The following is a 144,179-nucleotide window of genomic DNA, read 5'->3' on the forward strand; positions in this document are numbered from 1 at the left end:
ATATTTTACATGAAGTGATACAATGCTAACTCTGGATAGGCTCTGATAAATTTAGGATGCATAATTTAATCCCTAGAGTAAATAACAGAGAGAAACATAAAAAGGACTAGCTAAAATTCTAATAGAAGTTTTTTCTCATTTTCTTCCTTTCTCCCTTCCATATCTTTTTCTTTCCCTTCCTAAATAATTCAGAACTAAAGCCAGCAGGTAGCACCAACCATGGTAAGTGTCTATGCCAAAACTGGGAGAAATATAGTGGCCCAGTGTTATATCAGAGCCCAGCTAGGTTGAGGAGGATGTCCATATGGGAATGACATAAGGAGGGTGTGGTCAGCAGAATTCTAATATGCCTTGGTGTTATTTTCCTAGTACAACTGTAGCAAAGTATGACAAGCAGTGTGGGTTAAAATGACAGAAGCTAGTTTTCTTATAGTTCTGGAGTACAGAATTCCAAAATCAAGATTGACTGGTTTGGTTCCCTCTGCCAGCTCTGAGAGAACAACCCTTCCCTACTTCTCTCTGAAGCTTCTGGTGGTTTCCAGCAGTCCTTGACTTTTCTTGGCTTGTGGAAGCATAACTCCAGTCTTTGACTCTGTTTTCATGTGGCCATCTTCTCTGTTTCTGTCTCCTCTGCACCCAAATCTCTCTCTTTTTCCTTTTATAAAGACACAAATTATTGAAGTTAAGGCCCACCCTAAATCCAGGATGATACCATCTTGAAATCCTTAGTGAATTATAGTTACAAAGACTCTATTTCCAAATAAGGTCACCTCCTGAGGTTCTGGGTATATATGATTTGGGGAGGTAATACTACTCAACCTGTGCCATCCCTCAAGGATTCTACCACCTGGTAATTTTACAGTCTTGTGAGACCCCGAGCAGAGAATCCATCTACACCATACCTGGATTTCTGACTTACAGAAATAATGAGATAATAAATGGGTGTTGTTTTAAGACTAAAAATGTGGTAATTTGTTACTCAGTGGTAGAAAACTAAAACAGAGGGTATCTGCAAAGGAAGGCTGTCTGTTGCAAGTTATAGTGGGGTGTGGCGGGCATCCTCATAAAGGGAATCCAAAATTGGGGTGCTGGAATTCAAGTGGAAGTAGGAGGTATCTATCCAGAAGGGTGGCTCAGCACAGAGTATCATAACCAGGCTGGGTGAAAGGAGCTTCAGTGTAGGAGGGTGGCACTCGTGACGTGTAAGAGCCTAACCAGAATGGAAAAGCATCCTTGTTGGAGGGAGGTGGCCCAGGGCAGAGTGACTAGTGCAGGTTGTAAGAACCTGAGCTGGTGGAGATTGAGATATATATATATATATATATATATATATATATATATATATATATACTGAAGTTTATTGGGCAACATTTAAGTGCTACTTTTTATTTTTATATTCAGTTAGCCAGCATATAGTACATCATTAGTTTTTGATGTAGTGTTCAACAATTCATTAGTTGCATATAACACCCAGTGCTCATCACAACATGTGACCTCCTTAACACCTATCACCTGGTTACCCCAATCCTCCAGCCGCCTCTGCTCTGTAACTTTCAGTTTGTTTCCCAGAGTCCAGAGTCTTTCATGGTTTGTCTCCCTCTCTGATTTCTTCTTATTCAGTTTTCTCTCCCTTCCTCGATAGTCCTCCACACTTTTCCTTATAGTCCACATATGAGTGAAAACATATGATAATTGTCTTTCTCTGCTTGACTTATTTCACTGAGCATAACCCCTTCTAGTTCCAACCATGTCAATGCAAATTAGGGGTACTCATCCTTTCTCATAGCTGAGTAATATATGTACCTCATCGTCTTTATCCATTCATCTGTTGAAGGGCATTTCAGCTCCTTCCACAGTTTGGCTATTGTGGAATTGCTGATATGAACATTGGGGTGCATATGCCCCTTCTCTTCACCACATCTGTATCTTTGGGGTAACCTAGTAGTAAAACTGCTGGCTAATAGGACAGCCCTATTTGTAACATTTTGAGAAACCTCCATACTATTTTCCAGAGTGCCTGTAGCAACTGACATTCCCATCAACAGTATAAGAGAGTTTCCCTTTTTCCAAATCCTCACCAACACTTGTTCTTTCCTGTCTTGTTAATTTTGGCCATTCTAACTGGTTTAAGGTGGTATCTCATTGTGGTTTTGATTTGTATTTCCCTGATTGCTGGTGATGTTGAACATCTTTCATGTGTCTGTTAGCCATTTGTATGTCTTCTTTGGAGAAGTGCTTGTTTATCTGTGAAGAAGACTTCTGTGTAAGAAGTGGCTCAGTGCTGTGTGAGAGAGCCTAAGTTGGGTGAAGACATCCATGGAAAAGGAAAGCCCAGTTGGATTGTCAGAAAACAAGTGGAGTGAGGAAATTGCTCTAATGGCAATGCTGCCTGGGGCTGGGAATCAGAGCCAAGTGGATAGAAGACAATATTCACAAGGACAGGCACCCTTACCTGGGGGGACAGATCTAAGCACAGTAAGGAAAATGATCATGTTGGGGGGAAAGTAACCTGATACAACGTGTTAGAGCCCAAGTGGCTAAGGAGGGCTTTCATGTGGTGAGATAGACCAGAAAAGAAAATTGGAACAAGAATAGGATGAAAGGGGCATCCATATGAGGCTTGAGGGGCATGGCAGCCCAGTGCTGAGTGTTGGAGACCAAGTGAGATAAAGAGAAAATTTGTTTGGGAGAGGGGGACATTGGTCACAGCTTAATTATATCAAAGGAATTGACTAAATAAACAAATAGTGAGAGACACACTTTTATTGTCAGAGAAGTGAGTTTAAAATATGAAAAGAAAAAAATTGGAATGAACTTTATAGAATTGGAATTGAATTAAAGGTGTTGATGTAAATTCCTGTTTTTTACTCTGCCTCGATAGTAAAAGAACTAGCTATAAATGTACATATCTCTATATATGCATATACACACATGCATATATTTACAAAGTTTGTCCACTGAGAGGGTGTGGGAATAACTACACCCAATAACAATGACAAACCAAATGCCCAGATTTTGGTTTCTAAATAATATTACTATTAAAAGGAAATAAAATTCCTTGGGGGAAATGGCTGGCTCCTAAACTGGGAGATAAAAAGTAGGAGATGAGCCTGGAGCTAGTTTTTTGTGTCAGAAGTTAAAGAAATTTTCAAATAATGAGAAGACATAAAAGACAGAAAGGCGAAGACATCATTTTGAAGGGGCTACAACTCACCAAATCTAAGATAATTGAAGCATCAAAATTAATGATAGTAATAGACTATATCCCATTGAATAAACAAGGAAGTCATGAGTCCATAGTGATGTAAATACATAAATGAGTAAATTAGCAGTTTAAGGAGGAAGAGTTTACTTAGTCTCAAAGTACTTCCTAATAAAATACTTATTAAACAGAACTTTAAAAAGGTAACTTTTCGGGGCGCCTGGGTGGCTCAGTGGTTTGGGCTGCTGCCTTCGGCTCGGGTCGTGATCTCAGGGTCCCTGCTCCGCGGGAAGCCTGCTTCCCTCTCTCTCTGCCTGCCTCTCTGCCTACTTGTGATCTCTGTCTGTCAAATAAATAAATAACATCTTAAAAAAAAAAAAGGTAACTTTTTTTTTAGAAGCCCTTGACACCACCTTAAATCAAATGTTTAAAATGAACATCATCATTAATGGATCAGACTGTATTTCAAACTTACTGAGTCATATTACAGCATCACTTCCTTCCTGCCAAACATGCATAACTTGGATCTAATCATGACAAAATATCAAACTGAATGATATCCTAAAAAGTGGCCTGTAATCTTCAAAAGAATCAAAGTCAATAAATTTAGGAAAGACCAAAGAACAATTTCAACTTAAAGAAGGCTGAAAGACAATTAAAGGCAACACAAGATTCTGATATGGATCCTTTTTCTATAAAGGGCATTTTGAAACAATTGGCAAAATTTGACTGGGGTCTAAGAATTAGTTGGTAGTATATGTCAATATTAATTTGTTGATCCTGGCTCTAGTATTGTGGTTATGAAGGGAAATACCCTTTATAATTGAAATTACAAACTAATCTACTCATGAGTGATAGAGTATCATGTTGAGAACTTACTCTGATATTGTTCAAGAAAAGTATTTTGTCCTACAATTACAACTTTTATTTAAGAGAAGATTTTGGTTTTTTTTTAAATTATAAACTCTGTCCTTGGCCACAGCAACTTCTTCTTAGACACATATGAGGCAAGGGAAACAAAGCAAAAGTGAACTATCAGGACTTCATTAAGATAAAAAGTTTCTGCAGAGCAAAGGAAACAGTCAGCAGAACTAAAAGGCAACCTACAGAATGGGAGAAGATATCTGCAAATGTCTTATCAGATAAAGAGCTAGTATCCACATTCCATAAAGAACTTATCAAACTCAACACCCAAATGACAAATAATCCAGTCAAGAAATGGGCAGAAGACATGAAAAGACATTTCTTCAAAGAAGACATACAAATGGCCAACAGACACATGAAAAATGCTCACCAACACCAAATCAAAACCACAATGAGATACCACCTCATACCTGTCAGAATGGCTGAAATTAATACCTCAGGAAACAACAGATGTTGGCGAGGATGCAGAAGAAGGGGAACCCTCTTGCACTGTTGAGGGGAATGCAAACTGGTGCAGTCACTCTGGAAAACTGTGCAGGTTCCTCAAAAAGTTGAAAATAGATCAACCATAGGACTCAGCAGTTGCACTAGTAGGTATTTATCCAAAGAGTACAAACATGGTGATTTGAAGTAGCACATGCACCTCAATGTCTATAGCAGCAATGTCTACGATAGCCAAACTATGGAAGGAGCCCAGATATCCATCGACAGATGAAAGGATAAAGAAGATGTGGTATATATATGATGGAATACTACTCAGTCATCAGAAGAAATGAAATTTTCCCATTTGCAATGATGTGGATGGAACTAGAGGGTATTATGCTAAGCAAAATAAGTCAGTCAGAGAAAGACAAATCCCATGTGATCTCACTCATATGTGGAGCTTAAGAAACAAAACAAATGAACATAGGGGAAGGGAAGGAAAAATAAAATAAGATGGAAAGAGAGAGGGAGGCAAACCATAAGAGACTCTTATCTCTAGGTAACTGAGGGTTGCTGGAGGGGAGGCCAATTGAAGGGTGGTGTAATTGGGTGGAGGGCATTAAGGAGGGCACTTGATGTAATGAGCACTGGGCGTTACATGCAACTGTTGAATCACTAAATTCTAGCCCTGAAATGAATACAGTATATGTTAACTAAATTGAATTTAAATAAAATATTTTTAAAAGAAATTAAGATTATACAATTTTGGGTTTTTAACCACAATTTTAAAAAATGTTATTAAAAATACAGATAAGTATTGGAGGGGATGTGGACAACCTGGAACTCTTTTACGTTGCTGGTGGGAGTGTAAAATGGTACAGCCACTTTCAAGAAGTAATTTGGCAGTTTCTTAACAAAAACATAAACTTGGGCCACCTGGGTACCCCAGTCTTTAAGCTGCTGCCTTCATCTCGGTCATGATCCCAGTGTCCTAGGATCGAGCCCTGCATTGGAGGGGGGTGGGGTGTCCATGCTCAGGGGGAGGCCTGCTTCTCCCTCTTCCACTCCCCCCTGCTTGTATTCCCCCTTTCTCTGTCAAATAATTTAAAAAAAAGTTCTGTGGGACAGGATGGCAGAGAAGTAGGAGACCCTATTTCACCTGGTCCCCTAAAGTGAGCTAAATATCTACCAGAATACTCTGAACACCCAGGAAATCAGCCTGAGATGCAAGATTGTATACTTCTGGATTTCTATGGGAACAGAAGACATCAGTGAAGAGGTAAAGTGGAGTATGAATACTCGGACGGTTATTGGAGGATAAACAGAAGGGGGAGGGAGACACCAGAAGCAACCCTTGGAAAGTAATACACCAATACGAAAGTTCCCTGTCATTGGGGACCAGCATTAACTTGAAGTCTGGTTAAAAGCACTCAAAAAAAGATCAAAAGATCTTAAGGGGCATTTGGTGGAATTGGGTGGTCACGGGCATGGGCCTAAGCATAAGAACCCGGGATGGCCACCACCAGAGATCACCTATGCCAGAGACAGTGTAGTGGAGGCTCCAGTCCATGGTCCCAGAGCCCCTGGCTCTCCGTTGCTTGCACCACTGCTTGGCTGGGAGCACTCCCACCTGCGTGTAAGAGAGTCAGGTGTAGGCATCAACCAGAGCTCTCTAGGTCCACAGCGTTCTTCAGTCTGCAAGCCCTGGGTGGACCTTAGGTCTGAATGCACTCTTGCCTCTGCCTGAGAGAACTTGGTGTGGGCATCAGCCAGCGTTCTCTAGGACTGAGGCCTTCTGCCACCAGCTGAGGGTCAGCCCACACCTGAGAGAACCCCACTCAATCTCTGGTGGGATCCCTCAGGGGGCAACCTTCCATGACCCACACAACCACGGGGTCTCAGCATACCCTGAGCACACCCTGTGTGGACCTGCACCCCAGACAGCAGTCCTGGCAAAGACAGCCACTGGAAGCAGATTCCCTGGAACAATATTGCTTGGGGTTTTAGTGGCATAGGGGTGCAGAGACAAGTCAGCGCCAAGCAAGACTGACTGAAAAACTATACAGCAAGCCCTGCCCACAAAAGGCAAGCCAAAAGAACAAGCAGACAACCACCACAGAGTCCCCATAAAACTGTAAAACCCCAACATCAGGGCAAAACAATATATTAAGCTTCCAGTATTGCCCTAAAACCTGTATATTTCATAGATACAAACTTTTTTTTTAATTTGTTGTCACGATTCTGTTCTTTTAATTTATTTAACCTACTTACCTACAACCTACTTACCTACTTACCATTACAACTAGAGGTTTTATACAACATATTCCATAGTACTCTTTTAACTTGAACTTTTGTCCTACATATACCTGTATTTTTCTTTTTCTTTTCTTTTTTCTTTTTTTTGATATGCATAAGATATAAGCTTCAAGGTGATAATTTTTCCCTATTCAATACTATCCCTATATATAAACCAGTTTTTTTTAAAGATTTTATTTATTTATTTGTCAGAGAGAGAGAGAGGGAGAGAGAGCAAGCGAGCACAGGCAGATGGAGCAGCAGGCAGAGACAGAGGGAGAAGCAGGCTCCCTGCCAAACAAGGAGCCCAATGTGGGACTCGATCCCAGGCTGCTGGGATCATGACCAGAGCCAAAGGCAGCTGCTTAACCAACTGAGCCACCCAGGCATCCCTATAAACCAGTTTTAATCTCCCTTTGTCTCTGGAAAGTTGAGTACTTTTAAAAAGATATCAAGATACACCCAGGAAGAACCAATCCCACATCAATGATTTATAACCACCCTCCCATCTTTCTCTTCTGTCAATGTTTCTATATATATGTTTTTCTTCTGATATTATATAAATCTTATTCTTGGAGTTCATTTTGGCTGTGTTCTTTTTTTACTATCACTTACTTTTGTCAGTCTTTTTGACCATTTGCATTTATATACCTCATGAATCTTACTTTTGGGGCTTGTTTTGGCAGGTTTTCTCTTTTTATTCTCTCTTTTTCTCTCTCACTTTTTTTCTTTTTTCTTTCTCTTTGGTGGTGACTTCTGATTGCTCCAGTAGTTCCAGGGTGCACCTTACCTGGATTGTGGTTGATATATTCAGCTAAACATCCCCTCAACCACCTCCCACCAAAATGACTAGGAAGAGGAACATGCAACAGAGGAAAAATTCAGAGACTGTGCCCTCTCCATCAGAACTATTGGATATGGACATAAACAGTATGTCAGAAATGGAATTTAGGGAAACAATTATCCAGGCAATAGCTAGGTTGGAGAAGACCATTATTGTCAACCAGAATCTTTAAGGGCAGAAGTGAGAGTGGACCTGGCAGAAGTTAAAAATGCTATCAATGAGATACAATCTAATCTAAATACTCTAACAGCCAGTAACCAAGGCAGAAGATACAATTAGTGATCTAGAGTACATATTGATTAAAAAAAAAAAAAAGATCAGGAAGAGTCCTGGGATGAACAACTTAAAAGCCATGAAAACAGAATTAGGGAAATAAATGACACCATGAAATGTTCCAGTGTCAGAATTATTAGAATTCATGAGGGCGTGGAGAAAGAGAGAAGACTAGAAGATATAATTGAACAAATTCTGGATGAAAATTTTCCCAATCTGGGGAATGGAACAAGTGTTCATGTCCTAGAGGCAGAAAGAACACCTACCAAGATGAATGAATTTAGAAAGACCTCAAGACATTTGATTGTGAAATTCATGAATCATAATTTTAGGCAAGAGCTTCTGAGGTCTGCTAGAAGGAAGAGATTCCTTATATACAGAGGAAGGTCAATCAGAATCACATCAGACCTGTCCACAGAAACCTGGTAAGTCTTTCTGGGCTGGCAAGACATATTCAGGGCACTAAATGAGAAGAACATGAAGCCAAGAATATTTTATCCAGCAAGACTTACATTGAAAATGGATGGCGAGATAAAGAGCTTCCAAGACTGGCAAGGTTTAAAAGGTATGTGACCACCAAGCTGGCACTACAAGAAATATTAAGGGGGGGTTCTATAAAAGAAGAAAAAATCCAAGAGTGACATACAACAGAAATTTACAGAGACAATCTATAGAAACAAAGACTTCCCAGGCAACATGATGTCAATGAAAACTTATCTTTCAATAATCACTCTCAATGTGAATGGCCTAAATACTGCCATAAAATGGCACAGTGTTGCAGACTGGATAAAATGACAGGACCCATCCATATGTTGTCTACAAAGACACAATTGGAATGTAAAAATACATCCAGACTGAAAGTGAAGGGAATGAAGAACCATGTTTCATGCTGACGGACCTCAAAAGAAATCTGGGGTACTGATTCTCAAATCAGATAAATTAGATTTTAAGCTAAAGCCTGTAGTCAAAGATATAGAAGGACACTACATCATTCTTAAAGGGTCTATCCACCAAGAAGATCTAACAATTGTAAATATTTATGCCCCAAATATGGGAGCAGCCAAATACATCCATCAACTGTTAATCAAAATAAAGAGTAATATTGATATGAATATATTAATTATGGGGGATCTTGAAGAACTTAATGAAAAAGAAATAAAATAAAACTTCCCAAATTAAAAAAAGGAGGGCATGTATTACATGGAGCACTGGGCATGGTGCATAAACAATGAAACTTGGAACACTGAAAAAATAAAATTAAATTCAAAAAAATCTAAACTTTACCATATAAGTACTTAGGATTTTACCCAGGAGTAATAAAATGTATGTTCACAAAAAGACATATGCATGCATGTTCATAACAGCATTATTCCTAATAACTAAAAATTAGACACAATCCAAATGTCTATCAACTGGTGAATAGATAAACTGAATGGTATATCCATATAATGGAATATTATTAAACAATATAAAGGAACAAACTACTGATACATCCTAAACATGTTTGAACATCAAAAACACTTTGCCAAATGAGGAAACCCAGATGCAAAAGACCTACATATTATATGATTCCATTACATGAAATGTCCAACAAAGGTAAATGTCCACAGAAGTACAAAGATTGAAATAAAGCAGATCAAATAAAGCAATTGCCCTGGTGTGGGAATACACAAGCAGATGAACTATAAACAAGTACAAAGAAATTTGGAGGGTGATGAAAAAGTTTTAAAACTGGATGGTAGTAAGAGTTGTACTTGATAAATTCACCAAAAATCATTGAAAGGTACATTTTAAATTGGTGAATTTTTTTCTTCCAAATTTTTGTTTAGATTCTAATTAGTTAATGTTTAGTGAAATATTGGTTTTAGGAGTTAGTGATTCTTCACTTACATAACCCAGTGCTCATCATAGTAAGTGCCCTCCTTTTTTAAAAAAGATTTTATTTGACAGAGAGAAAGAAAGAGAGAGAGCACAAGAAGGGGGAGTGGCAGGCAGAGGGAGAAGGAGAAGCAGATTTCTTGCTGAGCAAGGAGTCCTCTGTGGGGTTCAATCCAGGACTCTGGGATCATGACCTGAGCTGACGCCAGATGCTTAACAAATTGAGCCACCCAGGTATCACCATAACAAGTGCCCTCCTTAATATCCATCACCCATTTAGCCCATCTCCCAGCCGCTTCCCTCCCTCAATCTCCAGTTTGTTTTCACTCACTGAGTCTCTTATGATTTGTTCCTTCCCCCCTTTTACAGTCCTTCCTTCTTAGTCATATGTTTTATTTCTTAAATTCCACACATGAATGAAAATCATGTGGTATTTGTCTTTCTCTGACTGACTTAGGATCACTTACCATAATACATTCTACTTCCATCCACGTCATTGCAATTGGCAAGATCTCATTCTTTTTGATGGCTGAGTAATATTCGTGTGTGTGTGTGTGTGTGTGTGTGTACACCACATCTTCTTTATTCATTCATGAATTGGTGGACACACTTGGGTTTGTTCCATCGTTAGGCTCTTGTTGATAATGCTACTGTAAACATTAGGGTGCATGTACCCCTTGGAATCTATATTTTTGTATTCTTCGGATAAATACCTAGTAGTACAATTGCTGTGTCCTAAGGTTGCTCTATTTGAAACTTTTTTTAAAAAAGATTATTTATTTATTTATTTATGTAAGACAGAGAGATCATGAGAGGGGAGAAGGTCAGAGGGAGAAGCAGACTCCCCATGGAGCTGGAAGCCTGATGCAGGACCTGATCCTGGGACTCTGGGGTCATGACATGAACCAAAGGCAGTCACTTAACCAACTGAGCCACCCAGGCGCCCTATTTTTAACTTTTTGAGGAACCACCATACTGTTTTCCAGAGTGCCTGCACCAGCTTGTATCCCCACTAAATTAGTGAATTTTATAGTATATAAATTATACTTCAATAAGTTCAATAATAAAGATAAAATTAAAAATAACACACCCCACATATGGTGAACCATCTTAGAAATAGATTCTCCAGACTGTTCACACTGCCAGGACAAGTGCTTCTTGGAACAGATGTGAGCTATCTCAGTTGAGCTCTGCCCAATATGAAGAATTGTGAGCAAAATAAATCCAAATACATATAAGTAAAATCTTATATTTCCACAGATTCTAACTTGCTTCCCCTACCATGGAAGAAATCCTGCCAGTAAAAGTGCACTTTACACACATAATCACTCTTCTACCTTCTAACAACCTTGGGAGGTAGGCAGTACATAGAATATATAATAGCACTGATTGTCAGATACCCCAATTTCACAAACACTAAAATTCAAAAATTCTGCTTTTCAGTTAAAGATAAACTTGTTAGCTTCATTTTACCTATTTTACATTTACATTTACATTTTACATATATAGAAACTGAAATTTATTTAATTTACTTATTTATTTTATTTATTTACTTTATTTATTTTACTTTATTTTATTGTATTATGTTTTTATTTTGTTATTATTTTATTGTGTTATGTTAGTCACTATATAGTACATGGTTAGTTTTTGATGTAGTGTTCCTCGATCCATTGTTTGTGTTCAACACCCAGTGCTCCACAATCTGTGCCCTCCTTAATACCCATCACCGGGCTCACCCATCCCCCCAACAACCTTCCCCTCTAAAACCCTCAATTTGTTTCCTGGAGTCCATACCCTCTTATGGTTCGTCTCTCCCTTCATTTTCTCCCCCTTCATTTTTTCCTTCCTTCTCCTAATGTCCTCCATGCTATTCCTAATGTTCCACAAATAAGTGAAACCATATGATAATTAACTGTCTCTATTTTAGAAACTGAAATTTAAAGAGAAAAAAATTTTTCATGAGGTCACATAGCCTGTAAGTGACTAAGCTAATAGCTATGCTGTTAGCCATGGTACTTTACAGCCCTACTCTACACTACAACATATTTTGTCTAAATACATATGCTCCCTCTCCAATAATCCCTCTTTCTTAAGAACTGTGGATTCTCAGAGGGTGGGATTTGGCATGACTGCTGAACATGGTTGGCCCTGGCAGTTAGGCCAAAACTGTTACTTGTCTTTCTGTTATAGAGAGGACAGGCAGGGTGACTCTCAATTCTGTGAGCCAGTCCCTTTTGCACACCTGTCTCTCTGGCTTTTATCTGTCAAAGAACTCCATCCATTGCTGTTCTGGGGGAAAGGGCCACACCCTCTCTTTAGATGACCAGGAAATGAGAAGAGATTAAAAATGAGGGGAGGTCAATCTACTTTGTAAACCTTGGAAGTAGAGAGAGTACAGCTATCTGGGAAACAGTGAAGAGAAAGCGTATTTGACGAGGAGAAAAAGGGTGAGACTTTAGGCAGTGGCCCTTTGTTTGCTAGGGGATAACTATGTTGTTTTGCTGCTTGCTTGTTGGAAAACAAGGAGAAGGCAATTAAATAGAAATGGAAAAGAGAGCCACAGATACTAAATTTTGACAAAAACATCCCACAAAGGGTGCACTTACATAAGAGACTGTTATGTTGTTAATTTCTTATGTATCTCCAGCCCATCACCTTTGTGGGCGATGGGAAAAAAATGAGTCCCATCTTAATATTAACATCCTATCCACCTCTAAACAAGGCAAATTTCGGTGTCTGGATTGAAGTTTCTCTTACCTTTGCAGGAAAAGGAGGTAGAATTAGTGTGAATGTTAGGTGTTGTAACTACACAGCTGCTGTAGCCTTAATACCTTAAAAAAGAAAAATCACTTTATTCTATTGGTGGTGTTAAAAAACCCCAGGCAACTGACAGGTTTAAGAATATTAAGCCTCTTGGAACAATTCTCAGGTATTACCAACATAGAATCCTAAGGGTTGGTGGCAGAGAGAGAGGAAGAATGAGTGAGGGAGACAGAGAGGAGTGCAAGGCAGAAAATTCAGTATCAGAGGCAGGAAAACTGCAAAGTTGTCCCTGCATATGTCATTTAATGTTGGAGTCCACAATCCCCTGGATTACTGTGTGGTTAGCATTAGGGCAGCCATATCAAGGCCTGAGTTTAGAGCCTAAAGGAGTAAAATTTAATAACAATTAAGTTACATAGAATTATGGACACACAAATGATCCAGTTAAGTGCCAAGGGTGATGTTAACCCTGGGTACTAACTACATGAGGCTCACCATAGAAAATTTAAGCATAATATAAACTGCCAGCAATTCTAAACAATGTCAGTAATAACTCCTGTCCCAAAAATCTTTCTTTAAGTTCTAAACTATTACTTCAGTTCCTCCTGAGGTGTTTTTGTTTTTGTTTTTGTTTTGAGGGTTTTTTTTACATTTTGATTGTGATATAATTTTTTTATATTTTGATTTATGATTGTGAAGTCATAAAGTTCTCCTTTTTAGGGGTGCCTGGGTGGCTCAGTGGGTTAAAGCCTCTGCCTTCGGCTCAGGTCATGATCCCAGGGTCCTGGGATCGAGCTCCGCATTGGGATCTCTGCTCAGCAGGGAGCCTGCTTCCTCCTCTCTCTCTGCCTGCCTCTCTGGCTACTTGTGATCTCTGTCTGTCAAACAAATAAATAAAATCTTTAAAAAAAATTCCCCTTTTTAAAGTATATAATTCAATGGTTTTTAGCATATTCAGAGTTGTACAGACATCACCACATCTAAGTTTAGAATATTTTCTTCATATATTGGGTTTTAGTAATACATATGTAAGCTTCTAATTAGCACATTTTTATTACTAATACTTTAATAGATTCGGATATTGCACAGAAGTTAATTTGGAGAATTTCCAATTATACTGTTGGTCTCTGACCCAATGGACTTTAGCTACATACATTTGTTTTGAAAGTAAGTTCACAGTGATCTAGAATTGTTTCAGGTCATTGGGCAGCTACTGTCTCCGACCATTGTAATTTACATATTCACACATTTAAATAAGAGATTCCAAATAAACAATGATAGATGTAAGCATTTCTTTTAAGTTATCTTTTTTTCTGGTAAGAAGTTTTTATTTTATTTATTTAAAAAGATTTTATTTATTTACTTGAGAGAGAGACAGTGAGAGAGAGCATGAATGAGGAGAGGGTCAGAGAGAGAAGCAGACTCCCCATGGAGCTGGGAGTCCGATGTGGGACTCGATCCCGGGACTCCAGGATCATGATCTGAGCCGAAGGCAGACGTCCAACCAACTGAGCCACCCAGGCGTCCCATCTGGTAAGAAGTTTTTAGATGAGGTAAATCAGATACAAAAATATTTGCAAACAGCAAGAATCAGACTTTAATAATATCTGGTAAAACAAGCTTTAAAATTGTTCTTGGAAGATCCGTGCATAGCAATTGAGGAGAAGACTATAGAACAACAAAATGTAAGGAAATGGGATATTTACATTAAGGAAAAGGAGGGGTGCCTGGGTGGCTCTCTGCTGGTTAAGCATCCGACATTTGATTTTGGTTCAGGTCATGATCTCAGGGATGTGAGATCAAGCCTGATTCAGGCCTTGCACTGCGTGTGGATCCTGCTGAAAATTCTCACTCTCCCTCTTCCTTGGCCCCTCCCCCTCCCTTTAGAAAAAAAGAAAAAATAATAAAAAGTCAAAGAAGTGAGATGCCTAAATTATAACCATTACCGCTATTTCTGCTTCTGTACCTTTGCTTACTAACCCATGAGGAGATGATAAAATACCAGCAGACTTTCTATAGACACTCTGTAACCACACATCCCCCTCCCAGAATTGAACCTGACAGCAAGGCTGCCCCCGGACCCCTCCCCCGCCTCTGGGCCAAGAGATAACAGCCATCTGACGACAGAGAAGCCCCCACCCGGAACTGGACATAACAGAATGACTGCTCCCAGACCCCCCATCGGGCTCTGGGCCGAGAGATAACAACCACCTGGTGCCCCGTGGCTTGACAGGAAGACCCCGGTCAATCCTGAGGTGACACATACCCTAGCGGTGCCAACTCAGCAGTTTGAAGAATGACCCTTTGTTTGAAGAGCCCTTTGCCCTAACCAATAATCCGTTCCCAGCCTTTTCCTGCTCTGTAGCGCGCCAGTCATATTATAGAGTTCCTTTTTGATTTTCCTGCGGTATGTGGCGATTTGTTACAAGATACTATGATGTATGCTAAGTCCCTGCCTCCCCAAAAATAGTGTATAAAAAGTGTTGTGATCCTGAGCTCGGGACCTCTTAGCGTCACCGGCAACGAGTGCGCAGAGGTGCGGGTTCGAACTGGTAATAAATGACCCTTACTGTTTGGCTTTGACTCTGGACTCTGGTGGTCGTCTTTGGGGGGTCTCGAAATTTGGGCACAACAGAAGAATGTCAGGAGAAACCATGGAAGACGCTGTTCTTACATTGCTAGAAGAAATAAAAATTCAATGTTTGAGTTCTAAGCACTGGACACTTTCTTTAAAGCAATGGATCAAAAAATACCAATATTTACTATTATTCATTTATTTTGTCAGATTTTTTTTTTCCTTCAACAACATAAATTTATTCCTCACAGTATTCCTGGGTAAGAAGTTCAGGCATGGGTGGGCTTGGTTCTCTGCTCAGAGTTTGATTAAGATTAAATCAAGGTGATAGGTAGGTCACAATTTCATCTGAAGTTTAGGTCTTCTTTGGAGTCACTGACTATTGGCAGACTTCACTCCCTTGATATTGTAGGAACAAGATACTCAGCTCCTAGAGTCTGCCTGCCATTCCTTGTCAGGTAGCCTTCTCTATAACATGACAGGTAGTTTCTTCAGGGCCAGCAGCAGGTTTTCTCTCCCAGGTTTTTTTTAATAGATGAAAAACTTCAGGGGTGCCTGGGTGGCTCAGTGGGTTAAGCCTATGCCTTCAGCTCAGGTCATGATCTCAGGGTCCTGAGATCGAGCCCCATGTCGAGCTCTCTGCTCAGCGGGGAGCCTGCTTCTCCTTCTCTCTCTGCCTGCCTCTCTGACTACTTGTGATCTCTCTCTCTCTGTGTCAAATAAATAAATAGTCTTAAAAAAAAAAAGATGAAAAACTGGAAATTTTTACTAAATTACAGAAAAAGTAATTTCTGGTAAAGACAACATTTCAATGAAAAATTTTCATTGTGGAGACATTTGAAAGCCTCTATAATCTATCTTGAAGACAAAGACATGGAGAATATTGTAATTTCTGGAAATTTTTGTTAAATCTTATTTTTAAGACTGCCAAATTTTCCTCACATTTAAGACTTTCCCTGACTCTTGTACGTCTGTTTTCTTTGTGTGAAAGAAACTCTTCTAAGTTAAAATCATTAAAATATGTCATTTGCTCTGAAGAAAGATCAACAAATCTGGATATACAATCTATTGAATGTTAAGACACACAATCATTGACAAACTTTTCTAAATTAACTCAAAACTAGAAAATATTATTCATTTCTTTCAAAGTCCAATAGGTACATCTGCCTCTTTCAAAAAACACATTAATGTAATTAAAAAGCATTGATGTTTTGCTTTTCAAAATTTTACCAAAATATTTCAATTTTTATTTTTATTTTTACCAGCATGTTTATATATATGAAGTTAAATATATGAAAATTTTCTCCATTGGCATTTCTTTTCTGGCCATTAGTGTTATCCATTGCTTTTTATATTACTGAAACAAGTTTCATCATAAAGAATGGGTATATCTAGATGTCAGATATGCAAGACATTTGACTGCTACATTGATTGTCTTTGAAAATTATTTTTATGTTTGGTTTCTTTTTTAAAAACATATGTTATCATAATTACAGATATACTAATGACTTCCTGAAAATTACTCTGTTAGGACCTGGGGAGAAACATGACTCACATCTGGTACTCACAGCTGTCAGATGCTAGGAAAAGCAGTTCTCATGTATTCAGTCATCACAATAACTCCATGTGGTAGGTTTTATTAATTTGATTTTACAGATGAGGTTAGGAGAGGTTTAGCAAAGTAAACAAGGTTTAGCAACATGGTTTCTAATTTGCGAATTTGAATCAGCCTCCAATGAGTGGTATTGTTCTGCAGGTGTTTAGGGTACAAGTTAGAACACATAAATGAAGATAAAAAAAGATAACATACTATAAATAATATATGTTAACTACCCATAAAGACATGACCAATACTTTTATTGGATCAAGACAGGGAATCATCACTAGGGACTCTCACAGTTGAAAAGGCTTTGTAGGAAAAGAATAGAGCAGGGCCTGTAAGAGTGTGTTTCCATACGGAACTACAAAAGAAAAGTAATCTGTATTAAAAAATGTGCAAAGTTAGGTCTGCTCCTGGCTTGTCAGGACTCTTAAGTGCTGAATGTAATTGATTTAGAAGGACCTGCTTAGAAAAGAAAATTCATGTCCTTTTGGTCTACCCACTTAATTAAGATAAAATTGTACCAACCATTTCCAATCATTTTCAAATTTGGGCTTGGATTTCAGAAGCTAATTTCACTATATTCAATGTAACAAATATTTAGAACATAATAGCTATGGACAAAGATTTTGATTCTTCTTAAAATTTTATGATTTTTAATTACCATGTATATGTATTACACAGAAATATATATACACACAAATATCTTTTTTCACAAAAGGTAGTGATTAATAAAGCATATACATATTCTTCACACGTTGCTTTTTTATGTGAACATGTTATAGACATATATTATAGAGAGTATTAATGGCTTCATTTTAGCCAAATGCTATAATTTATTCAATCTGAACACTATTTTTAACCTTAAATTGTTTCTTTTGGTTTGCTGTTACAAACAGTGCATCACATAGTAATCTTAAAACTATACCTTTTAATTTATGGGTGAATAAATCTATAGGATTTCCTAGAAATGGAAAATCTGGGTTAAATGGTATATTAATTTTTAATTTTTAAAGACAGTGCCAGGGTGCCTGGGTGGCTCAGTGGGTTAAGCCTCTGTCTTTGGCTCAGGTCATGATCTCAGGGTCCTGGGATCGAGGCCCGCTTTGGGCTCTCTGCTCAGCAGTGGAGCCTGCTTCCTCCCCTCTCTCTGCCTGCCTCTCTGCCTACTTGTGATCTCTGTCTGTCAAATAAATAAATAAAATCTTTAAAAAAAAATGTTCTAAAATCTCCTTCATAGAGATTGACACTGATGGTTTTCAATGTAACTGGAACCAAATTATTTTCTTTTAGAAACAAAAGATTGACCCCTTACTGCTTTACTGTCTGCTGTTTCCAACAAAGCAGCTCACCATAAAAGTGCATTAGATTCAGTTTATCCCATATTATTGGAGCCTATATTGTGTACAAAACAAAACTTGAAATAGGAAGCAAGAAAATGGACAAAGGGAGTATAGGAGATACACTGCAAACACAAGAGAAGAGAGAAATCCTACTGCACAAAAACTCTTACTTTCACACAGGTGAAAAGTGCAGGGAAGTCTGGAAAGGAGGCCTTTTGTGTTCTTCCCTAGACCTCTCTCAAAGCCTTAAGAAGTCCGGGACAGGAAGGTCAGAGTCTTGGCTGTCCCAGTCTCCAGACAGGCAGGAGACTCCAGTAACAGAAGTCAAGCTTGGGTAAATTCTTTGGGAAAATGAACCCAACCAAGGTGATTAGCTAAGAAAAAGTTTGGGTGGCTGGAGATGGAGAGGAGAGCAAAGGCCTTGGAGAAGAACCAGGAAGTAAAGGAGCTGGGGTTCTTGGGGAATAGAGGGAAAATATCTTGGGGCAAGGGGCACGTTAGGGGCCAGGAAAAGGGAGGTAGTTGATACAGGGAAAGGTCGCATTTGGGAGGTGGGGAAATGGAGATGAAGTTTGTTGAAAAGTTTCATTATAGTTACTTTCCTGTCATTATCTCTCAAGTTTTGACTTTGAAAACCATTTTAATGGGTCCCTAACACCTAGACTCACATCATCCCTATTTTATTTTCCCATTGCAAAACAGGCCAAAGCATGTGATATTGCTCTGTTTTCGCCTCTTTCTTTTTCTGCACAAATGGTTAGTACAAACCGGGACAGATAGCTATCTCATTTGTGGACCTGTATCCCTTCCCCACCTCAAAAGACAGAATGTATTATGTAGGGAGAATCCATCGTCTGGTGCAGACTAAGGTTTGCTTTGCTAAAAACAAAATCAAAACCAAAAACACTGAGCTCTTTCTAATTCCAATCCCTTTATCATGTCCCACAACTAAAAATTCCCCTTATAGATCAAACTCAAGAAGAAAATATAGCTGGATTGCCAGATGGAGGCAAAAATGCAGTAGCTTTATAAAGTCATGGACTGGAAGTTGGGAAAAGATGTCAGGGATGCCTCTGTCTCCCACGTCAACAAATACAGGAGTCCCCAAGCCACCGACATGCATAACAAGAAACTGTGAGAATCTCTATTAGAGGTTTGAACAGGACACCATGCGGCAACAAAGGAGAGAGTAATGGAACATGCAAATGGGGGACCAAAGGGAGCACCCACATTCACAGTTAAATAAATATTTGATCTGTGATTTGAAGGATGATTATGTATTTGGCAGCTAAAGAAATGGGAAGGGAATTTTAGGAGGTTTTGGGTTCAAGGGATTTTGGGGGGACTTAGAGAAAGGCAAATTTACCTGGAGGTCTAAAATTCTTTGCTCTCTATGGTGGACAGATTTATAACTGTTCCCCCAATTCCCCATCTCCTAGTACTTATGCCTCTGTGAAATCCCTTCCCCTTGAATGTGGGCAGGCCCTGTGACTTGTTTCTAATCAACAGAATACTGTGAAGGTGACCGCATGTCACTTCTGTAATTCATATTACATGAAGTATAACACCCATCTTCCTGGCATTTATGAAGCAAAGGTCATGCTGACGACAGCCATGTGACAAGGAGCTGAGGATGTCCTTAGCCAACGACTAGCCAGGAACTGAAGAGAGCCTCTGCTGACAGCTAGAAACCCAGGCTCTCAGTCCGCGGGCCACAGGAACTGATTTCTGCTAACAATCCTCTGAGTTTGAAATAGATCCTTCCACAGTCAAATCATGAGATGGACCACAATCTGTTCAAACCTTGATTTCAGTCTCATGAGACCCTGAAGTAAAGCCCAGTCTGAATTCCCGACCCACAGAATTGTGAGACAATAAACATGTATTGTTTTAAGCTATTAAATTTCTGGTGATATTTTTATGCAGCAACAGAGAACTGATATACTCATGCCTTTTCCTGTTTATTTTTTCCCTCTCTTTTAACTTCATTATTTTGAAGTATCTCCTTTCCTTTCACTTCCCTCTGTTATAGAGAGGAACTAAGCTGTCTTTCTTCCAGCCTTTGTCCAGAATGTTCTCTCTCCTCTTAAAATACAGCGAGTAATAACTTTAGCATTCATCTTTGTCTGGGATTGAGTGAAAAATGGAATTGTGTGCAACAGCTTGGATTTTTAGAGGCAGAGAAACTTGGGTTCAAATCCTGACCTGCCTGATTATGTGAATGTGGACAAGGTATTTAGCCTCTCTGAGCTTTGCTTCCAGGGAAATGTGTACAGAAGTAAAGGACCAGAGGGGAAACTATAAATTTCAGGAATTTGCTTGTAATTAAGCTGCAACTTCTACAGACAACTCTAAATACTGTGTTCTCAACTGAATAGCAGCAGGATCAGTGGCTAATCTCTTTAGTGATGCCAGCTGGTGTTAAATAGTATGAATATTAAAAAGGGTCCTGGTTCTAAAGGAAAAAGTAAGTGTTAGCTAGACATGGGTAGTAGAAGAGGAAGGAGGAAAAAAGGATTTTATCCAGTAGAAGAGGGCGTAACAAGCTTTGTGAAAAGATGCAAAAGCTAAAGTATGGTATGGTCATTCCTTTGGACCGTAATATTGGAACAGGATCGTGGAGGTCTTTAGTTATTGGATCATAGGGAACTGGGTGGGAGAGCAAAGTTTGGGAGAAGACCCAGGAAAGCTGGGGCAGCACTTGAAGGGTCATCCATGGGCAGTGAGCATTGACCAACTTGTTCAGAGGAATTTCAATAATTTAACATCTGGAACAGCCACCCTGATGTTTCCTGGGCTGAACATGAGACTTACCATTGCCTACCCAGCAGCCCCCTCAGGTTCTTCTTACTGGGATAAGGGGAATCAATGGGTCAAATGTCTGTCTTCAGTTTCCTTTTCTTTTTGGGCTACCTGGGGAGAGATACTTAAATGTTATCACTACTTTTCCTTTCAAACAACACACACACACACACAGTTTTAAAGGAAATTGTTATGTGATGAATTTTGATCAGTCTTTCACAGTATCCCCACCTCATACCAAAATGTCACAAGGACCATCCAAAATTTGCAAACTCCAGAAGCAAAGACACACCATATATAACAGAGGAAAACAACCAATACTTCAAATTTTAGGAGCATAGACTCACTGTAGATAAAAGCATGGAAGTCATTCACCTCCAGATCATAGAATCCCAAGGGTTCCTCTGGACTCCTCTTTTTGAAACCCTCCATTAGTGTGAGTACTGTGTGTGTACCTGACTCCAGTGTTGTTGGCGGGCTTGGTGCCATGCTGCTGCTGCATTCAGTGCCCATAGGACGGTTGCTTCCACAGGGCACTTGTTATGTGCTGCTTTCACCAGACTTCTCAAAAGGAAATCCAGATCATGTTCTGGATCTCTATAGCACTTAAGTTGCACTGTGCTCTCTGCAGCCCTGTGTCCTAATGTTACACTGTGCTTGGTGCAAGAGACTGTGGAGTATTCCTCCTTATCTTTTCCAAACAGCTCAGACGTCTTAGTTTCCAGCTTAGAGGCATTCTGCATGACCAATCTCTGCATAATTGCCCCCAAACTTGGCTCACTCTATCTCTTCCCTTCTCTTAAACTCTTCAGTCCTTTTAAATCCCTCATTCTCAGGACTTAAATTGTTCTTATTGCTGGGGTTATCAGATGACCGGGGATTTTCAGATTCTGAAGGCAGGACAAGCAAAGGGAAAGAGGTCCACTCAGTACTCTGGTCTTATGGTAGAGTCCCTAAAAGAAAGTTAACATTTTGCACTGTTAAAATTAACCTCCCGTCAAGTTATATGGTGACAAATAGTAGCTACATTTGTGGTGAACATAGCATAAATAGCATTATAGGGCTGTGGAACCACTATGTTACATACCTGAAATTAGTGCAACATTCTATATCAACTATACTCCAAAAAAAAAAAAAATTAGCTTCGATCTCCTTGGCTTTAATTATATTACCAAGGCTTCTCTTTGTTTTCATAGCTGTCATACATACCAGGATTCAAAAAGGAAATGTGTGAGAGAAGTTTGCCCTACCATGCCTTGTACCACTACATCTTCTAGAATTTAAGGAGAATATACTTTCAGTTTACATTTGAAGCATTTCCCCCCTTTTCCTCACCTCCAATTTTCTCAAGTAAACTTTGGGAGTGAGCACATGGGGCAAGTGGAGACTTGGCTCAATGAATAGTATGAGAAGAAAAATCACATGTTACTTAAAATTATTCCTAATCCCAGTCTTTGGTACTAGATTAGGCTTGTCTGCTTCTCTTTCTCTCTTTAAATTATAGCATACCTTACACATATAAAAAGTGTCAAAATTATGTAAAGACCCCCAACTCCTATGTTCACCCCCCCAAATATAATGAATATTTATGTTTTGCCATATTTACTATTAAAGTTAAGCATTTCATTCCCCTACTTCTTTCTGGAGAGGTGGCTCCTATTTTGAAGTTTTGTGTGATGCTGTTGCATGTTTTTACAACTTGGTCACACATTTATGGATACACAGCTATATGTAATATTATATATATCTGTATAGATATTAAAATATTAGTTATATATAATATTGGCTTGTATATTATATTTGTGTCTTAGAATAGTACATGAATGTATCACAGTTCATCAATCTATAATTTCCTTTCTTAGCTCAAGAAAATGTTTTTGAGTTTTATTTTGATGCATATACAGTTTAAATACTTTAATTACTATATATTATGTATAAATATACCACAACTTATCCATTAGCTCCTGTCAGTGGACACTTAGATTGTTTCAATTTTTTCTATTACTAATAATGTGTCCCTAATAGCTATTGCTTTTTGGATCTTAAAATTAAGCAGTTTTTCTAGGTTAAATTCTAGAAGTGAAATTGTTGGGGCATAGAGTATACACATCTTTAACTTTACTCAATATTGCCAAATTGCTCTCTAAACTCTTACGCCAACTTGCATTCCCTCATTTTCTCCCAACATTTAGTATTGCCAGGCTTTTTTGATAATCAGATGAATGGCAAGTTATTATTATTTTAAAATCTGAATTTCTCTGATTACTCCATAGATTGAGCATCTTCTACCCGATTATTGATCATTTGAGTGTCCTTGTGTATGAATTGCTTTTCACATCTTTTGTCAATTTTTCTCTTTTTTTTTTTCTTTATGAGTTTTTAGAAGTTTTTTATATATTCTGGATACTAGATGGGTTGTTTTTAGTCAAATGGAAGTTTTAAATATCTGTGTAATCAAATATCTATGTGATCTATATAATCAGGTCTTCCCCTTCAGAGTTCATGTGTTTAGGGTCTTGTCTAAGAAATCTTCCCTATCTCAATGTCATTAAAGGGTCTGCTACATTTTTTTCCGAAACGTTTTATAATTTTCACTTTATATTTTGTTCTTCAATTTACCTGGAACAGAAGGATACAGGAACCTAATTTTATCTTTCTCCAATGGTTGAACAATTGCTCTGTTACAGTTCATATATAAGTAGATCTGGTAGGAGCTTCCTGTTCTTTTTCAAAGGTATTTTTGTCTCATACCAAACCAGATTATTTCAATTACTCTAGCTTTATAATGAGTTTTGTTTTCCTGTAGGACAAGTGCCCTTCTCTTATTTGCCTTGAAAACTAAGTTGCTTATTCATATGAATTTTAGAATCAGCTCATCAAAGTACGTGGAAGACCCTTATAGGGATTTCAGCTGCAACTGCATTAAATATAAAGATTAATTTGGGGAGAAACTGGTCTCGTTGTGATGGTGATTCTTACCATTCTTGATCATGCTATAGTCTTCATTTACTTAGGTCTTCTTAAATGTTTCTTTACTAAATTCGATACATTTTCCCATAAAGATTTTTGCATTTTTTTCTTAAATTAATTTCTTGACATTTTTGTAATTATTTGTTGCTAGTTTATAAGAATATGATTGATTTTGGTATCACAATTTTGTATTCAGTAATTCTATATGATCTTATATGTTCTAATTATTCCAAGATTTTCACACTGACAATCTTTATGGTATCAAAGTCAAAGTATACATTAAAGTGTATCCCAAAGTCAAGACTCATTACAATGTCATAGTTAAGACTCTTCAGGGGCTTTAACCTTCTGCCTTTGGCTCTGGTCATGGTCCTAGGGTCCTGGGATAGAGCCCCAAATCAAGCTCTCTGCTCCGAAGGGAGCTTGCTTCCCCCATTCTCTCTGCCTGCCTCTCGGCCTACTTGTGATCTCTGTCTGATAAATAAATAAAATCTTTAAAAACAAAAGACTTCAAATTACAAAGTAACAAATAGACCATTTAGAATTGTGTTTGTTCTTTTCAATCTCTTTGTCTCTTAAGTATCTTATTCTCCCTCTTTTCCCCATCACCTCTTAAACTGACTAGGACTTTCAGAGACTCATCTGAACATAGTTTTCATAGCCAAGTAGTACAAAAAGGCCCTGAAGAGAAAACAGCTGTCCTTTGCTATCTATCCAGTTTTTATAAAATCAAAGCTAGTGGTTTAATTATCATAACCACATAAATATTATTCACAGCACAGCCACACAGGACTTTTTTCTTTTCTTTTATCATATTTACTTGTCTTGGAGTTTATAATGCACCTATTAATTTCCAAATTCTCTGTTATTTATTTGTTTCTGTTTTTCATGTTAGAGGTTTACCTCACGGGCCTAGTGATCATTGCCTATCATTTCACTTTTAAGAGGAGGCACTTAAAAAGCTGGTTTCAGTCTATGCATGAATAAGTAGGATTTGCTGACCAAAGGGTATTATTTTTGAGCTATCTATTTAAGTTACAAATGTCAATATTTTCCCTTGGCTATTCTGTCGGGCTGGGGTGGTGCTACAGACAAAATATTTGTGTCTTCACCTAAATTCCTATGTTGAAGCTCTAATGTGATGGCCCTTGAAAGTGGGGCCTTTAAGAGGTATATCATCCATGAAGATGGAAGATGGAGACCACATGATGGGATTAATATCCTTATAAGTAGAGGAAGAGAGTTAGCCTTCTGCCATGTAAGGATAGCATGAGAAGATGTCCTTCTGCAAACAAGGATGCAGGCTCTTACAAGACACAGGATCTGTTGAGCAACTTGATCTTGGATTTTTCAGCCTCCAGAAGTGTGAAAAATAAATGTTTGCTATTTAAGCCACCCAGCTAATGGTTGTTATTCTTGTTACAGTAGCTTGAACTAAATAAGGTGGGAAGGAAATATAGAGAGAAGTTATAAGCAACCCATTAGGAGAAGGAGCTCCAGGTCTTGCTATACAAATTTTTAACTTAGCCCTCCTCTTTTAAATCCAGGCCCTTGCCAATTCTAGAGTCTTGAAGTCCAGAGCCACCCATGACAGCCTTTCTCCAGAGTAAAGATCAAATCATCTTTCACCGAGTGGGGCAAAGGGGCAGTTAACTGCCTGTGGACCTGACAGGAAATTTCACAGTGGAAGGTGTTTATAGCCCCTAGTCAGATATCTAATGTATCCTCTTGTTTTCAGGACCATACTCTTTTCCCCATGTTCATGGTTAGCCCAATTCCTGAATCTCAGTAGAATTCTATTTTTCTTCTTAGTATTTTTATTATGAGATTTTAAAAACAAGACTTTTTTATTAATACAGACTTTGACAAATAAAAGCATGTATGTCTATGATTCTTACAAGTATAACTCTATTCCACCAGTTTCTTGTTTCTTTTGATTTTTATTTATTGGGTGTTTGTCATGCAGAATTTTTGTTTTGTTTTATTTTTTTTTAATTTTTTTAAAATATTTTATTTATTTATTTGACAGACAGAGATCACAAGTAGGCAGAGAGGCAGTCAGAGAGGAGGTATATCATCCATGAAGATGGAAGATGGAGACCACATGCTCCCCACTGAGCAGAGAATCTGATGTGGGGCTCGATCCCAGGACCCTGGGATCAGGACCTGAGCCAAAGGCAGAGGCTTTAACCCACTGAGCCACCCAGGCGCCCCCTTTGTTTTATTTTTAAAAATGATTTCAAAAGTTATGCCTTCCGTGTTTTGTGTTATAAAATTTTTTTCTACTTCAAGAGTTAAAAACTTTTCTTCTTTCTTTCAGAACCTTATAGTCTCTCCAAGGCTTTACATTTGGGGGGGACAATTATCAATTATAGTAATATATCAGGTAGCAGCAAGTATGCAACATTTTTTTCTTCCAGTTGGCTATTAGTTGTTTCAACACAATCCTTTGGATTATTTATCTTCTATTAAACGATGAGAAATGTCATTTTTATTTTAAATCCCAATTTGAATTAAGGTCCTTCCTAAACTATTCTTTTTCATAGACTTTTTTTTAAAGTACAAATTCATACTCCATTATCACGCCTTTTCGATTATTATTGTAGTTTAATAATAGGTTGGATAATCTAAGGTTGCTAATTTGGGTTTTAATAGGTTTTGCTACCCACCCCACCCCCATAGCATTCTGGAGAACATCTCAGTAAAACTTAGGTCAAGTCCTCACCATGACCCTTCCTATTTCTCCCACATTCTACACACAATCCATCAGCTATTCTGATCCATTCTACTTTAAGAACATATCCTGAGTTTGACCCCTTCTTGCTCCATCCTACCCAAAGCTACCTTCATTTCTCTCATCTGGATTATTGCAGTAGCCTCCCAAATGCTTTTCTTGCTTCCGGGCCTAGAGTCCCTACAGTTCATCTCCATACAAAAGTGTGGAACACATGTAAATCAATGTCAGCATCCTGCTCAAAAACCCTCTGGTAACATTTGAGCTTACTCAAAGTAAAAGACAAACACTCACTCAGCCCCACTGACTTCTCTGACTTCCTAGACTCCCACTCCCTCCAGTTCCAGGAGCCTCCCTGCTATCCTTCAAATACATAAACAAAACCACTTAGCATAATTTACCGCAGGCCTTCGCACTCGCTCATCTACTACCTGGAACTTACTTCCTTTGTATATCTACTTCAGTTGCTGACAAAGAGGGAAGTAAGAAGTTCAGATATTCTGTTATAATTTCTTAAGAAGTAGCTTCTAGGCACTATCCTAACAAACAGAAGATAGAGTATATTTCATAATAAAGTTAACGGCAAAAAGCAAAATACAAACTTCCCAAGTTTTCAGGATACATATACCAGCATAAAACAAACACAGGACATATAGTGAGAAATTATATTTAAAAGGCTAAAAATAAGAAAGAAATAATAAACAATGATAGAACTAAAACATACCTATTATATCCATATATGTAAATATGCTAAAACATACCTACTAAAAAAAAGACTCTGGTTGAATTATAAAGCAAAGAGCATTCCATATTGTACATTCTGTACATAGAGAAAACACTAAATTAAAATTACTCAGAATATTTGAAAATAAAAAGATGAACAAAGATATTCTATGAAAATACATAAAAAGAAAGAGGGGTTGCAATATTAATATCAGATGAGATTAAATTCTGGAAAATAATTACAAACATGACACTTTATAAAGAATGCAATATACAATGAAGGTTTTATGATATGCCCAGCTTATATGTACAATTTTACTCAAATAGCTGGAAGTTGCAGGTGAGGTTGGGAGTGGGCAATGGTAGAAAATCTGGCAGTCTCATGCGTTGCTTTCTGTGGCCTTGAACCATCATTTAAGCACCAACTCTGCTTTTAAGGTCATATCCAATTATTGCCTGTCTAGTTATTTACCATAATTTTTTAATGGCACATTTCCTTTTTTTTTCACGTTTTTATTTAAGTTTCTGTTAGTTAACCTACAGTGTAATATTAGTTTCAGGTGGAGAATTTAGTGATTTAACACTTCCATACATCACCTGGTGTTCATCACAACAAATGCACTCCTCAATACCAATCACCTGCAGGTGCCTGGGTGGCTCAGTCGGTTAAGTGTCTGCCTTCAGCCCAGGTCGCGACCCCACAGTCCTGTAATTGAGCTCAGCATCTGGCTTCCTGCTCAGTGGGGAGCCTGCTTCTACCTTTCTCTTTACCCCCTTCCTCTGCCTGCCATTCTTCTGCTCTCTCTGTGTCACATAAATAAATAAAATCTTTAAAAAAAAAAATTACCAATTACCTATTTCATCCATCCTGCCACCGACTTCCCCTCCAGTAACCCTCAGTTTGTTCTCTATCATTAAGAGTCTGTTTCCTGGTTTTCCTGGTTTTCTTCTCTTTTTTCCCCTCCTATGTTCATTTGTTTTTCTTTTTTTCCCTTAAGTTCCATATATTAATGAAATCATATGGCATTTGTCTTTTTCTGACTGATTTATCTCATTCAGCATAATACCTTCTACTTTCATCCATATCATTGCAAATGGCAAGCTTTGATTTTATTGTATGTATATACATCATCTCTTCTTTATCCATTCATCAGTCAATGGACATTAGGGTTCCTTCTATAACGTAGCTATTGTTTGTTGATAATGCTGCTATAAACAGGGTGCATATCTCCCTTCAAATCTGTATTTTTGTATTCTTTAGGTAAATACTTAAATAATAGTGCAGTTGCTGTATTATAGGGTAGTTCTATTTTTAACTTTTTTGAGGAAACTCCATACTGTTTTCCAGAATAGCTGCACCAGTTTTCATTCCCACCACCAGTGTAAGAGGATTCCCCTTTCTCCACATCCTTACCAACATCTGTTGTTTCCTGTGCTGTTAATTTTAGTCATTCTGACAGGTGTGAGGTTATATCTTGTTGTAGTTTTGATTTGTATTTCCATGATGACGAGTGATGTTAAGCATCTTTTCATGTGTCTTTCAGACACATGTCTTCTTTGGAAGAATGTCTATTCATGGCTTCTACTCATTTCTTAATTGGATTATTTGGTTTTTGGGTGTTGAGTTTGATAAGTTCTTTATAGATTTTGGATACTAAACCTTTATTAGATGATGTGTCATTTGGAAATATCTTCTCCTAAAAGCTGCCTTTTAGTTTTGTTGTTTCCTTCACTGTGCAAAAGCTGTTTAACTTGATGAAATTCTAATAGTTTATTTTTGCTTTGTTTTCCTTGTGACAAGAGACATATCTAGCAAGAAGTGTCAGGAAGGTTACCACCTATATTCTCCTCCAGGATTTTGATAATTTCCTGTCTCACATTTAGGTCTTTCATCCATTTCAAAATTATTTTTGTGTATGGTGTAAGACAGTGGTCTGGTTTCATTCCTTTGCCCATTGCTGTCCAGTTTTCCCGACACTGTTTGTTGAAGAGAATTTTTTCCATTGGATATTCTTTCCTTTTTTTTTTTGTTAGAGACTATAGTTGTGGGTATATGTCTGGGTTTATTCTGTTCTATTTACCTATGTGTCTGTTTTTGTGCCAGTAGCTATTCTGGGTCTTTTGTGGTTCTACACGAAGTTTAGGATTGTTTGTTCTAACTCTGTGAAAATGTTGTGGGTATTTTGATAGGGATTGAATTAAATGTGTAGATTTCTATGTAGTATAGACATTTTAACTATATTTATTCTTCCAGTCCATGAGCATGGACTGTCTTTTCATTTCTTTGTGTCATTTTCAATTTTTTAAAATGTATGTTTTATAGTTTTCAGAGTACAGATATTCTACCTCTTTGGTTAGGTTTATTCCTAGGTATCTTATGGCTTTTGATGCAATTATAAATGGAACTGAATTCTTGATTTCACTTTCTGCTGTTTCATTTTTGGTGTACAGAAATGCAACAGATTTCTGTACATTAATTTTATATCCTGTTACTTTGCTGAATTCCTTTATCAGTTCCAGCAATATTTTGGTGGAGTCTTTTGGGTTTTCTATACAGAGTATCATGTCATCTGCAAATAGTGAAAGTTTTACTTCTTCCTTACTGATTTGTATGCCTTTTACTTCTGTTTGTTGTCTGATTGCTGAGGTTAGGACATCCAGTAGTATAATAACAGTGGTTAGAGTAGACATATCTGTCATATTCCTAACTATAGAGGAAAAGTTCTTAGATTTTTCCCATTGAGGCTGATATTAGCTGTGGGTTTCTTGTATATGACCTTTGTTGTGTTGAGGTGTGTTCTCTTTCAATCTTCTTTGTTAGGGTTTTGTTAAAATAATTTTTTTTTAAATAATGAAGGGATATTTTATTTTGTCAAATGTTTTTCTGCATCTGTTGAGAGGATCATATACTTCTCATCTTTCTTTTATTTTTTAATTATTTTTATTAACATATAATGTACTATTTGCCCTAGGGTACAGGTCTGTGAATCATCAGGCTTACACACTTCACAACACTCACCATAACACATACCATCACCAATGTCCATAACCCAACTAATCTCTCCCTATCCCCCCACCCTCCAGAAACCCTCAGTTTGTTTTGTGAGATTAAGAGTCTCTTATGGTTTCTTTCCCTCCTGATCCCATCTTCCTTCAATTTTATTTCCCTACCTCCCAAATCCCTGCCCTGCCTCTCAAATTCCTCATATCAGGAAGATCATATGATAATTGTCTTTCTCTGACTGACTTATTTCGCTCAGCATAATACCCTCTAGTTCCGTCCACATCATTGCAAATGGCAAGATTTGATTTCTCTTAAGACTGCATAGTATTGGGGTGCCTGGGTGGCTCAGTGGGTTCAGGCCTCTGCCTTCAGCTCAGGTCATGATCCCAGGGTCCTGGGACCAGGCCCCGCATCGGGCTCTCGGCTCAGCAGGGAGCCTGCTTCCTCCTCTCTCTCTGCCTAGTTGTGATTTCTCTCTGTCAAATAAATAAAATAATAAAAAAAAAGACTGCATAGTATTGTATTGTATATGTATTTTCCACATCTTATCTATTCATCTATTGATGGACATCTAGGTTTTTTCCATAGTTTGGCTATTGTGGACATTGCTGCTATAAACATTCAGGTGCACAGGCCCTTTGGGATCCCTACATTTGTATCTTGAAGATAAATACCCAGTAGTGTGATTGCTGGATCATAGGGTAGCTCTATTTTCAACTTTTTGAGGAACCTCCATGCTGTTTTCCAGAGTGGCTATACCAGCTTGCATTCCCACCAACAGTTTAGGAAGGTTCCTCTTTCTCTGCATCCTCATCAACATCTATCATTTCATGACTGTTAATTTTAGCCATTCTGACTGGTGTGAGGTGATATCTCATTGTGGTATTGATTTGTATTTCCCTGGTGCTGAGGGATGTTGAGCACTTTTTCATATGTCTGTTGGCCATCTAGATGTTTTCTTTGCATAAGAAACAAAATCTTTATAGATTTTGGATATTAGCCCTTTATCTGATATGTCATTTGCAAATATCTTCTCTCATTCTGTCGGTTATCTTTTGGTTTGGTTGACTGTTTCCTTTGCTGTGCAAAACCTTTGATGCTCTCATCAAAGATTAGTTGACCACAGAGTTGAGGATCCATTTCTTGGTTGTCTGTTCTGTTCCATTGATCCATGTGTCTGTTTTTATGCCAGTACCATACTGTCTTGATGCTTACAGCTTTGTAATAGAGCTTGAAATCTGGAATTGTGATGCCACCAACTTTGGCTTTCTTTTTCAACATTCCTCTTGCTGTTCAGGGTCTTTTCTGGTTCCATATAAATTTTAGGATTCTTTGTTCCATTTCTTTGAAAAAAATTGATGGTGTTTTGATAGAGATTGCATTAAATGTATAGATTGCTTTAGGTAGCATAGACGTTTTCACAGTATATTTTCTTCCAATGCATGAGAATGGAACGTTTTTCCATCTCTTTTTGTCTTCCTCCATTTCTTTCATGAGTACTTTTTAAAATTTTTCTATTTTTAAACTTTTTATTTTATTTTATTTTTTATTATTATCTGAGTACAGATTCTTTGTCTCCTTGGTTAGGTTTATTCTTAGATATCTTATGGTTTTGGGTGCAGTTGTAAATGGGATCAACTCCTTAATTTCTCTTTCTTCTGTCTTGCTGTTTGTGTATAGAAATACAACTAATTTCCGTGCATTGACTTTATATCCTGACACTTAACTGAATTCCTATATGAGTTCTAGCAGTTTTGGAGTAAAGTCTTTTGGGTTTTCCACATAAAGTGATAGTTTGACTTTTTCTTTGTCAATTCAGATGCCTTTTAGTTCTTTTTGTTGTCTGATTGCTGAGGCTAGGACTTCTAGTACTATGTTGAATAGCAGTGGCGATAGTGGACATCCTTGCCTTGTTCCTGAGCTTAAGGGAAAAGCTCTCAGTTTTTCCCCATTGAGAATGATATTTGCTGTGGTTTTTCATAGATAGCTTTGATGATATCGAGGTATGTACCCTCTATGCCTACACTATGAAGAGTTTTGATCAAGAAAGGATGCTGTTCTTTGTCATATGCTTTTTCAGCATCTATTGAGAGTATCATATGGTTCTTGTTCTTTCTTTCATTAATGTATTGTATCACGTTGATTGATTTGCAAATGAACCAACCTTGTCACCCAGGAGTAAACTCCACTTGGTCATGGTGAATAATCCTTTTAAGATACTGTTGGATCCTGTCGACTAGCATTTTGGTGAGAATTTTTGCATCTGTGTTCATCAAGGGTATGGGTCTGTAATTCTCCTTTTTGATGGGGTTTTTGTTTGGTTTGGGGACCAAGGTAATGCTGGCATCATGAAATGAGTTTGGAAGTTTTCCTTCCATTTCTATTTTTTGGAGCAGTGTCAGGAGAATAGATATTAACTCTTCTTTAAATGTTTGGTAGAGTTCCCCTGGGAAGCTCTCTGGCCTTGGGCTCTTGTTTTTTGGGAGGTTTTTGATGACTGTTTCAATATCCTTACTGGTTAGGAATCTCTTCTATTTCTATTTCTTCCTGGTTCACTTTTGGTAGTTTATATGTCTCTAGGAATGCATCCATTTCTTCCAGATTGTCAATTTTGCTAGTGTATAGTTGCTCATAATATGCTCTTATACTTGTTTGTATTTCTTTGATTTTGGTTGTGATCTCTCCTCTTTTATTCATGATTTTATTTATTTGGGTCCTTTCTCTTTCTTTTTGATAAGTCTGGCCAGGGGTTTATCAATCGTATTAATTCTTTAAAAAACCAGCTCCAAGTTTTGTTGATTTGTTCTACTGATCTTTTGGTTTCTATTTCGTTGATTTCTGCTCTGATCTTCATGGCTTCTCTTCTCTTGCTAGTTTTAGGCTTACTTTGCTGTTCTTTGTCCAGCTCCTTTAAGTGTAGGGTTAGGTTGAGTACTTGAGATCTTTCTTGTTTCTTGAGAAAGGCTTGTATTGCTATATACTTTCCTCTCTTGACTGCCTTCGCTGTGTCCTAAAGATTTTGAACAGTTGCATTTTCATTTTCATTTGTTTCCATGTATTTTTAAAATTCTTCTTTAATTTCCTGGTTGGCCCATTCATCCTTTAGTAAGGTGCTCTTTAGCTTCCATGTATTTGAGTTCTTTCTAGCTTTCCTCTTGTGACTGAGTTCTAGTATTAGAGAACTGTGGTCTGAAAATATGCAGAGAAAGATCCCAGTCTTTTGGTACCAGTTGAGACCTGATTTGTGACACAGGATGTGATTTATTCTGGAGAATATTCCATGTGCTCTAGAGAAGAATGTTATTCTGTTGTTTGGGGATGGAATGTTCTGAATATATCTGTGATGTCCATCTAGTCCAGCATGTCATTTAAAGCCTTTATTTCCTTGTTGATCTTTTGTTTAGATGACCTGTCCATTTCAGTAAGGAGGGTGTTAAAGTTCCCTACTATTATGGTATTATTATCAATGTGTTTCTTTGATTTTGTTATTAATTAGTTTATATAATTGGCTGTTCCCATGTTAGGGGCATAGTTATTTAAAGTTGTTAGATCTTCTTGTTGGAAAGACCATTTAAGTATGTTATAATGCCCTTCCTCATCTCTTCTTATAGTCTTTTTCTTAAAATCTAATTTATCTGGTATAAGGATTGCCACCCCAACTTTCTTTTGATGTCCATTAGCGTGGTAATTGTTTTCCACACCCTCATTTTCAATCTGGAGGTGTCTTTGGGTCCTAAATGATAGCAGTAGATAGCATATTGATGGATCTTGTTTTTTTGTCCATTCTGATACTCTATGTCTTTTGATTGGGGCATTTAGCCCATTTACATTCAGGATAACTATTGAAAGATATTAATTTAGTGCCATTATATTGCCTGTAAGATGACTGTTACTGTATATTTTCTCTGTTCCTTTCTGGTTTACTACTTTTAGGCTCTCTCTTTGCTTCGAAGATTCCTTTCAATATTTTCTGTAGGGCTGGTTTGGTGTTTAAATTTTGTTTGTTCTGGAAGCTTTTTATCTCCTCTTCCATTTTCAATGACAGCCTCACTGGATATATTATTCTTGGCTGCATATTTTTCTCATTTAGTGCTCTGAATATATCATGCCAGTTCTTTCTGGCCTCCCAGGTCTCTGTGGATAAGTCTGCTTTAATCTAATATTTCTACCATTGTATATTACAGACTTCTCGTCCCAAGCTGCTTTCAGGATTTTCTCTTTGTTATGAATACTTATAAGTTTTACTATTAGATGACAGGATGTGGATCTATTTTTATTGAGTTTGAGGGGCATTCTCTGTGCCTCCTGGATTTTGATGCTTGTTCCCTTTGCCATATTAGGGAATTTCCTCAGTTAGGGAAATTCTCTACTATAATTTGCCCCAATATACCTTCTGACCCTCTCTCTTTCTTCTTCTTCTGAAATCCCAATTATTCTAATATTGTTTCATCTTATGGTATCACTTATCTCTTGATTTCTGCCCTTGCAGTCCAGTAGTTGTTTGGCTCTCTTTTACTCAGCTTCTTTATTCTCCGTCATTTGGTCTTCACTAATTCTCTCTTCTGTCTCATTTATCCTAGCAGTAAGAGCCTCCATTTTTGTTTGCACCTCATTAATAGCTCTTTTGATTTCAACTTGGTTAGATTTTCATTCTTTTATTTTTCCAGAAAGGGATTTTCTAACATCTTCCATGCCTTTTTTGAGCCCAACTAGCACCTTGATAATGGTCATTCTGAATTCTGGTTCTGACATATTACCAATGTTCATATTGATTAGGTCTCTAGCTGTCGGTACTGCCTCTTGTTCTTTTTGTTGTTGTTGTTGTTGTAAGTTTTCTGCCTTGTTATTTCATCCAGAGAAGAATATATGAACAAGAGAATAAAATACTAAAAGGGTGGCAAAGACCCCAGAAAATATACGCTAACCAAATCAGAAGAGACCTGAGACTGGGGGGAGAAGAAAGGAGGAAAAAATAAAACTAAAAAATTAAATAAATAAAATTAAATATATATATATATATTACTGGTGAATAGAACAGAGCCACCACTTGTTTTTTTTTTAAAGATTATTTATTTATTTATTCGACATAGAGACATCACAAGTAGGCAGAGAGAGAGAGAGGAGGAAGCAGGCTCCCCGCTGAGCAGAGAGCCCGATGTGGGACTCGATCCCAGGACCCTGAGATCACGACCCAAGCCGAAGGCAGTGGCCCAACCCACTGAGCCACCCAGGCGCCCCACCACTTGATTTTGAATGTATTCTGGTCTCTTAGAAGAAACTAACTCCCAAAATGTTAAAGAAAAAAAACCTTATATATAAACAAAAATAAAGGTAAACATGATGAAGGGATTGAATATGACTGTAAAGATGAAAATTTTATAAAGATTCTGAAAAAGGAATTGATAAGTTGGTTGGAAAAGAAAAAAAGAAGAGGAGAGAATGAACAGGCTGGAGACTAGAAGAAAGCAAATGCCATATTTAGGGTATATTTTGATCTATTAGAATAAATTATATTCCAAAATTTTAAAGAAAAAAAACTATATGTATACAAAAATAAGGTTAAATACAATGAAGGGATAAAATATGACTATAACAATGAAAATTTTAAATTTTTTTCCTTAAAAAGGTATTAAGATAAAATAGTTTAAAAACATTAAAAGAGGAAAGGAGAAAGGTTTAAAAAAATAGAATAAGAACATAAATTCTTAATTTTTTTTTATAATGTGTTAGAACTTTTCTTTTTTTTTATTTTTGCATTATTATTTTTTTTTATTTATAATTTTTTATTTTTTATAAACATATATTTTTACCCCCAGGGGTACAGGTCTGTGAATCACCAGGTTTACACACTTCACAGCACTCATAAATTCTTAAAATTTAGCTTTGTAAGACTAAGGAATCATGGGGGAAAAGCTATGAATTCTATGCATTGCTTTCCCTTAGCTCTGGAGTTCCATAATTCTTGTTGATGGGTGAACTTCATCTTGGCTGGAAGTTCTTGCTGATCTTCTGGGGGAGGGGCCTGTTGCAGTGCTTCTCAAATGTCTTTGCCCAATGGAATGGCACTGCCCTGTGGCTGTATTCTTATAACATTTTATCTTCAGAAACAGATAGTCAGTTTTGACCCATGGGCAATAGTTTGCCAATCTCTGTAGAGATAGGCAAATCACAGACTTAAACCCCTGAGAGATGGAGCCCAAGACACCTCCAGTTTATATTGGCTCTTGGAGTATGTATAAATGTCATTTTTCTTTTATTAATGTGGTATAGCATATTGATTGATTTGTGAATATTGAATCACTCTTGCAGCCCAGGAATGAATTGCACTTGGTCATAGTGAATGATTCTTTTAAGGTACTATTGAATTTGATTTGTTAGTATTTTGTTGAAAATTTTTGTATCCATGTTCTTCAAGGATATTGGGCTGTAGTCCTCCTTCTTAGTGGAGTCTTTGATTTCAGAATCAGGGCAGTGCTGGCCTCATAGAATGAGTTTGGTAGTTTTCCTTCCATTTCTATTTTTTGGAATATTTTGAGAACATACATATTAAATCTTCTTTAAATGTTTGATAGAGGAGGGCTTGGGTTGTACAGTTGGTTAAGTGGCTGACTCTTAATTTTGGCTTAGGTGGTGATCTCAGAGTTCTAAGATCAATCTCCTCATCAGGCTCCACACTCAGTGAGGATTCTGCTTAAAAGATTCTCTCTTGGGGCACCTGGGTGGCTCAGTGGGTTAAGCCTCTGCCTTTGGCTCAGGCCATGATCAGGGTCCTGGGATTGAGCCCCACATTGGGCTCTCTGCTCAGCAGGGAGCCTGCTTCCCCCTTCTCTCTCTGCCTGCTGCTCTGCCTACTTGTGATGTCTATCTCTCTGTCTAATAAATAAATAAAATCTTTAAAAAAAAATAAAAGATTCTCTCTCCCTCTCCGTCTGCCCTGCACTTGCACACATACAGGTGTACTCTCTCACTCTCTCTCTCTCAGAAAAATAAATAAATCCTTAAGGAAAAAAAAAAAGTTTGGTAGAATTCTCCTGAAAGCTGTCTGGCCCTGGACTTTTGTTTGTTGGGAGATTTTTGATTAGTGATTCAATTTCTTCATTGATTATCAGTATGTTCAAGTTTTCTATTTCTTCCTGTTTCAGTTTTAGTAGTTTTTGTGTTTCTAGGAATTTACCCATTTTTTCTAGGTTGCCCAATTTGTTGACATATAATTTTTCATAGTATTCTCTTCTTATTTTTCTGTTTCTGTGGTGGTGTTCTTATTTCTCTTCTCTCATTTGTGATTTTATGTATTTGGGTCCTCTCTCTTTTCTTTTTGATAAGTCTGGCTAGGGGTTTATCAATTTTATTAATTTTTTTGAAAAACCATCTCCTGATTTCATTGATCTGTCCTAGTGTTTTTGTTTTTGTTTTTTAGTTTCTATATAATTTATTTCTGCTCTAAACTTTATTTCACTTCTACTGGCTTTAGGCTTCATTTGTTGTTCTTTTTCTAGCTCCTACAGGTGTAAGGTTAGGTTGTGTATTTGAGGTTTTTATCACTTCTTGAGATAGGTCTATATTGCTATACAATTCCCTCTTATGACCATTTTTGCTGCATCCTAAAGGTTTTGGATAATCGTGTTTTCATTTTCATCAGCGTCCATGTATTTTTTAAATTTCTTCTTTGAGTTCCTGGTTAATTCATTATTCTTCACTAGCATGTTGTTTAAAATCCATGTTATTTGTGGTCCTTCCAGAATTCTTATGGTTGACTTCAAGTTTCATAGCATTGTGGTCTGAAATATGCATGGCATGATCTCAACTTTGTTGTATTTGAGGCATGATTTGTGACCTGGTATGTGATCTATTCTCAGAATGTCCCATGTGCACTTGAAAAGAATGTATTTTGTTGTTTTAGGATGACATGTTCTGAATATATCTGTTAAGTCCATCTGGTCCAGTGTGTCATTCAAAACCATTGTTTCCTCATTGATTTTCTGCTTAGATGATGTGTCCATTGATGTATGGGGCATGTTATAGTCCCCTACTAGTATTGTAATATTATCAGAGTTCCTTTATGTTTGTTATTGTTTTATATATTTGGGTCCTCTCATGTTGGGGGCACAAATATTTACAATTGTTAGATCTTCTTTTTGGATAGTCCCTTTTATTATAATACAGGGCTGTTCATCTCTTATTAGAGCCTTTGGTTTAAAATCTAGTTTGTCAGGTTATACATATTGCTACTCTGGCTTTCTTTCATTTATCAAGCTATCCATTTGCTTGATAAATGACTCACCATACCTCAATTTCAATCTGCAGTTGTCTTTAGGCCTAAAGTAAATCTCTTGTAGGCAGCATATAGATGGGTTTGTTTTTAATCCAATCTTACATCCCATGTTTTTTTGATTTAAGCATTTAGTCCACCTGCATTTGCAGTGATTATTGATTGGTATGTATTTAGTGTCATTTTATTGATTAAGTCATTGTTTCTGTAGATTTTTTCTGTTCCTCTCTAGTCTTTGTCATTTTGTCACCATGTACATTTGAGTGATTATTGATAGATATGTATTTCTGTTAAATATTTTTTCTGGAGATTTCCTTATTCCTTTCTAATGTTTTTCTCTTTTGGTCTTTCTTTCCCACTCAAAAAGTCCCCTTTTATTTTTCTTGCAGGGCTGGTTTCATGGGCATGAATGCTTCTAGCTTTTGTTTGTCTGGGAAACTCTTTATCTCTCCTTGTATTCTAACTGATAGCCTCGCTGGGTAGAATATTATTGGCTGCAGATTTTCCCCATTCAGCACATTGAGTATACCATGCCATTTTTTTTTTTTTCCAAATTGCCTGGTTTCTGTGTAGATATTTTCAGCTTGCCTTATGTTCTTCTCTTGTAAGTAGGGGCTTTTGTCTTGCCACTTTTAGGATATTTCACCACTATATTTTGCAAATTTAACTACAATATATCTTGGTGTTGGTCTGCTTTATTGATTTTTATGGGAGTTCTCTGTGCCTCCTGGATTTATATGCTTGTTTCATTCCCCAGATTAGAGAAGTTTTCAGCTATTATTTTTCAAATAAACCTTCTTCTCCCTTCTCTCTTTTCTTCTGAGACTCCTATGATATGAATGTTACTATGTTTGTTGGAGTCACTGAGTTCCCTAAGTTTACTCTCATGATTCATAATTCTTTCTCTCCTTTGTTCAGCTTCATTATTTTCATAATTCTATCTTCTATATCACTTATTCATTGCTCTGTTTCTTCCATACTTTTGATCATTGCATCCACTTTATTTCAAATCTCAGTTATTACATTTTCTTCATTTTGACGTAATTTTTTTAACTCTTTTATTTCCACAGTAAGGGACTCCCTGATGTCTTCCATGCTTTTCTCAAGCTCAGTGAGTATCTTAATGGTTGTTGCTTTAAATTCCCCATCAGACATATTACATTATATCTATTTTGATTTTATCTCCAGTTGTGACCTTTTCTTACTCTTTTTGAATGAATTCCCCTGGCTTGGCGTTTTGTCTAGGTTTCTGTCTTTTTCTCTGTGTTGGAGAAGCTTGTTGTATTTCCTGCTCTGTAAAGTAATGGCTTTATGAAGAAGAGGTCATATAATGTCCAGAGCCTGGAGCTTCAGGGAGTGTCTCTGATGTGTACTGCATGACACTGATGCTGTGTTTTGGCTGCTATATCCCTCAGGTCAGTTGTCAGCAGAAGGCAGTGTTTGGACCTTGTCTAGAGTATGGTGAGTTTTAACTACGTACAATGTTTTGCTTGTTAAATGAGACCTGATGCTAATTCTATTAGAACTGAAGCCTTTCAGAACTCTGTGGTTGGCAGACATGATATATATATAGGGGTTTGTGCTGTTCTCCTGGGGAATGAGCCTGCTATGCTGGTCCTAAGACACCCTTGCCTGAGAAAAGCAGTATCAGGAGAGCATAGGTTTGGGTGGGACTTGGTGTAAGCAGGTTAGGCAGCATTATGGGTGCTGTGCTGTTTATTAAAGTTGGTTTACACTGAGGGATGGGGGAGAGAAATTGTACCAGCCAGCACCTTTGTCCTCAGAGGGGGAACCTCGTGCTTGCTGCTTTCAGAGATGTGCTCCCAGAGAAACAAATAATTTCCCCCTTGTGTGTTCAAGTATTTTTTTGATCACTGTTTTCATGCTGTCTGTCTCTGGGTTGCTTGTCTGCCTGGAGCAGCACAGTACACTTTGGGCTGTATTCCAGCCAAGTCTGCTAACTCTCAAAACTCCAGACTTTAGGGATGTGGTATAGACAGGGTCCTGTGCTGGTCTTCTGGTGGATGGTCTTGCCACACTGGGACTGATGCAGGTTTGACCAAGAAGGGGAGTGGCACCAGGATGTAGGAGAGTGGGATATGGAGCAAAGCAGGCTAAACAACCAGTGTCCAGGTTAGCCACCCTTAGCAGATGTTTTTGTGCCCATGCTGAGGTGCAGGGGAGGGAAATGGCACCTTCTGGCTCTTTTGTTCCAGGAGAGGGAACTCTGTGACCAGCACATCTCACATATGTGCTCCAAGAAGAGCTAATATTCTCTTCATGCCTTAGGCTATTTTCAGATAGTGCCATCTGCCCCAGGGTTGCTCGTGTGCCTTCTCTCCAAAAGCAGGACAGTACATTCAGGGCTCTATCCCAGCCAAACCCTTGATCTCTAATCTCCAGTCTTTGAGCCCAGCTGGTTGCAAAAACTCACAAAAATCAGTCCCTCTTGATTTCCCAGCTAGTGGCTTTGGGGGAGTGTTATCTTTGTGCATATCCTTGTGCATTCTACCCACTCACCTTTTTCTGCAACCAGTGCTCCATTTCCTCTGCAGCACCCAAGATCGGTTTCTCTCCCAAACCATGTCTCTGCACTTTCTACTTTCTTTGATGTAGCATCATTTCTCCTTCTATTTGTGCAGTTTGTTTTGTCAGTCCTCACATCAATTTCTTGGGTATTCAGGATGATTTGATAGTTAATCTAGTTGTGTTCAAGGGAGAAGGCAAGCCTAGGGTCCTCCTACTATGCCACCATCTTAGCTCCCCCTCCCAATCACATGTTTCTTAACTGAAATAAGTTTAACAAAAAGAGTTAAATGAGAGTTTAAGGCCCCCCCCCAAGAAACCCAGCTGTTCCTCACATCTGAAAAATGTGTTCCATGTTACCAAATTATTCAAATGAAGCAGAAATCCATCTTATTATATAAAATCTTCTGACTTTTTACTGTTAGCTTGAAGAAACAAACAAAAACTGCCTGTTTCTCTTTTGACCACGGGTCTACCAGCACTCAGTTGTTGTGTTAGTAGGTACTGAGGACAAACAAATATATTTCCTTTATTGTCTCCTCCCTCCAGCATCAGCCAATTGTTCTTACAGTTCAGTTACCCCTACTCCTTCTCCCTTCATCCTCAGCCATTGATAATGCCTCTTATGAATTGCTTGGACTGTGAACTCTTTAAGAACATCCTTTCTTATTACATCCCCTCTCCACTTCCTCCTGTCTACCATAGTTTCTGGTACTTAATGGTGTCATGCATTTATTTGTTGATTCATATACTCACTCAACAAATGTTAGATAGCAGAGAAACAGAAGAGTTTATAGGCTAAATGAAAAGTTTTATAATAAGTATAATAAAGACTTGAACAAAAAATAAGAATAGTCCTGTGGGATGCAAAGAAGGGGCACCTAATCCTAAATGAAGGGCTAGAGATGCCTCCCCCACTCCCCAGAGGAGGCAATATCTGGAATAATTCTTTGATTCTTGAAGAAACTGGTTTTATCCAGAAAAAAGAAAAAAGGTGTGCAGAGCCATTCCAAGAAGAGAAAGCAGTCTGATATGGGAGCTCATTCCAGAGCATTGGTTGGGAATGCTGGATGATGGTGCCAGAGGGTAGTCAGGATTGGTCAAAAAGAACTACATTGAAGGCGGCACCTGGGTGGCTCAGTCAGTTAAGCATCTGCCTTCAGCTTAGGTCATGATCCCAGGGTCCTGGGATTGAGCCCCACGTCAGGCTTTCTGCTCAGTGGAGAGTCTACTTCTCCCTCTCCCTCTCCCTGCCTTTCCACCTGCTTGTGCACTCTCTCTCTCTCTCTCTGTCAAATGAATAAAATAAGATCTTAAAAAAACTACATTGAATAAGTTCATGTGAGACCAGCACACAATGCAAACTAATGCCTCTCTCTCTCTCTCTTTTTTTTCCAATTGTTTTATCCCCCCAGTCTATAATTTCTTTCAATTCTCTGACTGGGAAAATCTCACTTATCCAGTGAGATATACTAGTACAAATTCCAGTTTTTCTGGAAAGATGGTCTCAACCTCCCTCTAACCCTTATGAACAGAATTTGAGTTGATTGAACCTTTGTACTTTGCACATATTTATATTTTCATTCTAATTATTTTGTTTTATATTTATTATCAGTTTTTCAGCTAGGCTGGGATCATCTTATGTTTATAAAGTTAATTTTTTTTAAGTTCATCTTGGTATCTAAAACATCCATTAGATATTTCTTATTTGTCCCTTGAATGAATAGATTGTCATCAGCTTCTCAGAGGAAATAGCATTTTAGATGGATGTTGAGAATAAGTAACATTAGACACACACACATGCATGAGGGATGGCATATCATGCAAATGGAAAAGGAGCAAAGATTTTTTTTTTCTTAAAGTTTTTATTTTAGAGAGAGAGAGAGAGCACACAATTTTGAGGTAGAGGGAGAGGGACAAGCAGACTCTGAGCTGAGTGTTGAGCCTGACCCAGGGCTTGATACCATGACCCTGAGATCATGACCTGAGCTGAGTTGGATGCTCAACCAACTGAGCCACCCAGGTGCCCCAGGAGCAAAGATATTTCTTATTAAATCATTTTGGTTAAAATGACTGCCCAAGTGATTAGAAAAGATAAAGAAATTTTTTTAAAAGTTTATTTATTTATTTGAAAGAGAGAGAGAGAGAGAGTGAAAGAGAACATGAGAGGGGAGAAGGTCCGAGGAAGAAGCTGACTCCCCATGGAGCTGGGAGCCCAATGTGGGACTCGATCCCAGAATTCAGAGATCATGACCTCAGCTGAAGGCAATCGCTTAACTAACCGAGCCAGCCAGGTGCCCCGAGGATAAAGAAATTTTGATGGCATTTGCTAAAAGGAAGGCTGTCATGAAATTCCGTTTCACACTGAATTCTTCCACTGCTTTGACCTATGTTCAAATATTTCTGAAAAGGTGAAAGTATTTATTTATGCAAGTGCAGTTGAAAAGACAACTATGACAGGTCTTTCTTTCCTTATTGTGTGTATTTTAATACCCAGTTTATATTTGACTTTCTCTATGCAGTCTTTTCCAATTATTGAAATCCTAGGGGCTCGTTTCTCGTTTCCAAATCCCTCCAGACTTTCTGCTGGTACTTCTTCCAATAAAGATTATAACCCCTGAAGAGATGCTTACTTCTTTTGTAATTGCATATTTTATACTTTGAATTGTATTTATAAAATTACTTTTTTAGCATGTGGTTGATATTGTAAGACATCATATTTACCACACATATGCGTATAGAACAATATACATACATTATTGACTCTTCGTTTTACCTTCTCACAGAATTATAAATATATGGAATCCTTACTAAGAAGGAAAAAAAAATCTCAAACTTCAGAAAAATAATATTAGAGAAATGTTCACTCAAGAAATGTATTATTTTAAATATTTCCTTTGTTTAAAATATATTTGAAGACAATGGGAGATCAAAAATTTTATTTGATATTATACATGAAGCTTCTTAGAGCTCGTTTTTTCTCAGCCTACTGATAAGGAACAGTCTGAGATCGCTTGCTTGCTTTGATCTTCCTACTATTTGTAGTTTGATTCTGCCCTCAGGGTTTACATTCTCCTCTTTTTCTCCTAGGACACTAATACAAAATTTAGCTGATTGGAATGGCTCCTTTGAAATCAATTGGTACTGTTGACTCTAGTCAACAGTACTCCAGTTTTCCTGATCTTGATTAAACGTTAATGAGAAACTTTTATAAAAGAGACTTTTCACCACCCTGGTATCTTGGAATAGAAAGGCGTGCCCAGGACTCCCCCTGGTGGTGATGGTCACTGGGGACATACATGGGAATGTTTAGAATTTTGCATTTCTCACTAGGCTTTCCTTCTTTTTTTTTTCCCCCTTATTTATTTATTTATTTTGCTAGTTCCATGGATTCTTTCTTTCTTTCTTTTCTTTTTTAATTTTTTCAATTTATTTATTTTCAGAAAAACAGTATTCATTATTTTACCACACCCAATGCTCCATGCAATCCGTGCCCTCTATAATACCCAACCTTCCACACCCCTGCCACTTCAAACCCCTCAGATTGTTTTTCAGAGTCCATAGTCTCTCATGATTCACCTCCCCTTCCAATTTACCCCGACTCCCTTCTCCTCTCTAACACCCCTTGTCCTCCATGATATTTGTTATGCTCCACAAATAAGTGAAACTAGGCTTTCCTTCTATGGAGTGGTTACTAATAGATGAGGCCAAAGGAAGAAAGGGGAAGGATGACATTTAGGAATGTCATTTGGGTTACTTCTCTCAGTTTAACTTTCCAATCTCATCAACTCTGTGTGGTGTGTTTATTGTTTTTGTTCTTTTTTAGTTACTTGGTCTTAGACTGTATCTATCAAAGGATATATTAATTGAACCAACTTTGTACTCAAATTATAGTTTTTGATCAAGAAAAAGATTTCTTTGAATTAAAATGGTCATGGTAATGTAGTAGTAATGGCTCATACAGCATTCTGATATGCTAACAGGTGAACAAGAATTGACAGTAGTGAACAATTGAGCATACTTTCCAGGTGTTGGGCACTATGTAAAAGACTTCATATACATTTTATATGCATTCATCTTCATGACAGTGCTATGAGATAGTCCTATTATCCTTGTTTTACAGGGACTCAAATAGATTAATTGGTCAACTAAGGTCATAGAGTCGAAAAGGTGGAGTCTTTAGCTCTTGGCTTTGTTAGGAAACTTCCAACATACTTACTCACTGATGGTTAATGAATACCAAGAATGGTTTTAGTATAAATATCCACTTAATTTTCCTCTTCAACATTACATTATGGTATAGTTTAACTTAAAAATCACTATTATTACTGAGATTATGAAACCTTTCATATTCAGATCAAGTATTTTTCATTATGCAGTGAGAACATTATAGAACACCATTGATTTAACTTCTTGTCCTCTCTGGTGACATGATCAAGGTTGAATACAGGACCTTTTAAGTTCTCGCTAAAGCAAAAAGGGCTAACCTCTTCTACCTGGGTTTAATGCTAACTTTGTCTGCTTTCATCTGGTTAGTCAGGGATGACAACTGGATTTTATCTTACACATTAAAAATTAGGAAAAAAAATACTGAGAATAGAATCATTCCACAAGAAGTTGCACTGCTGACATAACAAGTTTAGGTAGAGCCAATCAGGGCCATGTTGGATGAGAGGGTAAGGTGATCTCTGGTCTTCCAGACTTGAAACTTTCTCTTCCCCTTCAAACACTTACTCATTATGCCTTAACCTGGTTCTGGATTTTTGCCCCTTGTACTCTTACAGTGTTTGTACTTATCTCTGTAAGGGCTATTCAGCTAGAGCAGCTCCACCCCATTTTGTTGTTTGTTCGGTAAAACTAAATTGACCCTGCCCCCCAGGGGAACTTAAAAGCAAGTCCGGGAAACCAGTCCCAGGCAACAAAGCCCAAATACAAGGGTGGGTCTGGTCAAGTGGAGTCAGTGGGGGCACATACTGTCTCCTAGCTACCAAGAAGTATAGGCCGCGCCCTTAGGGTGCCTTTTGGGTGCTAAGGCTAATTCAAAGAGATACTATGGGGTGACTTGTCGTTCAATTGGCCACCTGTGTTTGACCTAGCATGACTGTGCAGCTTTCTCTGTGTATTGCAATCTCATTGGCCACCTGTGTGTGGTCAGGCTCAACCACATGGCCTTTGCTCTATAAAAGTTAGTCTGAGGCAGGGAGTGGTCATGCTCTCTGTAAGAGGTGTGGCCCCGGCCAGTCGGTTTAATTCTCGATGCTTGGCATGAAATAAAGCTTTGCTTGACCTTCGCTTTCTATCAGTCTCGCTCCTTTAATCACGGACTCATTATTGGGGGACCTAACATTGAAGACCCAACAATCTCCTTCACCTCATCTCTCTAATCATACTAATAAGGGCCTGTTGTAATACCACCTTTTACCCCTCCTAAGACTTGGGGGCTGATAAACTCTGTAAAGGCAGGGATTGTTTGAGTCTTGTTACTTACAGCCTGGCAAACAGTAGGTGCAGAGTAATTAGTTGTAGAAATTACTATAGAAAGACCTTATAATTAACAACAAAACCTGCTTTTTTCCCCAGGAAAAACTGGAGACTATTTTAGAAAAATGTCCTGGGAATGTTAACAGAAGTATGCCAATATTGAATCATTTCTCGGTATTATTTGTGTAGAAAACAGCTCTGAATCTTTTTGTACTACTTTTAGCAGGAGACACGCTTTTGCGGTAAGGAAGCCAAGACAGTTTGTATTATGTGATTAGAAGGAATTGGCTCATGAGATTGTAAAGGCTGCTGACAAGTCCCAAGATTTGCAGGGTGAGTCAGCAAGCTGGGGACCTCAGAGATCCAATGGTGTAGTTTCAGTCCAAAGACTGGCAGTCTTGCAAGAGTCACTCTCGGGAAGAGCAGATGTTTCAGTTCAAAGGCAGTCAGGCAGGAAGAATTCTTCCTCTGGGGAGGGTCAGCTTTTTTGTTCTATTCGAGCCTTCAGCTGGTTGGATGTGGCCTACTCAACATTAGGGAAGACAATCTGCTTTAGTCTATCAATTTAAATGTTAATCTCATCTAAAAACACCCTCATGGAAATAATTAGAATAACATTTGGCCCAATATCTGGGCAGTCTGTGGTTTGGTCAAGTAGACATATATAACTAACCATCACAGAGGCCCACAGAAAATTATTTCTTCGAGTAGCAGAGCAGGGATTTTAAGATGTCTGATTTAAAGAGCTATATTGTTGTGTCAGGGCACACACTGCCTCCAAGGAGGTAATAAATGCAATTAGAAAGCCTTCCAGGTTGACAAACTTCAAAACTTTTAGTCTTTTTCATAGCAGTTCCCACCCTCCCCCCCCAAAAAATCCTAAAGCAATGTCCACAGATTTTAAATATTCTAAGTACCATAATTTTCCCCCAATTATAATGCATCATGCACATACTGTCCTCAAACAAGCTGATTTGGATTGTAGGATTTGTTGGTTTTTATACTAGAAGTTTAGGCATGTTTAAGTATTAATTAGACTAAATTATATCACTAATCTTGTCAGGGTAAGAGAGCTACTTAGTAAATTTTCCTAATAAGCATGTCCAAAGGTATATATACTGGATGTAAAGGAGCAAATTTGAAAAAAGGAAAGATAACCAGGACTTGGGGGTAGAACAAGACAAAAATATTGACTTTTGGGGGATTATCATTGTATCCTTTTAAAATTACATTCCAATCTCTTACTAATTAAAACAAGTCTTTATTGAGTACTTGCTATGTGCTTATATTGTTCTGGGTACGGGGTATATTGTAATTAGAATTTGAAAATTTTTCCTTCTCAGGGGTTCAAAAAAAAGTGAGTCATGTAGCATGACCAAGGACTTTGGCAAACAAGATGACAAAAGCATAAGGAGTAACAAAGCCAAAAACTGCAAACTGCTGTAAGTGACCAGCCTCTTGGGGGTACAAAGATACTAGAGGAACAGGGACTTGAGTACATACACTGGATGGCAATGTTTTGAGAAATGTAACTTATGGTTTAAAATTTTTATTATCAGAGAATCTATACTAGGTGGCGTCCGGGGTTCGAATGGAAGTGGTAACCAGCAATGGAAAACCAATGTATTTTAGCTTCTGTGCTAGAAGCAACTTCCCAGTGGATGCCGGAAGAAATAGTATTAAAGAACTAGTTGCTTAAGTGATGATCAAAATGCTCTCCATTTGAAGAGACACAGAGATGAAGAGATCGGAGAAAGGGTCATGTGATGACTCCAGGGCAACTGCAAGTTGGGAAGATGAAGGCTGAGGAATTTTAAAAGTATAAAATAATAGTATTAAAGTGAATATACAGCCTTCTTGTCTAGAATGAAGCAAGCCTGTAAGCCTGTATCAAGAAAGTCTCGGATAAAGAAAACGGATTTCTGTGCAGATGGAGTACATAAATGAAACTCTTTCATGGTTGGGAGATTTTGAAATATAACAGATTTAGCTAAGTATAATGGATGATACGGCTGTTAAGAGACATACTCTCTCTTGTCTATCTTGAATATGGAGTTAGATCAGCCACTCACTGCCTAATCCAATAATGAAAATGTTAGTAGACAGGATTACCAGCAGAAGAAATAATTTATCCCCTAGTAATGAGCATGTAGGCAGGTGGGCAATATTCACAATTATTTTAAACATAAGGCTGGAAATCTATACGACTCTATACTTACTAATGAAAACAACTTTTGAACTCAGGAAAACCAGGTCTTAACAGAAATTGACCTCTGCTTATCTGTAAAAAAAAGGCTGAAAGAACAAGAAATAGTCTATTCTCACAGGTAACAGGGGTGGCTGAAAACCATTTAGTTTACGCAATGTCTGGCTGACATTCTGAGCTTGGCATTCTACTCTTCATGTTTGAAGCTGTACTGCCTTTTTGTTATTCAGATTTTAGGGGTAATACCATATCAATACCCCTAATCTATAATCCTAACTATATTCACCAATTTATTGATTAAAATTTTATTCCGTCTTTCCTCTTTGTCATAATTCCTGGCAACTTTAGTTAACTTATACCATTCTTTTGTTTATGAAATACTTAAGTCCACAAAAACATAGATTTTTCTCAGGAAAGGCATATACCCAATTAACGATCCTTTCTAAGTTTCTGTGTTGTATATTTTAATGCTTTAAATAAAGGATTAAGATGGATAGCCATTATTCTTAGTTTGGACCCATTCCATGATCGTACATCTGAATGGAAATAATAATGATTTCTTGGGGTGCCTGGCTGACTCAGTTGAGCATCTGCCTTGGGCTCAGGTCATGATCCCAGGGTCCTGGGATCCAGCCCCAGTGTCAGACTTCGTGCTCAGCAGGGAGCCTGCTTCTGCCTGCCATTCTGCCTGCTTGTGCTCTCTGTCAAACAAATAAAATAAAATCTTAGAAAAAAATTCATTCTTAAAAAAAATGATTTCTTCTAAATTTACTTTGCATGAAACCTCAACACATTGTAATCATATGTGAAAATTTTCAAATATATAAACTATCAGAATGAATAAAACTGTTTTGTTTTAATATCCTAATAAAACAGTAAGTCCCAGAACTTTAGATAGGATCACGGGTTAGTGTTTCCCAGGTTTCCAGATTTCATGTAGTTAAAAAAAAAAAAAAAGTGGGGACCAATACAGAGCTGTCAACTTTTTATTTTGCCAAGTAAGGATACTTTAAAGCAACTAATAATACTATCAACATTTCATAAAAGGATATTTCAATACCACAAAAGTTGGAATGATCTTATAATAAGAATTAAAGTCAAGCTACCTATCAGCCTTTTACTTTTTTTCCCCCTTCTGGATGCTGAAAATTTAGGGTTGTCCTAAAATTTGCAAATAAATTGCCTAAAATCCCATTTTCTCCAACCATTTTAAATAGAGGCTGAAAGGTGAGTGGCTTTGTCTGAAATCAGCTTGTGTTAAACTCAGAGAGGAAGCATAGCTTCTGACAACTAGTAGATAATACACTCTCACAGAAACATAATCACTAAACATGTTGCTGATTAGGAACCTTAATCAATGTTTATCTTCAAACCAAACCAAACCCAAATCCTTCCTATCTAATGAAAATTCAAATCCACTTACTTTGTAGTATAAAGACTTGTTATACGCAGCCATACATATTATAAGGAAAACCCCAAATCATAAATTATAATTATGTAACCTATATCATAAATGATATAATCTTATCTGTAAGCTTTTAATTATCCAAAATGTTTCATTCTTAAGTACATGGTCTATGGAAGATGCTTAATAAATGTCTGTTGTACTAACAGAGGAGTGTCACTTTCAATCACTGCAAAACAAGATTCTTCCTAACATTAGAAACTCTCAACTTAGCATGGAATCCTATTTTGGAAATCACTGGAACATTAATGTATAGAGAAAAAAAGATAGTGGTGGTGTTGGGGAACCCAATTTGCCTGACTTCTCAAAAAAAAAAAAAAAAAAAGCAATCAGATACTTTGCGGTGCTTAATGAGAACAGTATTTGCACACAGTGATTTTTGGGTAAAAACATCACATTAATTTAACCATACCCACTTAACCTTTTTAGGATAAGTAACAGGAAAGTCTTAATATTCTAAAGGAATTCTAGTTCAAGAGCATGAAACAAATTTTTACCATCACCCTGAGGATACATTTATCTAATTACTTTGGACTAACAAAATTCTACAGTAGATCTGCATTTCAATTAGGCGATCACCTCTAATTCCACCATAAACGTACACATAATCTTATTCCTTTGAAAAATAGTTTTGAGAATTGGCACTAATTCCCCCCCATAGTTATAAAAATGCATGACCAATAGTGTAATTTCAAATTTAAAATTAAAAATACAGTTTAGTGTGTTAAAGGGATGCCCCTTTATCAGAAACCAGGAGTTCATGGATTTTTTTTTTCCTTAAATCAACCAACCTTTAAAAGCATGATGCTTCTTTTGCAGACCCGCTCATACTTAAAACAGGGAGCAGAGGTAAGGAAAGAAATTCACCTTAAGAAACTGATAGGCAGAATCAGGGTTTGTAGTATTTTACATTATATATTTAAGATGTGCCTTTAAGACACATCCGTATTAAGTCATATAGGCTGCTTACTATCAGTATACACAATTTTGGTAAAAACTTTACCTATTGTAATACACAAAATTGTACATTTAAAAAAATATCACTGATCGTACATGAAATATAGGAATGCTAATATTTGGTTTAATTCCTGTGACTTCCATGGTAATTCTGGGTTTTGGCATATAGAAACTTGTTATTGACTACTACTGAGAATTCAAGTAGACTAAAAGAAATGGTAAGAATATTTTTGTTACCTTTGTCAAGTTGTTTGTATTACATATATATTCTGTCCTGGCTTTTCCTTCTAATCCATAAAACCCAAAGAACTAATCTCTAAAAATTCACCCGTTAACTACTCCTGTCTTAATATTTTTATTGCTAATTATTTTCAGTTTTCACTTTTTTTCCTGAATCAGGAATGAATGCAATATTTCTGAGTCTTTGAAAAATATTATATAAACAAAAACTTGTCTTCAAATTTTTGCTTTTAAGATCATGTAATTTAATAGAATGTAGTTGTTTTTTCCCTCCAAGTTTCTTTACTAGAAATATGCATGTGCCTGATTTTCGAGAGTAGGAAATAAAATCTACCTGTGCCTTTGATCTAGCTTTGTGACTACTATTTCTGTCATGGATGTGTGGCTTTCTGTTCAAGAGGCTTGACATCATGTGTTCCAAATCTTTCAATGTTCCTGCTTCAAGTGCCACTTCTTGGAATAGAACCCTAGAACATTAACATTTTAAGACCTTCTTCATGACTACTTTAAATCTAATATCACTTTGATCTAAATTTCCAGTACTGGTTCCTTTAATAGGTCAATTAAATACACATGAAAATGAATAAAGAAGCTACTGTGCCCTTTTATTTTAGGCCCAGCCCACGTATAATTAAGCAGAATAACATTCCAAGTTCATTTTGATTAAAAACTATGAAAATATAGAAGCTATATTTTCTCAGTGTCATCATCTCTGTCAAGTAGAGAATCATGGTCGTAACAGGTTTTTCCTATATTAAGAGATTAGTATACCTTAATCACACCCAATTTACTTTCTAGATTAACTAAGTAATATTAAAAGGTGGTAGTTTTCTTTGAAACTTATAAATACAACCTGCATATACAGGATTTTGACAATAATTTAATGGTAACTTTAATACAGAACTATATCCTAATATAATTACTTTAAACATAAAGAAACGGATCCTTACAAGACCAAAATAACCCACAAGCCATGAAGTTGGTTTTTACTTTTTCCTTTTTTACGTTTTAACAAATGTGCACCACAATGGTTCAACAAGTAAGGCAAATGCCATGAATATGAAAGCTGCAGTTTCCAAGAGACCACATCTAGGACCCAGGGGAGGCGAATTAGACAGAAGTCGCAGTCATTCTAATTAAACAATCAGAAAACATCTTAAGTTTGTTTGCAGTGTCAAAACTGTCTATTTAAGTTTCCTTTCTCTTAATGATCAGAGGTCCCACGTTGTCACCAGTCTCTTCGTTGTGTTTTGTGTGAGATCCATCGCAGAATGGGAACTAGAAAAAGAGAGAATGTCAATGTCTAATTGCAAAATCACTATTAGCTTAGCAGAGTGGGGGTGATGCTTTTTCTCAATAAAAAGATTTTCTTAGCCCACCTTATATAAGTATTCTTAAAGAGCATATTTGAAGTACAAACACCAAGCAGAAGGAAGAAATCAACTTGTGGATAATACAGATGATTAACTGCATTTCCATTTGTGGTATTTGTTCATGGATGCTGAGTATCTTTTCTCTGTTTATATGTTACAGTTACAATTCCCCATCTAGTGAACTATGTCCATTTAGAGCCTCAGTTCATTTGTTTAGAATCAATTTGTGTGTTATCCCTTTGATCATCTTTGCAGCAATTTTTCCCAAACGTTTTTGCTAATTTTTTCATGTTACTTTCCTATTAGTTTCATACAAACATGCCAGTATTTCCCTTTTTAACATTCTTCATGGAGACATCTTTCTCCTAGAGTAAATTTCTTTACATGATTTCACATTTTAAATATAACTGACATTTTGGGATTCAGTGGTAGAAAAGTGACAGTAGTAAATTTCTTTTAATTAATATTTTGACAAAGAAAGATAGCAAGAGCAGGAAAACAAGCAGGGGGAGTGGGAGAGGAAGAAGCAGACTCCCCACTGGGCAGGGAGCCGGATGTGGGGCTAGATCCCAGGACCCCGGGATCCTTACCTGATCCGAAGGCAGACGCTTAACCCACTTAGCCACCCAAGCACCCCAGAAGTAAATTTCTTTCCTTTTTTAAAAAGATTTTATTTTTATTTATTTGACAGAGACACAGCAAGAAAGGGAACAGAAGCACGGGGAGCAGGTGAGGGAGAAGCAGGCTTCCCTCTGAGAAGGGAGTCAGATGCGGGGCTCAATCCCAGGACCCTGGGATCATGACCTGAGCAGAAGGAAGACTCTTAATGACTGAGTCACCCAGGCACCCCCAGAAGTAAATTTCTAACAGTGCCTGTCAGTGTGCTCCAAAGAAGTCCTAACAGATGTTCTGATTTGGTTTCATTATGTTTTAAAAAACATATATAATTCTCTTGATTTGTAGCATACATTTTTAAAATAAGTCCTGTTATTAAAAAATACAATTTTAGCTCAAAATTTCCCAGGCTGACTGAACCATGGATGCTTTTTTTGTTGTTGTTGAAGATTTTATTTATTTATGTGACAGAGAGAGAGATCACAAGTAGGCAGAGAGGCGGGGTGTGTGTGGGGGGAACAGGTTCCCCACTGAGCAGAGAGCCTGATGGCAGGGCTCGATCCCGGGACCCTGAAATCATGACCTGAGCCGAAGGTAGACACTTAACTCACTAAGCCACCCAGGTACCTCTGCCATGGACGCTTTTAACTCTGATATCTATTATCATAGTGTTCTACAGAACACACTTTACAAAATGATGTTCTAAGATCCTGTTGCTTCAATATTAATAGAGTTTGTACAATTGTTACACCTTTATTCCTAATTTTACAAAGTAAGTTGTACCTGTAAAAATGCCTATTGATAGGTTCTACATTATCATACTCATCAATCTACTCTGCTGGGGTAATAACGATGTCTAAAATATGCTTCAGTATTTGGTAGAGCTAGGTTTCCTTCAAATTATTCTTGTTAGACTTTTCTTATTTATTCTCTACCTATCTTTATTAAACTTTGCCAATTTTTCTTCCAGATAAACCTGAGAATTTTTTTTTTGCCAAGTACTATTTAATTTCTCTTAGAATCCTCATCTTAAGGTCTCATGCATACTCTGATAACATTATTTCTGTCTTACATATTTTATAGGTATATTTTTCATACCTAACTACTTATATATTATCAAAAGTTTTTGCAGGTACAGCCTTCCTACTGTTAAATGACAAAAATAGGAATTCAACAATGTTTTACGTGTCTCCTCAGGATTTTACACTTAGAAGGTCCAATTACTAGTAAATTATTTTTTCTTTCCTTCTATATTTATACCTTTTATTTCTATTTCACATTAAGTAATGATAGCTAGCATCTTTGTTTTATTCTTGATGTCTGAAGTGTACCTAACATTCTAGAATCTAGAGTCACTGTTTGGTTTAAGGTACACTAACTATTGCACTGAAGAGGCCAATTTAGATGACTGGAATCTTAGCCTTAAGATTAAAATTGCCTCATTACTCACAGTGGAGGCAGTATAATTTTAGATACCTGAAAACAGACAATAAGGGTATATAATCTTCAACTCTGACATTAGAAGTGTCTATTCTAAGATTAAAATCTCATGTTAAAGAAATTCAATTTTAATTTTACTATTTGTATATAATTCCAAGATACAGTAAATTAGCTAAAATTTACAGCAAAAGTCAAGGTACGAGCATATCTAATATTTCCAAGTAAAAATTCTATCTTGGGGTAGATGGCAACATCAATGCAATGTATGTTAACGCTTTCTTTTCTTCTTTCCTTTCTCCTCCCTCCCCTCCTCTTTTCCTCTTTCTTTCCTCAATAGGATATGGTACACAGTATATTCCTGTTAAAAACAAGTCCTCACAACAAAAACAATCAATCAAAACTCTCATTTTTTTCTTGGCATGGATAAGAGGCCATAACAATCCACAAAAATCAAACTAAAATGTACCCTATAGCAGAGATCAGCATTTCAAGGTGACATACATTTAATAAACAAACACAGATGATTTTACAGTGAGAATACAAATTTACATTGTAAAAGACTCCATTTTTTATAAACAGCACACACAAAACATGTTACTGAACAGTTTTACATATACAGATTATAAAATGTATTTCTAAAATATAAAGTATTTAAAATAGAAAAGCCTTAAATAACTTACTGAAATAGCATGTTTCTTTCTTTTTGAATCTCATTTTGAAAATACTGAAAAATTCTAGAAAAATAATACATGTTCAAAAATTATCTCCCTCTCTATATAGAATCAAGAACAGGAGAGAAATCTACAGAGAAATCTACAAAGAACATCTTATAAAACGTTAAGAAAGCCATATATCTAAGATGAGAATATACTTTTTATATGATAATCTAGGTATGCCTAGAAACAGAAATTTGTCTGTTTCCTGTTTTAAAAGAAAAAATATTTCTTTAAAAAGCAGCGAACAGGGGCACCTGGGTGGCTCACTGAGTTAAAGCCTCTGCTTTTGGCTCAGGTGATGATCCCAGGGTCCTGGGATCAAGCCCCACATCCAGCTCTCTGCTTCCTCCTCTTTCTCTGCCTGCCTCTCAGCCTACTTATGATCTCTGTCAAATAAATAAATAAAATACTAAAAAAAAAAGCAGCGAACAGTAGATTCTGGCTATTTGTTCAAAAAACTTTCATGCTTTCATAATATATAAAGCTTTTATGACTTTAAAATGTAAACTAAGCATTAAAAATCATTTTGTTCAGAGACACATATATCTTTTAATAGTACCTTATTAATCTCAGGAATTACTGACTTAGGGCAGAATCTTCTCCCAAACTTCATGTGAAGATTAGGTATTTTCATATTTACTCATCAGAGTTTTCACTATAAGTTAATGAAAAAAACTAAACTCCCGCCCCCAACCAGGACCAAGATGAGTTACTACAGGACCGGATTAGCAATTTCTTAAGAATACACTATACATATAAATGGGATATATTTATTGAAATTAATTCATGATTCTCAATATGAATGTCAATTACATGGCATTAAAATCCAGGTGGTGGGTATTTATAGAGGGCACGGATTGCATGGAGCACTGGGTGTGGTGAAAAAATAATGAATACTGTTTTTCTGAAAATAAATAAATTGAAAAAATTAAAAAAAATTCAAATTGTAAATTATGTAACAGTATTTATGTTTTTCAGGAAGTGTCTTGTTCTATTTTTTAACTTTTCTATGCGAGAGAAAGAAAATATGTGTATACTTTCAAATGTAATCTAGGAAGTATAGTAGTTTTTGTATTAATGCAATTATATATCAAAAACAAAAAATACCCTTTCACTGAAGATTTGAAATTTGTTAAACAGTCAAGCAAAGAGATGAAATAACAAAAAACCCACAAAGGGTATATTTAATTCACGTAGTCATCAATATTTAAAAGTAAAACCTAAATAACCGATGGAAAAAAGTTTAGCTCATGAGTGATTCTAAAATCTGTTCTAACATGCCAGTGTTTGTTATTATTAACAAATTCTGGAGAAAAGCTTGCAAACTGAATTGGCTGAACTTCCTGTATGTCCAGAAAATATCATGTATTTGTTAACCCAATTAGTAAACTACAAATCCCACATATTTTTAAAATTAGAGAAGAGAGGACTTAGAGAAGAGGCTTAAAAAATGATTAGGGTCGGGGCGCCTGGGTGGCTCAGTGGGCTAAAGCCTCTGCCTTCACCTCAGGTCATGATCCCAGGGTCCTGAGATCGAGCCCCACGTCGGGCTCTCTGCTCAGTGGGGAGCCTGCTTCCTCCTCTCTCTCTGCCTGCCTCTCTGCCTACTTGTGATCTCTGCCTGTCAAATAAATAAATAAATAAATAAAATCTTAAAAAAAAAAAAAAAAAGATTAGGGTCAACCAAAAAAGGCCTAGAAATTCTTTTCATTTATAAAGCTAGCAACATCCGTCTTCATAAAATACACAAGATTTACTTCTTTTTAAAGGCTTTAATCTCAAGTTATGTTTCTGGTTTTTGGGTATTTCAAGATAAAAATAAATAAATGATCCTCACCTTTTTTATCTGCAACAATTAAAACAAATTATTTTCCTTCTCCAAACTTTGTATTTTTAATGAGTTTGAATTGTATTTCCCAAGGAAGTTGCCAGGGGCCATTTTGACTACCATAAACTCTGAGAAATAGTCTTGCTTTGGTTGAGAAAGAAAAGCAGTAAGATCTGACATAATCTGAGAGGATACGACATTTTATTCCATTCTTAGCGACTTACTTTAAGTAAAATGTAAGATAGTAGTAAAATATATTAAGAGAGATTAAGATTTTATAAGACTATCCTTATGTGGATTGGTCAAGCTATGTAACCGTCACTCAGAATTTTGTTTCAGATTCCATGCACTCTCTTCCAAATCATTAATAGGTTGGAGACTTCCGTAAGGCACAGACACACACAACCTAAAACAAAAACACACCACTAACAAAAGACCTAATTAAAATCCTGAAGTTGTAAATGAAACAAAATGATTCTACACAGTATGTTCAGTTGCATTTCAACTTCATTTGAGTTCCTGACAGTAACTGGCACACCTTTCCTCTATTCTTATTTCTTAGTGTGTGTGCATCTACTGTCCTTGTTCAAACTCTCTCCTGCCTCCTAGATGGCCAAAACACAACTCAGGTGAGTGGGGGTAGGGTGGCAATCTAGCAAGACTATGCTGCATACTCTTCCCTCTAACCTTAAAGTCCTCTCACTTTCTTATTTCTAAAATAAAGCTCTCTTTTCCTTCCTGAGTTTCACATTTGAGCTCCCACTCTCATCTTCCACCTCTTTCAACACAGCACTGTTTCAAACACTATCTTTCCTGCAGTCACTTCTCTATTGCCTCCTTTCTTTCTCCTGTCACATATGGATAGCCCTTTTGTGAAATATGATGAAATAACCATGTTTCTGAAACAGCAGGCGGCATACCAATCCTTGGGGGGGGGGGGAGGACAAACAAGGCATATTTAAAAATGTAATTTCTGCACACTGCTAAGAGAGGATTCATTAGGCCTGAGAAAACCATTCAAAAATGTTAAACCCACACAATGGGCTACACTAGTGATTGTACCTTAAGAATGAATCAGAACAGAATTAAAGATTGTATCATATGTAACTTTTCTGAGATAAGTAGAAAGGTGTTTTCATTTTGTTGCATTATAAACACAACTGGTTTATATGAAGAAAAAAAAATTACTGATTATGAACTCAATACAGCCAAAGGTATTAATTAAAGTCTTTTGTACACTGGTAGAGAAATGTGTGAGTTGGCATCTCTGTGATAACCTTACATACCTCCAGAATGGGGGAGTTTCCAAAGATATCAGAATAAGAACATCCATTAACAAGAATAAAATTCAAAGTGAATTCTTAACTGATTCATGTGGGAATAAAAAGTTCCTAAAATTCAGTGAAAATTCAGAACTGACAAATACTAGATGCAAAGAGGATCACTAACAGCATAAAAGATAAGCTTTAAAAAAAGAGAAAACGGGAAATAAATTCACTGGTCTGTCATTCCTTTCCTTGATGTCTACTTATGGGAAATGACTATCTCTGGTTTAATAATCTGGAAACTGTGGGATGAAAAAATAATCCCAGAATGTTTTATTGAATTATAAAGTCTAATAAACATTTAAACCAGTAGCTTGTGTCCATTTATGATTCTTCCTGATATACTTAAGATCTTAGTCCTCATACGTTCCTATTTGCTTTTATTGACCCTTTCTTTACCCTCTGGGAAAATCCAACCAAGGCAAACACCCCTTACTTGACCCCAAATCTACGCTTTAGATTTCACTAAAGCAGTCATCTTTCTTTTCCTTTCTATTTACTATGAAAGTTACTGAAATTTTAACATATACTCAGACTCAGACTCTTAGCATTTCACTTTTAGTAATTCACACGTTAACCCACTTACACACAGCATAGCTTCTATTCTAATTATTCTGTTGAAATGACAACAAAAGGTCAATTGCCTAATTGTTTAATGCAACTCATACTATAATATTGACCTAGTTGTCTTTACACAAGCCTATGTTCATAGCCAAGTCTTTAAGAATATCATGGCTTCATAATGGAAAGGAGAAAGTTCCAGTTTTCTTCTGACTCTGGCCCATTTCATCTCCTTTTTTGGCTCTTATTCCTCTTTCCAAAAATGCAAAAAATTCCCCAAGATTTCATGCTTGATTTTTATCTGCATCACGGATCTTCTTAAGCATTCTTAATGCTTAAACATAAGCATTCTTACGTTTAACTCCTCAGTTTTGCTGATTTCTATCTCCAAACCTGATATCTCAGCCTTAGACCCACATTTCAGATTATCTGCTGAACATTTCCAATCAAATGTCACCTCAAATTCACTTTGGAATTGAATTCCTTGTCACCTTTCTAGAAAATCAGCTTTTCTTCTTGGAAGTCCTATTTCTGTTAGCAGCACCATCTCTTCTAATACAACAGGTTTAAATTCGTTAATTAGTTTCAGTTTTTCTCCACCAATCTCCCTTATCAATCAGTCAGTGCATTAAGCTTATCCTTCCCTCAAAATGTTTCCTCTATGGGTTCATTCTTTTCCATTCGTAGAGCTATCACTCTCGCATAAGTCTCATAACTTTGGAAATTCCTGACAAGAAGTTCCCCATGTCTGCAGGCACAAACTCCTCGCAAAGGTACTTAAGACTCTCCTCAATTTGGACTTATTCCTGGGGGGATGGAAGAGCAGTGACCAGACTAGATTCTTTATTGATCCCACCACTTTGCTCACCCGAGTCCTTTCCTACAGATTTTAATAAAGACTTCCCCCAAACTGGTAGTTTATTTAAATACCATCACACTTTTCAAGGGCAATTTAACTCCCATGTATATCACTACGCTATCCTAGAAAATTCTAGCACAGTGTAAGCCCTTTCTTTTATTTAAAGCACTGAGTCTACTGTACACATTTATGATACTTGGTATATTACAATTTACCTTTTCTAATAAGTATATAGTAGACACTAAATGATCATTGACTAAAGAACTACTAAACTGACTTAAGATTCCTGAATTTCTAAAGGCATTGTTTTGTATATTTTGGTGATCAACAGCAGAATAAAACCTATAATGAACATTATTTTTAAAATACAAACAAGGTCTGGTCTACAGAATATTACTGAGGATTATTTTCTAGCAACCCCACTAGTACTTATAAATAATCCTACATACCAAATGAACACTGTTCTTTTTAAGGTACAACCTGTAATGGAACTATTAATTTTTCACATTCCATATGTTCATCAAGCAGTTTCAAATACAATGACATTATCCCGCAATGTATCACTGGATTATACATCATCATTTTATTGGTGAAGAGAGTTAGAATACACTTTCTAGTACCTAGTTTGTCACATCTTCCTTATTTGATATACAATTTGTGATAATGGTTTCCCACTGTGGAAAGAGATGGTCCCTGACACGTGCTTTCAGAAACAGATAAATCATTTTTATCGTCTATTTTCTTTCTTTCTTTTTTTTTTTAAGATTTTATTTATTTATTTGACAGAGAGAGAGAGAAAACATAAGCAGGGAGAGGAGTGGGAGAAGCAGGCTCCCTAAGCAGGGAGCCTGATGCTGGACTCAATCCCAGGACTCTGGGATCACGATCTGAGCTGAAGGCGGACGCTTAAGCCACCCAGGTGCCCTATTGTCTATTAAGTGTTATAGTATCATCTTTGGTGAAATCCATCTTATTTAAATACAAATAGTGGCAGTACACTCACCATATTTCTTACAATACATCACATTCAATGTATGAAGCTTTTCAAGATGACCTTAGGAAAGGATTTACCATCTTTACCTCACTACCTGTCATCACTGTCTAAAAGCTGCAGGTATCACAGATAAGAGTTCCAAATGGAACTTGATGAAATGTAATTATCACAAAAGAAGATTTAAAAAATCCTGTTATGTATTTAATTACAGGAGCTATAGCTTAAAGAAAGCTTAGATACAGTGTCAATATATTTATCAGATAAGAAATTTTCAAAGATAGTTTTCCAAGTTTCTCCTGAATTTTCTAAAACTTGTCCTAGAATTCAGGAACTTAAAAAGCTCAAGAAAAGAATCTACCCTTCTGTATTTCTTTGTGTTTTAGGCTGCATACTCTTTCCTGGGAAAGTGGAGGCAAAGATCCACTTGGGGAGGAAATCCTAAGAATAAATAAAGGGATTTTTTTTTTTTTTTCTCTTCTTGGTCAAGAATACAGTTACACTCACCTGAACTCAGTAAGGGAATAACGCAATTTTACTGCATAATAGTTATACATTTTAGGAAATATACTCATGAAGAGAACATGAAAAACAGAGAAGAACAGAATGCATTAGAAAAGAAAGAAAGAAAAGGGGAGCCTGGTTGGCTCAGTCAGTGGAGCAGGTGACTCTTGATCTCAGGGTTGTGAGTTCAAGCCTCATGATGGGCACAGAGATTACTTACAAATGAAAAAAAAAAAGATGAAGAGATATCCTAATAATATCTAGTGATACATGTTTGACAGAATAGTTTAAAAAGAAATGTTACATTAAAGATGGCACTAACATAAAAGACTTGTTTTCCTCACCTTTTTGGACCTCCAACAACGGCAATACACAGCTTTATCTCCCAAATCCTCCATATCAAAAGCATGTACTATCTTGGGGTTGTCTTTCTGGATGTGAAGGTTTACCATAGATTTGTTGCGATGATCTTTAACATAAAATCTTTTGTAAGCTAGATAACCAACTGCAGCTGTCCCAGCAGCAATAGTAACTGCTGCGATCCATTCAACTAGAGCGGGGAAGGAAAACAGGAATAATCATCAAAACCAAAATATAAACTAATAATGTGTATTTTTACTAATATGATATGTTCAGGAAATCTAGTTTTTGAGTTAAGCATTCCGACAGTCAAAAAGTTTTACTGTTAACAAAATAATCACAACACAATGGTGTAACAATTCTTAAGATTTTCCCCAGCCTTTACTGAGGCTATTGCATATTTTCTATTGAAAGATAATAGCTAAATTGAGATAGAGGAAATCTTAAAAATAAAAAAAAAAGAAAAGAAAAAAGAAAAAAATGATGTTTAATAATAATTTTTAAAGTGTTCATAGATTTAAAATAAAATGTAAACCTGAAGATACCTACTGCTTAAAAAAAACCTGATAAAAAAATTCAGATTATAAAGACTACCCCCACCCAAAAAATCAGGAGGTGATTATGTTAACAAACTGACTCATCAGAGTTCATTTAAATAGTAGGTCCTTTAGTGATTTTAAAGTGCATAACCACAAACAGCATTGGTATCTGAAGAGAAAAAACAAACAAAAGGACAAATAAAACAAAGCTGCCCTTAAACATTCAAAGAAATATATCCAGCAGGATTCTGGGATTCCGTCACTCAAAAGTTTTTGTTTTTGTTTTTTAAATGTCAAAGTGCTTTCTCATTAGAGAAGGGCAGAATGTATTAAATCAGAATGTATTAATTTCTTATTTCAGAGAAAACATGAATATAATTACAGTTATATTCTCAATAAAGTCTAAATTTCCATTACCCACCAGTGGATGATGATGTGAATTCCCTACAAACGTCATTTTAAATTTAATGACATTTTTCTACTCAATTATTTGCTTGACTAACAGACCATCTACTTATTCTTTTCATGTAGCTTTTCAAGCAGCCCTTAGAAACCCAAGCACTTAACTACCCCAGTTCCACAGAATGTTGGAGAGTAGAAAGTTCTGCATAGTCTGGTTAGCCTCAGCCTCAGAGGAGAGTTGTCTATTCCCAGCGAACTGCAGGAAGAAGTTGAACAGGGGTCAGGATAAACACACTGGACTGCTTCCCAGCACTTCCTGAGTCAGATCTTCTCTGTGTTTGTAATAAGTTCCCAGACTATCAAATAAAGCTCTAGAGAGATAAGTACAAAAAACACATCCCAAGAACAAATAAAAACATATAATGAATAATTAACTGTATGGCTTATTTGCACTATTGAGTCAAATTTCTTATTTGTGATTAATCACCCTTCCTAATAGTGCCCTACATTAAACTGGAGCTCATTCTTACAAAACTATAATGGGAAGGAACAACCATTCTCACTCTTAGTTCCTTTTATCTTGGGTCCTCTCTTTTAACTCATTCCTTGGATTCTACTTTCAACTACAGTATTCTTTACACAATAGTTTTCCTTTCCACAATATTTCTATTCTTCCTTGCTAAAATCCTTTTAAAATAAACATTAACATTATGTCCTTCCCAGGTGCTACATGACTAAGACAAGTTAATAAGTTATTTGACAGCTTCAAACTTTGGACTCACTAAAGAACGTTTTTAACTACACATTTTGTGTAGATTGGTCTTGAATTTTAGTGCAGCTTCATGATATTACCCTGTAGCAATTCCAAACAGGGCTGAAACTTCACTCTGATTTCTAGCTTGGTTCATGATAGTCCTTTCTGATGTATTATTTACCATGGAACTCCCATGAGAACGGACACGGCAGGAGCTGTAGCAATCTGCTTCTAAGTTAATGGAAAGCCACTCTGATTAGCTAATGTACGTATCACAAAATGGGCTAAAATACTGCTATGCATAGTATATATTCTAGTGTATTTGCTTAAATATTATCTTTAGTATCAACTTAAAAGGAGGAAATACCCCAAAAGAATAAATTAAGACAATAAAAATTGTGAAATCTTAGTTACACCCTACTTTTTAGGTGAATTATGAAGTAATCCCTAACAGATTTGCTTTAATAGTGCCTACATATATCAAAAAGGTCTGAAACCCAAAGAACTAAAATTGATTAAGATTAATTTGTCTCACAACGTAAGAAAGAAATCCTATAGGAATTTCTACCTGAAAAACCGTAATAGGCCAAAAGAATCTTTCTTAACCATCAAAACAGTCTTCTATTCTCTTTTCTCATATTAGCCACTGAATCCATATAGTGACTTTTTTTTTTTAAACCTTTACCTCTCTGGAATTTTTGACAGTGGAATAAATGACAGAATAACTGACACACAAAAGAGGCAATAGCAAATGAAGAAATGGAAACTGAGTCTAGATATTATTGAAAAGTAGCTGCCCCACAGGGAATCAAAACATGCAGTGTTACTCTACCCCCTAACAAAGGTGACTTATGACCCTATATAAATGTCATAGTAGCGTATGTGTGCTAGGAAAATGGCTTTGCATTTGCTCCAGTGGGTTTTTTAGAATCAGGACTAGATAAATTCTTAAGAATTTCCATCCCCCACCCAAAAACCTAATTCTCTAATCTCATAGAAACAAATGTAAAAGTTCCCAGAATAAGAAATATGTTACTGTTTTATCATTTCATGATAAATGAATCATATATATATATTTTTTTTTTCTGGCAAAAAGCTGTGGATGCCACTGGCAACTCTAGGGGAAAGAAGGAAAAGGAAACTGTAGAGACAGGCAAGAATGACGATTGCCTGAAAAGTCAACAATTAGAATAGAGAAAGAAATGAAAACCCAATATAACAAACAAATAAAAACAACAAAACCTAAGTAACATTTAGTTTTTGATAGTGGGCATATTCTATTAAGAATAAACACAACCTCAAAGGCAAAATGAGACTTTACTAAAACCCAATTTTCAAAGACATTTCAGCTGGCACCCTTCAGACATTCTTTCCTACCTGGGGTCCAGAGAGCACTGAGCACTACTGCTGCCTCTGGTTTTACCCTCACTTCCCTTCTCTTATAAACATCACTCAAGGTACAGTATTCCTACAGTTAGATCAAACCCCACCCCTTCCAATCTTGCTTAACCATGCTTTCTCTCTCTACAAATACAATGAATAAACCAATATAAAGAACAAAATACAGGAAATACATTTCTAAATAATCCTTTCCATTCTTACTCTTCCCTTGGTCTACTATTGTATAACATTGATTTGTATAGCAGAATACTGGTTTTCTCTCAGGATAATTCAGATATTGAAAACAATCTCTTGTTTATAACCCACTCCCCAGCTTTTCTCTTCTACTGTGGTAATTATTTTAACTTAGACAGAAATCTCACCCTGTTTCTGTTCCTTTAGTCCCTTATCTGTCCAAAACTGTCCTCTTTCCCCCAGTGTCAACTGCCACAGAATCAGAATGTCCTTTTCTTCTCAGGAGAGGGGGAGGGGAACTATGTTTAAATCTTTCCCTCCCTAAGGTCTCTCTCCCAAATCGGCAGGCTGTGCCTGGTAGTTTTTTTCTTAACGCCTGGCTTACAGGTGGTGTTCAATGTTAGTTGAATAAAAAGAAAGAACAGATTATTAATTTGAATTTGCAACTCCATCTGTCTATTTTATCATCACATTGCTCTTACACCAATTGACTTATCTTTGGCCTCATCTTAACCTACTGTGTAAGTGTGGGACTTAAACATTTCTTTATATTAAAAATAAAGCTTTAGGAATGCCTGGGTCGCTCAGTCAATTAAGTATTTGCCTTCGGCTCAGGTCATGATTCCAGGGTGCTGGAATGGAGCCCTGAATTGCATGGGGTTCCTTGGTCAGCAGGGAGCCTGCTTCTCCTCCTGCCTGCTGCACCTCCTGCTTGTGCACTCACATATGCGCTCTCTCTCTCATAAATAAAATCTTAAAAAAATAAAAATAAAACTTTATTATGGAACACTTCAGACATATACATGGATTACTATAATGAACTCCCATTTATTCTCACTCAGCTCCAACAAGGATAAACTCACTGCCAATCCTGTTTCATCTATAGTCCCTAATGTCCCCCAATATTTATTTATTGTTTATAACCTAAAGGAGCAGATTCAATGACTTTTAGAGGTATCAAGGAGCAACACATATACTAAACTTCCTAAAAGTCATATACTGGGTTGAGGAGGGGTCACTAAAGATGGGGGACTCCATTGCAGTGAAAGATCCTTAATGTTAGAAACTGTAATAAACTAATAGTATCTGGTATCACATAAAAAAGTAAGTTCAGCATAAGTACATTGATTATAAGTCAATAAGGGAAAACCAAAGGTTGGCATCACCCACTCAAGGTATATCAAAAACCATCTCACTGAATAGGATCTCTGGATTTCAATTCCAATGACTTATCCTCACTGACTTGCCCAGATTTATGTCCTGGCCTGATCCCTATTAATTTTATTTATAACCCACAACCCATTCTTTTTCTTCTGAATACAAACAAGAATTCTACATGCATAGGCAACACCCTTTTATTTTTTATTTAACATATACTTAAAAAGCACATACTATTTTTAAGCCCTTTATAATTATTAATCTATTTAGTTGAGAAGAGACATCTTTTCATCTTCCCCAAATTAAAAAATCAAAATTTCAGATTTTTTAGTGTGGTTTAAAAATTGGGAACAATTTGAGGTCTAAATATTATAAGGTGGACTCCCAATATATTATCTGTCCCTTCCTTGCCAAACTACTGTGTTTGGAGAAGAAGATAAGAAGGTGCTGGATAAAGTGATTTACAAAGGTTTTGAACCTTTGCCCACAGTCCTCCTAACAAACTTTACACTTTTAAGTGAAATAAGAAGTAGTTACTTCTCATTACAAAGTTGAGTACTTCAAGTTTAAGCTGATAACCCTCTTCAACAAGCAATTTCCTATTCCTAGAAAAAAGCAAGGAAAGTCACCTTTGGATTCCCTTATGATTGGATTACACACACACACTCACACACACGCACACACACACACAAAAGAGCAAGCTAATGGGAAAGTTTCCTTTGGATTCCCTTATGGTTGGATTGAACACACACACACACACACACACACACACCCTTGTCTCGATTGCAAGAAAGATTGGCCAGCAGGGAGTCTGAAGGAGTCCTAGGGTTCACTTACTTCACATTTCAATGGGCACTACACCCTAGGTTTAAAATACACAAAGTGACTCCACATTTTAAAATCGTGTTGGCATCTTTCCATATCACAAAAGTGCAAACTGTCTTCCTATAAAATTATCAGTGGCTCAAGTCATACGATAACTTATTTTACACAGTAGTTTTATTCCTGAGAAAATACAGGCTTGGATTTTTTAAAAAACAAAAACAAAAATCGCTATTTTAAGAGCACCAAGGTACCTCTATTTAAAGATGAGCATGCTTTGAAATAAGTTTTATAAATAATCACTTCCTACAAACTTCATTAGTAAGTTAAAAATGTCATGGGTTATCACCCTAACTCTGCCAGGTAACTTTTAGAAACAGACATGAAATTCTCCAATTTAAAGAACAGATTACAAAATTAGGTCTCAGGTAAACAGAGAGCCTTTACAGAACCCGGGAACTCTAGATGCTCAATATTTACTAAATGAATCAACAAGGCTCTTTTTAATTAGCTTCTGGACAATCTCTTTACTTTTACTTTACAATTATTAAAGGTAACCAAACTATGAGGCGTGGCGTTATATACCTGGGCAGAGTATTTTATTACTGGTGCACAGTATTATATTTAACAGTTCTACCACCACCAAGAATTGTTATAATGTGAATCTCTACATTAATAGATTCTAGCAAATCTCTTAATTTTAACTGGACCTGTTTCCAAACGCCAGACTAGAGCAAAGGAAGCAAGGCTGAGAAAGCCGAGAGTTCAAAGAGCTCCGTTTTCAATCCTCTCTCCTGGACTACTGCCACAGAGTGGCAGATGCCAGAGGGATTAAAAAAAGGAAAATTTAAAAAATGAAAAACCCACAATAACAACAACAAAAAACCTGGGAAAACTGAAGGTCTTGGATTGGGTTTCTTTCCTTTAAAAAATGTACAAAACTGAGATGTGATTAGTCACGCATTGCTTCAGGGTTGCAGAAAATTGATGGTCTGACTCCACGGTGATTTAAACTTGAGAAGGGGGAGCAGTTCTTTTTTTTTTTTAAAAAAAAAAAAAAACAAAAAAAACAAAACAAAAAACCTTTCCTCTTTTCCAAGCTCTGTGATTTAAGAAAACAGAGGTGTCTCAAGGGAGAACAAGAAAAAAAAGCTAGCGGCGGAATCGTTAGGTTTTATGACACGGCTAGTTAAGGAAAACGTGGTCCAGACTTGGGTAGATGCTTCCATGGCCCCAGTACCCCTTAGGCCTGGAGAGATCACCAATTCATATCGACATCGCCCCCGTTCCTGGTTTGGCCCAGGGAGTCCGCAGGCCCGCCCTACGCTTGCCCTTCTACATCTCAAGGTTACAGGGCTGGCGGGCTCGCAGGGCAGCGGTAACTAACAGCCCAGAGAGGCGCTGAGGAAGCAGCAACCGGTGCGCAGGCCTCCAGCCTCACCCGCTCCCAGGCCCCACTTCACCTCGTACGCTGGAAGTCAGACTCATGGCGCCGTCGCTTGCAAGGAGTGTGCACAGGACACTAGGCACAAAGAGGTTCTTGCAGAGGCCCGGAGTCAAGGTTCGAGAAACGTCCTACGCGTACCGACTCCAGGCCGCTACGGCGCAGGCGCCGCGGCTGGCCGTGAGCCGGTGTGTATTGCTACTCTAGTTGATGCTGAGCATGCGCGGAGCTGCGTCCCAGTCTAAAGTCTTGAGTCCGGATTTTGACAGCGGGAAAGTAGGGAGGAGAAGACCTAGAGTGGTAGCAACTGAGTGTGCGCAGTCGTAGGGGGCGGAGTCCTGGAGCCTGGGGCAGGGCTTGGAGAATAGAGATTCCAGGCCAGATTTAAGTCTTTTCCAGGTGTGCGGGTTTCTTACGGCGAAGGACAGGTGCTGGTAGTACACTTGACATAATCAGGTATCTAAGATTTTATCTACAGTTTTCTTGCTCAGTTCGGCCACGACCAGTTTCCATTATAAAATGCCAGTGGCAGACAAGTCCTATTTTAGAACCTCACCTCGCTCTCCATGTACGTCACTTTCTAATGCTTTTGAGCCAGTTATCCATTGAGGACCCTGGAACCGCGCTAGGGGCTGAGTAGGAGAAACAAAGCGGCTTATTTCTTCAAAAAAAAGTGTACTCGAAAAGATACTAAGATTATTCTCTATCTCCTACAGTCTGCAATTAGTGTCAGTTACAAAATATTTTATAAAAGCGGTTTAGGGGCCCAAATTTGGGGAGGGGGGTTAGAATTAACTCAAAGGATGTTTTGAAGGTGCATTTTCTAAGAAGCTGCTTGTTTTTACTATTCTTGTTTCCATGCGGGATGGGAGCTGGAGGAAGTTGATTGCAGGTAGCCTCCCAAGCCACGGCACCACGGCCTCCCAATTCTCAACACGTGACTGATTGCTCCTCACACCTGGAAGCCCCTGGAGTCTTTGAGCCGGACCCCAGGAAGCGCTGAAACGCCCACTGAATGAATGAAGCTACGATAGCCCGGCTGGTACTGTAAAGCCAGCTCGGCGGTGGGGGGGGTGGGGGTGGTGAGAAAGACCGCGAGGGCCCTTGCCCCATCCGGTAGCCTTCGGTGCGCGCTGACTGCGCCGGGCTCCCGCCCCGCTGCAGGGGGTCCCGTCGGGCAGCTTCTGGGCATGCTCAGTAGCAGCGGCGGCAGCGGGTCGCGCAGTCGGAAGCTCGCGGCTGCGGCGGCGGTGCAGGCGGCGCTGACGCGCTCGGCAGCTGAGGGGACTGGAGGACGGCGGGAGGGGGCGGGGGCGCAGGAGGTGGGGCCGCCCTCGCCATCAGGGCCCCAGGGAGAGCGGGGCGCCGCCGCGGCCGCCGCTCCTCGGCTCGGTTCCGTTTCCAGGGCTGAGCCGGCAACGGTAGCCGCAGCGGCAGAGCAGCAGGAGTCGGGAGCCGCGCTCCGCTGAGAGTCGGGCAGGGGAGCGCTCGCGCTTCCGCGGCGTCATGGGCCCCCTTCCCGGGCCTCAACGGGCACCAGCCGCGGGAACCCCCGGGCCTCCTCGCGGCCAAGCCTAAGCGACCCTCGGGTTCTCCGGCTCCCCCTCCTTCCGCCTTATTTTTTTCCTGCTCTCACTGCGGCTGTACCTTCAGCTTCGGCTCTCCGTTATGGCAACGGAGCCGCCTTCCCCCCTCCGACTTGAGGCGCCCGGCCCCCCAGAAATGCGGACCCCACCGGTGAGCGAAGCCCCCCCCGAGGGCATCCCGAAGCCGGCAGGCGGCAGGCTCTGCTTCCTCAACGGATGCGTGCCCCTCTCGCATCAGGTGGCTGGGCACATGTACGGGAAAGACAAAGTGGGTAAGTGGGGGGTGGCGTGGGGCTCGCCGCTCCGCTTTCGCTTGTGTGAGCCCCCGGCCGGCCGAGGCAGCTTGGCGCTCACTGGCTGGGCTAGACTCCCCTCCGGTTTGCGCACAGCACCCCAGGCCTATTCCACTGTCCCCCGTAGCCTCGAGACCTGTGCAGCAGAGGCTCGAAAGGGAGGGGAGATTTCTAGGGTGGGGGGGCGTCAGGGCAGCAGCGGGAGGTGGTGGGGGAGAGGAGTGCCTGGTCTTCCCAAGAGGGTGGTTGTTGATTGGAGACGGGGTTATAAGTGAAAAATAGGAACTTACTGAACGGGGAAGTGAATTCTCCCCTGAGCACAAGGTCTGTTTATTATAGGCGGGGAGCAATTGCACAAGAAAAGGAATGAAATGCAGATGATGCTAATCTAGTGTTTCTCTCCTGTGTGCAGCTGCATGGCTGGAGGGGAAGAAAAAACACAGGGCTTATTTCACTTACTTATTTACTGGGAACGTTTTATTGGCTTACCCAGGATCTTTCTTCCCATTCCTTTGAGAGGTTTTTCTGGTGTTTCCTGGGTTTTTCAGGAGGCGTGGTTCCGGTAATGCAGAAACTCGAATTCGTGGTAGGAAATATACCCTGCTGTTACTAGAAAGGTACACAGTTAAGGCATTCAGTTATTCTTGATTATCTTTTTAAGACTGTGTCATGGTCTGTGTAACACATTTTGTGAGCCCACCACGTTTAAAGCACAATGTAGGACCTATCGCAGTTGGTTCTCTTGGTGATGTAAAAGTTGAGTTTAGGAACCGTAATTCACCTAGTTTACTCACACTCCTTCTCCGGGCCATGATTACTTGGGGAATCTGATGTATGAGTATGTGAGTAATGCAGATCTTAGACTTAGAAACCATTAGATACAGTTTGGTTTATGTTAGTAAAATGATTCGGGCTTAGGGTAGTAAGATAATATTGACATTTTTAGAAGAGTAACTGAGGCTGAGCCTGGTTAAGTGGCAAGCCTGAAGTCACGTCACTGCGTGTTAGAATGGGGAAACCAAGCGTCATGCCTCAGAGCACTGTACATCGTGTATTGTTCTTGCAGATAACTCATCCAACAGGGATTTTTGAAAGTGGATGAGTATTTGTTTGAATCTTTGTATGTATGTTATTTCTCAAGGAGCGGTATTTCTTCCTGCTTTTATCTTTACCCACCTTTCTTTTTTTTCATGGTGAAAGTTAGGTGTTAATGATGTCATGTAGACTCTGCCTTTGTCCCCACTGAACTGTGAGTTCCTTTAAGTTAGGGACCAAATCTGTTTATCCTCATAGCCTTGTCCTGGGATTGGGGCTTAGTTAAATTGAGAAATGTTGAAAGAGTGAAAAATGACAGTTCTTTTAGTTCACAAAGGCAAGGAAACAAATATAGTTCTCAAGGTACTTAGCCTAGATGTAAGGAAACAACTTAAGATGCTTTGCACAGACACATTCTTGTGTGTGTCTCTTCTGGTATTGAAAGTTTGAGAGTAATTATGGAATTATTGTTAGTAAATTTATACTGCATACCTACTGATTTATTTTAATGAATTGTAATGATAATATTCCTAATAGTATTTTAGAAGCCTTAAAAAAAATAATTGTTTTCCTAAGGGTCCCTAGAGATTGACTCATGTACAAAGGAAAATAGATAAAATACCCCAGAATACACACAATTTCAATGGTGATTCTCATTTGAGAGTGTAACCACTGCTTATCAAAGTGTGTAATAGTGAACCTATTCAGCCTATTCACAAATGTACTCTAAATGTGACTTTATACCACATTGCAAACAGTGGCTGAAAGTTATTTTGGCACCCAAATTACCTAATTGAAGGAGTAGTTAAGATTCTAAAAGTCCTTAATTTTATTTATTATTGCATTCAATTTAAAAAATTTTGTAGGATACTCTTGACTAGGGATTGTCTGTATCACTAGTGCACAATGCCTCGAACATACTGTGCTAGCAACCTAATAAATATTTTATTGAATTTAATTCATAGTTATTTACACAGCCTAGCATATGTTATTAATGAAAGGACACCTGAATGATGATAATCTTATGTATTCATAAAATGGATAACAAGATGCTCAGTAATTCAAAGTTCAAGAATTTGTTGTGTGTCTCTACTATCATAAATCACTTACAGTTGTAAAGTACTTTGTGTAGATTATACTTTGGCTTGGCTGTCAACTGAAATTTTCAGAGTAAATTTTCTTAAAGACATTGTGTAGATATTTGTTTTGCCTTTTAAAATTTTTCTTACTACCATTAACTAAGGGTTTTTCAGTTTTGGATTGATAATCTATCTTACCTATTTCCAAAAAGAAGTTGTTGGCTTTGTTAAATTAAAAATTAAAAACATGAAACCAATTGCACAAAAGTACTTGAATGTAAAAATAGATCTTGTTATAGTTGAGTAATAAGAACATGTTATAGTTCTGCTATCAGAGTAATATTTTGTGTTCTTCACTGAAGTATGATTTCAGTCTTATATCTAAGAATACAAAGTGTTGGTTTTTTAATTGTAAAAGTAGTACATAATCTTTTAGGAAAAAAATTCAAATGGTATAATAGTACCCTTCTTCCTACTCTCCCTCTCTTATAGGTAGTCACTGGTAACTATTCCTGGTGCAACTTCTCAGGTTTTTGTTTCTGGGCCCATATGTAAATACACTAACAGAACTCTAATTTTTGTACAAATAGATATATTAGCAACTTTTTTTTTTTTAAAGATTTTATTTATTTATTTGATAGAGATCACAAGTAGGCAGAGAGGCAGGCAGAGAGAGAGAGGAGGAAGCAGGCTCCCCGCTGAGCAGAGAGCCCAATGCAGGGGTGGTGGGGAGGGGTCTCCATCCCAGGACCCTGGGAACATGACCTGAGCCAAAGGCAGAGGCCTTAGCCCACTGAGCCACTCAGGCGCCGCGATATATCAGCAGCTTCTTAAAAATTCTGTATTATGTAGTATATCCATATTTTTGTATTCATAATACACTTTATATTTAAAAAAAAAAACTGGTGTATTCCATAGTGTGACTCTATCACAATTTATTCCAACAATTCCGTAATAGTGCATTTTTGTGCAATATAGTATACTTAACACATTGTGCAACATTATAGGGAGGTTTCACATTCTTAAGAGGGAGGAATTTGGTTTAAATTCCCAAAGCTCACCAAAGTTAGCATGAAATCCTTTTTCTGTTTTATTATTTAACATGTACCATTAATTTCTTTCAAAATTCCTTAAAGTTTCAAACAAATATTGAAATCCTGTATTTGTTTCCTGATCAAAGGATATAGAAATGAGGTGGTTAGGGTAAAAGAAGTATTTAAACTGGTGTTATCTATGTTGGCTTATGGTCTGTTTCATTAGATATGTTCTAAAACTAATTGACTTAAAATAATTTCAGACTTACAGGAAAGTTGCAAAGACAGTATAGAGAACTTAACATTTTATGGAATTTCTTTCTCTTGCATATTATTTATTGGGAGGAACTATTTGAGGATAGGTTGTATATATCTTGTCCCTTTATACAGTAATATGTCAGTGTGTATTTCTGTAACCATGGCATATTTATCAAATATATGAAATTTAACAGTGATACAGTGCCTTTATCCATAATCCATATTCTAATTTTGTCAGCTGTTCCAGTAATGTCTTTTATCATACTTGTTTTCCTCAGTCCAGGATTTAGTTAAAGATCATTTATTGCATTTAGTTGTCATGTCTCTCAGAATCCTTTAATTGTAACAACTCCTCAGCCTTTATCTTTTATGACATTGTCATTTTTTAAGAATACCAACTAGTTATTTTATGAAATGGTCTTTAATTTGGATTTCTGATGGGTTATAAGATTCAGGTGATGTGTGTCTGACTGGATTATTATAGAAGTGTGTTCTCCTCAAGGTATCACATCTGGAGGCCTACAATGTCCATCTCTCCATTATTAGTGATATTTATTTTGATTATCTGGTCCAGTTGTGGTCAGGCTTCTCCAGCATGTAGTTAATATTTTTCACTTTGCAACTGATAAACTGTGGAGAGACACTTCGAGATCATGGACATATCCAGATCCTCCTCAGACTTCATCTTAGGTTTGGCATCTATTGGTGATTTTTGCCTGAAGCAGTCTTTACTCTGAAAGTTGAAAAATTGTGATTTTTCTCCCCAGTTCTATCACTACCTCTATTTATTTTCACAGTCAGCATTCTAAAAACAGCCCTCAATTTACTCCTGTATATGTCCTTTATTAATAGTTTGGACCCATAGATTCTTATTTTATAGTGTCATGACCCATTATAGAATGTATTTATTTTGGTGTTCAAATTGTCCCAGATTTGTTGAGTGGGAGTACTTCCTTCCTTTTTGTCACAAGTTATTTTAGACTTATACGTTCCCTTCCCAATTCTAGAGCCAGCAGTTGCTCTCAGGAGTCCTGGTTCATTTTCAGTGGGAAATGGTATTTTGAAACTAAGATCTGGGTGCTAGATGTGCTCATTGCTGTTGGAGTATTACTGCTTCTTGGCCCTTCCAAAGAACATAACTGAGAAGAATGTATAAATATTTAGAAATCATAATTTATACTGATATTTCCAATTTCTTTCCAGTACCACAGAGTTCTTTTCTTTCCTAATTCTAAATTTGTATTTCCTATCTACCTCAGTGAGAATCCTGGCTCGCAACACTGTTAATGTTCTTTTGGGTGTGTGTGTTTTTTGGTTTGTATGTTTTGCTTGTTCCTGTGATTTTCAGAATTTCTATACCTCTACTACTACAGAAAACAAACCTAGAATAAAGAATTCAAGATGAGATTCCCTTATACTAAGGGTATGTGGTTGGAAACACTTCAGAAGCTATTGGGTTAGGGGTTTGTGGGGTGAGGGGGGGTTGGTTATTTTCCCCCCTCTTCTCTAAAGTAATATTGTTTATTTGAAAAATAGTTGGATTCATTTGTGTTTAAATTCAGTTCCCTCCCTTCATTTTTATTTAATTATGTATTTTTGAATGTTTATAAAATTAACATTCTTCCAAAACTCAAAACTTTACAGAGAGATCTATCAGAAGTATCACTTCATTCTCTGTCACTCCACCCATTTCTCAACATCTTTTGTAGGTAACGAGTCTCATTTTCTGATTTATCCTTGCTAAGTTACTTGTTGCAAGAACATGCAGAGATATATATATAAATTTTTGTATTTTTCTTTCTTTCTGGCACAAAAAGTAGTACACTTTATCTACTGTTTTGCACTTCAATTTTAAACTTAATATATCTTAGAAATCAGTAGTATCAATTCATAGAGTGCTTCCTCATCCTTTTTAACAGTCAGTTGTACTCCATTGTGCATATATACCCCTGGATTTCTTGGATTTGCTTTTAGACTTGTATTTATTTTCATTGATTTGTTTATCATAGAAGTAATATCCCATTGTCTTAATTCAGTGAGGAATTGAGTATTAATGTATGGTGGAATAGCATCCTGTTTTCTTTTTTGAGATTGTCTTGATGATTTCTGATCCTTTGCATTTCCATATAGATTTTAAATCAACCTGTCATTTTTCCCAAGAAAAGGTAAGATTTTTGTGTTTGCTTTGAGTCTATAAGGTGCTATGGTGAAAATTGATTTCTTTATAGTACTTGCATCTTCCAATACATGAACATAGCAGATTTCTCCATTTATTTAGGCCTTCTTAAATTTCTCTTAGTCATAGTTTTCATTGTAGAGGTCTTATACAGCATTTGCTAGATTTTGCCCTAAGTATTTGATGCTACTATAAATTGTACTGCCTTTTTTAAGGAATTTTTATTTTATTTTGGGAAAATTTCAAACTGAAAAGTTGCAAGAATAGTATAATCAATTAATGTATACCATTCATCGAGGTTTACCTGTTATTAATATTTTGCCACATTAGCTTTATCACTTTCTACTTGATAATGATTTAGCAGAATCATTTAAGATTAAATTGCAGACATTATGACCCCTTTTCCTCTAAATAATTCCTAAAAATGAGAACATTCTCTTACCTAACCATGGTACAGTGATCAAATTGAGAATATTTAATATTAGGCTTTTGTCATTTTTTCCCCCTGTAATATCCATTGTAGCAATTTCCCCCATCCAAGACTGCATGTTGCATTTAGTTGTTAGGACTCTTTAGTTACTTATCATTTGGAACAGTTTTTCATTTTTTTTCTTTTATTTCATAACTGTGAAATACTTAAAGAGTATAGGCTTCGTCAGAACACTATTTGAGTTACATTGTATTCTTGAAGCATTATAAAGCACAGGATGTCAGTTGCATTACTGGTGATGTGACTTTGACAGCTTGGTTAGGTGATATGTGCCAAGTTTTCCACTGTGAAGTTTTCTTTTTTTTTTTATTGTAATTAAGTAATTTGAGAGGAATAAAAAAAAGACTGATGGAGACTTAAAATCCTGTTCCTCAGTTTTCATCCAGCGTTATAAGCATACATTGACGATATTTGACCAACTTATTACTGTGGTAGTTGCAAAATGGTAATAACTGTCATTCCTGTTAAATTTGTTAGTTGGCATTCTGCTTTAGGGAACTGTAGGTTTCCCTTCTCTCTCTCTCTTGCTTTCTTTCATTATAAGGATTTTTGCAGACTCTAGGCAATGGGTCTTATCCATTATTGTTACTACTTACATTGATGCTCATCTTGTCCCAAATTTGGGCAGTGGGAGCTTCTTCAGGCTGGTTACTTGGTCTTTTCAACATTTCCCATTTTTCCTTTTTTTTTTTTTTTTTAAGATTTTTATTTATTTATTTGACAGACAGAAATCACAAGTAGGCAGAGAAGCAGGCAGAGAGAGAGAGGAGAAAGCAGGCTCCCTGCTGAGCAGAAAGCCTGATGGGAGGCTCAGTCCCAGGACCCTGGGATCATGACCTGAGCCAAAGGCAGAGGCTTTAACCCACTGAGCCACCCAGGCACCCCTCCCAATTTTCTTTTGAAGCACTTTCTCACTTTCTAGCATAAAAAAGATGTTCTCTGTTTATCTTGTACTTTTTCTGTTCCAGCCCTGGAGCAAGCTTATTTTTCTTTAAGAACCTGGTTCCTTTAGGGAAGAATGGTATTTAAAAACCAGAGTATGGGCACTAGGTATACTCATTGGTCCTTGGGTATGGTTGCTGGTTTTCCTTAAGCAGATTGGACTAAGAGATACGTAATTTAATATTTTTAAAATTTGGGTTCATACCTATACCTATAATTTAAACCTAATACCACAGGGTTTTTCTTTACCTTCTCCTGTTTATATATCTCTTCTTTCTCTTTGAGAATTCTGTCTTATCCAAAATATCAACATATTTACTCATACTGAAATATTTCAACCAACTTTGCATTCCTGGAGTAAGTCCTCATGGTCGTGATAATATATTACTGGATTAAGTTTACTGATGTTTCATTAAATATTTTTATGACTGTGTTCATGAGGTCTATAATATTCTTTTAAGTCTGTTGGGATTTTTAAAAAGAATATGCTGGTTTCATAAAATTAGTGGGGAAATGTTCCCCACTTTCCTGTTTTCTAAAAAAAATTTGGGAAGAGTGCTATTATCTTTTTCTGTAAATGTTTGATAGAATTTACTGTTGAAACCATTTTGGCCTACAGTTATCTATAAAGATATTTAAAATTATGAATTCAGTGTTCTTCATAGACCTAGGGCAACTCAGGTTTTCTGCTTCTTGTGTTTTAATAATTTATGTGTAAAGGAGTTTATTCATTTTATTTAAGTTGGATTTATTGGTATGAAGTTCATAACTGTCTTATGACTTTAATGCTTATAGCATTTATTGTGACACCCCATCTTTCATTTATTCCTCACTATGGTAATTTGTTTTTTTCTTGCTCCATCTAGCTAGAGTTATATCAGTTTTATTGATCTCAGAGAATCTTTTTCATTGATTTTTTTTTTCCTGTTGTCTATTCTTACTTCATTGTTTTTGTTTTTATTTGCTCCTGCCTTTCCACTTATTTTGGGTTAATATTTTACTTCTTTCTAGCATCTTAAGTTGGAACTCCCCCTTTCTTTTTCTTTTTTTCTAATAGAAGTATTTAAAACTACTCATTTTCCTCTGAGTACTAAGCAGTACTTCAGGTACATTTCACAAATGTTGTTAGTTAGTTTTTATTATTATTTAGTTAAAAATGTTTTTTAATTTCCTTTGTGTATTTTGATCCATGGATTAACTACAAGTGTGTTTACTTCTCATCTCTTTGGTATTTTCCCAAATATCTTATTTCCATTATGGACAGAGAATATTCAGTCCTTTTAAATTTAAACTTTTTTTTTTTTTTTTAAATCATTTAGCACATGGTCAGTCTTGGTAAATGTTCCATTTGTACATGAAAAAATGTTCCATTTGTACATGAAAAAATGTCTATTCTGTTGGATATAGTATCCCGTAACTGTCAATGTGATTGTTTGATACTGTTGTTTAGTTTTATGTGTCACTACTAATGTTTTATCAATTTTTGAGAGAGTAATTGCAGGTTTGTCTCTCTTCTCAGTTCTGTCAGGTTTTTTTTTTTTTTTTTTTGTCATTTATTTTGAAGTTCTTATTAGGTACACACATTTAGGATTGCTGTGTCTAAATGAATTGACTTATGAAATGTCCCTTTTTGCATAATACAGCATTCCTTTTTCTTGAGTTCTCTATTATTAACATAGTCTGATATATGGTAATAATAATATGTTAACTTTCTTATGAATGGTAGTTGCTAGTATAGTCCTTTTTCTTATCCTTTTACTTTTAACTCCTCTGTGTCTTTATATTTAAAATATCTAGGAGTTTGGGGGCGCCTGGGTGGCTCGGTGGATTATGTGTCTGCCTTCACCTCAGGTCATGATATCAGGGTCCTGGGATCGAGCCCTGCATTGGGCTCTCTGCTCAGCGGGGAGCCTGCTTCCCCCTCTCTCTCTGCCTGCCTGTCTGCCTACTTGTGATCTCTCTCTCTGTGTCAAATAAATAAATAAAGTCTTTAAAAAAAGTCTAGTAGGAGTTTGTATTTTCTATCCTATTTAGAATTCCTGTCTCTGTGTTTTTAGGTTTTTTATTAGTTTTAGGACATTTTAGACAATGTCTTGTCAAGTATTTCCTCATACACTTTCTGTCATTTAAAAACTTTTCCCTTCGTCTTTTTCAATAACTTGATAACATAATTGAGATTAAATAGAATGTATAATCATTTTAGTATATTTTAATTTTTCATGTCATATATTTTTTCTCATAATAAAAGCAGTGTGTTTATTATAGAAACTCCTGGAGAAAGTTACAAAAAAAGAAATAAAAATTACCTAGAAAGTTCTTGCCACAGATAGAAATTTTAACATGCACTTATTTTACATAGTTGTAATCCCACTACCTACATAATTTTTTCATTTTAGTAAAAAAAAAAAGCCCCACAACATTAAATTTACCATATTAATCATTTTAACCATACAGTACAGTAGTGCTAACTATACAGACATCTTTGTGCAACATATCTCTCAGAACTTTTTCATCTTGCAAAAGTGAAACTCTATTCCTTGAGCAACAAATTCCCCTCTCCCTTCCTCCAGGACCTGGAAACCAGCATTGTAATTGCCGTTTCTAAGAGTTTGACTACTTTAAATACCTTATGTAAGTGGAATCATGCAGTATTTGTATTTCTGTAACTGTCTCATTTCACTTAACATATGCCCTCCATGTTCATCCATACTGTAGCATGGAATGAAGAATTTCCTTTTTGAAGGCTGAAAAATATTCCATTATATGTATAGATCACATTTTTTAAATCTTTCATCTGTTGATAGACATTTAGGTTACTTCCACTTTTGGCTATTGTGAATAATGGCTTCAGTGAACATGAGTGTGCCTTTTCTTTTTTCTAGGATTCTAATAGTTATCTTAGGCTGTTCAGTATTATTCCACAGATTGTAGATGCTTTCTTCTAACTTTTTCCACTTTTTTTTTCTCCTGTTTGTGTTTCAGTTTGGGTAATTGCTGTTGACCTGTCAACAGCAATTCCTTCCTCTTCTATATTTTGATTCCTTCTATATTCTGATTCCTTCCTCTTCTATACTTTGTCTGCTTATGAGCCCATGGAAAGCATGTTTTTGTCTCTTTATTCTTTTTTCTTATTTTTTTTTAAATTTCTTTTTTTATTTGAGAGAGAGTGAGCAAGAGAGGAGGGAACACAAGCCAGGGAAGGGACAGAGGGAGAGAGGAGCAGACTCCCCACTGAGCAGGGAACCTGTTGGGGGACTGGATCCCAGATCTCTGGGATCATGACCTGAGCTGAAGGCAGACACTTGCCTGACTAAGCCACCCAGGTGCCACTCCCTTTTTCACGTCTAACATTCCATTTGTCTCTTAAGTTTCTGTACTGAAATTTCCCATCTTTGCATGCATGCTATTTACCTTTTCTGTTATAATCTTTAACATGTTAATTGTGGTTATTTAATTTCCTTTGATAATTCTGACATTTGTATCATCTCTGAAACTCTTCTATATGTTGCATCTTCTTTTGGTAGTGTTTTTTTCCCTTGCTTTTTCATATGTCTTGTAATATTTTATTAAATTCTGGACATCACATGTGAGACTGAAAGCAAACAGTATTTATAACTGAAATGAATGTACCTCTTCTGCTAGGCAGTTAGTGTTGGTGATTGAGCCAATCTAGTCCGGAATAGAGCCAAGTTTGAATTTTGTTATACTTTCTGTTATGAACTGAATGTTGTATTGCCCCAAATTCATACACTGAAGGAACAACCTTCTTCAGTATGATTGTATTTGGAGAGGGTCTTTGTGGGGATAATTAAGATTAATGAGGGCTTAAGGGTGGGCCTGACCCAAAAGGATGAATGTCCTTATAAAAAGAGATATGAGAGTATGTTTTTTCTCTCACTGTCTCCACCATGTGAGGTAAAAATAAGAAGGCAGCTGTCTACAGGCTAGGAAGAAAATTCTCACCGGTAGCTAAATAGGCTGTCATCTTGATCTGTGACTTCCAGCCTCTAGAATTGTGAAAAAATAAATTTTTGTTGTTTAAGCCACTTAGTCTACAGTATTTTTGTTATGGAAGCTAGAGCAGACTAATAACACCTTTAGTGCCCCTCAGGCTTGAAGTTTTTCTCTTGTAATCTTATGTTTAGAATGGGGTTGATTTGCCAGAGGAGTTTTCTCAACATTCCTGTTTAACCCTCTACTTTATGTCTTCTTTGTGTACTCAGGCTTCAGAGATAATTTTTCTCCATGTTCATGCCTTTTCTCCAAATGTAGGCTACTGTTGCTTATTACTTGATAATTACCAGCCTGATGCAAGGCTGTAGGGGGTGTTTCTTGTTGTCTTGGTCAGCTTCAATATTAGGTAGGCCCTCTGACCCTGAGTCTTGGGATGGGATTTTTAGATTTCTGACTCTTAAGTGAAAGTAGAAGTCCAAGAGGTTTTTTTTGTTTTTTGTTTTTTAATTTAATTTAATTTTTTCAGTGAAGGAATTTTTTTTGACATAGTCTCTTTTTTTCCTTACGATACTTATTTGAGCCCTGTTGTGTTCTAACATGTGATTTGGTGAAAATCTCAGTATTTGAAAATTTAAGATTTTAGCATATAAATTTGGTAATGAGTGTTGTTGGTATAGGGACAGGACCAGTGCTAGTACATATGTGATGGCTTTAAGAAAAGGGTTCTCCTTTGAGTGGGCTGATAATGAGAAGTTGCCCCTTCCTGCTTCAGACTTGGTATCTGATTTCCATCCCCACTTTTCCCACTGGTTATGTGCCCTCAAACTATCTGTACGTAGTGCATCTGAATCAGGAAAAACTTTTAGTTGGTTTCTTATAATAAATGAGAAAAACTTATTAAAAAGTTATAAAATAGGAAGTTCATATAGTACCACCTTTAACATATTTTTTTTCTGTATACAAGAGTGGAATCAGTTTACACTACTGCTTGTGATTTTTTTTTAACTATAAATTACTTTCTCCCAGAAAGACTATTACTGAAGAATTTCTATAAAATTTAGAAATATATTCTAAATTTATTAGAAAGTCTGAGAGGGCTCTAAAGGGAATAGTAATTTGAGACAATAAAACCACACATCACAATTTGTGTTCTGGTGCTTTGCATATAACAAGCACTGAAATCTATTGGTTAAATGTTGAAATTTCTGAAATAAGGAAAACAGACCCCTTAATTTTTATGAAAGTGATTTATCTGTAACTTTAAGAACTCATCTATCTTGTGATACAAGGTATACCATTATCAAAGCATTAAAAAATAGCTGATTTTTGTTCTATAGGTATCCTGCAACATCCAGATGGCACAGTTTTGAAACAGTTACAGCCACCTCCAAGGGGTCCAAGAGAGCTGGAATTCTATAATATGGTAAGTGAGGTAAGGTTTGTTTCATTGTATTCAAAGAGTTTTTAGTAGTTCTCTGATGACTAAGTAAATTCATTTGACAGCATGTCCTGGTATATTGTATATGTGACTAAAATAAAAGCTTCATGAATATAATGTGTATCTCTACAGTCTAGTATTTTCCACTATACTTCATTTTTAAAATTTTATTTATTTATTTTAGAGCACACGCATGAGCAGGGGGGTCGGGAAAAGGCAGAGGGAGAGGAACTCGAATAGACTTCGTGCTGAGTGAAGAGCCCAACTCGGGACTTGATCTCACAACCCTGAGATCATAACCTGAGCTGAAATGAAGAGTCGGCTGCCCAACTGACTGAGCCAATCGGGTGCCCCTAGTCTACTTTATTTCTTAAAGATCCTTATTTCGATCTGCTAAATTGATTTCAATTAATGGATTTAGATCTACATTCTAAAAACCCCTTAATTGGGACACCTGGGTGGCTCAGTGGGTTAAGCTGCTGCCTTCAGCTCAGGTCATGATCTCAGGGGGATCCTGAGATCGAGTCCCCACATTGGGCTCCTTGCTTAGCAGGGAACCTGTTTCTCTGCCTCTGCCTGCCACTCTGCCTGCTTGTTTTCTCTCTCTCTCTCTCTCTCTCTCTCTCTCTGACAAAAATAAATAAATAAATACCCCTTAACCGAGAGCCCATTGCAGAAGTGCTGAATTTAAGTAAGTGTTTTTATTTTTACTACAGGACTTTTTTTAGAACCTTAAATGTGCTAATACATACTATGAATCTTTAAATTTGGGGAAAGGGACATGGCATACTTAACATCTAATTACCTCTATGAGTAGGAATACTTTTTAGTGCATTCACAGTGTTTTCAACTCTCAACTCTGTGTAGTTCCAAAATGTTTTCATCACACAAAACCCTGTACCTGTTAAGCCATCCCTGGCAACTGTTAATCTGCTTTCTATGGATTTACCTATTCAGGATATTTCATATAAAAATTTTTTTAAAAAGATTTTATTTATCTATCTGACAGAGAGAGATCACAAGTAGGCAGAGAGGCAAGCAGAGAGAGAGGGGGAAGCAGGCTCCCTGATGAGCAGAGAGCCGAAAGTGGGGCTCGATCGCAGGACCCTGAGATCATGACCTGAGCCAAAGGCAGAGGCTTAACCCACTGAACCATCCAGGTGCCCACAGGATATTTCATATAAATGGAATTATGTATAATATGGGCCTAGCCTGGTTTTTTAGCGTAGAGTTTTTTTCTTTTAAAGATTTATTTACTCATTTTAGAGGGAGAGAGAGCATGAGCAGGAGGTGGTGAGGATGAGGGAGCGAGAATGTCAAGCAGACTCTGTGCTGAGTGTGGAGCCCAACTTATGGCTCTGTCTCATGACCTAAGCTGAAACCAAGAATTGATTGCTTAACCAACTGCATTACCCCTAGCATAATGTTTTTAAAGTTCATCTACGTTATAGTATGCATCAGTACTTTGTTCCTTTTTTTTGTTTTTTTCATTTTATTTTTTAAAATTTTTTTATAAACTGTATTATAATGTATTTTTATCCCCAGGGGTATAGGTCAGTGAATCGCCAGGTTTACACACTTCACAGCACTCACCATAGCACATACTCTCCCCATTGTCCATAAACTTTGTTCCTTTTTAAGGAAAAGTAACATTCCGTTTTACTTCCATACCCCATTTTGTTTATCCATTCACCCACTGATGGACATTTGGGTTGTTCTCATCTTTTGGCTTTTGTAAATAGTGTTGGCTATGTACATTTTTGCATTAGTGCTTGAATACCTGTTTCCAATTTTGGAATTGGTGGGTCATTTGAATATTCTACAGGAACTGTCAGTGTATCCCAGAGGGGCTTTACCATTTTTTTATATTTTCACCAGCAATGTATGAAGTTTCCTGTTTTCCCTCATCCTCACCAATATTTGTCAGGGTTTTTGTTTGTTTTTAATGGCCATCCAAGTGAGTGTTGAAGTGGTTTTTATTTTTTTGTGGTTTTTGTTGTTGTTTTGTTTTGTTTTTGTTTTTGAGAGTGCAATGCTAATTTCATTGCAGTTTGTTTGGTTTGCAATTCCCTAATGGCTAATGATGTTGAGTATCTTTTCATGTACTTACTGACTATGTATATTTATTCTCTGGACTAATGTCTTTTCAAATCCTTTGCTTATTTTTTCATTGGGTGGTCTTTTTAATTTAGTTTTAGTTCTTTATGTATTTTAGATAAAAGTCCCTTATCAGGTAAATGATTTGCAGATATTTTCTTCCATTCTTTGGGTTGTCTTTTCACTTCCTTGGTAGTGATTAGAAGCACAAATGTTTTAAAAATTTGAAGTCCAATTCATCTGTTTTTTATTTTGTTGCTTGTGCTTTTGGTGTCATATCTAAAGTCATGAAGATTTATGCTTATTTTCATCTAAGAATTTTGTAGTTTTAGCTCATTTAGATGAAGTAGAAAAAACAGTACAAGCCAAAACAAAAAACAAATACTAATATAAATGCTTTTCCAGTATTAACTTGTTTAATCCTCAGAAAAAACCTGTGAGTTAGGTTCTATATTATCCTCTTTTTATACCTATACATATGAAGGCATCATTAGTTGAAATAATTTTACCAAATCATTCAAATAGTTAATGATGGCCCTAGGATTTGAATGTACTCAGTCTAGCTCTTGAATATGTACTTTTAACTGCTACACATGCCCTCCTTTTTGAAGAATGTATTTTATATTCCCTCTGTAAAAGTCTTTTACATAATTTGTTCAGCTTACTCTTTGTACCTCATTTTTTGTTTCTGTCATAAATATTTTTTTGAATTGTTTCCCAATGATTGCTAATATATAGGAATGATATTTGTATTTCTTTTATCTAGTAATCTCATTGAACTATAACAGTTCTAATTGTTTCCTGTGTAGACAGTTAAAGCTATGGTGATTGGAAGGGTTTTTGTTGTTATTGTTGTTTAATATTTTATTTATTCATTTGATAGAGAGAGAGAGGGAAGCAGGTTCCCTGCCCAGCAGAGAGCCTGATGCAGGGCTCGGTCCCAGGACCCTTATATCATGACCTGAGCCAAAGGCAGAGGCTTAACCTACTGAGCCACTCAGGTGCCCCTGTTATTGTTCCTTTTGAATCCATATATTTCTTTTAAGTACTTCCAGTACAGTGGTGAATGGAAGTAGTGATGGGGGAAAGAAAGGGCATCTTCTTCTCATTTAAGAAAAGTACTTCTAAATTTCTCCTTTTAAGTATGGCTTTCTCTTAAGTTTCTGATACTTCTTCCCAGATTAAGGAAATTGCCTTCTGTGGGCGTCAAGACTGTCAAAATATGAAGGTACACTCTGTCAGTTTATTAGCACCACGCTCTAACCAGCTGAGCTAACCGGCCCACCCTCACTCTGTCAGTTTAATAAAAGGACTATTTACAAAGGTGTGGTCACAGTTCAAGGCCACCTACAAGAGATAATGCTATATCATCTCTGGGCCTGAAAGGGCAAAGAAAGGGACTGGTTACTAGAACTAAGGGAAGGTAACTTTACTAGAAGGTATGAACTGAGAAGGAGGAAATTAAAGAAATAAATAACCTTACCTCAACACTTTTCCTACCCTCCACTATCTTGTACTATTAAGAGACACTGGTTACTAGAACTAAGGGAAGGTGACTTTACTAGAAGGTATGAACTGAGAAGGAGGAAATTAGAGAAGTAAATAACCTGACCTCAACACTTTTCCTACCCTCCACTATCTTGTACTATTAAGTCCATCACTGGTGGACAAGGGATGCCCACTGATCTAGTTGATTGAAGTTAGTTTCTTGGGAAAAGGGGAAGTTACACAACATCCATTCTATTTTTATTTCAAGAATGGGTATTGAATATTTTTCAGCTACCCTCTCTGTATCTATTGAAATGATTTTATGAGTTTCCTCTTTTAATCTGTTAATGTAAATGTCATAATAGATTTCTAATCTATTGTCACCTTTCATTTTTGGAGTAAAACCTACTTGTACATGTCCTTCTAATTTTTTCTTTTTTTTTTTTTTTTTTTTTTTTTTTAAAGATTTTATTTATTTATTTGACAGAGAGAAATTACAAGTAGGCAGAGAGGCAGGCAGAGAGAGAGAGAGGAGGAAGCAGGCTCCCTGCTGAGCAGAGAGCCCGATGCGGGACTCGATCCCAGGACCCTGAGATCATGACCTGAGCCGAAGGCAGCGGCTTAACCACTGAGCCACCCAGGCGCCCCTTCTAATTTTTTCTTAATAATATGCATTACTGGATTTTGTTTGCTAGTGTTTTATTTAATATTTTTTCCACCTATTCCCAAAAATGAGATTAAATTATTTTATTGACATATTTTCCTTGTCTAACTTTGATATCAGATTTCTTATATCTTCATGAAAGGAGGGGCATTTCCTTTTCTATTTTATGGAAGAATTTCTATCAGATAACGATTTTGTTCCTTAAGGGCTTTTTTAAAAAAAGATTTTATTCATTTATCTATTCATTTTATTTATTTATTCATTCACCTATTCATTTTTAGAGATTTATTTATTTATTTTTATTTTTAGAAATTTATTTCTGTTGAGCAGGGAGCCCAGTGTGGGGCTCAGTCCCAGGACCCTGGGATCATGACTTGAGCCAAAGGCAGACACTTAACAATAAGCCACCCAGGTGCCCCTCCTTAAGGACTCAGTAGAATTTAACTGTATCATTGTAGCCAGTTGTCTTTTTTTTTCTTTTTAATATGCTTTTTTTTTTTTTCCATTTCATTCCTTCTTTCCTGGATTTTTTTTTAAAAGATTTATTTGTTTATTTGAAAGAGAGAGAAAGTGTGAGCATGAGAAGGGGCAGAGGGAGAGAATATCGAAGCAGACTCCTGCTGAGCATGGAGCTGGCTGGACACAGGACTTGATCTCACGAGCCATGGGATCAGGACCTGAGCTAAATCTAAGAGTTGGATGCTTAACCTACTGAGCTACCCATGTGCCCCTGGGAAGGGATATATTTTTAACCACTGATTCTGTTTTTTAATATCTTGACTTTTCTGTCATTGTGATAGTAAGATATAGTTGGATTACATACAACTTCTTTTATATTCCTAATATTATTTGCTTATTTGTTGCTTCTGTCTTTTTGTTGATCAGTTTGGCCCCCAGCAGCATTTTTTTTTTTTTTTTTTTTGGTCCCTGGCATTTTTAGAGTGTAATGGTAGGGGAAGGGAAAGGATGACAGAGTTTTTACAATTCAGTAGTTAGATTTTCTTTTACTCTCCCTGTTTCAGTATAGTAACTCTGTCTTCATCTGTGAGAAACAAAGAGAACCTTTGGTTCAGATCTTCAGAGTAGACCTTTATGAAGCCCAAACATTACAGCTCAGTTTAACGCTTTTGGTTCCCTCTTTATTTCAGACCCCTACGAGTTTCCTTTTCTCTTCCTTGGGAGCTCAGGTATACATTTAAGAAAATGTTTATTATATTTTATCCTACATTTTTCCAGGTAGAAAGTTTTTTTTTTGTTTTTTGTTTTTTTTTAATCATCTCTCCCTCCTCCCATATTTAAGTAAGAAGAGAAAGTTTACCTTTTATATATACTCTTCCAGTACTTTTATCTTTTTTACTTAAAAATATATCATGGATTTTAAGTCCATATCAACATAGATATATACTTGGTTCCTCCATCCTGTTGTTATGTCTTCATGAACACTGTGCCCTCACTGATGTTATGCCAGGAACAAAAGGTTGGTAAGGTATACCCTTCCCTTACTTACCTTGGCCTAGAGTTGACTAATACCATTTCTGCTCACATTTCAATAGGGAAAACTGGGTAATACAATCTATCACATGGATATTTAGTGAGTCAGCCACACTTGAGTTTATTTTGTAGAATTGTTTTATGTATAACTACTAGACATGAATATGGCTTGACAAATAGAATTGTAATACTGAGATTTCACAAATATTTACACCAGTGAACTTTAATGGTTTTGGATAATTGGGTAGACCATATTGTGAGAATTCATTGGATAATATGTTTTACAAGTTGTTTTAAACCAAAAATATTTTCTTTCCCTACTCTTCTAGGGAAAAAACTAAGAATCTAGTTCCAGGATATGTGAACATTTCTAGTATTTTCTAGAATTATTACCGGTTATACATCAAGGAGTTAAATGACAAATAATTAGACTTACATTGAGTTAAAGGATAATTTTTTAAAGGTAAAATCATAACTCCCGAGTGCCTTTGTTAAGTCAGTTAACTATCTGCCTTCAGCTCAGGTCATGATCTCAGGGTCCTGGGACTGAGCCCTGCATCCAGCTCTCTGCTCAGCAGGGAGCCTGCTTCTCCGTCTCCCTCTGCTGTTCCCTGTACTTGTGCTCTCTCAGTCAAATAAATAAATAAAATCTTCTAAAAAAACCATAACACCCTTACAGATATAAAATGAACATGTGTTAAAGATTTTGGTAAACTCAGCAGATATTGAAACTGGTTCAAAAGAGAATCCAAAGAAGCACAAATTTATAAGAATTAAAGGGAAGTTGAAATAAGTATATATCTTCTGCCCTCCCATGAGGGGTAGTGGAGGGTGGAAGGAAGTGAGCTGAACTTCTTCCAGCCAGAATTTTTTTACATTTCCATGGACAAGAATTATTTTGCATTTGTTGAAGCTTTATCTACAACTTAGTTGTAAAATAGTTCAAGGACAGTGAAAGGCTAGAATTAGGTAACCAAGAAAGATGTGCTCTAAACAATCATACTTTTTTGTTGGAGACACAAAGTAATCTTTTTTTTTGCTTCCAAATGTATTTCCAATTGAAACTCAATACGAGATTATGATTCACCAGTATCATTTTATTTGAGAAATGTGTAGGGCAATTATAAAGCATTATAAGAAACTGCCATGCAAATGTTATATTTCTCTCTGTTTCAGGTTTATGCTGCTGACTGTACTGATGGTATTCTTTTAGAGCTACGAAAATATTTGCCAAAATATTACGGCATCTGGTCACCTCCCACTGCACCGAATGGTAATCTTTTCTTAAAAATCTGTTCTTTACTATTAATTCATGACAATGACTTTTTATTTTGATTTTTAAAATTATTTTTAAAGATTTTTTTTGTTTTTGAGAGAGAGAGTATATAAGCATGGGGAGCTGGGGGCAGAGGGAGAAGCAGACTCCCCACTAAGCAGGGGAGTCTGATGTGGGACTTGATCCTAGGAGCCTGAGATCATGACCTGAGAGTGTCTTTTTAAATGCCTTTATATAAATTTAAGCCTAGTTTTATACAGACAGAATATATGTGGTTTTCTTTCTTGTCTTTTCTTCACTTCATTAAGGGAATCGTACTTCTTTCTTTCTTTCTTTAGGATTTTATTTATTTATTTGAAAGAGAGAGAAAGTGAGAGAGCAAGCGTGAGCAGTTGTGGGGTGGGCAGTGGGAGAGGAAGAAGCAGACTCTCTGTTGAGCAGGGAGCCCAATGTGGGTCTCCATCTCAGGATCTGGGATCATGAGCTGAGCTAAAGGTAGACACTTAACTGACTGAGCCACCCAGGTGTCCCTGCTTTTGTTTTTCATACCCAGTTTCTTAAATGGTGTATAGCGTTAATGACCAATGGGAAACCTAGGTGGCTTAGTTGGTTGAGTGTCCAACTCTTGATGTAAGCTTAGGTCATGATCGGAGTCATGACATCTGGCCCCCTGATGGCTCTGTGGTCAGCAGGGAGTCTGCTTCTATCCCTCCCTCCCTCCCTCTTCTTCTGCCCCTTCCCACCACCCTCCACTCACATGTGCACATTCTTTCTCTCTAAAATAAATGTCTTTAAAAAAAAAATTAATGATCAATTTCTTATAATTGAATAACAAAATCTATGTACTTAATACTGTGTAAATTTATAAATGTTCTTTTTTCCTTATTTATTGGGCAATTTCTTTTTTCATTTTGAGTAGGAAAACCAAGAAAAATATTTTGTTTACATAACTTCCTCTGTCTCGTTCTAGGCTTTAAATTGCAATCTTCTAGGGGCGTCTGGGTGTCTCAGTCAATCTGACTCTTGATTTCGGGTCATGATCTCAGGGTTGGGAGATTGAGCTCCATGCTGGGTGTGGAACCTGCTTAAGATTCTCTCTCTCCTTCTCCCTCTGCTCCTCCCCTCTTCCTCTCTTTAAAAAAATCACAGTCTTAAAAAAAATACTGCTAAGTTTCGTGGTTAGAAGACAAAATGATCTATGTAAGGTCACATCTCTTTCTTAATGAATACTTGAAGTATTTGCCTTTTCGAAGCCTTTGACAGAGCAGAATTAAACAAATAGCATGACTGCTTAATGATTGAAGAATCATTCATGAATAAGTGAAGAGTTTCAAACTTGAGTGAGTTTGAGAAAAACCCAGAGGCTTGTTAAAATGCAAATTAATAGTCTCAACTCCCAGTGTTTTGATTATGCAGATTAATGTTAGAGTTTAGTGATATGCTTGTTAAAAAAAAAGCTACACTTTTTTTTGGATGTAGCTGCATTTTGAGAAGAGGGAGAGAAGGAGCTCCAGCTTGGGCTTGTTCATCAGCTTTGTTTTTCTTCTTTTCTTCTACTTATTTACTAGGTAAGGAAGTGTCATTTGTAGGGAATCATGGTATCTTCCTGGTATTCTCAGTTAGGTAATAGTAAATCTATGATTCCCCGGGTATTTAGGATTCTTCTGTATTTCAGTAATATGAAAAAAAAAACGAGTGAGTTTAGCTTTTGTCTTCCTTTTTTCTTTTTTCCCTTTATTTCTTTCCTTTCTCTTTTCCCTTCTTTCTTTGTCTTTTTGTCCCAAATATACAGTATATCCTGATTGAGATCACCATATTACTTAAGTTACTTCACAAATCTTTATGATCATCTTACTTCATAGAGGTTTCCGTTGTAACATAAAATAATTGGATTCCATTAAACTTTGCCACTGGTTGCTGTTTAATTTTGAGCGAATCATTACTTGTCGTTAAAGTGACTGAAAGATTAACAGAGGTCGCTGAGGATGGTACTGTATTCAACATCCAGATAAGTAAATACTCATTTTTAAAAACGTTGTTAGGAAGGCGTAGAATAACTGAGCAAACAGCATCATTATTTTGAAAAGTAGAGTATATAGAAAGAATCTGGGTAAGAAGAAATATTTTAATTAAAAATAACATTTTATAGCTTGGAATTACTAGCATATGATTTAAATATAAAGGACTTACTAGCAATTAACAATCTTCTTGGTCTTCAGTACTAAATAGACATCTATACTAAAATAGAAAGAGTAGTTTGAAGTCCAAAGACTTGGGTTTTGTTTTTTAAAGATTTTATTTATTTATTTGACAGATAGAGATCACAAGCAGGCAGAGGCAGGCAGAGAGAGGAGGAAGCAGGCTCCCTGCCAAGCAGAGAGCCGGAAGTGGGGCTTCGTCCCAGGACTCTGGGATCATGACCCGAGCCAACAGCAGAGGCTAAACCACTCAGCCACCCAGGCACCCCAAAAGACTTGGTTTTACCTTGATTTTTTCGAAATTTTGTGAAGTTGGTAATCATGAACCTTTTTTTTTTTTTTTTAAGATTTTATTTATTTATTTGACAGAGAGAGACACAGCGAGAGAGGGAACACAAGATAGGGGATAGGGGACTGGAAGAGTGAGAAGAAGGCTCCAGGCTGAGCATGACTCCCGATGTAGGGCTCCATCCCAGGACCCTGAGATCATGACCTGAGCCAAAGGCAGACACTTAATGACTAAGCCACACAGGCACCCCAACTCATTAACCCTTTTGAGCTCTACTTTTTCTTTTATAAATTGAAAATAATACCACATAGATTTGAGGAGTTGCATGTTATGTAAGAATGCTTTGAAAATTCTAATATTCTTATTTGAATTTCTCTTACGGAGAAGTTGGTGCTACTGGGATAAGAAAATGAGGTGAGGAAAATGAGAGGAGAAAATGTAAATAAAAGGGTGGAAAGGACAGGAATCAAACTGTATATAGAGTGGTTTAGTAATTGAATAGTTGCCTTGGTAGATTTCCTATTGTTTTTCAATTTTTTTGCTCTGGAGGAAGTTACACAAAAATTCTTGCACTGTGCAGGTGTTTAGCTTTTTTTAGAGAATCCATGGGATCATTTTTCTGTTATCCTTTTGATAATGAAACAAATATAAATATTTATATCATGAAACCAAATATTTTCTTAAATTTTAGAACACTGTGGTTTGCATTACTATATTTTACGTAGGAATAACTGGCCTCCCAACCCACCCACCAGGTGGGTGCTTATGGTAGTTTTATAAATTATTTATTATTTTTCAGGTGCTAATGGTAGTTTTATAAACTTGATGTAGTTCTTACAGCCCAGAGTAGTAAAATGTAGAAAGTACTGCAAATTTGCTTAGCAAATTATTGTAACTTAAGTGAAGTGTAAGATCATGCTGACCAATAAGGTTTGTTCCTTTTGATTTTTTTATGATAGCTTTATTAAGATATAATTTATGTATCATAAAACCCACTCATTTAAAGTATACAATTCGGTAGTTCTTAGTATATTCATAGAGCTATAAAATCATCACCATTAGCTAATTTTAGAACATGACCAATAGATTTTTTTTTTAAGTTAAAACATTTATAAATTATCTTTGAAGATTTTGAGTTACATATATTAAATCTCATCCTTATCTATATAAACATATGATGCCTAGGATATATACCATCAAAAAGATTTTATTGATAGTTATCTAGGGAGATAGAAAAGTATATCTTTAGTGGGTTTGAGCAAATTGAGAGTTTTTAAATGTACTTTCCAGCTTGATTAATTGTTAGGTGTCTGGATCTAGCTACTAGTCAAATTTTAGGAAGCATGCACTGAAATAAGCTCCTATACACTTAGGTCAAATTTGGAAGCTCAAGGTCTCTGCCTGTGATTCTTTCTACTTTCAGATTATCTTGCCTTTAGAAATGACCAATGATTGCAGTTGAAAGCAGAAGCAAAAGGTCTTCTCTGTTTTTCCATATGGCTTCCTGGTTGGGCGGGGGCTCCTCATCTGGCCTTTTCTCCTTTTTTGAGAGGTTCAGAAATGAAGATAGTAATTAATACCTACTGGACTTTCTGGAGATGGTGGGGAAGAATTTGATGAAACTTGGAACCCATATTCTCATAATTTATACAATCAGTAATATTTAGTATAAGAGCATCTAAATAACTCTTCCTTCAACTCCCTGAATGCCCTCTCCCTAGTCCTTCCTTTAAAGAAATTAATTATCTTTACTCTTTAGTTATATGTAGGTCTTTCAGTTTTTCTACACTATTTCAAATGTTTCTACTTTTTTCTCTTTGATACTGGGAATTTTCTGCCCCTTTCTTAGGGTGTCAGGAATATATTACAGCAGTAGAAAATTTGCTATAGGAACTTTTTATGCATAATGTATTACAAAGCAATGTTTTAAATTTAATTTACATTAAAGGTAATTATATTTAATTATACATATTTAATTAGAAAATATATTTAAAATAGGAAGCTTCCTTCAGCCATAGTAACCTTGGGTAATCTTACACTGTCGTCAACAGCATGAAGTATATAATATTTTGAGCATGCTAACCATGTCATTGGTAAAGCCATTGAGAAATTTTACTTAGTAATCTGCTTATAACAGCATGAAGTGCTGTATTTCTCAATACCTGGTAGTTATTTTCATGATCTTTGCCTCAAAAAATTAATGAATTATAGAAATTCTGTGTATGCTTCCATGAATTTGTAGATAAATAATGGATTTATCTCTTATAGCCATAGCCTCTTAAACTTAACTGTATTTCTAGTCATTGTGATCTCTTATAATGAGTTCCATGTATTTCTGAAAAGTAGATGGCCTTTTATTTATTATACAGTTATTACAGAATATCTCCTTAGATCTGAGTTTCATAAATGCCAGTCCTTTGACCTCTGGGAGACTGGTTGTATCAGTATCTGTTGTCTTAAATAGAGGTTTTCAGAATTTAAAAAAGTAAATCTAGTTATTATTCTATCAATCTTTATAATGTATACAACATACAGTTATACACATGTATGTGTAAAAATCACCTCTCTTCATTCAAAATCATATCTTGCAAGTTACATCATATTAAATAATCATAATTATTTTCCAAACATTGTATGAAAGTATTTTCATTTATTTCCTTGACCTTGGTCAGAATGAACTTAAAAATAATCCAGATAGAACTTATTCTTAGTCCATCCGATTTTTTGGATGAGTTTCATTTTTTTTTTTAAGATTTTTTTTTTTAATTTATTTGACAGAGAGAGAGAGAGACAGCATAATTAGGGGGAGCAGGAGAGGGAGAAGCAGGCTCCTTGCTGAGCAGGGAGCTGGATGCAGGGCTCAGTCCCAGGATGCTGAGATCATGACCTGAGCCAAAGGCAGACGCTTAACCGACTGAGCCACCCAAGGTGGCTAAAACCCTGGATGAGTTTTAGAACATATTTTCTGTTTACCTGAAAATTAAAAAATACTACTTCATTCTATAGCCAGAGGGGCCTGGCTGAAAAAGCATCCTTTGTTATCCAGTCTGTGACATTGCTTTACAAGTGAAACTCCCCTGTAGTAAAATGCCTTTGAGCATTTAAGTTACTAAATCTCAAGATTGACTTATTTTGAATTAAGCTGTATGCTAGTGAAATAATTTGCTAATCGCATTTTGCAGAAAGAATTAATATTCAGACTTTACTCTAGTGATAACCTGTTTAAAAAAAAAAATCTGTAAAGGTGTCAGTGCTCAGATCATGTCCCATTTTCCTATTTATCTATTTCATTCAAAAGTACTTGTGGCAAGCTGCTAGATATATGACATTATATATGTGTATATATATATGTGTATATAAAAATATATATGTGTATATAAAAAAAAAAACCTGCATCTCTGAAGCAGGTTTTGATGTTTATTTTTACAACTAAGGGAAGGATAGAAATTACAATCTCAAATTCTGAGTTTCACTTACAAAAAAAAAAAAAATCAAGGCCAGGGAACTAAAAGAAAAACACTAAGCCAACTCAGCAGGTTTTAATTTAAGAATTATTAACTTCCCCTGGGGCTAATAATACATTATATGTTTATAAAAAATTAATTTTTAAAAAAAGAGTTATTAACAAGGTTAATAATATTTTAGCAGTTGTTTGGTAATTTGAGTCATATATCCCATATCAAGAACCTGAAAGTAAAGTAAAGAAAAACACATTTGGCTAGTTGAAATATATGTCAAATAAAACCCAAGATGCTCAGGCCTGTTTACTGAAGGAATGACTCAGTTATTACAGTGGTAGTAAGGCCAAATCCAAAGTCCCACTGGGCAGTAGGAATGAGAAAAGCAAACATTTATTCATTCAGCAAACATTTATTGTATTCCTACTATACATGGGATTTGCATTTGTATTTTCCTCCTTCCCAAGACGGGAAGAGGAAATAGAGATTTTATATTCTGGTTTGTAATCTACTCTTGCTTCTGTCATCTCTAATTATTACAAGAAACAGTTTATTGTTTGTTTTTAATCACTACCAAATTGGCAAGTAGAAAATAATAATCCTACACTGAGAAAAAGATGCTATGATAGTTAGCTAAGTTCACATACTATCTTTATACTCTCCTTAAGACTTTTGAGGTCTCTTTGAGTTACAGAAAGTAATGATACACTTGTGTATGTCAGGGATTTACTGTATTGGGTTCTAATTAGTTTTTTCTGATATTTGAAATATAAACCTTGTTACTGAAATTTTTATATAACTGTAGCAAAAGGATGGCTATGTTTCCTTTACTTTCACTCAAGGTAGCTGGAGATGAGAGGAGAGAATACAAAGGCACGGTTCTGTGTTGCTTTCTTCCCCATCATCTCATCCCATCCTGTGGTTATCTTTGAAAGCACAGAATCTTGGGTGGGTTCCAATTTCTTGATCAGAATATTCCCATAGTGCCCTTACTTTTCATTGTCAACAGTCCTGTGTCTGTGTCCAGACCTTTTGTTTTCTCTTACTGAACATGTCTGTTTTTGAGAGTCCTTTTTTAAAATGTGTCCTACTTCTTCCTCTGTGCCAGTGCTAGTTTCTTGGACTATAGTTTTTTGTCATTTTTGGGCTTGACTTCACCTGGTTCTACAAAATCATGACCTTGCCCCCATCTTCCTTTTACTAAGGGATAAAACTTACCTCTTTATTTCCTATCCTTTTTTTTTTTTTTAAGATTTTATTTTATTATTTATTTGACAGACAGAGACAACAAGAAGGCAGAAAGGCAGGCAGAGAGAAGGAGGGGGGAGCAGGCTCCCTGCTGAGCAGAGAACCCAATGCAAGGCCCTATCCCAGAACCCTGAGATCATGACCTGAGCGGAAGGCAGAGGCTTTAACCCACTGAGCCACCCAGGCGCCCCTGTTTCTTATCCTTTCAAGGAAAAGATTTATGCCCCTTGAATCTGAGTGGCTTAAAACTTTCACAAGCTCTATGAGGATTGTTCTCATTTTTGGTTCAATACAGCCTTCTTTGTTGTAATTTAATAACTATGCTTGGTGTGGGTCAAGGTAAAGGAAAACAGGACAAGTCTTTTTTCTCTAGTCGCCTTTTATTCATAAAAAATACATATCTTCTCTAACTTTGCTACTTTAGTAAAAAGTAGATAAAATCTTTTCTGTTTTTGAGAAAAAGTTTTTAGGAGAAATGCTTCACTTATTCATAACTGAAAGTTATGATCTCAGAACTTTGGGAAGATGCTTTCATCAAGTAAAGAATTTCTTTCCTTCCTTCCCTTTGTACCTAGACTTTACTTTCAAGCTAAGCTGTAATTAGTTCAGTTACAGTCTTTAGTAACTAGAACTTATAATTTTTTACTTGAATCTCCATTTATAGTAGTCTTCTGTGGGAAGATGTATGCAGGATGCCAAAGTAGTTTACAGATGAACTTTTTGATGAATGCTTATATTCTGAAAAGCAAGATACTTATTTTTCTTTTGAGACTAGTAATACTAGAATGTGTATTTGGCAGTGACCATAATGTAGATAGATTTACCTTCTTTTTAATGATTTTATTTATTTATTTGACAGAGACAGACACAGCGAGAGGGACACAAGCAGGGGGAGTGGGAGAGGGAGAAGCAGGCTTCCTGCTGAGCTTGGAGCCCGCTGTGGGGCTCCATCCCAAGACCCTGAGATCATGACCTGAGCCAAAGGCAGACAGTTAAACGACTGAGCCAACCAGTCGCCCCTAGATAGATTTACTTTCTTAAACTATGCTTCTGTTGTGTATTCTGTGGGAAAGATTTATTCCTACTATTAATTTTAAATGAAAATTTTTAGGAATTATTAAAATACTAAGAGATCTGCTGAAGCACAGATGACATAAAATGTATTCAAAAGGGGAATGCATTTTGAAAAAGCTTTTGAAATAATCTCATTTTAATGTCCTTAGGAACTTTATATCTATTTCATCCTTTTGCTTACAATTGAATATTAATTTAATCACTTCCTGCAAGAGTTTCTCTGTGATATTTATACTTGTTATAAATTTGTTGGTCAGTTTTTTCTTCTTCTTTCAGTTGGAATAATAATAATTGTTGACTCTGGTTTTATTTTAACCTTTTTCTCAGTTTTAAGATTTTCTCATTTTGTTTTCCTGTGGAAGTTATTTGGGTAGTAATGTGTTTTCCTATTACTAATTAAGGTTTTTCTTTAATAACAGATTTATACTTAAAACTGGAAGATGTGACCCATAAATTTAATAAGCCCTGTATAATGGATGTAAAGATAGGGCGAAAGAGTTATGATCCTTTTGCCTCATCTGAGAAGATTAAGCAACAGGTCAGCAAGTACCCATTAATGGAAGAGATTGGGTTCTTGGTGCTTGGCATGAGGGTAAGAGTGATTATTGGTAACATTTCTCTTTACATGTTCTTCCCTTGGAAAATATAGATGTTATTAGAATACTTACATATTAGAAGATAATATATTTTGGATTTGGGTTATTCATATCTCCCCAATGCAGGTAGAGATTTTAATCTCCTTTGTTCACTAATAGATGGTGGGTGTCTGAAGTTATTCTGACACATAATATGTAATTAATAAATGAATGAATGGCTGAACCATAAGACTCTGACTCTGATAATTTTGTTTTAAAGAAGCTTAAGTTTAGGTGCAAAATAATGTGATAAGTAAAAGTGATATTACTCGTGATTTTTCCATGAGAAAAGTGTTAAAGTTTATATTTTTATTTTTTTCTATTTTTAAAATAGAAAAAGAAAATTTAAAATTGGGTTATTTCTAGAGACTGTATTTTAAAACAGTTGTTTTATTTGCTAATGATTCTGTAGGTTGAAAGTTTGAGTTGGGCTCAGGTAGACAGTTTGCTGATCTCAGTTAGGGTCCCTCATATGGTTGTATTCCTCATATGGCTGTGTTCATTTGATGACTCAGCTAGGTCTAAAATGACCTCAATCTCATGTCTAGGAGATCATACTGTTGGCTGGGCCTTTTTCCCTGTGATCTCTCGTGTTCCAGCAAGCTTGCTGGAGCTTCTTCATATTCCAAGAAGGGAAGAGTGAGAGCTATAAAGTCTCTTGAAATTTACATTAGGAAGTCATTTGATGTGACATCTGTAGGACAAAGAATATCACAGGGCCAGCCCATATTGATAAGGAAAAGAAATAGACTTCAATTCTGATAATGGGAATGGAGAGGTCACAATATAAATGGTAGTGCACACAAGGTTGGGAAGGATTGTTGAAGCCATCTTTGCAAACAGTATGCCACAGTTAAGAAGTAATGTGGAATAAAATTCTCTAAATACATGGTATGCTTTCTAGATGTGTGGAGGCAAAATTTGGATATATGATAAATGATTGTTTACCTATATAAGTATAGTGGGTAGTTTTGAAACTCATCATGTAAGATGATATATGTATAGGTGTTCCTTTTGATTTTTAAACTATAATACAGAAGTGTTATAGATGAATTGTTAGTGTGATGGTAATAATAGCACAGTTAAATTTGGTATTCTGGTTATAAATAAAACCAAAAAATATACAGTTATTTCATTTTAGAATACTATAATTAAATATGGTTATATGGTAAAGAAAAAAACAAAGGTAATGGAATAATGTTAAAACAAACAAGAAATAAGCATGGAGCCTGACGCAGGCCTTGATCTCATGACCCAGAGATCATGACCTGAGCCAAAATCAAGAGTCAGACACTTACAGGACAAGCCACCCAGGCACCCCTCCACTCAATATTAAACTTATTCTAGTCTGGCTTCTGTTTGATCATCCCTCCAGATTTGCTCCTTTCTAAGGTCCCTAAAGACCTTAACAATCTTCATTGTTAAGTAGGTCCAAATGACATTTTTTCATTATTCACTTTACTTTGAAAAGCAACTTTCAGTGCTATCTAAGTTATCCTTGAAACTTTCCCTCTTCGTGTTCATGATACCCTCTCTTGGCTGTTTCCTAAGAGCACTTTCCTAAGACCACGTGTCTTATTTACCAGCTCATTTTTTTCTGTTTACTCTTTAAATGTTGATGTATTCTGCTCAGTTCCATTTTACTCCCTCGTTTTTCTTTCTGTTTCTTCCTGAGCAGTGTCTTTTGTTCTTAAATGGTTCATTTTTACTTACACTGGTTAAACCCAAGGTGTATCTTCTACCTCTGGTTTATCTTTGCTCTCCTAATCCGACATTTACTTGGATAATGTAAAGACATCTAGAATGACTACATTAAAAACTGACACACATCCCTCTTGCAAACTAACAACCACAACAATAGTAACATCTCTATTATTCCCTATCCCAGTAAATGGCATCACCATACATACAGTTTTACAAAGCAGAAAACTTGTAGTACTATCACATCTCAGAACCATTCATCAGTTCTATTGATCTTAATTTCCAATGTCTCTTGAGTCACATTATCCCTTTCCAGACTCTACTCTTAACCGATCTCTCAAGTTCAGTTTTGCTCTCTTCCAGTCTGTTCATCAAATATTGCAAAAGACATACCTAATTAGGACATTACCCTATTTAAAAATTCTTCAGTGGATTTCCATTACCCTTAGGGTACGTATACAGGATAAATAAGACTCACAAACTCAGAAATCTATCAAAAGATTTAGCATTCTTGGGATATGTTGTTTCCCCAGACAAGTAGTTCTTCTGTTTGTATTTTTTTAATAACAACTTTTTGAGATACAATTTATATATCCTTCAATTCACTTATTTAAATATATGATATGATTCATTGGTTTTAGTATATTTATGGAGTTGGGCAACTATCAACACATTCAACTTCAGAGTATTTTCATCACCCTCAAAAGAAATATAATAACTAGCAGTTGCCCCTCTTTTTCTTCCAGTCTTTTAATTCCCCCTAGCCTTAGGCAACCGTAATCTACTTTCTATCCCTATATATTTGCTTCTTCTGGACATTTCATATGAATAGAATTGTACAATATAATAGGTGGTCTTCTTTTTTTTTTTAAGATTTTATTTATTTATTTGACAGACAGAGATCATAAGTAGGCAGAGAGGCAGGCGGAGAAAGAGGAGGAAGCAGGTTCCTTGCTGAGCAGAGAGCCCAATGCGGGGCTCGATCCCAGGACACTGAGATCATGACCTGAACTGAAGGCAGAGGCCTTAACCCACTGAGCCAGCTAGGCACCCCTAATAGGTGGTCTTTTGTGACTGGATTCTTTCACCTAATGTTTTTAAAAGTTCATCCATGTTGTGGCATAGATTGGTATTATGTTCCTTTTTATTGCTAAATAATATTTCAGTGTCCATAGTGAAATAATATTTCAGTGTCCACATTTTCTTTATCCATTCATTTAATTTTTTTTAAAGATACTATTCATTTATTTATCAGAGAGAGAGAGCACACAAGCAGGGGGAGCAGCAGGCAGAGGGAGAAACACTCCTTGCTGAGCAAGGAACCCGATGCTGAACTTGATTCCAGGACCCTCAGGATCATAATGAAGGCAATGCTTACCTGACTGAGCAACCCAGGCATCCTGTATCCACTCATTTATTGATAGACATTGGGTTATTTCCATGTTATGTCTATTATTAATGCTATTATGAGTATGAGTATAAAACTTTTTTACATGTACATATTTTTATTTCTTTTGATAGATTTCTGAGTTTGAAATTGGTAGGTCCTGTGGTTAAGTTTAACTTGTTAAGAAACTGCCAAAGTGTTTTTCCAAAGTTCCTGCACCATTTTACATACCTACCAGTGATGTTGTGAAAGTTCCAATTTCTTCACATCCTTGCCCAACACTTGTTACTATCTTCTTTTTTGTTTAACCATTGTCATCCTAATTAAACAGTATGTTTACTACTGTATAAAGGAAGTTATGAGAACAAAAATAACAGGAAGACAAATTGATCCAGTATGATCCTCACCAAAATCCAAACTGGCATTTTTTTTTTAGCAACTGACAATTACAACTTAATCCTAAAATTCAAGTGTAAATTTAAGGAGGACCCAGAATTGAAACAAGAAACAAGAAAGAATTGAAGACCCAGAATTGAAACAAGAAAGAATAAAATTAGAGCTGTCACAGTTTCTTCAAAGCTTCTTCCAAGGCTACATTAATAGACAGTGTGGTTCCAAAAAAAAATTTGCAAATCATATATTTGATATGGGGTTAGTATCTAAAATATATAAAGTACTCATATAATTTAATACAATCGACATCCCGATGGGTGTGAAGTGGTATCTCAATATGGTTTTGATTTACATTTCCCTAATGACAATTATGTTAAGCATCTTTTCATGTGTTTATTGACCATTTGTATATATTCTTTGGAGAAATGTCTATTCCTATCCTTTGGCTGTTTTTAAATTGGGATAGTTGTCTTTTTATTAACGAGTTTTATACAAATACCTGATGAGATATGATTTGCAAATATTTTCTCACTTTCACTTTCTTGACAGTTCCTTTGAAGCACAATTTAATAGATTAAAAAATCTAATTAAAAAAATGGGTAGAGGAACGACATAGAGATTTTTCCAAGGAAAACATCCAAATAGCCAACAGGAACATCAAAACGTTCTCAACATCACTAATCTCAGGGAAACACAAATCAAGACCACAACGACAATTACCTCACACCTGTGAGAATGGCAAACATCAGAAAGACCAGAGATAACAAGAATTGCCCAGAATATGGAAGAAAGGGAATTAACACTCCTTTGGGAATTAAACTCAGCATCTCAGCATCAAGCCACTAACACTTTGAATAGTTTGAATGCGAGGAATGTAAATTAGGTATAGCTACTATGGAAAACCGTATGGAGGTCTCTCAAAAAATTAGAAAATAGAACTACCACATGATGCAGCAATTCTACTTCTGGGCATATATTCGAGAAAATGAAAAAATTATCATAGAGATACGTGCAATTTATACTCTAATGTTTAAAAATTTCCCTCCAGGAAAGTCATGCCTTTAAACAAACAAACAAAAAAATCCCTTATCACTGACTAGACTGTAATTTACCAAATATATCAAATATTCAAAAATATATTTAAATACTTTTCTGTTCAGGTAGTAGTAGAAGAGGTTTTGCAGGCAGAGTAACTTGCCAGTTTTCTATGCTGGTTTAGGATCTCTCTTTTTTTATATTTGTTTGTTTAGATTTTATTTATTTATTCGTTTGTTTATTTAAGAGAGTGGGTGTGAGCAGGGGGGAGAGAGAATTTTTTTTTTAATTAATATATAATGTATTATTAACCCCAGGGGTACAGGTCTGTGAATCACCAGGTTTACACACTTCACAGCACTCACCATAGCACATACCCTCCCCAGTGTCCATAACCCCACCACCCTCTCCCTGCCCCCCACCCCCCAGCCACCCTCAGTTTGTTTTGTGACATTAAGAGTCTCTTATGGTTTGTCTCCCTCCCAATCCCATCTTGTTTCATTTATTTTCCTACCCCCCAAACCCCCTATGTTGCATCTCCACTTCCTCATATCAGGGAGATCATATGATAGTTGTCTTTCTCCAATTGACTTATTTCGCTCAGCATAATACCCTCTAGTTCCATCCACGTCATCACAAATGGCAAGATTTCATTTTTTGATGGCTGCATAGTATTCCATTGTGTATGTATGTATGTATGTGTGTGTACACACACACACACACACACACACACACACACCACATCTTCTTTATCCATTCATCTGTTGATGGACATCTGGGTTCTTTCCATAGTTTGGCTATTGTGGACATTGCTGCTATAAACATTCAAGTGCACATGCCCCTTCGGATCACTACATTTGTATCTTTAGGGTAAATACCCAGTAATGCAATTGCTGGATCATAGGGTAGCTCTATTTTCAACTTTTTGAGGAACCTCCATGCTGTTTTCCAGAGTAGTTGCACCAGCTTGCATTCCCACCAACAGTGTAGGAGGGTTCCCCTTTCAGAGAGAGAGAATCTTAAGCAGGCTCCACTCCCAGCACAAAGTCTGACACAGGGCTCAGTCTCACGACCCTGAGATCATGACCTGAACCAAAATCAAGAGTTGGACACTTAACAACTGAGCCACCCAAGTGCCCCTAGGAATTATTTACTTTTAATGACTTTCAGTAATTATACTATATTTCATTGATCCCAAGATGATGTGGATGATAAGACTGAAGAAAAATGAAATCTTGCCATTTGCAATGACATGGCTGGAGCTAGGATGTAGTATGCTAAGTAAAGTAAGTCAGAGAAAGACAAATACCATATGATCTCATTCATGTGAAATTTAAGAAAGAACACAGATGAACATATGTGAAGGGGGAAACAAAATGAAGGAGAGAGGGAAACCATAAGAGATTCTTAATGGTAGTGAACGAATAGGATTGATGGAGGGAGGTAGGTGGGGGGTGGGCTAGATGGGTGATGGGTATTAAAGGAGGGCACTTGATGAGATAAGCAGTGGGTATTGTATATAAGTGATGAATCACTGAATTCTACTCCAGAAACCAATATTGCATTCTATGTTAACTAACTAAAATTTAATTTTAAAAAGAAAGCTTTAAAAAAAATTAATTTTCAGGTGCTTGGCTGGCTCAGTTGGTGGTACACATAACTCTTGTTTCAGGATTGTGAGTTCGAGCCCCATGTTGGTGTAGAGATAACTTAAAAAATGAAAAATAAACTTGAAAAAAAAAGACTGATTGATTTAATAACAAGATTTATTGAGATATGTGTTACAAAACAGGTAGAAACAGAGTAGAGCCTGTAAGAGCAAGGGAGTCAAGAAAGGAGCGTTATAGAGTGACTTTAGAAAAGATGGTACAATTTTTCCACGCTCTCTGAAAGTAGAGTGCTCCTATGAAACTTTTTGTGATCTGATATGGCCTCAAGTGAAAACTCAGTTACCATTAACTTATATGGAAAAGTTTTGAGTTTTCCCACACTCAAGAAATAACCCCTCAGGTTCTTCTGATACCTTAGGCTCCATCTTGCTAATGGATGCACAAAATTCATCAAGTAAAGCACAGATACTCACAGTTCAAAGGTATGGCATCCTGATCCTGGAATGCTGACTGCAGTTCCCTGTGAAGGAGTTGGTGGTGCTGCTCTTGCTGCTGGGGGTTCATGTTGCCTCTATTACAGTTACCTCCAAACAAAGGCTGAACACTATTTTCACTTTTTGCCTTTCTTTATAGAAATGAAAATCCCCTTTGGCCTCTTTTGGTTAGCAAAAACAGATACTAATGTAGTTCTTTCGTGAAAGTAAAGTGGTGTTACACAAACTTCTGAAAAGCAAGAGATATCCTTTGAACTGGCAACAAGGGAAAGTAAAAAAATTGAGAAGTAATGTGTATTGTGAGACAGGAGTTTATGTAAGGTGACTGAAACAATGTATATAGGTAGGTGAGGTGTATATTTTCTTAAAGTGTTAGATTGAAGAGAAGTAACCTGCTTTAGGACTTACTGGGTTTTTTAAAATAGTGTCCTTATGGATTGACTATTATATACATTCTTGTTTAATTTTCCAGTTTTGTATTGATTCTGAAACCAAGATGTAATTATAGGGATTTATTATATTTATTAGCCAAAAGTAATTAAAATATAGTGTATAGAAATTTATCTGAAATTTCTTTAAATCATAGAATTCAAGATTTTAAATGATTTAATTTTCAGATGTTCCACTGTATTTTTGGCAACAACTTAAAGTTTTGACAAAGAAATACTTTTTTTTTTTTTTTGACAAAGAAATACTTTTGAAGGGAAGTACTTTTTCTTAATCACTGATTCCTAGTTAATTGGAGAAATGATTCTTCTCTTTTGGTATTTATTGAGCACATTATTTAAAGATCAGACTCTTATCTTTTTTTTCTTTATAATATGATAATAGTAACCTCTTACATCTTGAATTGACTTAATAGGAAAGGTGTTTTGCTAAAGATATTATTTGTTTGCTCCAGATTTAAGTTCACACAAAATGAGCAACTCATATGGTGAAATATGATCTAGGAAGGGCTAGAACTTGCTTTTGCTTGTTTTTTGTTTTTGTTTTTAAGTGGGCTCCACGCCCAACGTAGAGCTTAAACTGTGAGATTAAGGGTCAGTCACATGCTCCCACTGACGGAGCCAGCCAGACTCCCCAGCTTTTGCCTGTTTGCCTGTTAATCTGCACTACTCATGTCACCCAGCTTTCCTTTCCATTAAACTTTTTTTTTTCTACATGTTTTCAAGATTGGTGTGTAACTTTTGATTTATAAGTATCTTTGCTGCTGACCAAGACTGGGCAGTCAGTAGAGATAGAGAGTAGAGATGGAGATACTCTATTTCTTTCCATTCCAGTGTTAATTGTAAAATAGAGGAAAAGAGAAGATCAATAAAGGAGTTCCACTGAAACTATTTAACTTTAGTCTGTGTGTGAAATGTAGATTCTTATATGTGAAATACAATTTAGCTCAGATAATACACCCCTTATTCTAATAAGTAGAATAGTTTTTATTTTGAAAATCATGGGTTTTTTTGTACATTTTCTAGTTTATGGTTCACATAACTATGTACTTAAAAATTTGAAAATTCTCATTTTTTGCATTGATCTATTCAGATTATTAATTTTCTCAATTTCATCCTTTTTTATTGCAATATAATTGACATATAACATTGTGTAATTTTAAGGTATACAGCATGTTGATTTGATACATTTATATATTGCAATATGATTACCATCTTAGCATTAGATTAGCTAACACCTCTATCATGTTGGAAATTCTTATTTATTTAATTAATTAATTTACTTTTTTTTTTTTTCCCAAGAATCCTCTTTTAAACCTGTTTATGTGTATAGAGAACATGAGTGGTTATTTTAAAACACATTTTGGATATACTTAACAGTTCTTATAAAAATAATATTTCCTGTAGCCACATGTAATTTTTGATGTTTATAAAGTGCCTTCTTCCATTCATAGTAACACTTTGCTCAAGATAAATTACACACACACACACACACACTTATTTTAAGGATTTTATTTATTTACTTGACAGAACAAGAAAGTGCAAGCAGTCAGAGCAGCAGAGGGAGAGGGAGAAACAGGCTCCCCGCTGAGCAGGGAGCCTGATGCGGGCTCAATCCCAGGACCCTGGGATCATGACCTGAGCCAAAGGCAGTAACTTAACTAGCTGAGCCACCCAGGCACCCCAAATTATATTTCTTTAGTACGCAGTATGTGTGTGTGTTTAAGAACATGATTGTAGGGGCGCCTGGGTGTCTCAGTGGGTTAAGCCTCTGCCTTCTGCTCAGGTCATGATCCTCAGGGTCCTGAGATCGAGTCCCACATCAGGCTCTCTGCTCAGCAGGGAGCCTGCTTCCCCCTCTCTCTCTGCCTGCCTTTCTGCCTACTTCTGATCTCTGTCAAATAAATAAATAAAATTTAAAAAAAATAGTGATTGTAATTGAACTTTTCTCAGTTAAGTATAGCATTTGAAATAGATGGTAATTAACTGTAACAGACTAAAAGATATTATATCAATTCCCAAATCAGTGTATTTTTTTTTGTTGTTTTTAAGATTTTATTTATTTATTTGACAGACAGAGATCACAAGTAGGCAGAGAGAGAGGAAGGGAAGCAGGCTCCCTGCTGAGCAGAGAGCCTGATGCGGGGCTCAGTCCCAGGACCCTGGGATCATGATCTGAGCCGGAGGCAGAGGCTTTAACCCACTGAGCCACTGAGGTGCCCCCAAATCAATATATTCTTAATACTTCCTAAAAATATTTATTTAGGGGGTGCCTGGATAGCTCAGCTGGTTTAACATGTGACTCTTGGTTTCAGCTCAGGTGGGGTTCTGCACTTAGTGGGGAGTCTGGTTGAGATTTTATCTCTCTGCCCCTCCGCCCACTTGTGCATGCTCTCTCTCTCAAAAATAAATAAATCTTTAAAATAAATGTATTTATTTTAAATTTGAGAAGGTACATTATTGTATGCCTCAAACTCCAAAAATTGTAGAAACATACACAGTGAGAAGTCACCTTCCATACAGGATGTTATTATTTTCTCCCCAGTGTATCCTTCCAGAGATATTTTTAACATATATAAATACTACATATATGTGTTCTTTTATCAAAAAACCTACTTTGAACGTGGTTTTGTATATTACTTTTTTTTTCCATTTAACATATCATAAAGATCTCTCCACAGTGGCACACTGTTACTACACCGTGACTTAACCATCTCCCTTTGATTGTTTCCAGTCTTTTGCTATTACAAATAATGTTACAAATGAATAAACAGAGACCTACATCATTTCACCAGTATGCAAGCATATTTATGGCACAAGTTCCTATAGGAGAATTGCTGGGTTATATGCATTTGTAATTTTGGTAGATATTGGCAGTATCCCTGATAGGGAACAGTAATTTTGAACCAGGAGCAGTTTTGCTCCAGGGAAACTTTTGGCAAAGTCCAGGACACTTGATTTTTCACGATTTGGGGGAGGGCTGTGCTCCCCTTGTGTTCGAGAGCTGATTTATGTGAACTGTTGAGATCCTTTTTTCATTTTTTCACATAAAAGTAGTCATGCCCTTTGTTCATTATATAAATTTTAAATACTTTTTCTCTGTGTCTATTTGTCTTTTGATTTCTGCTTGGCAAAAACACTATGAACATTTTTTAAAACACACTGTGTATGAATGAAATTTCTGAGTTCTGTTTAGAAATGCCTTCCCTAGTATCAGTTATTCTTCCATCTTTGTGGGGATACTTTTATCATTTCATTTTGTGCATTTTGATATTTGATATATTTGGACTTTATCCTTGTATAAGGTATAAATACAACTAATTTTTTTTCCAGATCACTACCTAAAGACACTATCATTACTTAATTATCCATCTTTTTCTATTGATTTAAAATCCTGTTCTCACAGACTTCTCATGTATTTGATTCCAAAGATATGTTTTAATGAAATCAGTGTCTTAGAGATATCTGAACTCCCATGTTTATTGCAGCATTATTAGTGATGGTTAAGATACGGAAACAGTACATGTACAGATGAATGGATAAGGAAGATGTAGTTTGTATATATACTTATTCAGCCACAAGAAAGAAGGAAATCCTACTGTGCTATAGTATGGATGAACCTGAAGGGCATTTTGCTGAGTGAAATAAACCAAAGAAAGACAAATGATGTGTGGTACCACTTACACGTGAACCCCCCCCCCCCAAAAAAGAAAGAAACCAATTTCATGGAAACAGATTAGAATGGTGGCTCCTAAGAGTTGGGGGGGGGGCGGAAATAAGGAGATGTATGTCAAAGGGTACAGACTTCCAGTTACAGGGTAAGTTCTAAAGGACCTGCTGTACAGCATGGTAACTCTAGTTAATAATATGGTACTGTGTACTTGAAATTGGCTGAGAGTAGCTCTTAAGCCTTCTCACCACACATGCACAAAAAATGAGTTAACTGTGAGGTGATGCACATGTTAATTATCTTGATCTTAGTAATCATTAACAGTGTGTATGTGCAGCAAATAATCACGTACACTATGTATGATTATATTTCTCATACGTTCCTCAATAAAGCTGGAAAATATAAATATATTTTAATATCTAGTAGGATGGCAAGGCTAGTCCCTCATTACTCTTATTTGGATTTCTCCTGCCTATTGTTTTTTTAAATATGAACTTCAGAATTAGTTTTTATGGCTAAAAAAAGTTTTTATTATAATCTCACTTTAGTTGTTGAATAAGTAGTAGTAAATTGATTTAGTTGTTGATTTAAGTAAATTAAATTGTTAATTTAAGTAGGATTAATACCTTTATGATGCTGAGTTTCCATTCTGAGAACAATGGGGGTGATTTGTATGTCTTAAGAATGTTTTAAAGATATCTTTATATAGACTTACACTTATTGAGTTTATTTCTTTGTTGTTGCATTGGTAAATAGGGTCTTCTATTATATTTTCTAACTGGTTATTTGTAAATATGAAGGGTTATTTCTGTAACTGTTTGTACTCAGTAACTTGTACTCAGTAACCGTTTCAAGTTCTTAACTGTTTGTATTAGCTTTTCAGTTGATTTTCCAATACACAACTATTATCTATAAAGAGTAATATATTTATCTCCTTTCCAAATTATTATACCCTTTCTCTTGTCTATATTTGCTAGGAATTCCAGAATGATATTAGATAGATGATAAAAAAAAAATGTGGTAGAATACTTTTTCTAAAAGCTTCTTGTATTTTAGGACAAGATGTTTCCTTGTTTCCTTTTTAAACTCGAGGCTAACTTTTGGTGGATTGATGTTGATAATTCTTTCATATTGAAAATATTTATCAGTCCTTTAAAAGAGTTTCTATCAATAGAGGATATACATTTTTTAGATGCCTTTTCAGCATCCATTGATATGATATGAATTTTTTTCTTCTTGAGTCTGTTAGAATGAAATATGAGTAGATCTTCCTACCTTAACTATCTCAAGGATGATTAGTTTTTAATATTCAGTGCTTTTTCTCACAGGTTTACCATGTTCATTCTGACAGCTATGAGACACAAAATCAGCACTATGGAAGAAGCTTAACAAAAGAAACTTTAAAAGATGGTATGGATTGAAAAACTTATTTCAATACTTTTATTACTGCACAGTTATCAAAATAATTCTAAAATAATTTCGGTCTCAGTTCTTTGGTATAATGATGGTATAATGATTTGATCCGTAATAAATAAATGTGAACCCTTAAATTTATACAGTTGGATTATTCATAATTCCTAGTTTGTAATACACCAAAACTATGAATCCTTGAGTGCCTTTTTAAATTTTAGTTCATTTCTTATTATACATTAAAAAATAATGAACATCTGTGAACCAGCCATATAGTTCAAGTCCTGAAACTAGAGGTTGTCTTTCAAATCCTAGTGTGTAAATCATAATGTATTAAAACTGCTTTTTACATAAGAGACTTTAAGATGTATATTGTTATATGTAATATATTTTTATCCAAATCTCCCATGTCTAATTTAGCTGTATATTATAAGCTTCTAGAACCACATAGTAAAAATAAATGGCATTAGAAGTAGTTTAAAGCCTGTTAACATAAATGCCTCTAAAATAGTTACAGCCGAGCTATTACGAAAGCAATGATACCCTAATAGATTCCTGGAAATAATATTCTATTAAAAACTTTATTCTTAGCTTTGCCTGAGATGGGAAAGAGCTTACGTGTAGTGTAGTTTGAAAAAAATTTTTAATTTTATATATAGAAGACAAACACACACAGTGTGATCTTAACAGTATCTGCCTTGGTTTACATAACCAATAGCAGGATAATACTCAGATTGGCTCTTTGTTAAAATATTTTGCAGGCTAATGTGAGTATACATTTTTAGCAATTTCTACCCATAGTGGAGGAACAAACTATTTAAAAGCAGAAATCAAGTTATATATACCCATAAATTTTCACATATGATAAAATAGGCATAAACAATGTGAAAGAGGCTTAATAATCTGATAGTTTAAAACACATAAAAGTCTCAGTTTTGAATAACATATTCAACCTGGAGTAGCTTTGATCCCCAAAGTGAGCTTAACTTTTGTGAAGACTGATTTAATCAATATTATTAAGAACAGAAAGAATTTATTATAGTTATGATTTGGTATTTTGGTAATGGGCCATTGTTGCCATTACAAGTAGTTGTGATTTGACTCTAGGTTTTAGATTAGCTCTTGAATGTGACTCTAACAAACAAGTAATCTAATTAAAAATAAATCCCTCACACTAGCAAATGAAGCAGATCTTGGAATCACATTCCTTAAGAGAATATATATATAGAGAGAGAACTAAACTACCAGTCTTTGTGTAATAATTTTTTTAATCTAAATAGTATGTTTTACTTTACCGAAGTGTCATTTTCTAATAAGAGAATCTTCACTAAAAATTATGTTGAGGTTCAGGTTTCTATGTCTGACTAGAATTTTACCTGTTCAGCTAATTGCAAGGGGTGATAGGAAGAAATTGAAGAATTGTATTTAAGATGAGTTTATTTCCCATGTGACAGCTAGTTCATAATTTCATTACAATCCTAATATTTTCCTGTTTATAGGAGTCTCCAGGTTTTTTCATAATGGATTCTGCTTAAGAAAAGATGCTGTTGCTGCCAGTATTCAGAAGATTGAGAATATTCTGCAGTGGTTTGAAAATCAGAAGCAGCTTAATTTTTATGCAAGTTCATTACTGTTTGTTTATGAAGGTTCATCTTGGCCAACTACTACAAAATCGAATGACAGAACTTTGGTAGAAAAACTTCTGTCCAAAGGGCAACTGTCAGACACAGATGTACTAGAGTACAATAATAACTTTCATGTGTTAAATTCCACAGAGAATGGAAAAATAGATGCTTCAGTAGGCAAAAGCCTCTCCAAGATGTATGCTCGTCACAGAAAAATGTGTTCAAAAAGGCATCACAGTCAGACTTCATTGAAAGTTGAAAATATAGAGCAAGACAATGGGTGGAAAAGCATGTCACAGGAACATTTAAATGGAAATGTACTTTCCCAACTGGAAAAAGTTTTCTATCATCTTCCCACTGGTTGCCAAGAGATTTCAGAAGCAGAAGTGCGAATGATAGATTTTGCTCATGTGTTCCCTAGCAACTCAATAGATGAGGGATATGTTTATGGGCTGAAGCATTTAATTACTGTACTGCAAAGTATTTTAGACAATTGAATCTTTTGCTGCAGTCTTTGTAAAGGATGGGACAATCATAAGAGCAGCAGTCAATATCTCTGTACATGTAAAGTTATGTAAAAAATTTATATTGTGAGTCTACATTTTGTCTTTATACTTTTGGTAGGAGGGTTATCTTTTTTATAATCTTACTCAGGAAAACTAATTATTTGCTCATTAGAAAACTATGAAGAATAAAGAAACTTAGGAATCTTAAGCAGGGAATGTGGTGGTACATGGCTTAAACATCTGGCTGAACAAAGATGCAAACCATTATTCAGTCATTAAGAGTTTATTTAGCTTTCTGTAGCCAATTTGTCATGAACTCTCTGTCCACTGAACCTTGACAATGAGCCATATCTAAACTCATTAAATTAATGGAACACTTTTAAAAATCTAGAAAGCACAGGTTGATGTCCTTGGTATTACTATGTATGAAGTCATTAAAACTGGAGAAAATTCTACTTCAGAACAATTAAGTACTGTTTAGGTTTTATGTTAAAAGTTCAGACCAGCATATCAAAAGGTGCTTCTTAGTAAAGCGATTTAGAATTATTGCATTCCAAAAGCAGATTTTCTCTTTTAATTTCCATTAAAATGGATATTTCAATATATTATACTTCATGAGAAAAATAATTAAAAAATAATTAAACAACAAGAACAACAACAAAAATCTTGAAATTAATGTCAGTAATTATTCTTGTCAGGGTTAGGAGAAGAAATAAGTTATTTGCAAGGAACAAAATGGTTTTCTTTTAAAATCTTTCATTGATGTGAAAATTGGAATATATATTTACTACATTTGAAAAGTGCTGTAAACCGTATAATACCTTTTGCTCTAAATGCAGCTTTAAAAGGTAGATTATTGAAGCTTTGTCTTATTTCTCCTTTAAGTAGCTTGAGAATTTTCTCATTTAAAATTCATGTATTTATATGTCCCCATTTAGTTCAACAGTAGTATAAGTATATGTTGCCAAAAAAGTGCTTCTCAGAATTTTAGAAAGCAATGAAGGACACCATCAAGTATTGTGTTATCAAAAGTACTATGTAAATTAGTGCATCTCTATGATTGGTGCATATCTAAATTCATCCTTCTATGTCACTCTTAAACAGTTTTATACCCTATTCCAGAGAGAAATTATGATTTAATTTTGTGATAGGTGGGGGGGATGCTATTTTTCCTGGAAAAATGAGATTTTTAAGTATTTTCTGCATTTCACACTTACCACCTAAAAGGATTTACAAATATATTAGCTGTTTATGAAAGCATTAATTGTACTTTGACTTACTAATAACACATCTAAATAGTTAACAGTTTTGCCATATTCCTGAAAAATGTTTCAGATTTGTGGGCTGTTGGACTTTTCCCTCTTTTTCCCCCTAGAATTACAAATTAAAGTTTTAAACTAAGCAGCTTTTTTTGGTGTGGAGGAAAGTATCACAATTTTATCTTTATCTCTAAGCATACTTTGCAAATATCTGAGCACAGACGGAAGTACCAAATGCTCTATGATTCTGTGTTTGGTAAATCTAATAAACCTGAATTACTTTAAAATTCATATACATTTTGTTAGAGCAAAAAAAAAATTTTTTTTTAGAGTTAGTATAAGTATTTTTCGTAGAGACTTCATATTTTTCTTACTGCCTAAATGGGTATTGGCTATAGCTTTTTGGGGGAGATAAATTTCAAGTGCTCATAAATAGTCAAATTTTTAATTTTACCTTTTTTCTCCTACCGTATAGACTTCTGTTGTTCTTATTTGGACAGTAGTTCAGTAAGTCTTAATAAGCTCAGTTAATTAATAATTTTGAGTCTTTTAACAAAAATTTTTTTGTAGGGGATGGTATCGGTCTATGTACAGTAAATTTAATAAATCTAAGTATTACCAGACTTTTGCACATTTTAGCTCAATAAAGTGTGAATCAGCTTTCTAGATTTTCTTTATCCATATTTGGAAATACAGTTTTGGAAAAATCAGTGTCTTACCTTTTTGATACAGTAGATAATCTTGGTTTTAATAAAACAAAAAGCGCTTTTATCATTTGTTTTTCAGGGAAGGGATTAACATTTAATTCTGTTTGTTTACATTTTTATCACTATTATCCAATGCCCATTTTATGTTACATTATAAGTAATCTTACATATCACAGAGGAAGTATCTGTTTATGTAATCTAGATGTGAATATTATACTGTCTAGCCCAGTTTAACATTATGTTTAGCCATTTAACATTATGCTGAAATTTACCACTGTGGGGAAGAATGATCACTATTCACCAACCATATTTAAACATGTACATGTTTAAGAAATAAGCATAATAAGGATATAGTTTGGGTTAATAGGATTATCATAGGTTTTTTTCCCCCCTAGGAAACATAAATAATGATTTTAGTGTATTTCTTATGGAATGCACTCATGAAAAGGACTTTAAGAGATTGTGGATAGTATAATAATACATTTCTCTAATTAAAATTTAAATTGTATAATAGTTTTATAATAAAGTATTTACACTAATATTTTAATATGGATAGAAGTTGCATAGATTCAGATAAATTAAAAATTGATAAATGCTAAATATTTTATCTAAATAGTTTTTCAAGAAACAATTGTGAAAATGTGTATATTAAGTGGCTCTAACATGGAGCTTTGTGGTATTTTCAACTCAGTATTCATTATTCTTTGTTTTATATGTCTAGAAAGATCATACTTAGTATTCCTCTTTACACTACAATTTGCTATTATGGGGCTTTAGATTGTGTTAAACTGAATAAGAACTTTTTTTCTGATTTTCAGTATAATTTACTATTTTATGATTTCTAAGGCAGTGTTCTTCATATTATCTCTATATTGATAATATAACTTAAGAAAAAGTGATTAATTTTCAAAGATTTCAGTTGTAGTTTTCATATTTCATGCAACTGAAAACTTTTGTTTCTAGGATTTGGAATATTGTAGAAAATACAGGATGAAAGAAAATGGTATGAAACAATTTTATTTGAGAAATTACTGTTTTTAAAACACTGTCATCATTTTAGTACTCTTAACAGTTAGACATTTGATACTTTAAAACTTGATTTGCTCTTAAAATTGTTTACAATGCTTTGTAATAATCTTTCTTATTCAGTGCCTTTAACCTTGATTTGATATGATTGTAGCCTCAGTTATCATTCCACTACATCCTGCAATATTTTTATAGCCTAGACAGCAATTTGTTTTAAAAAAAAAATGTCAATTTGATCATGTAAAGAGGTAGCAATTGTCTATCAATGCTTTGGGAAGACAAGTAGAGTTACCCATAGGCCATTCTCCTTAATTCATTCAAAAATATTGGATGTCTACCATGTGCCCAGCATTTTTGGCCCTGAATATGCAGTTCAGACAAAGCCCTAACCATTGTCTGCATTCTGTCTGGATGGGGTGGGTCTGGGGACTTAATTAAAAGAGAGCTACAGAAAAATATGCATTGTCAATAGTGAAGCTAACTAGCATTTGAGTTTGTGTAAAGATAAGGTAATGATTATTGAGCTGAGATAAAGCAACTGACAATATGTTGGGTGAAAAATAATACTTGCAGCATTATAACCTCTATTTGACTCTTGAGTTCAGGTAGTAATTATAGATAGGATAAAAAGGCCTTAATTTTTCACTTTTTTTGCTGGTAAAGGTACGTTTATTTTTAGGCTGTCCATTTAGAGTAGTGTTTTAACAGAACATTACTGTGAAAAACATTCCATTACATATTCATAAGCAAATTACTGCACATTTTTAAAATTGTATTTTACAATTTCATACAAGTACTTTAGACCTCAGTCTCATCTTCAAACCACTGGTATTTTAAATTTGGCAATGAATACGAAATTTTTGACTTACAGAGTGATTGTATTGTTACTTAAAATGCCTGTTAATATTTTAGGAAGGTTGGAATCTCCGTTTTTTGGTGTTTAAATTGTTACTTATGTTAATAGTGTCTAATAAGAGGAAATAGCATTTGTGCGATTAAATTAGAATATACTTTTAAAAGTTTTAATTGTTAAACTTTGTCATCATGGGGTTATATTTTGGCCTGGTGTTCACTTACAATCTGTTAGTAAGTTTAATTATGAAGTGAAATAGTTTCAAATAGTAATGCACCTGCGTATAAATGAAATTGGTGTGCACAAAGACACTTTACTATAGGGAGTTGTACTGGAAGATTTATGAAAGCATGTGAAATTGCACCTAAAATTGTATTAGTGACTATGCTAAATTTATTTTACTTGATGAATGAATGTATTTAGTGTAGTCAAAGTTACTTTGGTTTAAATGTCTACACAATGTCTTTTTTTAAATGTGTTTGTAATTTGTAGTATTGATGGGGGGTATTTGGACTTGGACTGCAGGGGTTATTGTCAATGTGTGATTTGTGTTTTTATTTTATAGAATCATCTAATGTGATATACCGATTTTTATAAGTGATATTTAGATAATTCTAATAACTGTATATTTGACAACCTATTAAAATGTTTTGCAATTGGAGCTTTTCTTTATTAATTGTATTATGCTAACAAACTCATGGTAATTGAAAAATAACATACTCATTCAACAAATATTTGAGTGCATGTTATGTACCAGAAACTACAGGAATCATGAAGGATTCAAGGATGATTAGGACAAGCTAGTAACAGAAAAAAAAAAATGCATTGCAAATGAAAAAAATGTTAACTTTTTTGTCTGAATATTTTTCTATGAGATGTACTAAAGTCTTTGGAATCAACCTTGTAGGGGAAGTGGAAAACAGGAGAACAAACTGACTTGGCTGTGAAGATACATATTACAATTGTAAAACTTCAGAAGTGGGTAAGATAGTTTTGCCTGTATTTGAAGTTTTGTGAATCAGCTACTTAATCAGTGACCTAATTATTTTCATTCATTAATTAAAAGGAGAGGGTATATCAAATGCTGTCCCAATATTAGGCACCATATTTGGCTTTGGAGATTTTGAAAAGCTGCATAAGAGATTCGGTACATGTTCTCAAGATATGTACTATCTGGTAGAAAGAAAAAACAATATAAATATGGGGTAAAATATTATTGGGGTATGACTGATACTTAATCAATATACAGCAGGGCTGTGAAAGAGAGGAGTCAGTTCTGATAAAATGCAAGAGGAAGAAGGGATTTATAGTCTCATTGCAATTGTGAGTCAAGGCTCCAAAAAGCTAGAGGGCATTCCTCTTTATGCCTGCTACTATGAACCATGGGAAGGAGCAATACTATGTGAAGTAGTTTCTAAGACTGGCTGCCTAACTGCTGAGAATAACAGAATCCCATAGCTGTAGTCCCCTAGTTACAGCTAACTGTAAGAACTAAGTAAAAGCTGAAATGAAGGGGCGCCAGCTGGCGCAGTGGGTTAAAGCCTCTGCCTTTGGCTCAGGTCTTGATCTCAGGGTCTTGGGATCAAGCCCCACGTCAGGCTCTCTGCTCAGCAGGGAGCCTGCTTCCTCCTCTCTCTCTCTGCCTGCCTCTCTGCCTACTTGTGATCTGTCAAATAAATAAATAAAATCTTAAAAAAAAAAATGAAGTAAGTGAAAATGACCACCTGAGAATTTCATTGAAAATGCAGATTCCGATTCAGCAGGCCTGGATGGGGTCTGTGATGCTCCTGGCCCATGGACTACTCCTTAGTAGCAAGATTTTCAAAAGGTTCTTTTGGTGTAGAATGTGCAATAGAACTTGGATCACTTTTATCCAAGCAACCAGAGCTATTTGAAAGCCAGGGAGAGTGTTGAGAAAGAATGTGAGAAAATAACAGGCAGTAATGGCTCACGTTAATACCGTCCATTCTTTTTTTTTTTTTTTCCCCTTAATGTCACTTATTTATTTATTTATTTATTTATTATTTATTTATTTGATAGAGATCACAAGTTGGCAGAAGGCAGGCAGAGACAGAGGGGGAAGCAGGCTCCCTGCCGAGCAGAGAGCCCAATGTGGGGCTTGGTCCCAGGACCCTGAGATCATGACCTGAGCTGAAGGCAGAGGCTTAAACCACTGAGCCACTCCAGACGCCCCAATACTGTCCATTCTTGAATGGAAGAAAAGTTCATCCGCTATGTCAGGCCATTAAACTTTCCTCCTCCAGGTCTTAGGGCTCCTGTAATAATAGGCTAATCTTTTTCTATTTTTCTATTTCTATTTGTTAGCTTTTCACAGGTGTGAACGATGCCTACTTTGCCAACTGAAGAAAACAGTCTGCATATGCTTGTTAATTACATTGTATTTGCTTTAGGGAGAAATAATGTGGTACAATTGGTTTGGACACTCAGATGTTTTGAGTCTATATGTTTCTAAAGAGAAGTTAGGAAGGTTTGGGGTTTTTTTAAGGTGTTTTTCTTTTTTAGCTGATCACAAGTCCTATTTTTTTTTTTTTTCAATTTCAGTGTTCCAGAATTCATTGTTTATGCACCACACCGTATTTTTAAAGAGTGTGGCATGCAGGCAGAGAATTTTAGACTGTGAAGCCCAATGTGGGGTCCATTTCACAACCCTGAGATCATGACCTGAGCCCATATCTAGAGTCGGATGCTCAATGGACTGCGCCACCCAAGCATAAAGGAAGGTCGTTAAAATTGTTATTAATTAAACTAATATAATTTGACAAAGTGCTTTGGGATGGGCACAAAAAAGATGCTGAATGTGGAAGCGTCATGTGGACACTTGTTATCTATGGAAGAATGAACAGTATCACCTCAAACATTTTAAAGATTGTAAGTTTAAGGTAAATAGGCTGAATTTATAGCTTATAGGGCTTTGATCCAGTTCAAAGAGTATCTTTATTTTTGTGAGTTTGTAAAGAAACCATAACTTTTAGTTCTCCTCAGTCTTAACTTCCATTTTCCACTCCTTATTGTGGTCAACTCTAACCCATCCAGGTTATGCCAGCGGCAGAGAGACCAATCTCAGTAATGGGCTAGCCTGACCACTCTGTCAGCATGATTGCTGCATAACACCCTAAAATGTAGGTGGCTTAACAATTGTCCTTTATTATTTGTATGGACTTGCAAGTCCGTTGGGTGATTCTGCTGATCTTGGCTAGATTTACTCATGTTTCTATAGTCAGCTGTCAGGTCAGCTGAGTTGGGGGATGGGAGGGGGTGGGTTGTGAGCTAGTCCAGGATGGCTGGGATGACATGTCTTAACCTTCTTTCATCAGGCTAGCCCCAGCATTTTCTTTTGGTAGTTGTGGGAGTCTAAGAGAAGACGCTGAAACCATGCAAACAGGTTTTCAAGATTGTTTGTGTCAAGTTTGCTATTATTGCCCAACCCAGTTAGTGTGGGCAGCTACGGAAGGGCATGATGCAATTAACCACATGCTCCAAACTCAGACCAACTCATATAGGACACCAAAATATTGTCCTGGCTTATCATGGTCTATGTTTTCATCAGGCAGCAAAGTCAGATCAAGTGGACAATGTGGGCATTCCATAAGAATGATCCGTTGATCAGAACAGAGGCAGCAGGATAAACTGTGTTCAAATTTAAAAATCTCGTCTGTTTTCCCTTTTTTAAAGATTTCACCCAGGTTCCCACACTTTACCTCCCCTAGGTAGAACCCTCTGGGTAGTCTCACAATGTTGCCATCCTCAGTTTGTAATAATATGTTATTTGAGGAATGGTTTGGTACGTCCCCCCCACCCCCACCGAAGTTTTTACTTAAATTCAAGTTAATTAACATACAGTGTAATACTAGTTTCAAGTGGAGAATTTAGGGATTCATCACTTAAATACAACACCAGGTACACATTGCAAGAGCTCTCCTTAATCCCCATCACCTGTTTAACACCTCCTCCCATCAGTCTCACCTCCTCCAGTAACTATTGATTTGTTCTCTATAGTTAGAGTGTTTTTTGGTTTGCCTCTCCACCCCCGCCCCCATGTTCATTTGTTTCTTAAATTCCACATATAGAGGTGCCTGGGTGGTTCAGTCAGTTAAGTGGCTGCCTTCGGCTCAGGTCATGATCCTGGATTCCCGAGATGTAGCCCAGCATTGGGCTCCCTTCTCAGCAGGGCATCTGCTTCTCCCTATCCCTCTACCCCTCCCTCCACTCATGATCTCTCTCTTTCTGCTCTCAAATAAAATCTTTAAAAAGTCCCACTTATGAGTGAAATATGGTATTTGTCTTTCTCTGACTGACTTATTTCACTTAGAATAATACTATTTAGCTTGGTCGATGTCCTTGCAGATGGCAAGATTTCATTCTTTTTGATGGCTGAATAATACCACAAGGTATCCTAAGCAATCTTAATGGGGTTCCTTGGTGATGACTTGAGTGTCAATTTTCTTTCAAGTGTATATAAACTTACATTTCTATGACAAAAATTATGCAAAAGACATGTACTTTCTATTACATATTGCAGATAACTCTTTTCCAGTTGATGAAACTATGTTTTTAATTGAACTAGTACTTTTGGTCCAGTTTTTAGGTACAAGAGCTACTTTATTCTAAAATATTATTTGAACTTGAATGCGCTGTTTTATTGTCAGGTTAGCTAGATTTTAGTTTTCATTTTCTCCCCACTTTTTTTCTGTTATTAGTATATAATATACCACTGAGGGTGAAAATCCTTTTATTTTTAAAGTTTTATTTATTTATTTGTCAGAGAGCTCATGAGAGAGAGAGAGTGAGAGAGGCAGGCCGAGAGAGAGGGGAAAGGAGGCTTCCTGCTGAGCGGAGAGCCTGATGTGGGGCTCCATCCCAGTACCCTGGGATCATGACCTGAAACAAAGACAAAGGCTTAACCCACTGAACCACAGGTGCCCCTAAGGGCGAAAATTATTAGAAAGAATGTCTGTTTATTTCATAATTTCTCTTTTCTATGAATTTCTCATTCATTTTTCAAGGAGGAGATACTACTATGGTTTTTACCCTTTTAGTATGTTCTGAATATATTTCTTGGGGAAAATAAAATTAAGAAGTCTTCTTTTAAGAGAAACAACATCTCTCTACTTATCCAAAGCAGTCAGGGATTTTATCCTTAATTTCCAGTTTCTAGGTTTTTAGTAATTCTGTATAACATCAAATAGGTGTAGTTACTGAGCAAAATTAGACATTTTGCTCACTAACTACACAAATCCATGCTATGTAGCTTTTCCTGGCTGTTCGATCTTTATTTTTCTTTTATAGCTTTTGTAGAGACATTGCTTTTACAGAAGGGCTCAAGTATTGGAGTCTTAGGAATATGATATTCAGGGGCACCTGGCTGGCTCAGTCAGTTAAGCATCTGCCTTCAGCTCAGGTCATGATCCTGGAGTCCTGGGATCCAGCCCTGCTTCAGGCTCCCTGCTCAGTGGGGAGTCTACTTCTCTCTCTGGCCCGCACCAAGCTTTTCCTTTGTCTTCCTCTCAAATAAATAAATTAGATCTTTTAAAATATATATATATATATATATAATATAAACTTTTGAGGTAAGCCATAAATAGCAAATAATGTATTAGAAGCTTCACATAACAAAGCTACAAATAACTTCAGGTGTCACAATGTTCTTAAACTCTTTATAGTAATCCATCCAAAAAGCATTGTACAATTTCTTATATTTTCAGAAGAAGACATTAAAGGTAAGTAGTGACTGTTTTTTCCTCTACCTAAACAACTTTAGGCCAGGAGGTGTAGCCACTTCCAGAATCATTGTTATTCCTGCTTCCTTCCTTAAACATAACAAAGCAAAAGCAAACTCCTGTGAAGTACCTATCTTTCCTTACTGTGCCTTCTACTCACGGCCCTCCAGTGATGTAAAATACATCACTGTGACCTGGCTCACAGTCAGTCTCTCTGTGAAGTTTTTTAAAGGTGATATCCGTGTATATGCACTCAAACTGGTGGCTGAAGTCTGAAGAAAGGTCTTACTGGAAACTGTCCTGTCTGTGGAGTGTGATGCTAAACTCAAGCAGTTAGCATCAGGATTATATTGCAGTATTTTAATGTGTGTTTCTGTTTAAATCACCTTAGTATGTGTATACATATGTATGTACGTATATATACACACAAATTTATATATTTGATTCATTAACATCAAAATCATGGCCAACAGCACTATAACTCATCCCTGATCAAAGCTTATCAAATATATGTGTTTCTTTGCCAGACACATCACAGCCTTCTTCTCTCAGATACACTAGGTAGAAGTTCAGCCCTGCTCAAGGGCCATTTAAACAATGATATCACCCAAAAAAGGCACAAAATTACAAAAATATAGCACAAAACAAAATACAAAAAAGAGATAATATGAGAAGTGAAATGAAGGTAGAGCACTGCCTTGTTCAACTCCAGCTGGGCAACTCAAATTTTTTGCTACTCTGTGCATGTCCACAAATTATTGTAAAAATGGCATGAATATTGATTTGAAGCTATAATAAATTTTACTGAGTAGGTGAATTTGCAAATATGGAATCCATGAATAGTTAGGCTCAACTGTAATAAAGAGTGAGAATGTTTATATCAGCCACTGCATTATTTACATATTATAATCATTTATAACTCAATTCTTTTAGTTTGGGGTCTAGGCATAATTAGTTAGAAGCACCTATCCCGGGCACCTGGGTGGCTCAATGGATTAAGCCGCTGCCTTCGGCTCAGGTCATGATCTCAGGGTCCTGGGATCAAGCCACACAACGGGCTCTCTGCTCAGCAGGGAGCCTGCTTCCTCCTCTCTCTCTGCCTGCCTCTCTGCCTGTTTGTGATCTCTGTCAAATAAATAAATAAAATCTTAAAAAAAAAAAAATAAGAAGCACCTATCCCACATCCTGTAAGAAGTTCAGTATACTTCTCCAGGGCTTGTTCTCAATAGAAACTAGCCCCAAGTGTGTATTTCTCCAAGCATTTCATTTCGTTTATCTCTACAACTGTACTTTCTGCTCCATACAAAACCAAGAGTGGGACTCAGCTCTTTTTTCTTGATTTACTCTCAAACTGTTTGCACAAGGCATTTGTATAGCAGACTAGGGAAGGCTGAGAAATTGAAAACTTGGTTATGCTGTAGTAACAAAAACAGAATAGAATATTAAACATCCTTGCCCTAAATTGTCCTTTATTTCCTCCATCCAATCTCCTGGAACTTTATTAAAAATAAATAGCTACTATAGTCATTAGTCTGTTTTTTCCTCTTTCCTAGCAATATCTGTAAATAGAAGAACAGAGATTTAGTTTAAGTCTAATGAATTATGGTAACCACTCTTTGGCAAGCACAATTGGCTGTGGCAATTTTAAGTCCATTTTCCTCCTTTATGTAGCTAATTTCAAATCCATTTAATCCTCACAAAGTCTTTATAAGAAAGATTTATTTCAGATTTACAGACTAGGAAAAGGCCTATTAGAGGTTAAGTAACTTATCAGAGTTCAGACTTTAATACAAGAAATTCAACCTAGATCTAAGAGGCCACGGTGCTTAACCACCACACTAGATTTGCTTACTATTCAGTTCTTTAAATTCCCTAATAAGGAATGTCTGGATGAGTAAGAATATGCCACTTACTGACCTATAGGAAAAAACACCCACAATCAAATGCTGAAAATATTATCCAAATTAGAAATGTGGGTTTATGAACTCTTACTCTCCACAGAGGTATTCTGGGCAACTGGCTGGCTCAGGAAGAGGAGCATGTGACTCTTGATCTCAGGGTCATGAGTTTGAGCCCCAGGTTGGGTGTACAGATTGCTAAGAAAAATAATAAATATTACTTAAAAAGCAATCAAGAGGGATGCCTAGGTGGCACAGTCATTTAAGCGACTGACTGGGTTTTGGCTCAGGTTGTGAGATCCAGCCCCATTATCAGTTCTGCACTCGGTGTGGAGTCTGCTTAAGACTTTCTTTCCCGGGGTGCCTGGGTGGCTCAGTGGGTTAAAGCCTCTGCCTTGGGCTCAGGTCATGATCCCAGGGTCCTGGGATTGAGCCCAGCATCAGGCTCTCTGCTCAGCAGGGTGCCTGCTTCCTCCTCTCTCTCTGCCTGTTTCCCTGCCTACTTGTGATCTCTGTCTGTCAAATAAATAAATAAAATCTTTAAAAAAGAAAAAAAAGACTTTCTCTCCCTCTGCCCGTCCCCACCAAAGCTGACACACAACTCTCTTAAAATAAATAAAATCTAAAAAGAAATAAAGAGGTTAAAATTCTGGAAGTAAAAATTGAATAATCTCTATTAAGTGTAGAATATGACACAGGAATGGAGATTTTAAAATTGTATTTAATTATACTGGTTAGCTATTTGCAGCATTGTAATGGTTTTCTGATGTTGTTAGGCAAATTTGAAAGGGTGCAGATTAGAGCTAAAAGTACCATGGTGGGAATGTGTTTACATTATATAAATTAATTCAAAATTTTAACTTACTGCTAAGTAGAACTTTCTCATGAATACATAGACAAAGTAAATGAATGCTATCAAGATATACCATGTACGGAAAATTTTCTTTTATCCTTTTACATTTTATTGAGGTACAATTCAAGACCTGTTAGCAAATTTGAGATTTAAATTACAATCGATTTTAGAATTTTCCATTACCCCCAAACTGTTCCTCAGCCCATCTGCAATTTTTTCACTGTTTTTAACAGGCCTGAGGTAGGAACACACACGCACACACAGGCTTTACTACTTGAATTAAAAAGGAAAATCGCCTGGTACCACCTAGTGGTGTTTATGTAGATAGCAAGTTGATACTGGAGTTCTCAAAATCCTCGATTTGAGAATCCTTCAATGGGATCACTACATAAGCTACAAATATTTATGGTTTATCATTGAAACTCAACTCAAAAATACCCATAATCTTATCTAAAAGCCTTACTAGATAAATTTATTGAAGTTTAATTTTAAAAAGTAACAGTATCTTTTCTTTGAATGAGAGTTTAGTGGGGACCCCAGTATGTTTAGGTTGATAAATGCTTAACAGCTTTATTTGAGGCAAGGATAAATCATTTGAAGCCAGGATCCTAACCAACTTACTCCCTGACTTGGTAAGAGTAACTTTATAAAGAAAAGGCTGCAGAGAAATACACAAAAATACAAAGAGTGGTTATACTTAGGTATTTGAAAATGAGTTAATTTTTCCTTTTATTTTTCTCGAGTATATATTTAGAATTGAAAAAAAAATAAGCTCTATTTTCAAAAGTGAACATCAAATTTCATCATATCACAAAAATGCCTAACAAAGTACCTTAAAGGCAGTAATTTTTCATGACTATTCCCTTTCTTGGTTCCTCCCTGTTGGTAGCAGTAACTGCCTCACTCATAGGTTAAGACTGAAGGTGGTGGTTATCTAAGGGACACCTGCCTCAGCCTCTCAGTATGACTCCTTGCTGGGGACTCCACCTGTTACCTCGTTTCATGGGAGCTCAATGTTCCAAGGTTATTTAAATATGATCAACAGTGTTATTATAGTGAAATGTACATATTTCTGATAGTATTACTAGAAAACAGTGCTTTATTATAAAAAATTATTCAGGGTGAAAATAGTTTTGGCAAAGAGTTATGCAATTAGGGACATCAAATTGAATAATAATACTTAATTTAGATTCCAGTTCTGGCTCTGATTTATACTATCCACGTAACTGTGGTAAAACCACCTGACATCTTTGTCCTGAACTTCTCAACTGTAAACTGGGGATAACAAAAATACCTTGTAAAGTATTTGTAAGGTTGTTACGGGAATTAAATTAAACAATACATGAATACCATATATTAAGCTCTAACTATAAGGTATTGTTACTATTATTGCACTGGTAGTATTATTTTCTTAGAGTGGTGTAACTTAATATGTGACTGGGGAATTCTGATCACACCACTCCTACAAGTGTAGATAGAATATAAAATACAGTATAGGAGAGGTAGATGCCGGTGCTGTCCGTGGTTCTGAAACCACCATGATTCAGCAGCCTGAGACTGTTTGGAAACCTCAAGACACTGGTGATTCTTTTATTTATTTTATTTTCTTAAATACTTTATTTAAATTCAATTTAGTTAATGCATACTGTATTATTAATTTCCAAGGTAGAATTTAGTGATTTGTCCATTGCATTTAACACCCCGTGCTCATTACCTCAAGTGCCCTCCTTAATGTCCCTCACCCAATTACCCCACCCTCACTCCCCTCCAGCAACCTTCAGTTTGTTTCCTAAAATTCAGTGTTTTGTACTGTTTGCCACCATCTCTTTTCATCTTATTTTTCCTTCCCTTCCTCTATGTTCATCTGCTTTCGTTCTTTTTTTTTTTTAAATATTTTATTTATTTATTTGACACACAGAGATCACAAGTAGACAGAGAGGCAGGCAGAGAGAGAGGGGGGAGCAGGCTCCCTGCCGAGCAGAGAGCCGGATGCGGGGCTCAATCCCAGGACCCTGGGATCACAACCTGAGCCGAAGGCAGGCTTAACCCAATGAGCCACCCAGGTACCCCTCATCTGCTTGTTTCTTAAATTTCACGAGTGAATTCATACGGTATTTGTCTTTCTCTGATTGACTTATTTTGCTTAGCATAACAGCTTCTAGTTCCAACCATGTCATTGCAAATGACAAGATGTCATTCTTTTTGATGGCTAAGTAATATTGCTATATATATATACACACCACTTTTTCCTTATCCATGCATCTGTCAATGGGCATCTGGGCTCTTTCCATATTTTGACTATTGTGGACATTGTTGCTATGAACATTGGGGTTCATGTGCCCCTAAAAATTAATGATTTAGAAAACAACAGACATTGGTGAGGATGCAGAGAAAGGGGAACACTTTTGCACTGTTGGTGGGAATGCAAACTGATCCAGCCACTCCAGAAAACAGTAAGGAGTTTCCTTAACAATAGAGCTACCTTATGATCCAGCAATTGCACTACTAGGTATTTCTCTAAAGGAATATATTTTAAGGTGAGAAATATCTTTCATACTAACTAAAGAAGAAACACTGAAGAGAAAGTGTTGAGGATCTGCAATGTTCAAATCACTACTACAGTGTCCTGGGTTCTCTGGAAAGAACTACCTTGTATTAAACATCTTGATAGCAAGGTTCTCCCCCCATTTAAAAAAAAATTATTTTCAGTGTTCTAGAATTCATTGTTTATGCACCACACCCAGTGCTCTATGCAATATGTGCCTTCCATAATACCCACCACCAGGCTCACCCAACTCCTCACCCCCCTCCCCTCCAAAACCCTCAGTTTGTTTCTCAGAGTCCACAGTCTCTCATGGTTTTTCTCCTCCTCCAATTTCCCCCAATTCCCTTCTCCTCTCTATCTCCCCACATCCTCCATGTTATTCCTTATGCTCCACAAGGAAGCAAAACCATATGATAATTGACTCTGCTTGACTTATTTCACTTAGCATAATCTCTCCCAGTACCATCCATGTTGATACAAAAGTTGGGTATTCATCTTCTCTTATGGAGGGATAATACTCCATTGTACATATGGACCATATCTTCTTTATCCATTCATTCATTGAAGGGCATCTTGGTTCTTTCCACAGTTTGGTGACTGTGGCCATTGCTATGAATACTGGGGTACAGATGGTCCTCCTTTTCACTGCATCTGTATCTTTTGGGTAAATAACTTATAGTGCAATTGCAGGGTTATAAGTAGCTCTATTTTTAATTTCTTAAGGAATCTCCACACTGTTTTCCAAAGTGGCTGCACCAACTTGCATTCCTACCAGCAGTGTAAGAGGGTCCCCCCTTGGGAGCCTGGGTGGCTCAGTGGGTTAAGCCTCTGCCTTCGGCTCAGGTCATGATCCCAGAGTCCTGGGATCGAGCCCCACATCGGGCTCTCTGCTCAGTGGAGAGCCTGCTTCCCTTCCTCTCTCTCTGCCTGCCTCTCTGCCTACTTGTGATCTCTCTCTGTCAAATAAATAAATAAAAATCTTAAAAAAAAAAAAGAGGGTCCCCCTTTCTCCACATCCTCTCCAACACATGTTGTTTACTGTCTTGTTAATTTTACCCATTCTAACTGGTGTAAAGTGGTATCTCAGTGTGGTTTTGATTTGAATCTCCCTGATGGCTAATGATGATGAACATCTTTTCATGTGCCTGTTAGCCATTTGTATGTCTTCTTTGGAGAAGTATCTGTTCATGTCTTCTGCCCATTTTTTGATGTGATTATCTGTTTTGTGTGTGTTGAGTTTGAGGTGTTCTTTATAGATCTTGGATATCAGCCCTTTGTCTGTAGTGTCATTTGCGAATATCTTCTCCCATTCCATGGGTTGCCTCTTTGTTTTGTTGACTATTTCCTTTGCTGTGCAGAAGTTTTTGATCTTGATAAAGTCCCAAAAGTTTATTTTCACTTTTGTTTCCTTTGCCTTTGGAAACATATCTTGAAAGAAGATGCTATAGCCAATGTCGAAGAAGTTACTGCCTGTGTTCTCCTCTAGGATTCTGATGGATTCCTGCTTCACGTTGCAGTCTTTCATCCATTTCAAGTTTATCTTTGTGTACTGTGTAAGAGAATGGTCGAGTTTCATTCTTCTATACATAGCTGTCCAATTTTCCCAGCACCATTTGTTGAAGAGACTTTTTTCCACTGTATATTTTTCCCTGCTTTGTTGAAGATTATTTGACCATGCAGTTGAGGGTCCATATCTGGGCTCTCTACTCTGTTCCACTGGTCTATGTGCCTGTTTTTGTGCCAGTACCATGCTGTCTTGGTGATCACAGCTTTGTAGTAAAGCTTGAAATCAGACAGTGTGATGTCCCCAGTTTTGTTTTTCTTTTTTTAACATTTCCTTAGCAATTTGGGGTCTCTTCTGGTTCCATACAAATTTGGGGATTGTTTGCTCCAGCTCTTTGAGAAATGCTGGTGGGATTTTGATTGGAATGGCATCGAAAGTATAGATTGCTCTAGGCAGTATAGACATTTTAACAATGTAATTCTTCTGATCCATGAGCAGGGAATAGTCTTCTATCTTTTTGTGTATTCCTCAGTTTCTTTCATGAGTGTTGTGTATTTCCTCGAGTATAGTTGCTTCACCTCTTTGGTTAGGCTTATTCCTAACCAAAGAAACATAAGATATGCATACTATATTATTAATTTCAAATATCTTATGATTCTTGGTGCTATAGTAAATGGAATTGATTCTCTAATTTCCCTTCCTATGTTTTCATTGTTAGTAAGAAACAACTTATTTCTATATATTGATTTTGTATCCTGCCACATTACTGAATTGCTGTATGAGTTCTAGTGGTTTGGGGGTGGAGTCTTTTGAGTTTTCCATATAAAGTATCATGTCATCTGCGAAGAGAGAGAGTTTGACTTCTTCATTGCCAATTTGAATACCCTTTATTTCTTTTTGTTGCCTAATTGCTGTTGCTAGGACTTCTAATACTATGTTGTGGTTACTAGGACTTCTAATACTATGTTGTGGTGAGAGTGGGTATCCTTGTCGTGTTCCTGATCTCAAAGGGAAGGCCATCAGCTTTTCCCCATTGAGGATGAAATTTGCTGTGGGTTTTTCCTAGATAGATTTTATGAAGTTGAGGAATGTTCCCTCTATCCCTATGCTTTGAGCGTTTTAATTAGGAACAGATGCTGTATCTTGTCAAATGCTTTTTCTGCATAAATTGAGAGGACCATATGGTTCTTCTCTCGTCTCTTATTGATTTGTTCTATCACATTGATTGATTCGCAAATGTTGAATCACCCTTGTGTCCCATGGATAAATCCCACCTGGTCATGGTGGATAATCTTTTTCGTATACTGTTGGATCCTGTTAGCTAAGGTCTTGTTGAGAATCTTGGCATTCATATTCATCAGGGATATTGGGCTGAAATTCTTTTTAGTGAGGTCTTCACCAGGTTTGGGGATCAGGGTAATGCTGGCTTCATAAAAAGAGTTCGGGAGTTTCCCTTCTGCTTCAATTTTTTGAAGCAGCTTCAGAAGAATAGGTATTTTTTCTTCTTTGAACTTTGATAGAATTCCCAGGGAATCCATCAGCTCCTGGGCTCCTGTTCTTTGGGAGGTTTTTGCTCACTGCTTCAATCTCATTACTAGATATTGGTCCATTCAGGATGTCAATTTCTTCCTGATTCAGTTTTGGAAGTTTATAGGTTTCCAGAAATGCATCCATTTCAATTAGGTTGCTTAACTTATTGGCATATAACTGTTGATAATAATTTCCGATAACTGTTTCTATTTCCTTGGTGTTAATCGTGATCTCTCCCTTTTCATTCATAATTTTATTAATTTGGGTCTTCTTTCTTTCTTTTGGATCAGTTTGGCCAGTGGTTTATTGATCTTATTGATTCTTTAAAAAAACCAGCTCCTAGTTTCGTTGATGTGTACTACTGTATCTCTAGTTTCTATCTCATTGATCTCTGCTCTAATCTTGATTATTTCCCTTCCTGTGCATGGGGCTGGCTTAATTTGTTGTTGATTCTTCAGTTATTTAAAGTGTAAAGAGACTTTATGTATTCTGGATTTTTAAATTTTTTTGAGGGAGGCTTGGATGGCCTATGTATTTCCCCCTTAGGACTGCCTTTGCTGTATCCCATAGGTTTTGGACCAAAGTGTCTTCATTCTCATTGGTTTCCATGAATTGTTTAAGTTCTTGATTTCCTTCATGATCCAAGCATTCTTAAGCAAGGCGGTCTTTAGCTTTCAGGTGCTTGAATTCCTTCCAAACTTTTTCTTGCGTTTGAGTTCCAGTTTCAAAGCATTGTGGTCTGAGAATACGCAGGGAATAATTTCAGTCTTTTGGTATCGGTTGGTTCCTGATTTGTGAGCCAGTATGTGGTCTATTCTGGAGAAAGTTCCATGTGCACTTGAGGAGAATGAGTATTCTGTTGTTTTAGGGTGGAATGTTCTGTATATATCTATGAGATCCATCTGGTCCACTGTGTCATTCAATGCTCTTGGTTCTTTATTGATTTTCTGCTTGGATGATCTATTACTGAGAGAGGCATGTTAAGATCTCCTACTATCAAATGTATTCTTATCAATATGACTCTTTATCTTGATTAATAGTTTTCTTATATAATTGGCTGCTCCCATATTGGGGGCATAGATATTTACAATTGTTAGGTCATCTTGGTGAATAGTCCCTTTAAGAATTATGTAGTTCAAACACACTTTTTAAAGCACTTCTATCTTCAGGAATGAACACATTAGTGGAAGGACAGTTTCTCAACTGTGTTGTTTCTTAGAGTTAAGTCAATGGCCCTTTCCTTCAGCTTCAATATGCACACCTGAAAGTGCTTGTATCTTCACAAATCAAGATGTTATTTCAAAGGTGCATTCTCTTTGCACAAATGACTTGCTTCTTAGAATGAAGTAAATGCTACTTTCCTGATGCATTCACACACACTTTTGCAAATGCCTCCATCTTGATGACAGAGGATGAGAGTTGAAAGATGGTTTTTTGACGGTGTTCTTTTTAGTGTTCAGTAGATGGCATTTTTTTTATGGATTCATTGGAAGATGCTTGAAAGAGTGTTTCTATATATGGTTCTTTAGTAAAGTAAAAGTTAAGGAAGTATAGGGCACTATATTTGGTAAAGTAAGTAAGGGCACTTGGTAAAGTAAGTATAGGGCACTTTCCTTATGCAACCACACATACATGGGAAATAGCTCTATCTTCATGAAAGCATAGGGTACTTGAAGGAAGCTTTCTCCACAGACTTCTTTTTCCAAGTTCAGCCTACAGCACTTGCCTTCCCCTTTCATGCATACATGGGAAAACACTTCTGTCCTCATAAAAAGTCATTTTGGTTGAAAGAGGGTTTTTGTATATGGTGTGCTCTCTGAGGGCAAATAGTATTGGCCATTTTTCTGTGCTTTACACACACAGTTGAAAATGCTCTTATCTCTGTGAAACAGGTCAGTTACAAGACACCCTGTCTCTGGGAATCTTTTTAGAATTAAGTATATGCTACTTCCTGATGCTTCTGCATGTCCATTGCAAAAGACTTCGATTTCTGTGAGTGACGATGCAGGAGAATGGAGGTTTCTCTACAGTTTTCTTAGAGTTAGGGACAGGGCACTTTCCTTATGCTTTCACATATCCCTTTGTCAAGGCTTCTATCTCCATGAAAGAAGACACGCTTTCTTTCTGCCCCCAGAAAGCTCCCATGCGTGGGGGTTCTTGGGGAGCCACATGGGCCCGGACTGTGTTACTGGATGGCTCCAACATGTACTGAGCGAGACAGCACTCTAGACCATGGGCGCCAGTGCAGCCCGAACCGCCACCCAACGCCGGCCAATTCTCACAAGCTTTCTGCCCAAATCAATATTGACTTGGGCAGAAATCTCGTGAGAACTGGCTGGCAAAACCCCAGTGAACTCACTTCCTGTGGTGCATGTCTGCAGGGCCTCTGCCTGGGCCTGAACCTGACCTGGGTCCTGAGTGGTCATGGCTGGAACCCTGCAAGAAAGCCCTCTATGAGTCAGGTGCATGGGAGGCCAATGCCTCCTGCTACTCAGCCCCCTGGAGTGCCCGGTCTGGCGCTGGCAGATCAGGCCTGCCATGCCCCTAGGCCCTGGCCCAAATGCTTGGTTGGGATTTCAGGCTTCCATCCCCAGTGGACTGTCCCTCGAATCCTCCAGATTGGGGACCCCTGAGCCACACCGCATGACTCCACCTGCCACGCAGGAGGAAACCGTGCTGCTCGGGGCTGTGCAAAACCCTCCGAGAAGGATTTACCTGCATGCCCCGCGCTGAGGCCATCCCCCACCTTCGGTGTCCCACTGGGCCACTAACATGGAGGCTGACTCCTCTCCCTCAACCTTGCCCCTAGAAAGCTTCCATGAGGAGGGTTCCTCTCAGGAGCTGCCTGGGCCCAGCCCATTTTCTCAGATGGCTGTGATATGCACCTAACAAGGAAGTGCTCTAGACCCCAGGTGACAGCGTGGCCCAAATCACCACCCAATGCCAGCCAATTCTCACGAGCTTTCTGCCCAAATACATATTGATATCGATTTGGGCAGAAAGCTCGTGAGAACAGGCTGGAAAACCCTGGTGAACTCAATTCTTGTGGTGCATGTCTGCAGGGCTGCTGCTTGGGCCTGGCCCAGGGTCCTGAGTGGTCACAGCCCAAACACAGTGAGAATACCCCCCTATGACCCAGATGCATGGGAGGTCAATGCCTCCTGCTACTCAGTACCCTGAGGTGTCCACCCGGGCTCTGGTGGATTGGGCCTGCCATGACTCTAGGCCCAGGCCCAAACCCTCAGTTGGGTTTTCAGTCTTCCTTCCCTAGGGGCTGTCCCTCAAGCCCTCAAATTAGGGAACTCTGAAACACACCCCATGAGTCCACCTGCCACCCAGGAAGAAAGAGTGACATTCAGAGCAGCAGAAAACCCTAAGAGTGGGAGAAACCTGCATGCAGCCCCTGAGGCCACCCCCCACTGGGCGCCCCACTGGGCCACAAATATGGTCGCTGAGGCCCAGCCGAAACCCCTCCCTCAACTCTGCCCCTAAAAAGCTTCCCTGCATGGGGGCCCTTGGGGGGATCCACGTGGGCTCTGCCTGTGTTCCCAGATTGCTGCTACACACACCTAGGGAGAAAGTGTTAAATATCGCGGGCACCAGAGTGGCCTGAATCGCTGCCCAATGCCAGCCAATTCTCACATGCTTTATGCTCAAATGGATATTGATTTGGGCAGAAAACTCATGAGAACTGGCCAGAAAACCTCCGGTGAACTCGCTTCCTGAGACACATGTTTTTAGGGCCGCAGCCTTTACCTAGAATAGGGTCCTCAGTGGTCACAACCCCAACCCTACAAGAAAGCCCTCTACATGCCAAGTGCATGCGAGTCCAATGCCTCTCACTGCTCAGCCTCCTGGAGCAACTGCCTCAGCGCAGGCAGATTGGCCTGCCATGTCCCTAGTCCTTTACCATAACCCTAGTTTGGGTTTTCAGGCTTCCATCCCATGAGGCCTGGTCCCCATGACCCCCAGATTAAGGACTACTGAGTGATACCACAGGACTCCACCTGCCACGTGGGAGGAAACCTTGTGGTTTGGATCTGCGTGGAACCCTCAGGAAACCTGTAAGCCCCCCTCGAGCCACTCCCACTATGAGAGGCCCCCATGGTCATAAAACTGGATCCTGCTGCTGCCCAACACATGCCTCAATTCAGCCCTGAGGGGAGCCTGCATAAGCACCTGCACATTGGGCCTGCCATGCCCTTAGGTTCTAACCCTAACCCTAGGTGGGGTGTACAGGATTCCATGCCCAGAGGTCTGTCCCACAAGCCCGCTGATGGGCATCTCAGAGACTCACGCTAGCATAGATTAAGGATGCCTCAGTGACACCCCAGGACTGCGCCCGCCATACAGGTGGAAACGGTGCCCTCTAGAGCTCTGAAGAACCCTCAGAGGGGGAGAAACCTACATGCCACTTTGAGGACACCCCCAGCTTCTATAGCCTCCCTGGACACAAACTTGGAGTCTGACGTGCCACCTGATGCCCACCCTGACATCAGCCCACTGGGGAGCCCACCTCAGCACCGGCAGATGGAGCCTGCCTAGCCCCTAGGCCCTTACCATAACTCTAGTTTCTGTTTTCAGGCTTCCATCCCAACAGGCCTGCCCCCCAAACTCCCCAGATTAAGGATCCCTCTGCAACAATCCAGGAATTCGACTGCCATGCTGGAGCTCCAGTTTCTTCAGAGAACCCCCATATGAGGACCCCCCCACGTTCTGCAGCCCCCCAGCTACAAACCCAGAGCCTGATGCACTGCCTGACCCTCATCCTCAACTCAGCTCTTTAGGGAAGCCACCTTCAGACCAGCAGTTTGGGTCTGCCACGCCCCTAGCTCAGCTCTCCTCAGGGACCCCTGTCAGCTCTAGGCAAACCTGGAACTCCCCTGCCTACCACAAAGCCCTGGGATCCCCCACCCCCATTTTTCTTAATTTACACTGGCCCAAGGCTTTCATGAGAAAGGGGGAAGGCTACCTCCTGAATGCTTAACACCTCCTCTCCTCTTCTGCCATATTTTTCTCCACTTACCTTTGTACCTGGGCAAACTGGAAGGAACATATCAATGGAACATGTACATGCTCTGAGATCTGAATCTTTCATTGCAGCTTTCTGAGGACTCCTTATGCAATCAGAAACTAGTGTATCCTACCACAGTGTGTTTGAAAATGATCATATACAGACTAGAAGAGCAAAAACCACTCCATATTTACCTCAGTCTTCCTGAGGTAGTACATGGTCTTCTTTTCCTCACTGACTTCAATTCCAATATGTTTCCATGCAGTGTTCATTCCTTTGCTTCAGGGGTAGGATTTCGTGATTCCTCACTTGACCCAGAGCTCATCACAAGTGCCCTCCCTAATAGACGTCACACATTTAACCCTTCCCCCCACACCCCTGCCTCTAGGAACCCTCTGTTTATGCTCTAAGGTTGAGTCTTTTCCTCATTGGCCTTTCTCCCCTCACTATGTTCATCTGTTTTCTTTCTGAAATTCAATAGGAGTCAAGTCATAGGATATTGGTCTTTTGTTACTGATTTTGCTTAGCTAAATCCACTCTAGATCCATCCACATCCTTGCAGATGGTAAGATTTCATTTTTTTGAACCTGGCTTCTATCCCATTAAGAAGATGTGGGAGATTATATATATATATATATATATATATATATATATATATATATTTAATATATGTGTGTGTGTGTTTGTGTGTGTGTGTGTGTGTGTGTGTCTGATCACTCATCAGTGAATGACATTGGGACTCCCTCTATCATTTTTCTATGGTTGATAATGCTGCTGTAAATATCACGGTGCTTGTACCCCTTTGAATGTGCATTTTTGTGCTCTTTAGGGAAATACCTAAGAGTATTTCCTAAGGAGGAAATGGAAAACCTGTGGGAAAACCTGACTCACCCAGCATCAGGCAAACAGCTACAGAAATTCACCCCAGGGTTCCTGATGCCAATCCCCATGAAGCCATCAGAATGCCTCTACCCCAGGGAATTCCCAAAGACTCTCCTGACTTTACCACCCATAAAACTGCAGAGAAAATATGACATGTCCAACTATCTAGATAGTCCATCAAGTGAAACTAGAAAGTCAAGCTTCCCTTTTTAATCATCCAAGGCTCCTTGGAATCCTTTTGCATTTTCCCTCTGCCCTCATTGGAACTCTTTGGATAAAAAAGATGAATCCATTAGGATACATCACTTTTGATAAAAGAGAAGACGTCATCCAAGTCTCTATCTGACCACAAACAGCCACCTAACTCTAGATGCTGGCCATTCCACCACAGCCTAGGACCAATGGAATAAACACCAGTAGATGAAGGAACACATCCTATGTTCAAAACACACACTGTGTCAGTCTCATCTTCCCTTTCGAATCCAAGGGATTGCCAAGGAAAGAGATATTCCAAATACCTTTGTAAGCCAGAAATAAACAGAGAAATGAGAACCTCTGCCAGGTGCTCCCTGCAGGGAAACTCAGGAACTCTGGCACCCACTTTAAATTGCTGACAGCTGCTTTAGTGTGACTTTATGGCTCCACTGGAGACAAGAGAAAACCCAGGAAGTTTGGGGTGAAAGAGAAGTTTTACCTCCCATCCTGGCATGGATGTAACATTGTGCCCCATGGGCCTGCTGTTTTCTCTGAAAGCTGACGTCCTGGGACAAGCTGCATAACTGAGTCACATGCTGATTTCCAAACTTCAGGTCTCGTGGAGCCAGAGTGAAGAAGGGTTGTCAGGTGGGGATAAGCAAGCACCTCCCACCTAAAGCCTGCACACCTGCTCCGATTCCTGGGAGGAGAGACACATGCTTGTTTCTTTTTTTTTTTTTTTCTTTTTTTTTTTTTTAAAGATTTTTATTTATTTGACAGAGAGAGAGATCACAAGTAGGCAGAGAGGCAGGCAGAGAGAGAGAGGGAAGCAGGCTCCCCGCTGAGCAGAGAGCCCGATGCGGGGCTCGATCCCAGGACCCCGAGATCATGACCTGAGCCGAAGGCAGCGGCTTAATCCACTGAGCCATCCAGGCGCCCCCACATGCTTGTTTCTTAAGTGGTCATTAACTTTCTTCTAAAGCCGACCAATGCCTTTGTCCTTTTTGGAGAAGCAAATTTACTCTTCCAAACACTCAACTCCTCGGTTCCAAATGCACCACGAGTCAGGTTTGGTTTCCCCCCGGGGTCCAGACCCCCACCGGGAGGACCCTCCTGAATAATCCTGATAGCACATTGCTGGAAAACCTGGGGCAACATGGCACAATGCTGAGTGGGGGCCCAGCTCCAGGGGTTATTAACATCACTCTGGAGCCTGGAGAAACAGAGTCTTTAGCTCACCACTCCCTCCAGTAAAAACAAGTTGACTGCAACCTCACCTTTCAGCGTCTCTCACCCAGCACTTCACCACTGCCCTCAAACCCAGCAGGCTGCCACTGACTCTTCTGTGTTTCCCACCGCAGCTCGCCACTGCCTCCAGTGGTGTCAATAAGTATTGCCATGCCTTGAGCGGTCTCTCACACCACAGCTCACCACTCCCTCCAGTGGCATGAATCGGCACTGCTGGGCCTTCCACAGACTCCTAATGCAGCTCACAACCCCTCCACAGGTCTAAAGCCACACTGGCACTGTCCCTCCAGAATGGGGACCTCTGGGTCACAACTCCGGAGTCCGCCTGCCACCCAGAAGGAAACTGTGCCATTAGAAGCTGTGCAGAACCCTAAGAATGGAACAAACCCACATGTCTCCCTGAGGACACCCGCAACCTCGATGCCCCCACCCCAGCCACAAACTCACAGCCTGACGTGTTTCCTGACCCCCATGCTCAATTCAGCCCCAAGGGTTCCTGCCTCAGTGCCAGCAGATCGGGCCTGGATACCCCTAAGCCCTAACCCAAACCCTAGGTTTTGTTTTCAGGCTTCCGTGCCCAGAGACCTGGCCAACAAGCCCTCCAGATTGTAAGCCCCCCGAGCCACACCCAAGGACTCCCTGCCAGCCACCCAGGAGGAAACTGTTCTGTTCAGAGCTGCCCAGAACCCTCGGACCTGGAGAAACCCGCATGCATTCCTGAGACCACCCACACGACAACAAAACCCGGAGCCTGATGTGCTGCTTGAGCCCCATTCATGACTCAGCCCCCAGTGATCCTGCCTCAGCACCAGCAGATTGGGTCTGCCATGCCCCTAGGCCCTAACCCTAACCCTATGTTGGCTTTTCAGGTTTCTGACCCCAGAGAACTGTCCCCCAAGCCCTCCACATTGGGGACATCTGAGCCACACCCCAGGACTCTGGCTGCCACCCCGGAGGAAACTGTGCCAATCGGAGCTGCGCAAAACCCTCAGAGCAGGAGAAAACTGCATGCCCCCCTAAAGCCACCCCAACCATCAGCAGCCCCCAGCCACAAAGCCAGATTTTGCAGTGGTGCTGGACAAAGGCCCTCAACTCAACCCTGAGAGGAGCCCACCTCAGCCACAGCAGATTGGGCCTATAATCTCCCCAGGCCCTAACTCTAACTCTAGTATGGGTTTTCAGGCTTCCATTTTGAGGGGCCTGGCTCCCAAGCCCCCTGGATAAAGGACCCCTGAATGACACTCCAGGACTCTGCCAGCATGGTAGGAAAACTGTGCCATTTGGGGCTGTGCCAAACCCTCAGTTGGGGAGAAAACTGCTGCACCAAAAAGCCACCCCAACCATCAGCGACCCACAAACCATAAAGCCAGATTCTGCTGTGGTTCCCCAAAAATTCCCTCAACTCAGACCTGAGGGGAGCCCGCCTCAGTGCCACCAGATTGGGCCTGTAATGTTCATAGGCCCTAACCCTAATCCTAGTTTGTGTTTTAAGGCTTCCATTCTGAGAGGCCTGGCTCCCAAGCCCCCTGGATAAAGGACCTCTGAGTGACACTCCAAGACTCTGCCAGCCACACGGTAGGAAACTGTGCTATTTGAAGCTGCACCAAACCCTCAGAGGGGGAGAAACCTGCATGCCCCCCTCTAAAGCCAACCCCATCAGCAGCAGCCCCCCAGCTGTTGAGCCAGATTCCACCATGCTGCCGGATTCATGCCCTCATTTCAGCCCTGAGGGGAGCCCATCTCCACTCCAGCAGATTGAGCCTAGGCCCTAACCCTAACCCAAGTTTGGGTTTTCAGGCTTCCATTCCGAGGGCCCTGACTCCTAAGTGATACTCAAAGACTCTGCCAGCCATACAGTAGGAAACCATGCCATTTGGAGCTGCCCATACCCTTAGAGAGGGAGAAAACTGCACGCCCCCTTAAAGCCACACCAATCATCAGTAGCCCCCTGGCCATAAAGCTGGATTTGCTGTGATGCTAAACAAATGACTCCAAGTCAGCCCTGAGGGGAGCCCACCTCAGTGCCAGCAGATCAGGCCTGTCATGGCCCTAGGCCTTAACCATAACCCTAGGTAGGGTATACAGGCTTCCATGTCCAGAGGCATGGCTCCCAAACCTGCCAGACTGGGGATGCCTGAGACTTGTGCCTGCACTATTCCAGCCTCCTAGGATGAAATGGTGCCATTTGGAGCTGTGCAGAAACCTCAGAGCAGGAGAGACCTGCATGCCCCTGAGGCCACTCCCAGCATCTGCGTGCCGCCTGGACCCAAACCCAGACTCCCACCCTTCCACCTGACACCCGCCCTCAATTAGGGATTAATTAGGATTAATCCTAATCCTAACCCTAGTTTGGGTTTTCAGGTTTCCATGCCAAGAGGCCAACATGACAAAAAGCCCTCTATGAATCAGGCGCACATTTGGCCAACGCCTCCAGCTACTCAGCCCCCTGGGTTGCCTGCACCAGCACTGGCAGATGGAGCCTGCCATGCTCCTAGGTCCCAGCCCTAATCTTCCGTTGGGTTTCATGCTTCCATCCCCAAGGGCCTGTCCCTCAAGTCCTCCACAATGGGGACCACTGAGCCACAGCGCATGACTCTGCCTGCCACCCAGGAGGAATCAGTGCCATGCAGAGCTGCAGAAAACCTTCAGAATGGGAGAAAGCTGAATGCCCACCCTGAGATCATCCCCCACATTTGGCGCCACACCGTGCTGCAAACTTGGAAACTGACGCCCAGCAAGAATCCCTCACTTAACTCTTCCCCCAGAAAGCTACCCTGGGCATGGGCCCTCGGTGGAATTGCGCGGGGCTGACCCATTTTTCCAGATGGCTATGACACACGCTTAGCAAGAAAGCAGTCTAGACCGTAGGCGCCAGTGTGGCCCGAATCGCCAATTCTCACGAGCTTTCTGCCCAAATAGATGTAGATTTGGGCAGAAAGCTCGTGAGAATTGGCCAGAAAGCTCCAGTGAACTTGCTTCCTGTGGCGGGGACACTCAGCTTGAGCCCAGCTTCAACTCAGGCCTCCAGGTAGCTCGCCCCACAGCTGGCAGATCTGGCCTCCCATGCCTCTGACCTTAATTCTAACCCTAGTTTGGATTCTCAGGCATTAATCCCAGAGGCCTGGTCTCGAATCCCTCCATATGGGAACCCCTGAACTACAAAACAGGATTCTTCCTGTCCCCCAGAATGTAATCTTGCTATTTGGGTTTATGCAAAACCTCTAGACAGGAGAAACCTCCATAGCCCCCTGAGGCCACCCCACATTCAGGGCCCCTCATGGATGCAATCTCCAGCCTGAACCACAGCCTGACACGTGCCCTAACTTCAGATCTCGGGAAGCTCATCTCAGCATCTGCAGATCGGTCCTACCATGCCCTAGTCCCTAGCCCTAGCTTGAGTTCACACTTCTGTCTCCAGACTCCTGATCCACAAGCCCTCCCAACTGAAGACTCTGGAGTTATACCACAGGACTCTGCCTGCCCTCCAGAAGGAAAACATGTCCTATGGATCTGCACAAAACACCCAGATTAGGAGAAACTTGCAAGGTCCCCAAAGTCACCCCACTGTCATAGGCTGCCCTGGACATTGATGCACAGTCTGACACTCATCCTGAGTCCTGCCCATCAAATCAACCCCTTGGATAGCTTGCCCCAGAGCCACCAGCTCAGGCCTGCCATGTCCCTAGGCTGTATTCCTATCTCTACCTTAGGTTTTCCAGCATCCTCCCACCTCCCACCACAGAGGCCTGGTCTCAAATCCCTCCAAATGGAAACCGCTGAGCCATAAAACGGAAATCATTCTGACCCCCAGAAGGTCACCCTGCTATTTAGAGTTCTGTAAAACCCTCAGAGTAGAAGAAACATGCACCACCCCCAAGGCCACCCCCACTTTCAGAGGTCTGCCATGGATACAAACTCGAGCCTGAGCCACAGCCTGACTGCCAATATAAACTCAGACCCCAGGCAGCTTGAATCAACATCTGAAGATCGGGCCTGCCATGCCATAGGCCTGACCCACAGACCTCTGTTCCCAGAATTCTGGCCCCAAACTTCTCCAGACTGGGGATCCTGGGGCCACAGAGATTACAAGGGAAACCACATTCTTCCAATACTCCATTCTCAGAACAAAACTATGAACTGTACTTGTCAGTCCTGTGTGCAGGCTCACAGTGAGTCCTGTGAAGGCCAGACACCTTCTTGAGAGCACTCAGTCTCTCAATCCTCTCCTAGGAGAAGGAGGATGCTGCTCTTCCTGACTTCTGTACCAACTAGAGAATACTTAGAACAAGTCTTGCCATACTCCATGCAAATGCATATTTTCTGTCTACAGAATGATGGAGGGTGAAACACCACAGATTCTCCACACCTTCTTGAACCTAGGTAAGTTGGAGATACAGCTTTGCCAGTGCTATTATCCCCAACCCCCCCCCACACACACACACACCCTTCCCTTGTGCACTCCAGACCCATTTCCATCCATTTCACTGATTCTCAGCCATTGTCTCTGCAGAGAAGTACAGTAACACGGAGATGCTGGGATTGAGGTCCTAGGTGCTAAGTCAGCACCTTGGACCCACTTACTATCAGAAATTAATACTTATTTTATTAACTGATGCATCCCAGAATATCTTGCCACCACAGCCAACAGAAAAGTCATTACAACAGAGGTCTTAACAACGTGTGCCAATCTCCATGGCTCCACTCCCTGTTTCCGGGGATTGGCTCATCCATGGGCATGTGACCTGGTCCCAGCCAAAGAGGTGGAAGGATCCTCGTCTCAGCCTGCAGAGCCAAGCATGGGCTGGGCCACCCAGGCCAGGGGCTTTTCCATTGCAACTGCAGAAGTGGCCTAGGCCAGGCCCATGCCAGTGGCAGAGAGGGCCCAGAAATTCACGTGTTCCATAACATTGCTGAGGGCTGAATCAGACTCATCCTGAAGCCCACACATGCTATATCCTCTGCTAACTCAGGAGAACCCTAAATGTGCTTATGGTCTTGGCCTGAACAAGATGACCATCTGTGTGGTGTATAACTTGTAAGATATACCCACCCGGCAATGGGGACTTACTCAGCCAAAAAATACCTACATGGAATTCAACCACAGACAAACGTATTATGGGAAGCTTGAGGCCTACAGAGAAATGGCTGGGGTGGGGGTGGGAGGATTCCTGAGGCCTTAATTGTTGGCCAATCTCACTATCATCTTTTGTCCTTTCAAGTAGAGGGGCCGGATTCAGGCAGGATAGATCCCAGAGTACTCCCACCCAGCCACTGGGAAAGGGTACTCCCACTCTGCCATTGGAAAAGAAGAGCCCTGTCCCCCATCAACGATCATGTTGCAAATCTGGGGTGTGGGAAACTACCACCCATGGGCCAAATGGAACCTCCCCCTGTATTCTGTCAATCAAGTGTGCCTGGAACATGAGTTATGGATGGTCTGTGGTTGCTTTCAAGCCACAATGCAAGAGTGGAGTCATCGTCAGAGAGACCACACGGCCTGCAAACCTAACAGAAAATCTTTACAGAAGACTTTCCAGAATAGTCTGTGCCGATTCTTGGTTTAAAGATCCTAGGAACATGTCCCTTCTTTGAGTAGAATGTAGCACCTTCTGGGAAAAGATCCAATTTCTTCATCCTCAGAGGCAAGGACTTCCATCCTTTTAGGCAGAACTCCATCTCATGCC

General features: G+C 37.7%; 2 protein-coding genes across 4 annotated transcripts; one reads left to right on the top strand and one right to left on the bottom strand.

Moving 5' to 3' along the window:
* Nucleotides 1–49,803: 49,803 nt before the first annotated feature.
* CISD1 (CDGSH iron sulfur domain 1) lies at nucleotides 49,804–69,004 on the bottom strand. Of its 2 annotated transcripts, XM_013050090.2 has the most exons (4): nucleotides 65,528–65,609; nucleotides 63,179–63,266; nucleotides 62,054–62,259; nucleotides 49,804–52,775 (listed from the first exon to the last, which is right to left on the bottom strand). In XM_013050090.2, exons 2-4 carry the CDS (start codon nucleotides 63,216–63,218, stop codon nucleotides 52,686–52,688), a joined length of 336 nt encoding a protein of 111 aa, XP_012905544.1. In that variant the 5' UTR covers nucleotides 63,219–63,266; nucleotides 65,528–65,609; the 3' UTR covers nucleotides 49,804–52,685. The 2 variants fall into 2 exon arrangements, with proteins under 2 accessions (XP_012905544.1, XP_004780704.1); XM_004780647.3 differs by lacking the exons at nucleotides 63,179–63,266; nucleotides 65,528–65,609 and adding an exon at nucleotides 68,783–69,004.
* Nucleotides 69,005–70,425: 1,421 nt separating this feature from the next.
* On the top strand, nucleotides 70,426–117,749 carry IPMK (inositol polyphosphate multikinase). Of its 2 annotated transcripts, none has more exons than XM_013050089.2 (6): nucleotides 70,426–70,621; nucleotides 82,948–83,042; nucleotides 89,965–90,061; nucleotides 98,751–98,923; nucleotides 111,031–111,112; nucleotides 112,612–117,749. In XM_013050089.2, the coding sequence occupies exons 1-6, from the start codon at nucleotides 70,432–70,434 to the stop codon at nucleotides 113,232–113,234; spliced, it is 1,260 nt and encodes a 419-aa protein (XP_012905543.1). In that variant the 5' UTR covers nucleotides 70,426–70,431; the 3' UTR covers nucleotides 113,235–117,749. The 2 variants fall into 2 exon arrangements, with proteins under 2 accessions (XP_012905543.1, XP_004780702.1); XM_004780645.3 differs by having other exon boundaries at nucleotides 82,948–83,033.
* The last annotated feature ends 26,430 nt before the right edge of the window (nucleotides 117,750–144,179 follow it).

The sequence above is a fragment of the Mustela putorius genome, unplaced genomic scaffold (genome assembly GCF_011764305.1).
Source record: "Mustela putorius furo isolate JIRA1106 unplaced genomic scaffold, ASM1176430v1.1 tig00003949_pilon_pilon_pilon, whole genome shotgun sequence".
Lineage (NCBI taxonomy): Eukaryota > Metazoa > Chordata > Mammalia > Carnivora > Mustelidae > Mustela > Mustela putorius.

What these genes read in the sequence shown, in the direction of transcription:
- CISD1 (XM_013050090.2), bottom strand. Translation starts at nt 63,218, where the DNA reads ATGCAGAACTTTCTACTCTCCAACATTCTGTGGAACTGGG. An exon ending in CAACATTCTGTGGAACTGGG is followed by an intron (nt 62,260 to 63,178) that starts GTAGTTAAGTGC and finishes TCCCCGCTCTAG; the next exon opens with TTGAATGGATCGCAGCAGTT. An exon ending in GTTGTTGGAGGTCCAAAAAG is followed by an intron (nt 52,776 to 62,053) that starts GTGAGGAAAACA and finishes CTCTTTTTCTAG; the next exon opens with TTCCCATTCTGCGATGGATC.
- IPMK (XM_013050089.2), top strand. Translation starts at nt 70,432, where the DNA reads ATGGCAACGGAGCCGCCTTCCCCCCTCCGACTTGAGGCGCCCGGCCCC. An exon ending in TCTATAATATGGTAAGTGAG is followed by an intron (nt 83,043 to 89,964) that starts GTAAGGTTTGTT and finishes TCTCTGTTTCAG; the next exon opens with GTTTATGCTGCTGACTGTAC. An exon ending in TCTTGGTGCTTGGCATGAGG is followed by an intron (nt 98,924 to 111,030) that starts GTAAGAGTGATT and finishes TTTTTCTCACAG; the next exon opens with GTTTACCATGTTCATTCTGA.